At 41.6% G+C, this 110,043-nt stretch overlaps 4 protein-coding genes and 1 long non-coding RNA gene across 7 annotated transcripts; 2 read left to right on the top strand and 3 right to left on the bottom strand.

Annotated features, from left to right (window-relative positions):
• The first annotated feature begins 2,936 nt into the window (after positions 1–2,936).
• LOC120746615 (collagen alpha-1(XIV) chain-like) lies at positions 2,937–13,876 on the top strand. The gene is made up of 8 exons (XM_040052036.1): positions 2,937–3,010; positions 3,736–3,766; positions 5,134–5,169; positions 5,637–5,703; positions 5,785–5,973; positions 6,251–6,328; positions 6,963–7,118; positions 11,299–13,876. Exons 1-8 carry the CDS (start codon positions 2,937–2,939, stop codon positions 11,577–11,579), a joined length of 912 nt encoding a protein of 303 aa, XP_039907970.1. The 3' UTR covers positions 11,580–13,876.
• A 1,980-nt stretch (positions 13,877–15,856) lies between these two features.
• LOC120746579 lies at positions 15,857–17,844 on the bottom strand. The gene is made up of 2 exons (XR_005698883.1): positions 16,808–17,844; positions 15,857–16,356 (listed from the first exon to the last, which is right to left on the bottom strand). It is a non-coding gene; the product is annotated as an uncharacterized LOC120746579 (long non-coding RNA).
• Positions 17,845–33,852: 16,008 nt separating this feature from the next.
• LOC120746562 (CD209 antigen-like protein C) lies at positions 33,853–54,216 on the bottom strand. Of its 3 annotated transcripts, none has more exons than XM_040051983.1 (9): positions 53,784–54,216; positions 52,815–52,925; positions 52,139–52,204; positions 51,428–51,475; positions 50,716–50,805; positions 36,135–36,239; positions 35,737–35,879; positions 35,155–35,261; positions 33,853–34,425 (listed from the first exon to the last, which is right to left on the bottom strand). In XM_040051983.1, the coding sequence occupies exons 1-9, from the start codon at positions 53,938–53,940 to the stop codon at positions 34,305–34,307; spliced, it is 948 nt and encodes a 315-aa protein (XP_039907917.1). In that variant the 5' UTR covers positions 53,941–54,216; the 3' UTR covers positions 33,853–34,304. The 3 variants fall into 3 exon arrangements, with proteins under 3 accessions (XP_039907917.1, XP_039907916.1, XP_039907918.1); XM_040051982.1 differs by lacking the exons at positions 33,853–34,425; positions 35,155–35,261; positions 35,737–35,879; positions 36,135–36,239 and adding exons at positions 46,386–46,973; positions 47,703–47,815; positions 50,131–50,270; positions 50,526–50,630; XM_040051984.1 differs by lacking the exons at positions 33,853–34,425; positions 35,155–35,261; positions 35,737–35,879; ... (1 more) ...; positions 50,716–50,805; positions 52,139–52,204 and adding exons at positions 46,386–46,973; positions 47,703–47,815; positions 50,131–50,270; positions 50,526–50,630.
• A 16,412-nt stretch (positions 54,217–70,628) lies between these two features.
• LOC120746616 (collagen alpha-1(XIV) chain-like) lies at positions 70,629–83,279 on the top strand. The gene is made up of 8 exons (XM_040052037.1): positions 70,629–70,642; positions 70,794–70,824; positions 71,521–71,556; positions 72,025–72,091; positions 72,179–72,367; positions 72,645–72,722; positions 73,358–73,513; positions 80,705–83,279. Exons 1-8 carry the CDS (start codon positions 70,629–70,631, stop codon positions 80,983–80,985), a joined length of 852 nt encoding a protein of 283 aa, XP_039907971.1. The 3' UTR covers positions 80,986–83,279.
• A 990-nt stretch (positions 83,280–84,269) lies between these two features.
• Positions 84,270–91,160, bottom strand: LOC120746563 (CD209 antigen-like protein E). The gene is made up of 8 exons (XM_040051986.1): positions 90,476–91,160; positions 89,943–90,059; positions 89,100–89,147; positions 88,388–88,477; positions 88,197–88,301; positions 87,799–87,941; positions 85,377–85,483; positions 84,270–84,647 (listed from the first exon to the last, which is right to left on the bottom strand). Exons 1-8 carry the CDS (start codon positions 90,630–90,632, stop codon positions 84,527–84,529), a joined length of 888 nt encoding a protein of 295 aa, XP_039907920.1. The 5' UTR covers positions 90,633–91,160; the 3' UTR covers positions 84,270–84,526.
• Between the last annotated feature and the right edge of the window lie 18,883 nt (positions 91,161–110,043).

Here is a 110,043-nt window from a genome sequence, read left to right on the forward strand (position 1 = left end):
CAAAAACCCAAAGACTAGAAATTATAAATAATATAACTCAAAAAACCCTGGGTCAACGTCTCAGGCATCCTAACAGTATCCCCCCCCTAAAGGGCTGGCTCCCAGACAGCCCAAACCGACACCAAAACAAAAAACAACCCAACCAGGGTGGGCGGTGGGGGAAACAGGAAGGAGGGCTCGAAACAAACCAAACACAAGGAGCCAGAAACAAAAAAAACTGTAAACACTGGAGCCGGGAAAGCAACAGATCCAAAACAGGCTCACGACAGGCGCAGGCGGCCAGGAAAAACAGGTCACAAAAAGTTCCGGGGGGCGGCCCGGAGGCTGACGGCACAAGATCCCAGAAAACAGTTCAGGGGGCCGGCCGGGCTGGAGGCACCGGCGACGACGTAGGTCAGGGGGCCGTCCATGACGTCCAGTCATCGGCCTGTAAAGCGGTCAGACAGGACGTGCAGGACGAGCAGGCCGAGACGGCACGGAGACCTCAGGCGCAAACGAAGCTAGGCGGAGCGAGGCAGGACCAGGCGACACCGAAGGCGAAGACTCGGAGGCTGGACCAGGCGAGGGTGGAGCTGCAGGCGACGGCGTGGGTTGCTGGACGGGCCCCTCGGACCCTCCAGCGGAGGCAGGTTGCTGGACGGGCCCCTCGGACCCTCCAGCGGAGACAGAAGGCTGGACGGGCCCCTCGGACCCTCCAGCAGGAGACAAACAAAGGCTGGACGGGCCCCTCGGACCCTCCAGCAGGAACAGATGGCTGAAGCGGTCCCCCGGACTCTTCAGCGGGGACAAAAGGCTGAGCGGGCCACTCAGAGTCTCCAGTGGAGACTGAAGACGGCTGGAGCGGTTCTCCAGAACCCCAGCGGGACCAACAGATGAAGGCCGGACGGGCCCCTCGGACCCTCCAGCAGGACCAGGTTGCAGAACAGATGACTGGAAAACTAAACAATCCAAAGAAGCAACTTGGCTAACAGTCTCTGTATTAGCTGGCTCAGGTGAAACAGACTCCTCAGAGTGAAACACACTGTTACTCACAGTGGGTGTGATGTCAGAATGTCCAGAGTCAGAATGCTCAAATGGAGCATGCGATAAACAGTCACCGTCTCCCCCGAGAGGAGTTTGCTCAACAGTTCTGGAGTGGCGGCGGCCTGAACGCCGTTTCCTTCGGGATGAGGAAACAGGAACCGGTGGAGAAAAAGAGACCTCCTCCTCATCCTCCGACCACATAGCCGCCAGGAAAAAGGCAGGCGAACGAGAACCCAGCTGGTGTGGGGAGGGAGAGGAAGTCCGTGGCAATGTTGAGACAGGAGGAGAGTGTGTGTTGTGCTGGGGCAGCGGTGGGGAAGCTGTAGTGAGTGAGAGAGCAAGCTCACCAGGTCTGACTTGCTCTCTCCAGGCAGTTATGGTGTTCCCCAACTTAGTGTCCTTAGCAAACTGGCTAAGCCGGGGGTTATATCGAATGATGGCCTCCACCGCACTCAGCCCAACTGCCATGGTCCTTAAATCCGGGGACTGGGCGATGCGGTCGAGCAGGCTCACCATCCGCTCCATCTCAGTGTTGTACTCCGAGGAAAAAGAGTCTGCGGGGTCCATGTTCTGGTCGCGATCTTCTGTTATGTGACGGCTGTGTGCAGGCAAGAAAAGGACCCAAGGTGCAGACTCCAGAGACAAACGTAAACTGAAACAGCTTTGATGCTGAACTCAAACAGAACAAAAGTAAGAATCCAAAAAACTTACACGGGCAGACAAAACACACAGCAAAATAAACAGTAGATCACGACAATGACAAACTGAAACACAGGGCTTAAATACATAGAGGGAGCAATCGGGGAATGGACAACAGGAGGGAAACACAGCTGGGGCAAATCAGAACTGACGAGACAAGGAAGCGTAAACTGAACACACTGAGATAAGACAGAGACCTTGAAAGTAAAACAGGAAATACATAACACCCCAATGTTATCATCCCTCCTCTGTGTCCCCGCCCTCTTCCTGTGTTAGTATCTCTCTGTGAAGTCAGTCTTGTCTCCATGCTGATTGGCCTGTTCCCCAGTCGTGTCTCTGTTTCTCTCCCTCCCTCTGTTCCCTGTGTTCAGTCAGTCTGTGTCTCAGTGTGTGTTTCTGCTGTTTCCTGTTTTACTCTGACAGTCTCTCGTCCTGTGTGCATCTTGTTTAGTTTTGCTTCCTGGTCTCGTTAGTTTGATTATGTTCAGCTTTGTTCCCACCTGTGATCTGTTCCCTTGTGTTTCTTCTCACAGCCTCCTTCATTCCCTCCAGCTGTGTGTTCGTCTGTTTAGTATTTCTTGGTCTAGTTATGGTGTTTTTGTAGTCAGTAATAAATTGTCTTTAAGTTTGGTTTCTGTCTCCGACTCCCACATTTTATCTGCTATCCTGCCTTGCCTCACACAGCGGTACATGACAGGAGATCTCGAGCACTAAAATAAAGCAGCAGACTCCGACCTACAAGTGGCAGCAAGTAGCCGTTTCCTTTCTTGAGGAAAAGCTGAAGTGGAAGCGTTGGCTCACCCCTGGTAGGAGCACATTTTCAGTGGTACTCACCGGGCTCTAAGGGGTCCTCAAAGACGCCGTGTTCGTCCACCTGCTGCCCCGCCTGCACCTGATGCTCTGCAGCTGAAAGTGGGCATCATCCACCCATCTCTGGTTGCTCACGGGGGTTGATCAGCCTCTCTGCTGCCCGCTCATTGGCCTGTCTCCTCATAAGCTCTTCCACCTCGATCCTCAAAGAGTTTCCTGTCTGGGGCCATCAGAGGCTCAATTATCCGGTTTCCCTTTTTCCTTCACAAAGAAGAAAAAAGTGCAGATTTCCTTCTCACGTGGAGCAACAACCTATCACCGGCTGCCGACTCCACCTGGATGATGCCGTTTTGCTCGCCGGAGATTTTACGGGCCGGCTCATCACAGGCTCTTCAGCTGGAATGATGTTGCATCAGCAGCTCCAAACTCTCCTGTTTCCTCAGGCCGGAGGAGACGACGCTCCTACTATCCTCCCTCTGTGAGTAAAACTGACGATTAGACTCTGCTCTTTGTTCCCACCTGTGGTCTGTTCCCTTATTGTTTGTATTCATTGTCTGCATTCCCTTGTGTTGCTTGTTGTTGGGTCTGAACATACGACCCTGCTGGATTCAGACCACGAGAGACTGCAAACACAACACAAGAGCCACTGGTACGGTTTGCTTGCAAGGGGAGATTGCCTCCCAGAACTGACACAAGCTCCCTGTAGCCAACTCCAAACTCCCCTCGCAGCCTTTTATTCAGAGAACACACACTGTGAATGTGTTTGTATGTGTGTGTGTGTCTCAGTATACGTGACTTCCTGCTACACAACATATGTTTACAACCGTTTAACAACATCCCTATTCATAAAAGTGTCATCCATGTAGTTATTCATGGACCACTACAGTTTCTTCATTTTCTTTGTACATTTACATATTTTACACTATTTAACCTTTTCTCTTTTTTTAAAAAAGAAAAAAAAGAAAAGCAGAACGATGTGCAGCCAGAGTTTATTTCAATATTTAAACCCAACACACTGAAGTTACAGGTTGCAGACATGGTACAGAGAGGGTGGAGCTGCCTGTAGCTGTCTGTGGTGCTGAAGCTTTCAAACATTTCATACCAACACTGACTACAACTGTGACCACAGGGGGGCAGCATAGAGCCAGAGAGTGTTAGTGTAGCTGTTCACCCCTATAGTAAGAAACAAGAAGACTGATGAAGGAAAAGCTTCTTCCACTGGTGTAACACACAGGTTTGTATGAAGTCACACTAACTAACCAGCAGTAACCCACATTTGATCAAAGCAGGGGCAGAACTTTAATAACAGGTTATAATGTGTCATCACAGTTGTTGTCAATCCAAACACACTTTCTGATTGTTGCTGTTTATTGTAAAAGAACAACACACTTGTGGTCTGACCTAATGCTGTAGTGCAACAACAACTATACAAATGTGAGCTCAGTGCAGACGCTGACTCACTGCAGCCTCTTGTGGTACAAAGTGGTATTACATGAGTGTACAGGATGACATTAGCTGCTTAGAGGATGCTAACTTCAGTTCATATATAGATGTGTTGAACATGACGTCAGAGATGTTTTCTTCATATTCTGTTGATGTTTTGAAATATTTCAAAGTGTCTCCAAGTTAAATGTTGAACCTTTAATATAGCGACACTTAGAGCTCTGAAGCCGTTTTCTCTCTTTTACAATTCAACCAATAAGTTACTGAGTAAGTTATTTTATCTGTAATTAAAGTCATCAACACTTAAAGCCTTATATGAAATATTTGTTTTTCAAATCAAAATACAACTTCCATATAAAATGCAAAACTAAATATATATGACTCACATAACACAATTAACATTTAATGTCTTTCTGTCACTTTCACATACACAGAGGTATAAAAATGTCCTTCTGATGTTCCAGCTGATCAGAACCTTTAAAATTCTTATTAATCAAACATATTTTTTGCTGAACTTTTAGAAACAAGACATTTACTGTAGTTTTAGGACCAACAGGCTGATGAATAAACCAAGTAAACCAAAGTAAAGACAAGCTGCACTTTGACTTTTATTAGAACAATTTGCTGGAACTACAGAGTAATGAAGTACTTCAAGGTTTTGTGTGGATGACTTCCAACCTTACTGTACAGCACAGAGCACAGAGGGACAATATATGTAATCAATATATGATGCAGAATGAACAAGTAAAGACTGTAAGCTGAGTCTGAGGCTCATGCAGGACATTTCATAGTGAGGTGTCTTTGGTTGGATTATTCAAACATTTACATCAAAGCACCAAACTCATTTCTCACAGATGAAGGTCTTTGATTCAGAAGAACTTTTTCCCCTCGATTTAGGACGTGTCTGTTTCCCTCTGAGACGTGTCAACACTGAAAAGTATAAACATTTGAAATTATGGTTTTAGTTATTATTCATATAGATAAAGATTTCCAATATTTTAAATAAATGACAAAAACAAGCAGGCTGCAGTTTAATCAGGACAGCAAGATGATCAACATGCTGCCCTGACGAGAGAATCACCTGCTTCATCTTGTGTTCGATGCTTCACAAGTTTGGAGGTTTTTTCCTGGTTTTTCATGAATTCGTTTCTCTTGCAGGGACCTCCTGGAACTAAGGGAGAGAAAGGTGAACGGGTAAGCTCTCTGTCTTCATGTTATTACTTCCCCCAGTCACAAACGTCCTGTCTGCTGACCTGCACATTGAGATATATTGTTGTGTTGCAGCAGCAATGTCAAACTCAAGGATACACAAACAGCAGACATTCATCAAAGTATTAATATATGTTTTATTAATACGCAGTAAACATTAGTCACTGTTTCCTTTGTTGATTACAATAATGAAATATCAACATCATCCAATAAGTAAATATAATATGTGTGTATTTGAGTTTCATAAAATAAATTTACTTTAAATTTGCTGTAACTAAAAATTTGACACCAGCAGCTGAAAAAGAAACGAAACAAATCTGCAGATTTATGAGTGAATTTCAGTCCTAATAATTTGAGTCTGTAGCGCCTTCATAAAACGCAGAATATGAATCATTTAAAAACACTCGCACATAACTACGTGTGTTTTATATGAACATCGTGTGTTTTTTCAGGGAGATCTCCAGTCGACAGCATCAGTTCAGGCCATTGCCCGACAGGTCTGTGAGCAGCTGATCCAAAGTGAGTTAAAAAAACCCAAACCTTTATTTGTTAATAATAATAATAATAATACTAATAATGTTTGAACTGAACTGTTTTCAGGCCACATGGCGCGCTACAACAGCATCCTGAACCACGTGCCGAGTCCTCCGGTGTCAATCCGCACAGTTCCCGGACCACCGGGAGAGCCTGGTCGAGAAGGACCCCCAGGACCACAGGGAGAACAGGGACCCCCAGGCAGACCAGGCTTCCCAGGACAAAATGGACAGAATGGGCAACCAGGAGAAAGAGGCAAGTTTAGCAAAACAGTAAAACTCTGTTACTGTTTAAATCAGAGTGAACTGAGGGGCTGCCACACGGCCCAGTATAAAATGAATACAAAATTATTTTGAACTGCAAACGATGCAAAGCTGCACTGGTTCAGCCTAACAGCAAAAAATAAATAAAAAGTCAGAAATGTGCAGGAAAGGTCGAACTTCCTGACTTTCTCCATGTTACAGTGTATCTGTATGGAATGACACAAAATATAGAAATTTAAGCAGTATTTATTTCTGTTGTGTGTTTCCAGGACAACCAGGAGAGAAGGGTGATAAGGGATCTCCAGGTGTTGGTGTACAAGGACCCAGAGGACCTCCAGGACCACCTGGTAACTTATTTTCCTGCTAAGCCTTTCTGAACCATCCCAGTGATGCAGTGAAGAAAGTCCTGAACATGATTGTCTGATTAGTGAAAGAAAAAATGTTTCACATGTTTCACATGGATCATTAAGATGTTGTAAAATCCACAAATTCAACAGAAAATATAATTTTTTATCAAATGTCTTAACTGACATGGTAAGATAGATTATTATTTTTATTATTAGTATTAGTACTAGTGTTGTTGTTGTTTTTCTGAACTGAACCAAATACTGTGAACAAATTGTCTCTAAAATTAAATAGTTGATATAATTTTTTCTATAGTTTTAGTTGTTGAGGTGTTCTTAAGTTAATTCTGAGTGCCATTTAAAAATGTCTTAAACATTTGTTACCTGGAAACGTCTGGAAGTACTTTAACTACTCGACTCTGACCATAAAACCATTAAAATAATCACTTTGATAGCTGCAAAGTGTTTTTCTGTCCTCTGACTGACAGAACGCAGGAGAAAACACAAACACATGTTGTGGTAACTTCGGGCTCACAGTCGGGGTTCTTATGACTGATGATGAGTTTGACCTCAGAGTGATTCTGTAATTCTAACATTTGTGTTTTGTTTTCTAAACTCTTCATCCTCTTCCTCCCAGGACCCCAGGGACAGGGCAGACCAGGTAGCTCTGGACCCTCAGGACGACCTGGAAATCCCGGAGTACCCGGTCGGCCCGGAGCCCCCGGACCCATCGGCCCCCAGGGGCCTCCGGGTTACTGTGATCAGAACTCCTGTGTGGGCTACAATGTTGGAGGTACGTAGTCTCAGAAATATGAGGAAACTATGATCCACCAGTGTTATCAAGACTCTAATTCTGGTAGTTTTTAATCATGCTGCTTTCTCTGGAGTTTTTCATCAAAGAAAAATACTGAGCTCTTTGCCCTGGATCTCTTTGCTCTGGAGCTCTTTGCCCTGCAGCTCTTTGCTCTGGAGCTCTTTGCTCTGGAGCTCTTTGCTCTGGAGCTCTTTGCCCTGGAGCTCTTTGCCCTGGAGCTCTTTGCTCTGGAGCTCTTTGCCCTGGAGCTCTTTGCCCTGCAGCTCTTTGCTCTGGAGCTCTTTGCCCTGGAGCTCTTTGCTCTTTGCTCTGGAGCTCTTTGCCCTGGAGCTCTTTGCTCTGGAGCTCTTTGCTCTGGAGCTCTTTGCTCTTTGCCCTGGAGCTCTTTGCTCTGGAGCTCTTTGCTCTGGAGCTCTTTGCCCTGGAGCTCTTTGCCCTGGAGCTCTTTGCCCTGGAGCTCTTTGCCCTGGAGCTCTTTGCTCTGGAGCTCTTTGCCCTGGAGCTCTTTGCCCTGGAGCTCTTTGCCCTGGAGCTCTTTGCTCTGGAGCTCTTTGCCCTGGAGCTCTTTGCCCTGGAGCTCTTTGCTCTGGAGCTCTTTGCCCTGGAGCTCTTTGACCTGGAGCTCTTTGCTCTGCAACTCTTTGCTCTGGAGCTCTTTGCCCTGGAGCTCTTTGCCCTGGAGCTCTTTGCTCTGGAGCTCTTTGCTCTGGAGCTCTTTGCTCTGGAGCTCTTTGCTCTTTGCTCTTTGCTCTGGAGCTCTTTGCCCTGGAGCTCTTTGCTCTGCAACTCTTTGCTCTGGAGCTCTTATTGTCAACCACATGATTAAAGCAGCAGCCTCCACCGTGACTGTTGTGTAATTACAGCCACAGACTGAAGAGGCTGTAATGAGACAAACCTGCATGTTTGTTCAAATATGTGAACAGAAGAAACTTTTTAACTGAGCATGAAAACATTTCACTGCTGATTGTATTTGGACTGAAGTCATGAGGACAGATGTTCAGTTCTTGTGGTTCATTTTCACACTGAAAAGCTGCCACTGAGTTAAACAGAGTGCATGTCACAGAAGTGGGCATGAAACACTGCGTGTATAAAGGTTCATTTACACTCTGGAACCCTGCTTTCAAAAACTGACAGAAATTTAAACCTCATGAAGCTGAATTTAAGAAAAAAGTGACGTCCGGCCACAAGGTGGCGCTAAACATGTTCTAAGAACTTTAGACACTTATTTCTTAATTCCACCTTAACAATCAGTCTGTGCCGGTCTGTGAGAGCAGCCTTCATGGTGTAAATGAGCCTTTATACATTTAGTGCTTCACATAGAGTCATCCACCCACACTCAGTGTATCTGAAGGTGAAACACGTTCAGATACACTCACAGCTAAGATGCAGGATTCAGTTTCACAAACAGCAGTGTGTGTGTTGAAGTTAAGAAACACAGAAATTCATCTTCAGTGTGTGATTTTTACATTTTGTACAATTTGAAATATCATGCAGCGCACTGGGCTCAGAAAACAGACTCGATGGAACGACAGAGACAGAGATGATGTCTTTAACCATTTAGCCTCAAAGTGGTCGTGCTACGGACTTTAAAGGCTCATTTCACCCAAAATAATCAACTCTGAGCAGAATTTGTTGAGACAGTTTGTTTCCGAACATTTGAGACAAAACAGCTGAGTTTTTAAAGTTTATTTATTCTGCTGCTTCTTATTTTAAATATCATACACAGACTTTTACAGTGGTAGATTTTTCTGTTGATGCTAAAGATGATCAAAATGAGGTTCAGTTTGTTGAACTGAGACTAGATGTTGAGTAAAGATGCTGATTATTTGACTTCAAAGTGAAACATAAAAGAACAGAATATTTTATTGTGGTTAAAACTCATTTAAACGACAGATCTTTGAACATCAGCTCTGGAAGGAAGTAGAAGGAAAAAGCCTCAAAAACATGTTTTATTCCACACGTGGTCATAAACTCTGCATCTTAACATCTCAGTTGGTGCTAAATCACTCTGTGCAGTGAGTGTGGGTTTAATCTGTCGCTGGAAAGATGCTCCATGCAGGGTTTTCTAATGCATGCATTAGTTATTAAATGTCACCATATAAACATTCAACAAATGACTTTACAAAATCCACATGAAAGTTGCAGGTGATGAAGCAGCACTGCAGGCACATGTTACCTTCCAGCATCAGTCTGTTCTCCCTCCTGCTGCAGGCAAAGACCCAGGAGGCATTTCTATCTGAGCAGCTTCACAGCTGATCCCTCACATGCATCCTGATCACTGTTAGTTTGCACCAATCACAAGTCAGCAAACATGTTTTTGAGAGGCTAAAGAAAACCCTGCAGGAGTCATCTTCAGCATGTTCTGTGCATGTTGGTGCTACATCACTGATGTGTTTGAGGTTAAAGGTCACACAGTGGCCTAAACGGAGTGTGCAGCTTGCAGTCTGCAGGGGGTCATGTGAGTAATGTCTGCATGTTGTAATCACTCTTCTGTCTCTGTGTTTGTGTCTCCACATCTCTGTCTTCACCTTCTTTTATCCCCCATAATAACCCACAACAGAATATTACTGAGACGTTGACAAATAATCAAACAGGGCTGTGCAATTCATTTGTTTTGTCTCGTGCTATAAATCCAATGCACCCTTTTTCCTTCCCAGTGTCCACTTTCACCCCCTCTCTAAAACCTTAAATCCCTGACAGTCAGTGGCAGGTTCAATGTAGCACCATCAGAATTATTGCTATGATCCAAACAACCCCACATGTTAGACCACATGTGACTTCAACCATGATGTGGCTTCAGTTAAGTTTGCATACACTCATGATGGGCGGGAATGTCGTAGTAATTTGGAGCTTTTTAGGATTTCTTTGAACTCTTCTTTTTCCAGGCTGGGATGATTGTAAAGCTTAAATCTTTAATGACTTATGGATCTGGATTAAAAGTATGCAAACACCCAACTATGCAACTAATATGTGGTTAAATATACCTTCAGGCAAGCTGCACCTCAACCAGATGCTTTTGTTAGCCATCAACAAGCTTCTGGCATATTTCTGACCTGATGATGGACCAGTCATCCAGGAAGAATTGGGAGAGATCGTTTAAATTTGCTGGTTTCCTGGCAGACATTCCTGATCTGTCAGAGGACTCACAGGACTTTGACCATAATCATAACACTTTGTAGAGATATATTGCTCCCAGTATTACACAGATATGAATTACTTAGAGAACAACATGCAATTATATATCATCATCTGAGCTGATCATCAGCAGATGTAATCTTAACCACATCAAAGACCATTATTATTATTATTATTGTTATTACTTCCTGTAGTTGTAGATCCCTAAAAGTCAAACGTAGATTTGGTCCACATGAATCTAGAGTGGCTCACTGAGGTGCCGTATACAAACAGCACTACTTTATGTGATGCATTTGTTGCTTGTTTTAATTTTTTGTTGTATTTTTTAGGAGCAAGAAAAATATGGAATTATCAGTAGTTTGATAAAGAAATACTGTGAACATTGACACGGTCGTCCTCTCCTTACCTTTTCTTCTAGATTATGATCATCCAATTCCTCTTTTTTAATTCCCAGACTCCACTGACTTAATACAAACTCCTGTAACTCGTCCTAAACACTCATCTGCACGACAACTTTGAATATTTTTGCACGTTAAGTATCCAGATGCTTATCATTTGAAAGACGATATCTGAAATCTGTTACTTAAAATATGACAGTTTGAATGATGTCATCCTTGGCTGGTAATACTTAGACATTTGTACAAAATGTCTCACAAAACGTAAACATCAAAGCTCAATCTGACTTATTTAAAGCTTTTTATCCTAACGACCCTCAATATTGTCAACACTGACTTTCTAACCCAGACTCACACATCCTGACTGGGTAACCCAAACTTTAAACTCCTCACCTTATTAACTGACTCATAAACCTGACCTGGTAACCTTTGGTAACCCTTGTCTCTGTGTCTCTTGCTCCTTCCTTCTTACCCACCCCTTTGTTCTTGCTAACCCAATCAAAACCCTACAAATTGCTCCAAAACACTGCTTCCTGTGGTGGCGGGGTCGGCCATCTTTGTTTTGGGCTTTTCACTGCCTATCCGCCGGGCTGCTGGTTGGCTGATTGCCTGGTTGGTCGGCATCACAGAAGGCGAGGATGTCACTGACGGCGGCGCTGTCCCCGCAGTCCAACTACCACCCAGCGTCTTCCAGAACTACGGCGAGGTCGAGGAAGACGATCCGTACCGCTACTACCAGCCCAACTACCCGGCCCCTCGACCAGTGGCGCCTGATGATCCCGCACTGGCCCTGGGTGACATTGAGCTGAGGTCTCCTGGCGTCTACCGCACCTCTCGGAGTGTGAAGGAGGAGGAAGAGAAAGTCGGGACGAAGAGGCGACTAAAGAGAGGCGCTGCGCGGACTAACTGAGAGGAGTTGATTCTGATTGGGCGGCTCGGAGCTGCTATGGACTAATCAACAAGTGCCTGATGTAAAGGATTTCTTATGGACATTGTAGAGGGACGGGAAGGGATACCAGTCGGGACTATTGTAACATCTATGCTACATTAAGAAAACTTTCAAAACAATTTACATTTTGTTTTTCATTTGTCAACAATATTGTTTGGAAATCGTCGGATCTTAAAGAGGGTTCATGTTTCACAGGTGAACTGTTCTCACAGACTGTATAACAAAGGTTCATGTAGCCACCAATGACGTTCCCCGCTGGTTTCTAACGTTTTGTTTTGAATCCTGTTTGGTTTCCTGATGCTGTTTAAAGAAGCAAGGGATCAATGTGAGAAACCAGTGGAAATGGTCAAGGGGTCGTGACCTCTCAGTTCATAGACACATTAAAGTACAGTAACGTGTCAAAACTGGGCAAAAATACAGCCGTCCATTATTTTTAACTGCTTCAATAAGGATCATGGGGAGGAACAGAGTCTCTCCTAGTTAACACACAGTGAGTGGTTTATCACAGGGCTGTCGGGCTGTTTGCTTCAACCAGTGGAATATTTAATTCTATCCACAAGAAGGGAAACCAGTACAACAAGAGACATAACCACTTATAGATACACATGGAAAATGAACACTAGGAACACTGGTGCCCTTCTCATTGTTCAGTCATTAACAGTTGTGCTTTAACATGTACTGACCAAGATGTAAACGATCTAAATGGGCCTCAGAATGTAAATGTCTTTGAAGCAGAGTTTGAATCTCTGCAGTCATCAGGACACAGCTGCTGGATCCAGGCTTAACTTCAATCTACGACTCTATACTCCATCGACTTTAATGTCTGCATTAAATTCTGTCATTACAAAGTAAACAGCTTGAAGCAGATTGTTGAACAAAGTAAATAAAACCCTGACAAATATCTAAATGTACCACTGCTTACCTTCAGTCCCTCTGATGATAAATGGTCCCTCAGCTAAATCAAACGCTGCTCGCTCAGTCCTCACAACAGCAGCTGAACTGCTCTGAACTCTGCATCTACACACAGATGATCTAAACTAATGGAGCCTTAAACCACGCCCCACTTTATCATTTTTATTCTTTATTGGACAGTTGATTAAATAAAGTGGGTTTTAAAGAAGACTGAAAACGACTGATTCTGACCCTGAAAGTTTCAACTTTAACTGGTTACTGAGGTCACAGATCGACTATGTCAGTTCCCCCACAGACTTCTGTCAAACGCTGCCACCTTCTGGTCATCAGAGAGAATTTAGGGTTCAAGGCTAATCAGACGTAGAAGCTACATCCTTCTTTTATATACAGTCTGTAACTGTCCCTGTGGTCGTTAATCAGAGACTCGTCTGTCATTTATATTTTTAACCTGGTTGGTTAAGTGCCTCCAAACGGTCCAGCAACAACTTATTTCAAACGGTCTCCTTCATTATTTTTTCTTTAAAGCCTGTTAGTCTTACAAGATTTTATTTTACTCTGTTGCTTCTCTGACAGAAAAAATAAAATGAAAATATCCAAAAGGTTTTGATTTAAATTGCAAAGTATTTGATGACAATGATGTAATCTGTTAGTGTGTTGGTCCTGTCCTGCATCAGTCTGATTATTACCTCCAGTGTCTTTGTTTTAAAGCCTTTTTATGTAAAGTTTTGCATGTTTTTGTTTATTTCAGTTACCATGCAGTGTATCATTTTCTAATCATAGAGCCATGCAAACATTTTATTGTTACATATTCATATTATTTTGTAGTGCAGGTGTTGTCGCAGTATTAAGCTCAAACTGGTCTCTGTGTTTGGGGAGGCTGATGAAAATATAAGTTGTAAAAACTGAGATTCTTTCTGTGTAAATGTATTTTGGTTCAGTTTGTCAACCCACAGTTTTACTCAGAGAAGCAAATTTAACAAAGTTTAGTTGGAAAAAATGTTATTTTTCACAACGCTCTGTTTCTTACTTGGTGTTTTTATTTAGTTATCACTTCATTTCTTGTCTTTATATTCAGACTTTAATCCTTTAGTCTCATTGTCTGAAAAAAATCCCAGTTACGTGGAGGACTGTGCTTTTATTCAACCTTGTGTTTGATGTGAATTTGGCCAGAATTTGAACTTTGAACTTTCCTTCTGAGTTTAGTGTTTTTGAAGCCTTCAGGTCTGTGAGGAGAGCAGTTCCCTCTACACCTCCGACCAGAATGTTTAAAAAATAAAATCGAGGAATTAATTTATTTTTCACTGGTGTTGATTTCTGAGAACAATAAAACTGAAGTACAACCATCAGTGCTGCCTGTGTGTGTGTTGGTTGTAAATGTGTTGCTGGACTGAAGTCTGATTAAACTTGAAGTGAGCAGGAAGCCTGTTGGAGCTGCAACAGCAGGAGGCTGACTGGAAACTTTCAGGTGAGTCGAAGTTTAAAATTACACACATTATATTTGTTACACAGCAGACGATATTTAATATATTTAAGGGGCAATTTACATTAAATGAAAGAAAAACTTGTGGTGACCATGAACATATGCAGATGTGATCTGACAAATGTTCATTAAGGACCCATAAATGTCCATAACACCAATTCTGGGACCAATGATCAGCCTGTCCACCCGTCCCCACCTCTGACTGCTCCAACAACAAAGCACCAGTCAGTTTGTAGCGCCTCCTACTGGCAGAGGGCCCACAGTCCTGTTAACACAAAGCTCAAGGTGGGATCCTGACGTCACGTTCATTATTGAGGTGAGTCTTGTTTTTCTCTTCATGGAGGTCACACTTGTTCACACTCATCCTTCGTTTATATGTTTATGTTAAATCTACACTGACCTGTACCCCGTGCTGTGACCTACACGGCAGCCTGTGACCAGAGATGTAGCAACACGTTACACAACGATGTTAAAATGCACAAAACATCTTCAGTTTAGAGCTGACACGTTTGGGACGTTGCAGACAATTACAGATTTTGTTCATGTGCATTTTGTCTAAAGAGTGAAACATTTCAAATCTGACACGACATCAAAATATTTATGCAAACAAATCAATCTTGTTGCTGAACTTTGAATTAATCTTTGACAGAGGTCACTGGTGGTGATTAGACTCTTATCTTCCAATATTTATTATATTGGGAAATATAATAAATATTGGAATATCGTAAAAATAATGAAAAAGCATTAAACTAAAATTTAATGGGTAAAAAATTATGAAAATATTTGAAGTTGAAAAACCTGAAAAACACCCAGAACTGTAGTTTTAGCACCAACAGGCTGATGAATAAACCAAGTAAACCAAAGTAAAGACAAGCTGCACTTTGACTTTTATTAGAACAATTTGCTGGAACTACAGAGTAATGAAGTACTTCAAGGTTTTGTGTGGATGACTTCCAACCTTACTGTACAGCACAGAGCACAGAGGGACAATATATGTAATCAATATATGATGCAGAATGAACAAGTAAAGACTGTAAGCTGAGTCTGAGGCTCATGCAGGACATTTCATAGTGAGGTGTCTTTGGTTGGATTATTCAAACATTTACATCAAAGCACCAAACTCATCTCTCACAGATGAAGGTCTTTGAATCAGAAGAATATGACCGTCTCCATCTCCCATCACCGTCACAGCAGACTCCATAGTAACCATAACTGGGACTCTCATGTCCTGGTGCCCAGAAGCTGTCAGAGAGATCAAATCTGATATGAAACTGGACTAAACTCATAACTATTGTCACATTCATATAAATATGCGTCTCTTTTGGAATATTTCCAATATTTGCTGTATTTCTTTCCCAGGTTTCTCGCCCACTTTCCCTCCTTTAGACTTTTCTCTGAGAATCATCATGCACACTAAAACAGCTTTCAAGCTTTGATGAATATGAAATCTTCCTGCTGTAAAAATGGAGAATAAAAAGAAGTCAGAGCTGACTTTCTGCTGTTTGAAACTGTTTTGTCAGCTGTTTACAGACATCACTTTGAAATGTGTGTCTATCAGGTCATATTTACTGAAGCTTCTTCCTTCATATGTTCTGAAGTTTTACAAACACCAAAGAAGAAGAGACAGGAATTCTCTGAAACACTTTTTGTTCTGTGAGAAAAGAAACATTACAGCACAAAAAACATGAAGACAAATTGAACAAAGTGAAATGTGTCGGTCGCTGCTTTGAACATGTTTCAATCCTGATTCCTTCAAACTGACTTGTTGTAACTGAACGTCATCACCACTGGCGTGCACAGATAGAGACGAGGTGGTGCTGAAGCACTTGCCCTTTTGCCCTCAGTCCAAAAAAGTGCCCTTTTGAAAGACGTGATTTTTTTTTTTTTTAAAGCTGCGCGATTTAAAAAGGTGTGAAAATAATGGCTTGATTTGTGCCCCTTCTTCAAAGACACCCGAACCCTGTCGCTTTTTCACTGTCACCGTGTCACGTGAACACGCTTGCAGTTCATTTGTTGTGAGGCGTGTAGCAGCGGCATGACATAGGACTACTTGGAGTAGGCATAGTAGGCTAACTATAGCGACTGGGAGCCACGGCGGACAACACGGCAGCTCTTTCCCTTCCCAACCAGTCAGGTAACCCATGAATCGAGTGAAATTATTCTGTTTGCCCTCTAAGACCAACCTGCAATTGTTTTGTTGTGAAGTAGCCTGTCAGAAACTGCACATGACAAACTTTGCCAGCTTGCCCCCTCCATCCATCCATCCATATTGATAAACAAAAAAAACGACACATTTAAAATGTAACCTAAACCATTTAGGCAACCCCACTCTCCATCAATTCCGACCTTTTTGCATACACTATTGAAAATATCACGTTATGCTATAGGCTACATGCCGTTAGGCAGAGGGCTCTTTTGAGCCCATTTTTCGTTACAAATTTTAGGATGATCTCACGGAAATCTGTGAATAAATAAAAAGTTTTCAAACTGAAGTCAGTGACGGGAAGACATCACACTTTTTAGAGATGGAACTGCAGAAAAACCTAAAACCTTGACATGATTATGAATAATAGAATTATGGACGTTTCTCCGTTTTTGTGGATTAGCCTTTCCATAACTAACGTCAACTACTGTCCTACTTTGGTAAGATTGAAATTAATGTCTTTGACTGTCTTTAGTAGGTGTCTCCTGTGAGAAAGTTAGAACACCGTCCAACTGTCTAAAGATGCAGTCTTTAGTCTAACTGGTTGTTACTGACTCAGCGATGCTCGCAGACATTTACGCACTGTGTTGTGACCTGATTGTGACAGAACAGTGACGTTGTTATTGGTAGTTTGAAGGGTACGGTGTTGGGGGTGGTGCATGTTAAAAGTTTTGAGAAGCACTGGTTAGACATGTTAATTTTTTTGGTGTAACATATTGGCAACATTAACACATTAATTTGCTAAAGGAAAAATAGGCAGTTCCCAATTGCCTGTGAAAACGACCATTCTGCCCTGTTCTTGTAATGACCACAGTCAGTCTTATTCGTTCTCATACATTTTGGTCTATTTATTTACTAATTTTAGCAAGCATAATGCCTAGGAAAGAGAGGCTGAGAAAGGAGAAAGAAAGGGATCTACAACAGGCAGCCCAGGGAAGCAGTTCTCTGCTCTCCTGGATGAAAGCAAAGGAAAATGAAGATGAAAGGTCAGAGTCAAGGGCAGAGTCAGGTTCTATTTTAATGTTTTAATGTAACCTGCTCCTTGCAGTTAATTCTATTGAAAAATCTTAAAAGCTGTTCACACTTAGTTTTTAATGAACTTAATCAGCAGGCATTGAGCTAACTATTATTTTGTACCTACGAAAGTTATTTCTATGTTACAAGACTTGCAGTATGGGTTATTATTAAAACTATCTGTTTAAGCTTATTATTATGATAAATAATAATACTATTATTATTATTATTGTTCCATTGTAGTCAGTCACAGCAGGGAAGCAGCTCTATGCCATCTACCAGCATAGCAGAAGAGGGAGATATAGAAACAGATGAAGCCACGACCAATGCAGCAACAGGTTCAGTTAGGCCTACAGACACTGATGTAGTGCTCTCTGAAGACCACAATGAGGAAGAACAGATCGATCACATAATGTCAAAGTTAGCAGCTTTACAATACCCAACAGATCCAACACACATCCATACATTTAAAATAAAGCGCAATGACAGATACGTTTCAATGTGCTGCAATGTGGGCCCATGTCAGCCTGATATACCTTACCCAAAAACTGAGGGGAGATCATTCCAAAAACAGTGGTTTTCTGCTAATGTGTGGCTGGAATACTCACCCACTGCTAATTCAATGCATTGTTTTAGTTCCTCTCGGATGAAAAATATAAAAGCAGAACAGCCTGGACAACTGATGGCATCAGAAAGTGGAGTACTGCTCTTGAAAAAATCAAACAACACTCCAGCGCAGAGATGCACATGACAAGCATGGTTAGATGGATCAATTTCCAGAAAAAGGCCCTTCAGTCTGCATTTGATGTTTCAGACGTAAAAGGGGTGGAAGTTAGAGAGCGAGAGAGGCAGACAAACAAAGAAATCCTGACAAGATTAATTGACCTAACAGTCAGGGACAAGCATTCCGAGGTCATGATGAGAGTGAGTCCAGTGATAACCATGGCAATTTTCGTGAATTAGTCAATGTATTTTCCCGCTACGATAGTGTGCTGAAAATGCATTTGGAAAAAATTGCCACAGTTAAAGCCACCAAGACAAGGCCCCAGGTGTCACTGCTTTCCAACAGAAGTCAAAATGACATCATTGCAGCACTAGGAACTTACATCAGGAAGGAGATACAACGTGAAATAAAAGAGGCTGAAATGTATTCCATTCTACTTGATGAAACCTCTGATGTTTCACACAAAGAGCAAGTGTCATTTGTTGTGCGATATTTTCATCATATGCAAATAAAGGAGAGATTCATCGAAGTGTGCAATGTTGATACAACTACAGGCCAGGAGCTGGAGAATACAGTGTTCTTGCTTCTGCAAAAGAATGGCCTAGAGATGAAGAACATGTATGGTCAAGGCTATGATGGAGCAGCCAACATGAGTGGCATGTATAAAGGTCTCCAAGCTAGAATCCGTGCACACAATGAGAAGGCCCTCTATGTGCACTGCAAAGCCCATTGCCTCAATTTGGTACTAGTGGAGGCATCAAAGTCCAGCAAGCATTTTGTGACATTTTTCAACTTGGTGGAGAAATTGTATGCCTTTTGCTCAGGCTCCCCAAAGCGTCATGCTGCCTTGGTCAAATTTCAGGAGTCTCTCTTTCCTGGACAACGTGTTATGGAGCTCCAGCAGCTGTCAGATACTCGATGGGCTTGCAGGGAAAAAGCACTGAAGGCACTTCAGAGAAATTTGAAAGCCATTTTGATGCTCCTTGATGACATCAGTGACAGTGACCCACCTAACCTGGCCCAAGGTGATGCTCAGATGTACAGAAATGCCATTAATTTTATGTTCATTCTCTGCATGGAAATCACCACACCAGTATTCGAAGTGACTGCTTTGGCATCAGATTCTCTGCAGGAAGAAGGGTTGGACCATTCCACTGCCTACAAGGTAATTGATGGTGTGCTTCACACATTGCAAACCATGAGGTCTGAGGAGAAATTTGGAGAGATATTTAGATGTGCATCAGAGAAGGCAGAGAGTTTCAACATTCCAGTACCTACCGTGGTGCCTGGTCAGGAGAGAAAGCGGAAAGTTCCAGTGCGTTTCCAACACAGCACCACAGTGTCTCAAGTAGGTGCTCAGTTTGAGTCAGTGGAGGCATATTTCAGGAGTGGTGTATATTTCACCTTTCTGGACATCATGACTGGGGAACTGAACAGGAGGTTCAAAGGGGACAATACTGGAAGCCCAACGGCCAGAATCATTCAGTCCTTCCAGCCCTTAACTGTGCATGCTAACTGGGTAGGCCCACCAAACCCAGAAGCCATTGAAGCTGTCCACATCCTCTGTGAATTCTATGGAGAAGATGAGGACCAGCTCAAAACAGAATTAAAGGTCTTCCACTCCAGCTTTAGTTCAAAAGACCTCAGAGAAATATTTCTGATACTGAGGGAAAACAATGGCCAGCTGATCTTTCCTGCCTTTGTCAAAATGATTCAGATCTACGCAACACTACCAGTGACAACTGCGACAGTTGAAAGATCATTTTCAAAGCTAAAAATAATCAAAAATAAACTAAAGTTTGTGTGGAGAAGAAAGGTTGTCTGATCTCCTCTTGTTGGCCATTGAGAAAGATGTGGAGATCAATTACAACGAGGTCATCAACATCTACAAAGACATGGCACCAAGAAGGATGCTTCTTTAGAGCAGTACACTCCATTTAATGGACACTTGAGAATATGTATGTATATAGTTTAGAGTTGGATACAGATTTTATCTTTTTGTGGTGTGATTTTTGATTTTTAGAGAATGTTTTGAAATAAAAGTCAAATTGCATTTAACCTGTGCGATTTTTTTTATTATAAAAAGAAAAAGGTTTTCCACATATGCAAAAAGTGCCCTTTTTCCCCCTTGGAGCACTTGCCCCCCAAACTGTCTGTGCACGCCACTGGTCATCACAGACTGCAGATGAAGAGAGTTCAAGCACAGCTGTTCATTCAAAGGAGGATTTCTGCTTTTCTTTACATTCAGTTTGTGGGGCTGTTGGAAAATAGCTCAACTCATGTATTGCTGATCTATCTTCCAAAACATCAATGTTTCACTTCTAAATAATAACTCTGGAATAGAAACAAACTAATGTCTCACCTTTCTGTCAGCGCTGATCCGTCCACCCATTCCCATTCATATCCTCCTGAAGATGTCCTTTTAGATCTCAGACCAATCCAAGAGTGTCCTCCAAATTTACTGGCAAATTCCTGTTTGAGAAGAGACACAAATATTGTCTCCAGTCATAATTCAGCACTTCTGTTGTAGTGACATCATCTTGTGAACATGTCTGAAGGAAGAATAACTGTGATGAAACTTTTCTTCCATTGTGCAGAAATCAGAGAGAGCCAAAGAATCAATGAATATCAGCTCCTCCTGTAGCTCAGTCAGTGTTGCAGTGGAATCAGTGTTAACAAATCATTTGATTCAGTTGGATTGAATCAGAAAAATAATCTGGATTATGAGGATTGCTCTAATTTTATACAATTTCTGTGTAATTTAAATTTTTGCTTCGAATTTGTCAAATGTGCAAAAACTTTACGTTTGAATGTGTCTGCAACAAAAAAGGAGAATCCAAGAAATCCATCAGAGTGGAGACAGGAAGCAGGTCACAGACTGACAGCAGGTCAAAAACACAAGTAACAGATGACTGTCAGCTCCATCAAAGATCACACAGACATGAACAAACACACCCACCTGTTCCTCTCTGCTGTTTATCATCACCAGATCAGCTCCTTTAACCTGACAGGCTCTCCTGCTCTCAGGCCAAGTTTTCCTCTCAGTGTATTTAAAGTAAAACTTGGTACCAAGTCTCGTCCATTCTTCTGGACACCACTTCTCTTAAAGTCAAACACATGTTTTAAAGACAGACTTTGTGTCATGTTGTATCACATTAATCTTTGGTCCCTGTCATTTTCCCTGTAAATGCTTCATTTAAACTCAGGTTTTCTCTCTTATTCATAATGAACTGAAACTTACATTTATACAGAGAAACTGTTACACAGCATCAAACATTTAGGATTCAAAACAAAGACACAATCAGGTTATCACTGTGTAACACTGATGTTTTCTATCAGTTATTCAAACTTTATTACCTTCTATCTTCTCCTTCAGCTTCTTCACTTCTTCCTGCAGCTGACTGTTGAGTCGTTTTGTCTCTATAGAAAAAAATGTTAAAAAATGTAAATATAAATTTTATCTGACATTAGTATTTTCTTGTTAATTTTAAAAACGTTCTTACCTTGATGTTCAGTCTGTAGCTGATTGTAACTGTGGTTCAGTTTGTCACATTTAGCATGAAGTCTTTTGTTTTCACTCTTGTTCAAAGCATCTAAAATATTTTAGTGAAACCAAAATAAAATAAAATAAAATGAGTGAAACATTGAACAGAAATAATCTTCTTCCTCTGCTTTGTCAAATATCAATAAGAGTCAGAAACTTGCAGCCATTGTTCTTTAACATGTCCTGTGGGTGGAGGTGTTAGAACTACAGGAAATCTGATGAGCTAAATACGTATCAACTGTGAACAAAAACCACTGACAAGATTCAGAATAATTGTGCTTCAGTGTGGAGGAAGAAGGTGAAGAGTCAAACAGCATTTCTACACCTGTAGTCAGAGATGTTATCTATATGCTTTGAAAGAATAGATTCTGACTCATGTGACATGTGCCTGTTCTCACTGAAAATATGTCTTTTTACATTCAGTCAAAGCTGCTCTGAGGCTTCAACACTTCCTCTTTCTGCTTATTTATAATTAATAAATGTTTCTTCCTGCAGCTTCCAGGAACTCCTGTTACAGTGTTTCCTGCTTTCAGACGTCCTTTTGCAGGCGTCTCTGTTCTCACATCATAGATTTGTGATGTTTCTGCTGATCCGGCATTAAGTCTGTCACACCTCCACCAGGACCTAAAGGTCAGCTGAAGATCAACAACTGATTTAAAACATAGAATCAAACCACCTTAAAATCCAAACATCAGCAGCTGCTGGAAGTTTTCTCTGTGTTGTTGTTTTTGTTATTGTGGAGTCTTTACCTGATAATATAAAGAACCTCGAGGCAACTGTTGTTGTGATTTGATGTAATAAAAAAAGATTAATTGATATATCCCAGCAGATGAATGGAGCTAACATTAGCTTGTTAGCTACCTGCTTAATACACCAAGTGAACTAACTAGTCGCACAATGACAGACGGCCACTGTCTAACATAGTGTGGCTGCACCTGCATCAGTCTGCAGCAGATGCTGCTGCCTGTCTGCTTTGTTGAGATAATCACAGAATCACCGTGTTGAGTGAAGAGCTTGAAGGAACGACAAGAACATTCACTCCACCTCCACAACACACACAAGATATGAGCCAGGAATCATGCACACAGACACACACCTGCTAATCAGTGCTAAGTAACAGACTGATGAAATACTAGAAGCTCAGTCAGCAAAACCAACGTGTTGGTCAGGCTGTACCACACAGCAGCTCATATTATTGATCAGAGAATTCCATTTAAAATGCCACCGTGCAGTTTTTATGAAGAGGAAACTATCCTTAGAGACCAAAACTCATTTGGTCCTGAATGGAAACATGTTTTTACTGCAGCAAAGGTGCTCATTTTAACATGGGAGTCTGTGGGGACTGACTCGCTTTCAGCATCAGCCTCCAGTGGTCATTAAAGGAACTGCAGTTTTTGCTGCTTCTGTGTTGGCTTCATGTACTTCCTGTATTTGCTGTGGCAGAAGGACACGTTCTGGTTGTGAAGCTGCATGTTTGTTGGCTGCTGGGATTCAGTATCAGTCATACATTCATTTGCAGGAGAAGTTCAGAGGTTGTATCTTATCTTACAGCATATGGACAGGATGATGATCCCAGCTAACATCAGGAGGCACAGCACTCTTAGACCCAGTGTAGCACATCTGAAAGAGCCCTTCAGGACTGAAGGAGGATTCAGAGTCTGTGGTCCTGTTAGAAAGCAGTGTGGATGTTGGTTTGTGGTTTTTCCTGTCACTCTGTGGTTAACACATAGTGGTCACTACAGGCTGTTGTCTTGTATTTGTGTCAGTGTTGATGGTCTACTTACACATAAACCACTACATTGGACACTGATGCGTCACTCCATACCAAATACTTAATTTCAAATGTATGTTGTCCACCTAAGTGGACATGTAAAAAACTCTTTGAAAAGTAATTCATGCATGAAAGGCTTAATAGACCTGCGGTTGAGGTTGTATCAGCTTAGCTTCATAAAAAGGTCGGTAGCCAAAAAACAAAAGAAATATAACATCTGCACTGTGACTAAAGTGTGTAAATAAATTTCCCGTTCACAGAGCTCTACAAACTCTACAGTACATTTGTTTTTATAATTGACTTACCTCCTTCCTGTGACTGAAAATGATCATAACTATCTCTGATCTAATCTGTACTCTCGTAGATATCCACCTCCTTCTGCTCCTACTCTGCTCCGTCCTCCTTTCTGCTGTATCTCACCTTCTTTGATAGATCTGGTTTGGCATAAATATCTGAGGACATGTTGAGAGGACTGAGACGCTGAGCAGGAGTTTAAACTGTACTCTAACAGTTCTGCAGTACTGACCCTGGTAGATATCGAGCTGTTTTATTCTTGTCCAGCCTTCTGTCTGCTTTCAGACAGGAAGAAGCTTTGAGGAAGTGGCAGCATGCAAAGAACCACAGACCTAAACTGTCATTTAATTAATGTGAATAAAAACCTCCAGTGTGGTGGAACACACAAATAGAACATTTCATTGTATTTATATTTGCAAAGCCACTCAGAAAAGTGTGAAAACATTTTGCATGAAACAAGAATAAATAAATTTTTCTTTGTTTAACTAAAGGTGAGCTCATGGTGAAACAAACCACAACCACATTCACATCTCATGCTCACAGTGTGCACAAAGCAGGAAATGTCTCTTTGTCAGCAACACCTTTTTCTTTTGCCTGATAGAAAAACACGTTAAGTTTTAACACTTGCTCTTGACGAAGGCGGTCGCACTTTTCTCCTCCCCTCCTCCTCCTCTCCCTTAGCTTCCCTGCTTAGCCTCTTGTGTCCTTGTCTAGTCTTGTGTTTTTTGTATTACTTTTCCCTGGAACATTCTCTCACAGCCTGTTCTCTAAAACCTAAAAGAGGAATTATAGATTTGATCAACTGGTCCCTGAATGCAATTTACACCCTTTTCTCAACGAGAAGTCTGGGCTCGGGTGAGCCTGAGTGCTGAAGATATCTACCTATTCAGAACCATGATAACAGGGTTCTTGCTGATCGGAGCTGGCTTGGCCCTGGCTTATCGAAGAATTAAGGAAGCGGAACCGGCTGTTCAAACCCCCACAAGGCTGCCCGCTGGGATTGAAACGATGGGACGAGGCGTGAGTTTCTCAAAATGGGCTCATTGAGTGCAGCACGGATAAGATCTTGGAGAAGCTTACGGCTGCCGTGAATACTCAGAATAAGACCTCTGAGCACAAACTGGATCACATCTTGGAGCAGCTCACTGCGGTCGTGAGTTCTCAGAATCTGCTGTTTGAGCACAAGAATGACGACATCACAGAGAGTAAGTTTGATAACATCATGGAGAAGCTCACGGCTGAGATAGAGAGACCAGTGTCAGACTGTTAGAACTGCTTTGAAATTTATATGAGCTGTTCGCACTAAAGTAAAAACCACCATCACTTCATGCGGCTACCCCTTCGGCGCCAGCTACGGTCACTAGGCTGGAGCTGAACAACAACACTCTGATAACGACTGTGTTTAGACTGTTCTTCCCATTCCATGCAAGGCCACCTGTGTTGGCTGGAAGACTGTTTACGTAGCCTGGCAGGGCGAAGGACACTGTCTCAGCTGAACTATGGACACACACGCACACACAGACATATATACACATGCAGATGTGCACTCATCCCCCTCCAAACGCCTTTGACGTTTATTCCCTTCCGATGCTGACGGTGGATCAAGGAGACCAGCGCTTATGCTGCAGGCCCGGATGCACTGTCTACACTGTCTCTCACCCTTTACCCTCCCCTGTTGCTTGTCATGTGTTTCTTTGGTGTATTAAGAGTTTTTTCATGTGCAGAGGTGTTGTTTTCTGTTCTCAGACTGATCTCCCTGTTGGAGCTCAGTCTGGGGGGAGTTATTTTTTTCTCCTTATCTTTCCTCATGTTGTGCATTTTCCATTGTTATACCTCTCTGACCTGTCTTCCCCATGTGATGTTTTGTGTAATGTATGTATGGTCAGAGGGTAAGATGGTGCTGGCAAAGGTTGGCAGCCTTAACCCAATTTCCTTCGGGGTCAACCTTCAGGATCAATAAAGTTTTATTGAATTGAAGTTGTTTAAGATTTCATGTGACCAAAGTTACTAAATTGTTTTTTCAGTTTTTTTCAGTCCATAATTAAACATCAAAAAGTTTTCACTACGGTACGTCACAGTGTTGTGAACAAAATATTGAGAATGACACCCAAACGACATATCAGCTTCATGTCTTATTGAACAGAATGATAAGTCAGTTTTGTAACATATGGTCGTTTTATGAGTAGGATTATTAAGGGTCTGCCTACTGGCTAATGACTTGTGACTGATTGTTAGGTTAGCCTGTTCTTTCCTCAGCAGTTTACTCAGATACATTCCACATCCTGTTTCAAACACATTTCATCCATCAGGTGAAGTCACAGTGGCTATAGCCATCTTTTACTCCAGTAGTTTAGCCTACGTTCATATTTTGCACTATTGATTGATGCCACTCAGTTGTTTTGTTTTATTTTCTTTTTGTATATGGCTAGAGCACAGACAACAAGAAGTCTGAAGGAAGAAGAAGAAGTAGTGAAAACCTGAACAGAATCTTAATAAAATGCTCCTCCTCATCCTCACTTCATGCCTCATCTCCTGAGCTGAAGTCAGGAGTCTAACACATGAAACGTGCATAGACATACTTATTTTTTCTTGATATTGTAACAATTACTTATTGTCAGCAGATTAGATATGCAACCCTCTCATCGCAAAGGAACAAGAGAAGGACAGCAAACATAACAACAGCATGGTATAAGCTATTATTATACCAGCAGATGTTGGGCTCAAGTGTTCTAAAAATCACACTTACACTTTGGTAAATAGTTTGATTTCATTCTCACATAATATGAGGCTTTATTCACTCAGCGTTAAAGCCCAACAAAGTTACTGCCACTTCAAAGAAAGCTTGATTAACAATAGTGAACAGCAGCTAACAAAGGCTAACAGCAGCTAACAGCAGCAAACAGAGGCTAACCATGGCTAACAGCAGCTAACAAAGGCCAACCAAAGCTAACAGCAGCTAACAGAGGCTAACCAAGGCTAACAGCAGCTAACGGAGTCTAACCATGGTTAACAGTGGCAAAAACAGCACTATACACTAAAGTAAATATACACTAGTATATGTGTCTATTTACTCCCCTTACCTCAGTCTCAAAGTATATATATATATATTTATTCTTATTATTATTATTATTCTTCCTAGATTTATTGTTTTCTCTTGCACTGTATGGAACTGGAGCCTCGTCGTCTCGTCTCTCTATATACTGAACTGTATATAGCAGAGATAATAAAGTTTACTTTGACTTTGACTACCAACATTTCAACCTATCTTCAAACCTCAGTATGGCTGAGCTTCCCTGACTCCTTTCACAAAGTTTTATGACACTTTCCAGAGTAAATAAAGATTGATGTTTATCACTCATTGACAGCTGAGGAAAACAGTGGAGTGTCAGCCTTCCAAAGATAGGAAAAACTGTGGGGAAATCCGGTCCAACCACTGGTAGAAGCATGCAGGCTGCCTGCCACTGTTATGGGGTCCAATCTAAATGTTATGTTTTTGTCTCACTATAACATGTTTGTCATATAGCAGCCATTTCAGCTATAACTATGCACTTGAACTGGGTGGGTAAAAAAAAGATCCCAATGCAAATATGCTAAAAGCAGAAATGGTAAAATGACTTGTTACCTTCAGTTTCCTGTCACGTTTGTTAATATAATCAAAGAACTATGAGTGGTCTGAAGCAACCATCGAACATTTACTCAACGACAGAGAGCCATGCTGTCAAAAGCCTGTAAGAAAAACATGTCATGGTTTGGGTCATTGTGACCCAGTGTTTTTGAGTTCTTGTGTTTTGGTGTCATTTTTGTATTATGGTTTATGTTTTAGGTTCATTAGCAGCCTTTACGTTTGCCCTTGTGTGTATTTATGGCTGCATCTCCCTCTGTCCTGCGTTGCGATCTCCCTCATACCCAGCTGTGTGTTCTGTTCTTAGTCTAGTTTCTAAGTCTCTGTCTTTAAGAGATTCCTGCAGTTTAACTAATTGGTGTGTGTTATCTGGCTTCATGGACAGATAGAATTGGGTGTCATCTGCATAGCAGTGAAACTGTATGCTATGTCTTCTCACGATCCTGCCTAAGGGTAGAGAATTCTAACAATTAGTATAACTTGGAGGTGTTGATTCATTGAAACTAATATAATCACCCTGCTGTAACCAGGTTTATTAAGCCAGAGTAAGACAGTTTTGATGATCATTATTAATTCATGTACTCACAGAGATTTGGAAGAGAGACACCTAATGTTTAATAATCCACATTCTTCATTTGTTTTTTGTTGGTTTGTGTGCAGACACAGTCTCTAAGTACATGGGGTTTTGGAGAGATAACACAACATGGTAATAAAATTTCTCACAGCGTGTCGTGATTGCAGCCAGAATCAGCAGATACAGCACTCCCAGCTTCACTTCAAAACCTCTGAAACTGCTTCGTTTCCCAGCTGGAAGCTTCTTCTGAGTGTCAACACCTAAAAGGAAAAAAACCCAACTTTTTTATATAATAATATTACTGATTTCTTTTTGAGATTTTTAATACTGGAGCATGCCTTAATTAAATGGATCTGCCTTGCAGTAATAATGACATTTCCAACAAGTTGATCTTGTATATTTGAGAATTACAGGGAATCAGGTAAAATGTTCTACTGGAGGAAATCATGGTTGATATAATTTGGTGCAAAATCATATCTTTAGTTTATTCCCACATGTGTTGATTCTTCAACAGTGTCTGACAAACCTCTTTTAAAGCAAAGGACAATATTAATAATGATAATTATGAATAATCTTCATAATTTGCTCACAGGAAGACTTATTTTGAGATGTTAGGTCCCAGCCAAGCAGGCATAGAGACCACTTAATGATGGCCAGTTTAACTCACTGGTGTGTGGCTTGATAGACAGATAAAGGTGGGTATCATCTGCATAGCAGTGGCAATGTCTGCTATGCCTTGTGATGATACTGCCTAACAGAAGCATGTATAATGTAAACAAAACTGGTCCTAACACTGAACCCTGTGGAACTCCATAATTCACTTTTGTGTATGAAGATTCTTCTTTAACATTTACCTTCAAAGTAAAAGTTGAACCTTTTGTACAAACTGGCTTTAGCAACTTTAACCCTGAAGGTAAATGTTCTCTGTTTCTAGTTTGCATCGCACTCGATCATTTCCACACAAACGTTGTAAGACCAATCTACCAGCCATAGTGTACGAAGGCCACCAATGGGTTACTAACTTGTGTCTAGGCCTGTGTCACTAAATCCTTGGAAAAACCTAATATTATAATTGGCTCTGAAAACAATACGTCAACTTGTTTTCTGAGGTTATTTGTGCTCCACACAGTTTCTAGCAAGTTTGTTTTTAAACTTCTGTTGCACCACCGAAGAGCTCCTGCTGGATAAGCCATTAGAGTCATGCAGCACTTCCCTCCTTCATTGTAAACTTTTGACATGTTTGTTGCTTCCTACTTACCAGCTTCTTGTATCCCAACATCAGGATGCTGCTCTCCATCGTCTATCATCTGCACCTCGCTGTACTCTCTCTGTCGTCCATCACTGTGGGTCCTTCTGCTGTATTTCACTCGAAAATCTGCTGCAGCTTGAATTTCTGCAGACATCTTGGTGGGTGAAAGTGTTTGACGAGGCTTCAGTGTCTGTCAGGTTTGTTTCTGAGTCGGGCAGCTTTTAATAGACATCAAACAGGAAGTAGCAGCAGACCAAACCACCAACAGAGGGGCCAACTTCATTTCTGCTTTGCATTGTGGTTAGCAAACTTTTTACTGAGAGTTTGTTTAAAATAAAAAAAAAGAAGCTAAAAAGTTATTTATAAATATAACTGGCTGTTATACGACAGAAATAGAAACGAAGTCAGCAGCAATAATCTGCACATAATGCCTTTTTCATGAGTCTTCCTGGTTTCATGACTCTGTACACATCATAAGTACATAGAAGCACATGAGTGTCACAGGAAATATGAGGTCGGGCCCTGTGTCACTGGTGTGTTTCTCTCAGCACAGACTGGCCACCACAGCCTCTTCAGATCACAGACTTTATTTTCCAGCACACACATGAAATGTTTCTGACTGAGCTGCTCTGCTGTTGAGCCCGACTGAGGGAAATGTGTTTTATAGGATTTAGTTCCAGCTTCTCCCAACCGGCCACAGTGAGCTTGTCCACTTACTGCGTGTGTCTTCAGGTCTTAGACACCACCAAAATAGAGATGCAGTCACTCTGTTTTTTAACTGAAGCTTGTCGTGTTCAAAGTGTCAGAAGGAATTTCAGGAGAAAATATCTGTCTATTAAAAAGATTTCATTTGCTTTGGTATTTGAAATTCCAATTTTACAGCACTGGACTGTGATGTGATACCAGAGTCAGCCTCACACCAAAGATGACCTTCAGAGCGGGCGGTACAGTTTTATACTACAAGAAGAACATGTATTATTATGACTATGTTCTTCCAGAAGCGGCGTGGCAGTCTGCTACAACTCCTCATTCACTCCACGTCTGCTACTCCCTCGACCTCCTATCTGCTTCTTTTCCTGGAATCAGAGACACAAGGACACAAAAACACACCCTGCGTAGCCTTGGTTATCTAATGTTGTTATTAATTGTTCTTCTACTGATTCTAAGGTCTGGTTCAGGATATCTAGTTTGGACTCTCTGACCCAGTGTCACAGCTGGTGCAGCTATTGTGTGGTGGAGTGAATGGGGACCCAAGTTGCAGACAGTGGTGGAGATGCGAGTGAGGTTTATTTACAGTGCTCAGTAACAAAAGTGAGGGCGGAACTGAACAAAACCCTGAACTGGGGAGAACTAAAAATAACAAAACACAAAAGCGTAACTCACAAGGTCACGATCAGGGAACCACATAAAGAGCTGAGCTGGGCCCAAAGAGCTGGGAACAAAGAACAGGATGTGGCGCAGAAAGCTGCAGAACAACAGAGTAACACAGACGAACCGATGAGGAACACAGGCAGGCACACACTATATATACAAACACAAGGTAATCAGGTAATGACACACAGGAGGGGAGCACAGCTGAACCTAATTCACAAGACGACAGGAAGACACAAGCTGACACAGTGATAACAGACTTACTTAGACTTAGTTCCTCCTACGCCGGGCGGCTAGTGATCTCCATCGATGTCGGTCAGCAGCGACTGCTTCAGCTTCGTCCCAGGCAATGTCGACAGTTCTCAGATCGTCCATAAATGTTCGACGCCATGTGGTCTTTGGTCGGCCTTGCTTTCGCTTGCCAGTGCGTGGACGCCATGTCATGGCAATCTTAGCTGGGCGATGAGGGGGTAGGCGTAAAATATGTCCCGCATAGCGGAAGCGCCTTTCTGCAACAACATCGGCTAATGGGCGGGTGCCTGCTCTTCGTAGGACCTCCTCATTTGTTATTCGGTCCCGGTAGGAAATTCTCAGGATTCGCCGCAAGCCACGTTGTGGAAGCACATTCAGGTGTTGAATAATTGCACTTGTTGAGCGCCAGGTTTCACTAACGTAAAGTGCAGTAGGGAAAACGATAGAGTTCAGTAGTCTGATCTTGACCCTAACATTCAGGGAGGTCGAGTTCCAAATAGGTTGGAGACGTCGCAGGACACCAACTGCCTTCCCTACTCTGGCGTCGACATCCCGATCAGAGACCCCGTCATTCGAGATGATGCTGCCAAGATATGTAAAATTCTCCACCTCTTCAGCACGTTGTTGGTTGATCATGACAGGAATGCGGGCACGTGCATAGCCAACTCGGAGTACCTTGGTTTTTTTGGCGCTGATTCTTAATCCAACTTTCGTTGCCTCCCTCTGCAGGGCCGCGGTCAACTTTTGGAGGTCTTCCTGAGTCGAGCCCAGCAGGGCGATGTCATCTGCGAAGTCCAAGTCAGTGAGATTACGCGCTTCGTGCCAGGGCACACCGATGCCAGCTTAGTCAACTGATCGTCGCATGATGAAGTCAATTACCAACAGGAAGAGACCAACGATGGGTCGAACACTTCCGCGATACTCTGAACCAACCTGAGCCACCCCAACGGTTCGAGGCCGAAGACCTGGCACCTTCCATGGATCTTCTTCCTGTCGATATCGGACAAATCAGCATCACTGAAGTCAAGACAGCGATCCGACTCCTCAAGAGTGGAAAGGCCGCAGGCCTGGACGAAATCCTCACCGAAATGCTGAAGCATGGCGGACCCCATCTTGAAGCCGCCCTTACAAGACTCCTAAACGCCTGCTGGTCAACATCACAGTGATAACAGACACAGACCTTCAAAGTAAAACAGGAAATTCACAAAGACAAGCTCAGGGACACGAACAGAGCACAGGAGGGAGAACACTAAAGCACTAACCACACGAACCAAACCCTAAGAACTAATACAAAATAAGAATGAACACAAAACACAAGATGACACCAAAATGAACACAAAACGCTGGGTCAACGACCGGGACCATGACACCCAGAGACTTACAGAAAACCATTTTCATGTGTATGTAAGCGTTGCTGCAAAGTCCCCGTGCACTCTATGTCTCTAAGCTTTCGACCTTCGAAAGACAGAGTGCCAACTCATATGAGCACATTTGCATTGTGTATAATAAAATAATTAAAACAGCTGCATTCAATTTTCAACCCTAATAAACTAACTCCAGATTTCCCTCAGTAATCCTGATTCATGTTGTCACAGTTCACCTGGTGAAGAGCACATTCCCAAAGGATTCTTTTTTCCCAGAGCATTTTAGCATGACACTCTTTGATTACCTCTCCATCACAGATGTTTGTTTTTATCACAAAGCTGCTCTTGACAGTCCTGATAGATTTGAAACCATATTGGAAAAGATTTGTGAGAGCTGTTGTAAAAACTTTATCCCACCTTAATAGATCCATCACTAATGCACTGAACTCTTTAGTAAGAATTGGGAGCTCCCCCCCAAAACTGTGTCCTGTCTTCCAATCAGCTGTTTGTGTATAAAGTGCTGTCTCTTTGAGACATCTGTTATGTTCCCTGTATGTCCCTCTGTGAGCTCCAGCTCGCTCTTGTTCATTATATATCTGGATGTTAAAGACTTCTTTTTATTCTGAGTCCTGCGTTCGAGTCCTTCCCTCTCTTCCACACCTCGACCTGACAGTTATGTCTTAGACTGGAATCAAATAGAAGTGAAGCTGAAACATTTTGTGACTAAAATAATATGAAACCATTTTTAGATGTTTAGGCCTCTAAATATAAATATAACTTCCATAGTTCAATGTGTTTAAATATGTGGATTTGCAAACTTTTTGTTTAATATTAATATTTTATATCGTCATGAAATGTCACCACAGGGGGCAGCATAGAGTCAGAGTTTTTAAATCTTATCTTAAAAGGCATTTTTATTTACTGGCTTTTAATACAGCATGAGAGTTATTTGTTATTTTATTAGGTTTGTTGTATTCTTGTACAGCACTTTGGTCAACGCTCCTGTTGTAATTAAATGTGCTATATAAATAATTAAACCATTAAACCATTACAGGTTGCAGACATGGTACAGAGAGGGTGGAGCTGCCTGTAGCTGTCTGTGGTGCTGAAGCTTTCAAACATTTCATACCAACACTGACTACAACTGTGACCACAGGGGGGCAGCATAGAGCCAGAGAGTGTTAGTGTAGCTGTTCACCCCTATAGTAAGAAACAAGAAGACTGATGAAGGAAAAGCTTCTTCCACTGGTGTAACACACAGGTTTGTATGAAGTCACACTAACTAACCAGCAGTAACCCACATTTGATCAAAGCAGGGGCAGAACTTTAATAACAGGTTATAATGTGTCATCACAGTTGTTGTCAATTCAAACACACTTTCTGATTGTTGCTGTTTATTGTAAAAGAACAACACACTTGTGGTCTGACCGAATGCTGTAGTGCAACAACAACTATACAAATGTGAGCTCAGTGCAGACTAGATGCTGACTCACTGCAGCCTCTTGTGGTACAAAGTGGTATTACATGAGGGTACAGGATGACATTAGCTGGATGCTAACTTCAGTTCATATATAGATGTGTTGAACATGACGTCAGAGATGTTTTCTTTATATTCTGTTGATGTTTTGAAATATTTCAAAGTGTCTCCAAGTTAAATGTTGAACCTTTAATATAGCGACACTTAGAGCTCTGAAGCCGTTTTCTCTCTTTTACTATTCAACCAATAAGTTACTGAGTAAGTTATTTTATCTGTAATTAAAGTCATCAACACTTAAAGCTTTATATGAAATATTTGTTTTTCAAATCAAAATACAACTTCCATAATATAAAATGCAAAACTAAATATATATGACTCACATAACACAATTAACATTTAATGTCTTTCTGTCACTTTCACATACACAGAGGTATAAAAATGTCCTTCTGATGTTCCAGCTGATCAGAACCTTTAAAATTCTTATTAATCAAACATATTTTTTGCTGAACTTTTAGAAACAAGACATTTACTGTAGTTTTAGGACCAACAGGCTGATGAATAAACCAAGTAAACCAAAGTAAAGACAAGCTGCACTTTGACTTTTATTAGAACAATTTGCTGGAACTACAGAGTAATGAAGTACTTCAAGGTTTTGTGTGGATGACTTCCAACCTTACTGTACAGCACAGAGCACAGAGGGACAATATATGTAATCAATATATGATGCAGAATGAACAAGTAAAGACTGTAAGCTGAGTCTGAGGCTCATGCAGGACATTTCATAGTGAGGTGTCTTTGGTTGGATTATTCAAACATTTACATCAAAGCACCAAACTCATTTCTCACAGATGAAGGTCTTTGATTCAGAATAATATGACCGTGTCCATCTCCCATCACCGTCACAGCAGACTCCATAGTAACCATATTCGGCATTCCCATATCCTGCTGCCAGGAACCTGTCAGAGAGATCAAATCTGATATGAAACTGGACTAAACTCATAACTATTGTCACATTCATATAAATATGCGTCTCTTTTGGAATATTTCCAATATTTGCTGTATTTCTTTCCCAGGTTTCTCGCCCACTTTCCCTCCTTTAGACTTTTCTCTGAGAATCATCATGCACACTAAAACAGCTTTCAAGCTTTGATGAATATGAAATCTTCCTGCTGTAAAAATGGAGAATAAAAAGAAGTCAGAGCTGACTTTCTGCTGTTTGAAACTGTTTTGTCAGCTGTTTACAGACATCACTTTGAAATGTGTGTCTATCAGGTCATATTTACTGAAGCTTCTTCCTTCATATGTTCTGAAGTTTTACAAACACCAAAGAAGAAGAGACAGGAATTCTCTGAAACACTTTTTGTTCTGTGAGAAAAGAAACATTACAGCACAAAAAACATGAAGACAAATTGAAAAAAGTGAAATGTGTCGGTCGCTGCTTTGAACATGTTTCAATCCTGATTCCTTCAAACTGACTTGTTGTAACTGAACGTCATCACAGACTGCAGATGAAGAGAGTTCAAGCACAGCTGTTCATTCAAAGGAGGATTTCTGCTTTTCTTTACATTCAGTTTGTGGGGCTGTTGGAAAATAGCTCAACTCATGTATTGCTGATCTATCTTCCAAAACATCCATGTTTCACTTCTAAATAATAACTCTGGAATAGAAACAAACTAATGTCTCACCTTTCTGTCAGCGCTGATCCGTCCACCCATTCCCATTCATATCCTCCTGATGTCCATTTAGCTCTCAGACCAATCCAAGAGAATCCTCTGAAATTACTGATAAATTTCTGTTTGAGAAGAGACACAAATATTGTCTCCAGTCATAATTCAGCACTTCTGTTGTAGTGACATCATCTTGTGAACATGTCTGAAGGAAGAATAACTGTGATGAAACTTTTCTTCCATTGTGCAGAAATCAGAAAGAGCCAAAGAATCAATGAATATCAGCTCCTCCTGTAGCTCAGTCAGTGTTGCAGTGGAATCAGTGTTAACAAATCATTTGATTCAGTTGGATTGAATCAGAAAAATAATCTGGATTATGAGGATTTCTCTCATTTTATAACATTTCTGTGTAAATGTATGTTTGTCAAATGTGTAAAAACTTTACGTTTGAATGTGTCTGCAACAAAAAAGGAGAATCCAAGAAATCCATCAGAGTGGAGACAGGAAGCAGGTCACAGACTGACAGCAGGTCAAAGACACAAGTAACAGATGACTGTCAGCTCCATCAAAGATCACACAGACATGAACAAACACACCCACCTGTTCCTCTTTGCTGTTTATGATCACCAGATCAGCTCCTTTATCCTGACAGGCTCTCCTGCTCTCAGACCAAGTTTTCTTCTCAGTGTATTTAAAGTAAAACTTGGTACCAAGTCTCGTCCATTCTTCTGGACACCACTTCTCTTAAAGTCAAACACATGTTTTAAAGTCAGACTTTGTGTCATGTTGTATCACATTAATCTTTGGTCCCTGTCATTTTCCCTGTAAATGCTTCATTTAAACTCAGGTTTTCTCTCTTATTCATAATGAACTGAAACTTACATTTATACAGAGAAACTGTTACACAGCATCAAACATTTAGGATTCAAAACAAAGACACAATCAGGTTATCACTGTGTAATACTGATGTTTTCTATTAGTTATTCAAACTTTCTTACCTTCTATCTTCTCCTTCAGCTTCTTCACTTCTTCCTGTAGCTGACTGTGGCTTGTACTCACTTCATCATAACTGCTCTGTAACTGAGTCAGGCTGGTTTTTGTGTCTTCAGAGAAAAACAGATAAAAATTAAGTTAAAATGTTCTACAAATATATCTGTGATATAAGAACTTGGTGTTTGCTTACCTTGAAGTTCATCCTGGAGCTCAGTGTGATTCTTTTTGGTGTCAATGTAAACGTGGTTCAGTTTGTTGTATTTAGCATGAAGTCTTTTGTTTTCACTCTTGTTCAAAGCATCTGAAATATATCAGTGAAATCAAAATAAAATAAAATAAAATAAAATAAAATGAGTGAAACGTTGAACAGAAATAATCTTCTTCCTCTGCTTTGTCAAATATCAATAAGAGTCAGAAACTTGTGCAGCCATTGTTCTTTAACATGTCCTGTGGGTGGAGGTGTTAGAACTACAGGAAATCTGATGAGCTAAATACGTATCAACTGTGAACAAAAACCACTGACAAGATTCAGAATAATTGTGCTTCAGTGTGGAGGAAGAAGGTGAAGAGTCAAACAGCATTTCTACACCTGTAGTCAGAGATGTTATCTATATGCTTTGAAAGAATAGATTCTGACTCATGTGACATGTGCCTGTTCTCACTGAAAATATGTCTTTTTACATTCAGTCAAAGCTGCTCTGAGGCTTCAACACTTCCTCATATCAAAGGTGTTTCCATGTGATCAGGTACTTCCTGTATTTGCTGTGGCAGAAGGACACGTTCTGGTTGTGAAGCTGCATGTTTGTTGGCTGCTGGGATTCAGTATCAGTCATACATTCATTTGCAGGAGAAGTTCAGAGGTTGTATCTTATCTTACAGCATATGGACAGGATGATGATCCCAGCTAACATCAGGAGGCACAGCACTCTTAGACCCAGTGTAGCACATCTGAAAGAGCCCTTCAGGACTGAAGGAGGATTATGAGTCTGTGGTCCTGTTAGAAAGCAGTGTGGATGTTGGTCTGTGCTTATTTCCTGTCAGTCTGTGGTTAATAGACCTGTGGTTGTGGTTGTATCAGTTTAACGTCATAAAAGGGTCGGTTGCCAAAAAACAAAGGAAATATAACATCTGCACTGTGACTGAAAGAAGTTCCTGTTAATCAATAAGTGACGTACAAACTTGTGGGAAAGAATTTAAATTAAAAAGGTTCATACAGCAAATGGAGAAACAGATGTTTGATGGGCTGCAGTAATTTGGCATTAAAAGCTGACTGTAACAAACTGGAAGTACATTTAGATTCATAATTGACTTACCTCCTTCCTGTGACTGAAAATGATCATAACTATCTCTGATCTCATCTGTGCTCTCGTAGATATCCACCTCCCTCTGCTCCCACTCTGCTCCGTCCTCCTTTCCGCTGTATCTCACCTTCTTTGATAGATCTGGTTCAGCATAAATATCTGAGGACATGGTGAGAGGACTGAGACGCTGAGCAGGAGTTTAAACTGTACTCTAACAGTCCTGCAGTACTGACCCTGGTAGATATCGAGCTGTTTTATTCTTGTCCAGCCTTCTGTCTGCTTTCAGGCCGAAAGAAGCTTTGAGGAAGTGGCAGCATGTAAGGAAACACAGACCGTGTGATTAATTTGCATAAAAATGTCTTAACTGCATTTATTGTTTCTCTTAACTACAGATAAAACTCTGTGTTGTACAATATGTGTACTTTGTTGAGCTTTTGACTGAGTTTGCATAAAGCAGAAAATGTATAAACTCTTCTTTTTCTAAAGACGTTGAACGTTCACACATAAAAGCACAAACACAGTCACATCTCAGTGTCACAGTTGGTTCGACCCAGGAAATGTTATTTTGTCAGTTACAGTTTGTTTTCTTGCTGTTGCCTTATAGAGAAACAAACTGTTGAACTGTTGAGGTTCATCCAGTCGATGTGGAAAGTTTGAACCACGTCTCAAACACTCTTTAAATGAACAACAATTAAATTTAGCTTCACTGCTGACCGAAGATTTTAAAAAGAACAAGATGTTTGTGTTCAGTTATTTGTGTTTTTTCCCTTTTTAGGTCACTCTGTAACTTTTCCTTTCATTTCTACATTTTGCACTTTCAAGAAAACTGATGCAGTTCATTTTTTGTGTTCTTTGATTTGATTTTCAAAGGAATACAGAAGTACTTGTGTGAAAAAGTGTCCAACATAAGGAGGAAAAGTTTTTTGAAATTACAGTGCACTTAAATGTTGCACATCTTACTGTGAGGTCACCAGGAAATACTCCTTGTTGTTGGGCCGTCCTGGTTAACACACCTCTGCAACATTACATGAGAGTCGGGCACTCGGCCTCTGGATTTGTAAATCTGGGCTGGTGGGTTCAAACTTCAGGAGATCACACTCCTCAGCCTCCCTGAGAAGGTTTATGTCAGAATATTGAAGGAGAAACTCCATCCAATTGTGAAATCTCAAATTCAGAGCAACAGTGTGGTTTCCATCCTGGTCATGCAGCACTGGACGAGCTCTTCATTCTCTCCAGGATGTGTGGGAGTGATGTCGTCCAGCTTACTGTAGGTTGGTTGAAGTTGAGTGTGAAGTAGTTGGGATGACATTTAGCACCTTCAATTCTGAGGTTCTCAGCTGGAAAAGGGTGTTGTGCCTGTTTAAGGCTGGAAATGAGTTTCTTCCAAGTAAAGAAGTTAATGAATCCTTGAATTTTGTTCTCGAGTGAGAAAAGAAAGCAGCAGGATGTTAGAAGCCAGATTGGTGCAGTGATCCTGTCTGTTGGGGTGAAGAGAGAGCTGAGCATGAAAGTGCTGCTGGTTTATCAGATGAGCTACATTCTTACCTTCACCTCAGTAATGAACACAAGCAGTGAGTACTGACTGAAAGAGTGAGATACAAGGGGTGGAAACAAGCTTCTACCTAAAGGTGTCTGTGGGCTCAGAGCTGGAGCTCCTCCACACTGAAAGCACCTGACTAGGATTACACCTGTGTGCTACTTAGGTGTTGGAGGTTTGTCCAACTGGAGGACACACGTTGTCTTAATCATTCAATTCAGTTTTACTTCTACAGCTCCAAATCACAGCAACAGCTTCAAGGTGCTTTATGTTGTGAGGTCGACCCTACAATAACATTACAGTAACAAGTTTGCTGTTTGTGTGTTTTCCAGTGAAGTAGGAGAAACACTGCAGTGTGGGAACAGGAACTAAACACAATCAGGTCTGCAGCATCAAATCATTTCACTTCTAATGTTCAAAATCAAACTTCTAACATATTGGAATCAAATTCCTCACAGCGTGTCATGATTCCCACCACAATCAGCAGATACAGCACTCCCAGGTTCACTTCAAAAGCTCTGAACCAGCTTCTTCTCACAGCTGGAAGCTTCTTCTCGGTGTGAACATCTACAAAGATAAAACAAAAAGTCCATTTATGAAGCACTAATGAGAGACTTTGGAGCTTTTTATTAATCCTCACTGTAGGAATGATCCCAGTAGAAAGTAAATCAGAGTTACCAAACAAATCAGTCGAGTTTGTTAAAAAGTTACAGGAACTCAAACAAGGACAAAGTAATATTAGTCCATTCCAGCTGTTGTGATCGGTCGGTGCATTTCTGGCCACTTCTTTGTCGCAGCTTTTGAATAGATCAGTGAGAGAAAAACAATCCTCCTCTCAATATAAGGACTAAATGAGCAAAACTATCCTGATGGACGTGAGGGAACGTAGAAAGAAGTGTAGAAACCTGAGGGACAAATATGGAGGAGAGTCCCAGAATATTCGTTTGTATGATGATCATCTGCACGCGGGTCAGAGCTGTGAGGAAAGTGTAATGCTGAGGAACAACCATGAACTGTGGAAACTTTAAAGCTGATTTATAACAGAGTGGTGCTGGGTGTGTGTTACTCTGTGTTTGTGCTTCAGTTACACTCAGTTAGCTTTCTGCTAGCTGTTTCCATCAGTTTGCTTCTCTCCTCTCTACACTCACTCATACTGCATTTTGATGCAGCTGAACTCACAATGAATCTGCATCTTTCTGTTCCTGTTGTCAGACCACAGAACAACTATGAACTACTGATTTAAACGTGCTGCATTAACTGCAGGGGGAAGCTGCTAACACACTGCAGCTGCATACCAAGCTGCTGCTCTGCACCTCTGAAAGACGCATTTTTGGAAGCACAACATTGTCGGACAAACTCGACATTCACATATGTTTAAAACAATGACTGTGTGGACAATCTGGCTGCATTTACAGTCATGTTATCACTTGGAGAGGAAGCAGAAAGAGCTGTGCTGCTCCTATTGGCTGCTTCTCTCTGTCACTCACAGACCTCTTCCTGAAAGCAGAGCAGCAGCTGAACCAGTTTGACTTGAAGCCACAGACACTGAAACAGTCAGACGGTTAGAAACGGAGCTCCTAACTGGGAGTAAACAGGCCCAGTGCAACAAATGATCTGTGTGCCAGTTTGGACTGAAACTGGAAACATATTCTGGGCACATGTGACACGAACACTAATATGTCTTAAAGTGGTCGGATATCAGAGCTTTGAAAGACACTGAACAACACTTTCATCACCAACATTTTCTTTGGTTTGGTCACTTTGATGATTTCCTGCTTACCAGCTTCTTGTAGGCCAACGTCAGGGTGCTGCTCTCCATCATCTAACACCTCCACCTCACTTTGCTCTCTCACTCCTCCATCCTCTTGGGACCCTCTGCTGTATTTCACCCTGAAATCTTCAACACTTTGAATTTCTGTAGACATTTTGAGCTGAAAGATCTTTGAGCAGCTTCACCGTCTGTCTGTGTCTTTAAGTCCGACAGCTTTGAAGAGAAAACAAAGAGGAAGTAAAACAGGACGAGTCACAGTTCTTCTGACACGTCAGGAGGCGTCAGACTGTCAGTTATGTACAAATGAAAACAACATTCAACAAGATCTGAAGTTCAGTTACAAGAATGTAAAACACTGAAAGAAGTTTTGTTTTTAATATTTTCTATGACAGAGATAATAAGCTTTAACTCAGCAGAATCCAAATAACTTACACAGGCAGACAAAACACACAGCAAAATAAACAGTAGATCACGACAATGACAAACTGAAACACAGGGCTTAAATACATCGAGGGAGCAATCAGGGAATGGACAACAGGAGGGAGACACAGCTGGGGCAAATCAGAACTGACGAGACAAGGAAGCGTAAACTGAACACACTGAGATAAGACAGAGACCTTCAAAGTAAAACAGGAAACACATAACACAGACTGAACAAAGACACAGACTCACATGCAGGCACTACAACAGAGACGTGGGACCAGGGCAGACACAGACACTGACTGGACACGGGGATATAGCAACTAAGGATTACACAGAGACAAACCATAAGACATGACTCTAACAAAAACCCAAAGACTAGAAGTTATAAATAATATAATAAACTCAAAAAACCCTGGGTGAAAGACCCAGGCATCCTAACAGCACCCCCCCCCCCCCCCCCCCCCCAAAGGGCTGGCTCCCAGACAGCCCAAACCGACACCAAAACAAAAAACAACCCAACCAGGGTGGGCGGTGGGGGAAACAGGAAGGAGGGCTCGAAACAAACCAAACACAAGGAGCCAGAAACAAAAAAAAGTGTAAACACTGGAGCCGGGAAAGCAACAGATCAAAAACAGGCTCACGACAGGCGCAGGCGGCCAGGAAAAACAGGTCACAAAAAGTTCAGGGGGCCGGCCCGAAGGCTGACGGCCCAAGATCCCAGGAAACAGTTCAGGGGGCCGGGCAGGTGGGAGGCACCGGCGACGACGGAGCAGGTCAGGAGGCCGGCCGGGCTGGAGGCACCGGTGGCGACGTAGGTCAGGGGGCCGACCATGACGTCCAGTCATCGGCCTGGAAAGCGGTCAGACAGGACGTGCAGGACGAGCAGGCTGAGACGGCACGGAGACCTCAGGCGCAAACGACGCTAGGCGGAGCGAGGCAGGACCAGGCGATGCCGAAGGCGAAGACTCGGAGGCTGGGCCAGGCGAGGGTGGAGCTGCAGGCGACGGCGTGGGTTGCTGGACGGGCCCCTCGGACCCTCCAGCAGGAGACAAACAAAGGCTGGACGGGCCCCTCGGACCCTCCAGCAGGAGACAAATGAAAGCTGGACGGGCCCCTCGGACCCTCCAGCAGGAGACAAATGAAAGCTGGACGGGCCCCTCGGACCCTCCAGCAGGAGACAAACAAAGGCTGGACGGGCCCCTCGACCCTCCAGCAGGAGACAAACGAAAGCTGGACGGGCCCCTCGGACCCTCCAGCGGGAACAGACGGCTGAGCGGGCCACTCACTGGAGTCTCCAGTGGAGACTGAAGATGGCTGGAGCGGTTCTCCAGAACCCCAGCGGGACCAACAGATGAAGGCCGGACGGGCCCCTCGGACCCTCCAGCAGGACCAGGTTGCAGAACAGATGACTGGAAAACTAAACAATCCAAAGAAGCAACTTGGCTAACAGTCTCTGTATTAGCTGGCTCAGGTGAAACAGATTCCTCAGAGTGAAACACACTGTTACTCACAGTGGGTGTGATGTCAGAATGTCCAGAGTCAGAATGCTCAAATGGAGCATGCGATAAACAGTCACCGTCTCCCCCGAGAGGAGTTTGCTCAACAGTTCTGGAGTGGCGGCGGCCTGAACGCCGTTTCCTTCGGGATGAGGAAACAGGAACCGGTGGAGAAAAAGGGACCTCCTCCTCATCCTCCGACCACATAGCCGCCAGGAAAAAGGCAGGCGAACGAGAACCCAGCTGGTGTGGGGAGGGAGAGGAAGTCCGTGGCAATGTTGAGACAGGAGGAGAGTGTGTGTTGTGCTGGGGCAGCGGTGGGGAAGCTGTAGTGAGTGAGAGAGCAAGCTCACCAGGTCTGACTTGCTCTCTCCAGGCAGTTATGGTGTTCCCCAACTTAGTGTCCTTAGCAAACTGGCTAAGCCGGGGGTTATATCGAATGATGGCCTCCACCGCACTCAGCCCAACTGCCATGGTCCGTAAATCCGGGGACTGGGCGATGCGGTCGAGCAGGCTCACCATCCGCTCCATCTCAGTGTTGTACTCTGAGGAAAAAGAGTCTGCGGGGTCCATGTTCTGGTCGCGATCTTCTGTTATGTGACGGCTGTGTGCAGGCAAGAAAAGGACCCAAGGTGCAGACTCCAGAGACAAACGTAAACTGAAACAGCTTTGATGCTGAACTCAAACAGAACAAATGTAAGAATCCAAATAACTTACACAGGCAGACAAAACACACAGCAAAATAAACGGTAGATCGCGACAATGACAAACTGAAACACAGGGCTTAAATACATAGAGGGAGCAATCAGGGAATGGACAACAGGAGGGAAACACAGCTGGGGCAAATCAGAACTGACGAGACAAGGAAGCATAAACTGAGCACACTGAGATAAGATAGAGACCTTCAAAGTAAAACAGGAAACACATAACACCGACTCAACAAAGACACAGACTCACATGCAGGCAACACAGAGGGAACAGAGACGTGGGACCAGGGCAGACACAGACACTGACTGGACACGGAGATATAGCGGACAGGGGAGACAGCAACTAAGGATTACACAGAGACAAACCATAAGACATGACTCTAACAAAAACCCAAAGACTAGAAATTATAAATAATATAATAAACTCAAAAAACCCTGGGTCAACCACCCAGGCATCCTAACACTTTTGGGTGGAGTCTTTCTGTGTGGAGGCTCATGGTCCTGGTCTGTGAGCCAGCGTTTGTGTTTGACGTCTGATTCTGGTTCATTTCATGTGTTCTGAGGTGAAGTTTTGGTTATGATTGTTGTGTCTCTGTTTGTGTCCCAGGTCTTAGTTTGTTATCTAGCCTCAGGTTCTCTGTTATCATCCCTCCTCTGTGTCCCCGCCCTCTTCCTGTGTTAGTATCTCTCTGTGAAGTCAGTCTTGTCTCCATGCTGATTGGCCTGTTCCCCAGTCGTGTCTCTGTTTCTCTCCCTCCCTCTGTTCCCTGTGTTCAGTCAGTCTGTGTCTCAGTGTGTTTCTGCTGTTTCCTGTTTTACTCTGACAGTCTCTCGTCCTGTGTGCATCTTGTTTAGTTTTGCTTCCTGGTCTCGTTAGTTTGATTATGTTCAGCTTTGTTCCCACCTGTGATCTGTTCCCTTGTGTTTCTTCTCACAGCCTCCTTCATTCCCTCCAGCTGTGTGTTCGTCTGTTTAGTATTTCTTGGTCTAGTTATGGTGTTTTTGTAGTCAGTAATAAATTGTCTTTAAGTTTGGTCTCCGACTCCCACATTTTATCTGCTATCCTGCCTTGCCTCACACAGCGGTACATGACAGGAGATCTCGAGCACTAAAATAAAGCAGCAGACTCCGACCTACAAGTGGCAGCAAGTAGCCGTTTCCTTTCTTGAGGAAAAGCTGAAGTGGAAGCGTTGGCTCACCCCTGGTACGAGCACATTTTCAGTGGTACTCACCGGGCTCTAAGGGGTCCTCAAAGACGCCGTGTTCGTCCACCTGCTGCCCCGCCTGCACCTGATGCTCTGCAGCTGAAAGTGGGCATCATCCACCCATCTCTGGTTGCTCACGGTTGTTGATCAGCCTCTGTGCTGCCCGCTCATTGGCCTGCCTCCTCATAAGCTCTTCCACCTCGATCCTCAAAGAGTTTCCTGTCTGGGGCCATCAGAGGCTCAATTATCCGGTTTCCCTTTTTCCTTCACCAAGAAGAAAAAAGTGCAGATTTCCTTCTCACGTGGAGCAACAACCTATCACCAGCTGCCGACTCCACCTGGATGATGCCGTTTTGCTCGCCGGAGATTTTACGGGCCGGCTCATCACAGGCTCTTCAGCTGGAATGATGTTGCATCAGCAGCTCCAAACTCTCCTGTTTCCTCAGGCCGGAGGAGACGACGCTCCTACTATCCTCCCTCTGTGAGTAAAACTGACGATTAGCCTCTGCTCTTTGTTCCCACCTGTGGTCTGTTCCCTTATTGTTTGTATTCATTGTCTGCATTCCCTTGTGTTGCTTGTTGTTGGGTCTGAACATACGACCCTGCTGGATTCAGACCACGAGAGACTGCAAACACAACACAAGAGCCACTGGTACGGTTTGCTTGCAAGGGGAGATTGCCTCCCAGAACTGACACAAGCTCCCTGTAGCCAACTCCAAACTCCCCTCGCAGCCTTTTATTCAGAGAACACACACTGTGAATGTGTTTGTATGTGTGTGTGTGTCTCAGTATACGTGACTTCCTGCTACACAACATATGTTTACAACCGTTTAACAACATCCCTATTCATAAAAGGGTCATCCATGTAGTTATTCATGGACCACTACAGTTTCTTCATTTTCTTTGTACATTTACATATTTTACACTATTTAACCTTTTTTAAAAAAGAAAACCAGAACGATGTGCAGCCAGAGTTTATTTCAATATTTAAACCCAACACACTGAAGTTACAGGTTGCAGACATGGTACAGAGAGGGTGGAGCTGCCTGCAGCTGTCTGTGGTGCTGAAGCTTTCAAACATTTCATACCAACACTGACTACAACTGTGACCACAGGGGGGCAGCTTAGAGCCAGAGAGTGTTAGTGTAGCTGTTCACCCCTATAGTAAGAAACAAGAAGACTGATGAAGGAAAAGCTTCTTCCACTGGTGTAACACACAGGTTTGTATGAAGTCACACTAACTAACCAGCAGTAACCCACATTTGATCAAAGCAGGGGCAGAACTTTAATAACAGGTTATAATGTGTCATCACAGTTGTTGTCAATCCAAACACACTTTCTGATTGTTGCTGTTTATTGTAAAAGAACAACACACTTGTGGTCTGACCTAATGCTGTAGTACAACAACAACTATACAAATGTGAGCTCAGTGCAGACTAGATGCTGACTCACTGCAGCCTCTTGTGGTACAAAGTGGTATTACATGAGGGTACAGGCTGACATTAGCTGGATGCTAACTTCAGTTCATATATAGATGTGTTGAACATGACGTCAGAGATGTTTTCTTTATATTCTGTTGATGTTTTGAAATATTTCAAAGTGTCTCCAAGTTAAATGTTGAACCTTTAATATAGCGACACTTAGAGCTCTGAAGCCGTTTTCTCTCTTTTACAATTCAACCAATAAGTTACTGAATAAGTTATTTTATCTGTAATTAAAGTCATCAACACTTAAAGCTTTATATTAAATTTTTTTTTTTCATTTCAAAATACAACTTCCATATAAAATGCAAAACTAAATATATATGACTCACATAACACAATTAACATTTAATGTCTTTCTGTCACTTTCACATACACAGAGGTATAAAAATGTCCTTCTGATGTTCCAGCTGATCAGAACCTTTAAAATTCTTATTAATCAAACATATTTTTTGCTGCACTTTTAGAAACAAGACATTTACTGTAGTTTTAGGACCAACAGACTGATGAATAAACCAAGTAAAGCAAAGTAAAGACAAGCTGCACTTTGACTTTTATTAGAACAATTTGCTGGAACTACAGAGTAATGAAGTACTTCAAGTTTTTGTGTGGATGACTTCCAACCTTACTGTACAGCACAGAGCACAGAGGGACAATATATGTAATCAATATATGATGCAGAATGAACAAGTAAAGACTGTAAGCTGAGTCTGAGGCTCATGCAGGACATTTCATAGTGAGGTGTCTTTGGTTGGATTATTCAAACATTTACATCAAAGCACCAAACTCATTTCTCACAGATGAAGGTCTTGTACACATATTTATAATTTCTATATTCAGATGACTGTGTCCATTTCCCATCACCGTCACAGCAGGCTCCATAGTAACCAGAACTGGGAATCTCATGTCCTTCTGCCCAGAACCTGTCAGAGAGATCAAATCTGATATGAAACTGGACTAAACTCATAACTATTGTCACATTCATATAAATATGCGTCTCTTTTGGAATATTTCCAATATTTGCTGTATTTCTTTCCCAGGTTTCTCGCCCACTTTCCCTCCTTTAGACTTTTCTCTGAGAATCATCATGCACACTAAAACAGTTTTCAAGCTTTGATGAATATGAAATCTTCCTGCTGTAAAAATGGAGAATAAAAAGAAGTCAGAGCTGACTTTCTGCTGTTTGAAACTGTTTTGTCAGCTGTTTACAGACATCACTTTGAAATGTGTGTCTATCAGGTCATATTTACTGAAGCTTCTTCCTTCATATGTTCTGAAGTTTTACAAACACCAAAGAAGAAGAGACAGGAATTCTCTGAAACACTTTTTGTTCTGTGAGAAAAGAAACATTACAGCACAAAAAACATGAAGACAAATTGAACAAAGTGAAATGTGTCGGTCGCTGCTTTGAACATGTTTCAATCCTGATTCCTTCAAACTGACTTGTTGTAACTGAACGTCATCACAGACTGCAGATGAAGAGAGTTCAAGCACAGCTGTTCATTCAAAGGAGGATTTCTGCTTTTCTTTACATTCAGTTTGTGGGGCTGTTGGAAAATAGCTCAACTCATGTATTGCTGATCTATCTTCCAAAACATCAATGTTTCACTTCTAAATAATAACTCTGGAATAGAAACAAACTAATGTCTCACCTTTCTGTCAGCGCTGATCCGTCCACCCATTCCCATTTATATTCTCCTGATGTCTGTTTGGATCTCAGACCAATCCAAGAGTATCCTCTCATGTTCAGTTCATTGATAAATTCCTGTTTGAGAAGAGACACAAATATTGTCTCCAGTCATAATTCAGCACTTCTGTTGTAGTGACATCATCTTGTGAACATGTCTGAAGGAAGAATAACTGTGATGAAACTTTTCTTCCATTGTGCAGAAATCAGAAAGAGCCAAAGAATCAATGAATATCAGCTCCTCCTGTAGCTCAGTCAGTGTTGCAGTGGAATCAGTGTTAACAAATCATTTGATTCAGTTGGATTGAATCAGAAAAATAATCTGGATTATGAGGATTTCTCTCATTTTATAACATTTCTGTTATTTCAATGTTTTGTGTTGACTTGGTTTCTAAGGATCATCTGAACTGGTTCCCATTTAATCCTGGTTCTTTAACTGCTTTGAATTTCTCTCCTTCATAATTCAATGTGAATCTCCAGTTTGCTGTATTGTAATCGATCCACCTCCCAAATCCTGCAATCATTTCCTGAATGGATTCTCTAATCTTCTCTCATCTGTTATTGTTCATAAAGTCATTTTAGTAGATGACTCTAATTTACTTATTGATGATCCCTCTAACAACACTGCCACACAATTGATGAACACTGCAGCATCATTTCATGTAGTGCATCATGTTGTCGGCCCCACACATAACGCTGACCTTCCACATGTCTGACCTACTATCCAATCACAGATGTATCATCTTTGACAGGCTTACAGTCAGTGTTGTCTTCCCAGAGACAAACTGCTGTCACTCCCATGTCTTCTAATGACTGTGGACATTTTTGGATTTCTTCACTGGCAACATCAACAGTATCAGGTCAGAGTTCAAGTCTGTACCTCTTCAACCGCCCCAAGTCTCTCCTCCAGTTCTGTTGTTGGAGTTCAAACTCCTTCCTGCTGCCATCTCCCCCTGACTTCTCTCTATTAGAAACCAGTCCCTTTCATTTCAGCTGACTTTCAAACAGCCAGAGTCTTTCTGAGTGGGATCAACCCTCCTTACATCCCACTGTTTTAAATCAAGTTGCTCGTCAGCTCCTTCAGATCTTTGATCAATTCCAACCTGGTTCCAGACAAACCACAGCACTGAAACAGCTTTCATGAAAGTTACTAACCAGATTCTTCTGCGCTGGGATAAAGACTCCATTTGAGTCCTGCTTGACTTCTCTGCAGCCTTCATACTGTTGATGGTGCTCCTCTTATTAACACACTACAAACTGGCATCACTGGTGCTGCTCTCACATGGTTTTCTTCATACTTATCAAACAGATACTTCATATTAATCAATGTGTGTCCTCATCTGAGTCCCACATGCCTCAGTCCTTGGACCAATTCTGTTCTCTTTATAAATGCTGCCCCTGTGACATCTGCTTAATGGTTTTAATGGGATCTCCTAGCACTGCTGTGCAGATGACACACACACTAATGCTTTTCTGTCGAGCCTCTCCTGCCTCAGTGAATGCTTCTCTGTCATCACTTCATGGATTTAAACTTCCTTCATCTCAAACTGAAGTTGTGCTGTTTGGCTCAGTTCCTCTGAGGAGGTCAGTCAGTACATCGTCCCCCTCACCAGTAACATCCAATCACCTGTTAAAGATCATTTTGAGCCTCACATGTCAAAGGTCACCCAGTCTTGTTTCCTTTACCTCAGAAATATTGCAAAGATCAAATCTTTACTGTGATTCAATCATCTGGAACTTTGAGTTCATACTTTCTCCTGCCTGATTATTGTAATTCACTTTTCACCTGCATTTCTCAGTCCTCCATAGTTGGTCTGCAGTTAGTGCAGAACTCAGCAGCAAGGCTGCAAACAAAACCTGGCCTGCAGTCTCATATCTCACCTATTCTTGCTTCTCTTCACTGGCTTACAGTGAACTTCAGAATCCTCTTTTAAATCCTGTTATGAACATATAAAGCTGTGCATGAACAGGCCCCTGCTTATATAGCAGAGCTTCTTGGACCTTATCACTGCAGCCGGCCTCTCTGATCATCTAATCAGCGTCTCCCAACTGTCCCTCGCTCTGATTTGAAAACCAGAGGCCGTCGTGCTTTTGAGCTTGTTGCAGCCAAACTGTGGAACAGCCTTCCTCAGACTATCAGGTCAGCTGACTGTTAACGGCTGAAACTCATTTTTACAGGTTAGCTCTCCCTCAATCTTTTCCCCTTTATTTTCCTCCATAGTTTCTAACTGTTGTGTTTCTGATGGAATGAATGTGCTGCTTTGTTTATGTGTCTGTATGTTTGCACATGTATACTTATCATCAATGTGTGGCTTTAATTCACAGTATGAAGAACTTTGTAACTCACTGTCAGCTCCATCAAAGATCACACAGACATGAACAAACACACCCACCTGTTCCTCTTCGCTGTTTATCATCACCAGATCAGCTCCTTTATCCTGACAGTCTCTCCTGCTGTCAGACCAAGTTTTACTCTCAGTGGATTTAAAGTAACAGCTGCTTCCAAACCTCGTCCATTCTTCAGGACACTTCTCTTAAAGTCAAACACATGTTTTAAAGACAGACTTTGTGTCATGTTGTATCACATTAATCTTTGGTCCCTGTCATTTTCCCTGTAAATGCTTCATTTAAACTCAGGTTTTCTCTCTTATTCATAATGAACTGAAACTTACATTTATACAGAGAAACTGTTACACAGCATCAAACATTTAGGATTCAAAACAAAGACACAATCAGGTTATCACTGTGTAACACTGATGTTTTCTATTAGTTATTCAAACTTTATTACCTTCTATCTTCTCCTTCAGCTTCTTCACTTCTTCCTGTAGCTGACTGTGGTTTTTACTCAGTTCATCATAACGGCTCTGTAACTGACTGTTGAGTCGTTTTGTCTCTATAGAAAAAAACATGTTAAAAAATGTAAATATAAATTTTATCTGACATTAGTATTTTCTTGTTAATTTTAAATACTTTCTTACCTTGATGTTCAGTCTGTAGCTCGTTGTAACTGTGGTTCAGTTTATTGTGTTTGAAGTGAAGTTTGTTGAATTCACTCTTGTTCAAAGCATCTAAAATGTTTCAGTCAAAATAAAATAAAATAAAATAAAATAAAATGAGTGAAACGTTAAACAGAAATAATCTTCTTCCTCTGCTTTGTCAAATATCAATAAGAGTCAGAAACTTGTGCAGCCATTGTTCTTTAACATGTCCTGTGGGTGGAGGTGTTAGAACTACAGGAAATCTGATGAGCTAAATACGTATCAACTGTGAACAAAAACCACTGACAGGATTCAGAATAATTGTGCTTCAGTGTGGAGGAAGAAGGTGAAGAGTCAAACAGCATTTCTACACCTGCAGTCAGAGATGTTATCTTTAGGTTTTTGAAAGAACAGACAAGCTGCCGTGGGAATCAACACTTCCTCATATCAAAGGTGTTTCCATGTGATCAGGTACTTCCTGTGGAAGTGCAGCTCTCACTGTGTGTTTCCTGTTTCACTCTGAAGGAGTTTGTAGGGCTGAGCTGCCTTTGACTGTGAACAGTTTCTCCTGTTTATGTTAGTTTGGGAGGTCAGCTGCTGTCATTTGGTTTGTTTCTTTTTTTTATCTTAACACAAGAAGCTGATTCAAAATGTCAAATCAGTTACCTTTCAAATCCGTCTCCAACTCTGACAGTTTTTAATAGTTTCTTACCTTCCATCTTGTCCTTCAGCTGCTCTTTTTCCAAACTCACCAACATATCTGGTTAGAAATGCAACAAAACCGAAGATTCAAAATTTAAAATGATTTAAATAAAGTTTTTCATTTTCCTATGAGATGAATGGAGCTAACATTTTCTGTTTCCTTTGTTTGATTACTTCCTGTTTAATCTTTGTTTAACCTGTGTCTGCTGTGTTTGGTATTTAGTTTACTTTCTTTGTCTGTTTTCCTGTGATTAGGTTCAGCTGTGTTCCCCTCCTGTTTCATCGTCCCACATTACCTCATGTATTCATTCCCATTGTTTCCCTCACCCTTTGTCCAGTCGTCTCACGAGCTGTGCTGTTCCTAATGTTTTTGCCTGTTTTTCTTTCTTATGGACTTTAATGTTTCCTGTTTCTGCACCATCTGTACTTTCCTGGAATAAACACACTTTATGTTTAACATTTGCCCACCATGTTCTGCATTTGGGTCCTGATGCTTCCACGACACCGTGGACAACATAACCTGATAGTCTGTAGGGCTGAGCTGCCTTTGACTTTGAACAGTTTTCTCCTGATTATGTTAGTTTGGGAGGTCAGCAGCTGTAACTTGTTTTGTTTCTTTTTATCAGATTATCTTTACACAAGAACCTGATTTAAAACATAAAATTAGCCCACTCTCAAATACAGTCATCTCCAACTTTAATACTTCTTAATAGTTTCTTACCTTCCATCTTGTCCTTCAGCTTCACTTCTTTCTGCAGCTGCTGTTTTTCCAAACTCACTAAAATATCTGGTTAGAAATGCAACAAAACCGAAGATTTAAAATTTAAAATGATTTAAATAAAGTTTTTCATTTTCCTATGAGATGAATGGAGCTAACATTAGCTTGTTAGCTACCTGCTTAATACACCAAGTGAACTAACTAGTCGCACAATGACAGACGGCCACTGTCTAACATAGTGTGGCTGCACCTGCATCAGTCTGCAGCAGATGCTGCTGCCTGTCTGCTTTGTTGAGATAATCACAGAATCACCGTGTTGAGTGAAGAGTTTGAAGGAACAACAAGAACATTCACTCCACCTCCACAACACACACAAGATATGAGCCAGGAATCATGCACACAGACACACACCTGCTAATCAGTGCTAAGTAACAGACTGATGAAATACTAGAAGCTCAGTCAGCAAAACCAACGTGTTGGTCAGGCTGTACCACACAGCAGCTCATATTATTGATCAGAGAATTCCATTTAAAATGCCACCGTGCAGTTTTTATGAAGAGGAAACTATCCTTAGAGACCAAAACTCATTTGGTCCTGAATGGAAACATGTTTTTACTGCAGCAAAGGTGCTCATTTTAACATGGGAGTGTATCATGAGCATGATAATAAAACTCCTCACAGCGTGTTGTGATTCCAGCCAGCATCAGCAGATACAGAACCACCAGCTTCACTTCAACAGCTCTGAAACGGCTTCTTTTCACAGCTGGAAGCTTCTTCTGGGCTTTTATTTCTACGAAGGCAAAATGGAGAGAAAATAATTTGTTAATTTAATTATTAAACATGTTTTAATCATAATTTGTTTCCCATTTTTCAAGCGTATTTTATTGGTTTATCGTCAGAAAGACTTTCCACCTGCAGCCGACCTGATGATGAGCTGAACAAGTTCATTCCAGCAGTTTTGATATTTACAGGAGACTTTGTCACATGTTTGTCTTCAGGTGACTTTTACATATGTGAGAACAGAGACTCTGATTGACAGAGAAACGCTTTGATGTGACTCAGAAACAGACGGATGTGTATCAGCCGTGTTTCACACAAAGACCAGATCATGAAGCCAATGTTGGTTATTATAATATGAGTATTATGTCATTAAAACAATATCTCCATGATTTGCTGAAATGAAAACAGAGTTGTTATTCATTGGTCTGATTTCCTGTCAGCTAAAATTAGCGTGAAAAGTGTGCTTTGAGTAGTTTCTGTGGTTATACTCGCTCCACAGTGTCGAGCAACACTTCCTTGTTTCTTATATTTCTGCCTTCACCACTGATCTGTGAGATAACTCCTCCAACACTTTTCTGTCAGCTTGTTTCTACACTTACTAAAATAACACACTGATACTTTAAACTAGACACTTTTTATCATTTATTCTCTAAATAAACAGAAAACATTAAAAAAATATAGAAACATATAAACCATGATAAGAGCAGAGACTGCACACCTTCACCAAAGCTTGAACTTTCCTCCACACCATGAATAAACTGAGTCTCTGGATCCAAAAGCTTTGATGGATCTGTATTAGTTTGATATTTTATTGAGAAGATGGAAACAGTCTCTCCTGATTCCTGATGCCTCAGTATTTGATACTTACCTCCGTCCTGTGTTGAAACATGGACCTGATGGTCTGTGCAGGAGTCCACATTCTCATGGAGGAGGACCAGTCCCTCCAGTCTCTCTCCTCTGTCCTCTCCTTTGCTGTATTTCACATTCATGCTCAACTCTGGATCCTCATCAATGATGGAAGACATTTTAAGATGCTCAGTTTTCAGCAGTATCAGTTTCCTGTGCAGCAGAGCCGTCACTCAGTCGCTGTGTTTCTCTGTTAACTGGAGCTTTTCTATGTGAAGCTGATTCTGATTCTGCAGTAAATCATAAGTAAATGTTGGTCCTCTGTATTCTGATGCTGCTGTCGCTTCGCTGTCTCTGTCTCTCTGTGAGCTGCTTTCAACAGGAGGTACAGACGTCATGACAGGAAAAGCTAAACCACATTTTGTTCATAGTTAGAATTAAAACTGATAACACAAAGTCCAGATAAACAGAATCAACTTTCTGGGTTTGTTCAACAAATTAAACTAAATTTCCTTCAAAATAAAATGTTTGCATTTTATTTTATTTATTTATTCATTCATGGTTTGAGTTTATGAACTCTACTTTTTCACAGATATTTCTTTGTTGTTGTTTTTTGGACAGAGACCATTGAGACAGTAAAGAAAGTGGGGGGAGAGAGAGGGGCTGAGCTGCAGCACAGAGCCTGGGCTGAACACGAACCTGAGACTCTGCAGTACTTTTTACTGCTGCTAGTTTTTCTGTCCTGACAGATGTGATGATCTGATCTGTGACTAAATAAGAACACAGACGTGTTTATATGACAGCCGAGTCACATGATGGAACAAATTTATAGGACAAAATGATAAAAGTGCATCTGAACGGTTTCTGAAAATATTTTTCTTATCTGATATGAAACTCACGAATACGTTGTGCAACATTTAATGTGCCACGCATCCTCGTGTCCTCATTTGACATCATCAGATGTTACAGCCGAGATAAAGTGGAGAGAGAGAGAGAGACAGAGAGAGAGAGAGAGAGAGAGAGAGAGAGGGAGAGATTGACAGCGAGTCTTGAGATGTGAGAGATTTGTCATGTTTAGTGTGTTTGGAGTGTGTAGATAGCAGAGGTGGGACCAAGTCATTGTTTTGCAAGTCTCAAGTAAGTCTCAAGTCTTTATCCTCAAGTCTCAAGTCAAGTCTCAAGTAATGTCAGGCAAGTCAGAGTCGAGTCTCAAGTCACTGGTGTAAAAGTCCGAGTAAAGTCACAAGTCTGAAATTTTGAATTTCAAGTCCTTTCGAGTCTTAAAAAAAAAAAAAACGAAAAAATAATGTTGCAGTTATATGCTAAATGTAAATATTAGACCATGTAATTTTAAAATCTGTGTTTTTCTCAACACATGACAAAATAGTGAACTTAGAAAATATACACAAATTGTGAAATTGCACCTCTTTAAAATGCAGCTCAATTAAACCTAGCTCCAAGAATAATTTTCACCGACAGTTCTGAGATAAGCTGCATGTTATTCTTGGATGCGGTTGTAGGACCGGCTTTAAAATCGCATGACAAAAATATCATACATATTAAAAAAAAACTGCATCACCAACGTAGCCTGGACAACATTTGCTAGTTAGATGAAGTCAGCTATCTCATCGTAGCATCTTTATATGCATATTTATAATCATACGGTTCTTGGAGTGAGTGCATACACTCATGAAGTTTAGTAACTTCAGGTCACTGCAACAAGCCCAGGTACAGTTTACCGACGGATGGGTGCAGGACCTTGAAATGCACCGTGTAGAACGAAAGACCATCGTACGTATCATAAGTTTACCAGTCTCACAAATCGTCTTCATAAATACACATTCCTTAACCGTTTATTAATAGGACCTTTGAGCTCAACGGTAATTAATTAGCAGTGGAAATAATTTCTGGTACCCATCACAGAAATGTAGCAGTGACAATAATACTGTATGCTGTAATCGCACTGGGCAATTAGTGATACAAAAAAACCTGTTTTACCCTGTGAATAAAAGTATATGTTTTTGTCAATGTACCATAATAACAGAAGCGAAACGCAATATTGTGTCAGGACAATTCACTATTTATGCACAATAAATAAAGGAGCATAGCGCAACAATTTCTGTTCAGCGCCAGACTTGCTTGTAACCTATATCACCAATTATGTTATGAAAATGACGCATTAACTACAACAGCAGACTGACCTTCGTGTAAATGCTTGGAGCAGACTAACCTGTGAGCTGGAGGGTTCTGGGACGTTATATTTGATCTTTGAATGGCTGCAATCCAGTCGCCTCTTTGTTACTTCGGAAACATGGCTCGAACAATTTCTCTTCAACGACGTAATCCGATAACAACCGATCTCTTTACCCGTCGGCTTCCCGTGGCTGTCATGCGACCGGCTATTGCAGTTAATAATACAACAGCTTCTTGACATTTTTGTGTTTCTTTTTATCGCTGTATAACTGATTTTAATTGAAAGCCTGCGTGCGCTAGTACCGCTTGCCACGAGTTCCCAGAATCCTTTGCGGTTCTAACCGTGAATGACGTCACATTTTCAATCTCTATATAATATGCATGTTAAATTTTATATTTGGGGTAAAATATCAAGTCTTTTCAAGTAAACCGGTTCAAGTCCAATTCAAGTCCAAAGTCATTGGTGCAAAAGTCCAAGTCAAGTCACAAGTCTTAGAACATTTTTTCAAGTCAAGTCTAAAGTCATAAAATTAATGACTCGAGTCTGACTCGAGTCCAAGTCATGTGACTCGAGTCCACACCTCTGGTAGATAGCAGTGTTGGGCAAGTTCCTATGAAAAAGTAATTAATTATAGTAATTAGTTACTTCTTCAAAAAAGTAACTGAGTTACTAGATTCTAAAAGTAATTAATTACTTGAAAAGTAACTTTTGTGTTGCTTTAAAAAAATGTTTAACCCTCTGGGGTCCAGGGTATAATTGGTCATTTTTAACTACTTTTGATGTTTCCTCTATTTCACCTTTAAAAACTATTTACTTGCCTTGTTTGGTCTCATTGTTTTCAGCACAACCTCACGTGTCTGAATTTACAGTCATGTTTTCATTTTGACAAACTGTGTTAACACAATTGATCTAAATCAGACAAAAAACTGTAGCAACCACAAACATGTTTAATGATCATATTTCATAACTTTAAATGCAAATATAAACTGTCAATTTTAAAATCCTCTGCACAAGTTTTGCAAACAACAAAGTTATTTGCATCCATTTAATTTTACCTTGATTTTTTAAATAACCATTTCAAACTATTTACACAACAATCAGCTGTTCTTCAACAAGATGTCACACAAATTATTTGTGACACTCCAAATATTTCTGTCCACTATAAAGGAGAACATCACAGCCTGATACCTGCAGGTCTGACACACAACACACTAACCACACACTCCAAACACGCTAAACGTCACAAATCTCTCTCTCTCTCTCTTTCACTCCTAAAACTTCCCCCTCTTCCTAAACAACCAAATGTCATGTTGCCATATCATTTTTTAATTGGTCGACATGGTGCATTTTTCCACAAACACAAAATGGGTGTTTTTGTTTTGTTTTTTTTAATTTTTTGCTCATAAGCACAGAGGTCTCTCTGCGCTGTCCTTAGACAGCAAACGTGACGAAACTATTGAGGAAAAAACGCTGCGTATATATTGGCCACTGTCGTCCCTGTACCCAAATCCTCCACCATCTCATCATTGAACTTCTGGCGACCTGTAGCCCTGACCCCCATCGTGAGGAAATGCTTCGAGAAGCTGGTCAGGGACTTCATCTGCTCTGCACTACCCGACTCACTGGACCCTCTACCATTTGCATACCGCCACAACAGGTCCACTGATGATGCCATAGCCCTGACACTACATACTGCCCTGTCACACCTGGAGAAGAGAGACACGTATGTGAGAATGCTGTTTGTAGATTACAGCTCAGCATTCAATACCATCGTTCCCTCGAAGCTGGACAGGAAACTGCAGGATCTAGGACTGAGCAGCTCCCTCTGCAGCTGGATCTTTAACTTCCTGTCTGTCAGACACCAAGCGGTCAGACTGGGCAGCATCACCTCATCCCCCATCACACTGAACACTGGTGCTCCACAGGGGTGTGTACTGAGCCCTCTCCTGTACTCACTCTACACCTACGACTGCACAGCCACTAACAGCTCCAACATCATTGTGAAGTTTGCGGACGACACTACAGTGGTGGGTCTTATCACCAACGGTGATGAGACGGCTTACAGGGAGGAGGTCAGCGCCCTGACCCACTGGTGTCAAGACAACCATCTCACCCTCAACGTCGCAAAGACAAAGGAGTTGATAGTGGACTTCCGGAGGTGCAGAGAAGTACACACCCCCATCACCATCAACGGCGCTGCTGTGGAGAGAGTGAGCAGCTTCCGCTTCCTTGGTGTACATCTGGCTGAGGATCTTACGTGGTCAGTACACACAAACAAAACAGTGAAGAAGGCGCAGCAGCGCCTCTTCTTTCTCAGGAGACTGAAAAGATTCGGCATGAGCCCCCGCATCCTCAGGACCTTCTATCACTGTGCCATTGAGAGCATCCTCACTGGATGCATCACCACCTGGTATGGCAACAGCACCGCTCACAACCGCAAAGCTCTCCAGAGAGTAGTGCGGTGCTCTGAATGGATAATTGGAGGTGACCTTCCCTCCCTCCAGGACATCTACAGGAAGCGGTGCCTGAGGAAAGCGGGGAGGATCATCAAGGACTCCAGTCTCCCCAGCCATAAACTGTTCAGACTACTTCCATCAGGAAGGAGGTTCTGCAGCATCCGGTCCCGAACCAGCAGACTGAGAGACAGCTTTTTCTACCAGGCCATCAGACTGCTGAACACTTCATAGACACCTCAGCTTCACCACTGGAACTTCAACATTATGCACTACACACTGTATATAAATGCCACTTGTTTTGCACATGTCCAACTACCAACCTCTGTATATTTTATGTATTTTATCCTATTGTTTACTCTATTTAATTTGTAAAATATGTATACACACACACACACACATATATATATATATATATATATACACACACGTAGAAAAACATATTTAGTATACACATTCAGCAATATGCATACACTCTTATGTTGTACATATATTTATTCATATAATTCTCATATTTAGCCATTCTTATATTTTGCTTGTTCTTATGGTATTGTATTTTTGCACACCTCTGTTGCTTATACACAAGAATTTCACTCACATGTAGTGTACCAGTGTACCTGCGCATGTGATGTGACTATAAAAGTCATTTGATTTGATTTGAAAAGGAACACAGTTTGTCCCGGACTTCAGCTAGAATGAAAAAAGAAACAAATGTAACCCTGGTAAGATTTACAGCATTCAGAAGTACAGGGTTCTTTGAATGCATCGTAGTTCTCGTCTGATAGTTTAATTTCCGGGCTTGCCCTGAAGGCATCACCTGCAGCTCGGTGTGCGTGAAGGTGTGGTGTAGAAGAACAAAGACGGCAAGGAAAACCTCCATGCTGCCGCGGAGCACGGTTTTTCCCAGTTGAAAGAGAGAAAAGAGGTTCAATTAATATTTGTGAGAGAGCTGTCGTTAGCGGTGAACCACAGACGGGTACCTACCTCGAAGGAGTCGGAGTGTTTCTTCAAACTTTTTGAACTATTCTGGTGAGTTAGCCTAGCTCACTTAGCACCGCTATTGCAGTTCAATGCACTGAAAAAAACAACTAACCAGTCAGAATAGTAGTAAATGTGTTTAATTATGTTTAAGATGTGTTTTCATAGTATTGCAATGTTGTGACAGTTTTGTTTATTATGAGTGTTTAGTGTTTTTTCCTTTCTTGGGCCTGCTAGTTCAGCCGCGGCCAGCTAAGTGGTTATGCGCAGTTCACGTGCAATAGCTGTGCTGTAGCTGTAACTGCGGGTGATGCACAGTAATGCCAGTGTATTTACTTTTAATGTGTCACAAGATGCAAATTAATTTTAATATTTAAAAAGAACCAAGGACATTTGGAACAAGGACAGTTAAGGAATGTGGACATCTAACATTCTGCGTATTTGTGTGCAGACTGTTTTTTTTTTTGAGGGACAGTTCTGTGGAATCAGAACGATGCCACCTTGAAACGAAACCGAAAAAAATATTGAAACCGAAAAAAAATTGATAGTGAAAAACACTTAGTTGAAACTAATTTTTTTGTTTTCGCTTACATTTTTCTTTTTCAGTTTCAATCCATATTTTTTCGGTTTCAAACCTTTTTTCTGTTTCAATCCATTTTTCGGTTTCAAACCCTTTTTCAGTTTCAAACCATTTTTCAGTATCAATCCATTTTTCAGTTTCAATCTGCTGGCACTGTTTTGGCGTCTGGGGGCGCGCTGGGGTGGGGGGTGGGGGTTTCCGGCCCGCATGTATTTGCGTACATTATAGAGGCCACTAGTGCTGACCAAGCTGCCATCTTTCTCTCTTCCCGTCTTTCAATGGCTGCTTCAATTTCAGCTGGACCCTCCAAACCGCAAGTAAGTAATCATTTTTTGTCATCTTTCCTTGCTGTCCCACTGGACTGGACATTAGTTTAGTTTTTTTTAGCTACATCTGGTGAAGTTGTGGTAAAATGCTGGTATTAGCCTATTCGTCATAGCAAGGTAGCCTGAAGCTAATATTTGCTAAATTTAGGGACACCCGTGTCTCTTTAGGAGTTGGAGGCCGGTGTTTTAGGAGCGGCACAAGATCTCATCAACAGGCAGTGTTGGGCAGTAACATAATACATGCACCGGCGTTACATATTTAAAATACAAAATACGAGTAAATGTATCCGTTACAGTTACCGTTCAATAGGTGATATTGAGAATACAGTTAGTTTGTTGAAATAAATGGATTACATGGCGGTATTTTCCTGTTTCATATGTTAGGCTATGGTCTCTCTATTTTTGGTAATTCCACACCGGTGGAAACCCAAACAAAACACGCAATAAGAGCCTCTAAAAATTATTATACAAAAATGATTTAATATGAAGGCAATAGCAGAGTGTTACAGGCATCGCCCTAAACAATGTAGCCTCATGGGCAGTGTAGTCCGTGCTGCAGGGAGAATGGACTGCCATACCCGTTATGTGTCTGTGAGCGAGGAGGGAGAAAAAGGAAAAGTACAGCTGTCACGGAGTAGAAACGGGAGCTGGAAGCATGTAAATATAATAATAACCACTGCAGCCAAAAAGAGAGCCTGACGAGCCCAGCTGTAAGTAAGCTGTTAAGACTCGACTGTACGATGTGTTTGTGTTTTCTTCTGAAACAATAAGTCCTGTTGGAGCCTTTCAACGCCTCTCTCTGTCTCTCGCTAGCAAAGTTGACCCAGACAACAAAGTAAAGCTAGTTTTCAGCTACGAGCCCGACACGAACTCAACGTATTAGCCAGAGGTCCCTTTACTACGGTTCGGAGCTGCTGACCTGTTTTATATACGCGGAATAGTTTTCTACATGAGATCGCTGCAAAAAGTGCAGCCTTACCTAATGTCCATGTGTGCCGAGTGAGGAGCTGGTATCATGGGTCTAACGGTGTGTTCACACCGAACACGATAGATATGAGCGAAAACTCGCCAAACGCCCCTAATATGACGCGTGCACATTCGCACCTCAACGCGTGTCCAAGAAAAATCCATCGCGCCTCAAAATTGCATATTTTGACGCGCGTGAAGCGGAAATGTGGGAGGGATGTGGGAGGAAGTTGTGCCAGACCGGTATCTTTGCTAGATGGCAGCTGTCGAGCTAGCGTTTGAAGAGAGAGTCTCCCTTCTCTATTTACTGTGGAGAGCAGAGCAGCGGCGTTAAGGACGTCCTCGCCGTACCTGGGTCCATCAGGTCCTTCAGACGCGTGAGCAGTTTGGTGAATTTCACCACTTGCTCCAGGAGCTGCGCCTGGATGACATTCGATTTCAGCGATATCGCCGTCTTCCCCTCGCCCAGTTTGAGGACCTGCTGTCCCATGTTGGTCCAAGCATCGCCCGCCTAGACACCAACTACAGGCGCTCAATCCCACCTGCAGAGCGCCTGTCCGTCTGCCTGAGGTTAGTAAAAGTGTTTAATACGGTTATCCTTTATTGATACCTGTGCTAATATATGCTAAACTTTTGTTTATACACTGCTAACATGGATGTGCTATGCTATCAATGAATGACGTCGGTGTTTAGTGAAAGCAAACTGTTGTATGGAGACGACTGTTTATAATATTTCTAGTGATACTCGAAAGGTCTCATCAAGTCACCAGCCTTTCTTAAAACTGAGAGTTAGATAAAATTGTGAACAGTTTGGTTCATCTTTAGTTATATGGTTCTATCTAGCATATTCTATCTTGATATGCTGTCTTATCACAGGTTAATTTTTCAAAAATATTAACAATGATATAAGCAAGGAAAAGGCTACATGTCAACATACAACTCTTTATTTCTATTAATGTCTTACTTCATTCCTACCTGATTGACATGTTTAGGAATTATGAGTGATTGGCTCACTGTAGTGGTAAAAGTTGCTACCAATCAAATTATGATATGTTAAAGTTAAAACAAAACGCAACTGACTGTTTTATATTATATCTAATATATATTATGTAATTATCCTTATAATTACAAAATGTTTTATGTAAGATTTATGTTTTGTGATTCAAATCTGACATCACAAAAGTATTTTGGAATTTGAATAATGTATTTTGTAACTGCAGTACACATACTAATTTTGAACAATTTTGTCCAGGTTCCTTGCCACCGGGGACTCCTTCAGGACCATCAGGACCGCTGAAGCGGATGCGGAGGCTGGACCAGGCGAAGGCGAAGCTGACGCCGGACCAGGCGAAGGCGAAGCTGACGCCTGACCAGGCGAAGCTGAAGCTAAGGCAGAGGCTGGACCAGGCGAAGCTGAAGCCGACGCCGGACCAGGCGACACTGATGATGCTGAAGCCGGACCAGACGACGCTGATGATGCTGAAGCTGGACCAGGCGACGGCGTGGGTGAAGCTGAAGCTGGACCAGGCGACGGCGTGGGTGAAGACACGGAGGCTGCAGCTGGCGAGGGTGAAGACACGGAGGCTGCAGCTGGCGAGGAAGAAGACACGGAGGCTGCAGCTGGCGGGGATGAAGACTCTGACGCTGCAGCTGGCGAGGATGAAGACTCTGACGCTACAGCTGGCGGCGGCATGGAAGCCGGAGACGGAGGCGCTGCAGCAGACGGCGGCGTGGACGAAACTGTGGATGCGGCTGCTGCTGCAGGCGTGGATGAGGCTGCTGCTGGAGCAGCTGGTGGCTGGACGGGCTCCTCGGGCCCTCCAGCTGGCGAAGTAGGAGGTTGGATGGGCTCCTCGGGCAATCCAGCTGACGATGCAAAAGGCTGGACGGGCTCCTCGGGCCCCCCAGCTGACGAGGAAGGTTGCTGGACGGGCTCCTCGGGCCCTCCAGCTGGCGAAGTAGGAGGCTGGATGGGCTCCTCGGGCCCTCCAGCTGACGATGCAAAAGGCTGGACGGGCTCCTCAGGCCCTCCAGCGAAAACAGTCTCAGGACCAGTGGGCACAGGGGCCCCTGGAACACACAGGACAAAACCAGCAGGTGCGGGGACCTCTGGCAGGCACAGAACAGAACCAGCAGGCACATGGGCCTCTGGCAGGGACAGATCGGAACCAGTAGGCACACGGGCCTCTGGCAGGAGCAAAACAGAACCAGCAGGCACACGGGCCTCTGGCAGGCACAGAACGGAACCAGTAGGCACACGGGCCTCTGGCAGGAACAGATCGGAACCAGTAGGCACACGGGCCTCTGGCAGGAGCAAAACAGAACCAGCAGGCACGCGGGCCTCTGGCAGGGACAAAACAGGTTAGGTTGCGCTGGCTTCTTTATGTCCAGGGGTCCAGAGTTAACTGAATGCTGATATTTAACCTCTGGGGAGGCCCCGGAGAGAGTAAAAGTCTCAAATTTAGCCAGATCTTGAGGAGCAACGAAAGCCTGTGTGGGGCCATCCTCCTCCTGAAAACGAGTGGGTGGAGATGGTGGCTGAGGTGCAGGCCGTGCTAAAGGCTGAGGCACTGGCAATACAAGAGAGTGCACTAAGGTCGACTGAGCTGCGAGTGACTGGAGAACAGGAGGAGACTGAGCTGACCGGAGAACAGGAGGAGACTGAGCTGCAGAGGACTGAACTGGGGACCGCTGGGCAGCTAAGTGAGCTTCTGGCTGGGCAGCTAAACGAACTGAGGGCTGCTGGACTGCTAAGTGTGATGACTGTTGGGCAGCTGACTGCACTACCTCAGTGGAGTTTTTAGAAGACTCGGGAAATGCTGGCTCTTCAGCCTCTAGCAGTCCAGAGTCTGCTGAGGGAGGACACTCAGACTCTGGGGAGGCCCTGAAGATTGTGTCAATATCTGCAACATTACCACTTGAAGTCTTTAAATGAGTGTCAGTAGCCCAAGAAACGAAACATTTGGGCGCACACTGAACAGTCTCTTGAGGTGGCAGTTCAGAGAATAAAACAGTCTTAATGTTCTCAGAGCTGAGGTTAATTGTCTCCGGGGTGGAAGCCACAGCTTTAGCTGATACGGGGTTAACAGGTTCAGATGGAGCCGAAGAAACATAGTCCTTTTTATTGTCATTCCCAGAAGGAGTGCGGGAAAAATTGTCATGGTTACTCACAGCTGCTGATTGCTCTGGGAAGGGGCTGGAGTGCGGCTGTAGCGAGGAATGGTGATGGCGCCGTTTCCTCCTGGAAGTGGGAGTGGAAACTGCAGAGGAGAATGGCGATGGCTGAGAGGCCGACTCCTCATCCTGCGCCCACATGGCCGCAAGGAAAGAGGCTGGTGAGCGACAGTCGGAGCCAACCGGAGTCGGTAGTTCACTCGGTGGCAGCGGCAAGGGGTTGATATCCTGCCGCGGCGATCGCTGTGATGTCGCAGAAAGCTCCGTGTTCGGCTGCTGCTGTGTTGCAGGGAGCTTACGCTACTTCGCGGCGCGCTCCGTCCACTGCTGCTGTTGCTGCGGAGGCCTCGGAGTGGAGTACTGCGAATGAGCAAAGGCTGCTAGCTCCCGAGCCTGAAGAACCTCCTGGGCTTCGTGCATCTCGTCAATTAAGCTCATGAATCCCTTGAGTTGGCAGAGATGTGGATTTCCCTCGAGGATTGTTCCGATAGCGTTTAATCCGATCGCCATCGCCTTAGTATCCTTTGTGTGGGAAATCTGCTTCATTAGGGCCATGATGCGGGCGAGATCGCGCTCCCGGGATGAGTCCGCTGGGTCCATGTACTGGTCGTGTCGTTCTGTCATGGTTGGCTGTGTGGCAGGCAGGCAGGAGTGGTGGACCCAAAATGCAGGACTCTTAGGAAACGAGGTTTCAACTGAAAACGCAGCTTTATTGCTGGAACAAAACTTCAACATAAAATAAAACTCACAAAAAGCAAACAAAACTCTAAACTGAGATGCAAGAGGACTGGAAATCATGAACACACAGCAAGTTGAGGGTACGACACGACACTGACACTGAGAAACACAGGGCTTAAATACACAGACGGCAGTAATCAAGGGATGAGAGACAGGAGGGGAACACACCTGGGAGAAATCACAGCTGACGAGACAGGGGAAACGTAAACTGAGCACACTCACATAAGACACAGACCTTCACAATAAAACAGGAAACTCAGACACAGGGAACCAGACAAGACGCTGAACTGAACAGACAGATTCACAAACAGACGGGGTGACACCATAGACAGACAGAAATACAGACGCAGACTCAGAGGCAGACCGAAGAGAACTCAAACAATAATAATCATCATAATAATAAACTAGAAAATGATGATAATAATAAACTTAAAGCGCCGGGTCACCGACCCAGGACCATGACATAAACGGTGCTTAACGAATGGAGAACACAAACTTTGTCCAAAAACCTCTCATGTTTAGCTTCTTTTTGTAAAAAGATAACAATGTTAGCCTTTTCTGCAGCTATAGGGCATATATGGTATCATTCTTGGCTGGAAGCAGTGCTTAAACAATGGAAAAAACACAAACTTTGTCCAAAAACCGCTCATGTTTAACGGTTTTCCACTTTTTCTTTGGTCATTTTAGCCTTTTTGGCCAGGGTGAAGGGAGTATCTGCCATCAAACAATAAGACAGCCGCATGTGACTACGACAGTGTTTGCTAGTTCACCTTACATGCATTAATGTAATAACGTGGTTAGCCTACTCAACGTAAATTACACACGAACAACATTAAGCTACTCACGCAGAGAAGAACGGCTGCTGCTGCCATCATCATCCTCATCATTTCTGCTACACTGGCAGGGCTAGGGGTCGGGACTCTCCTTTTCGGGTTCTTGGGGATGTTCCTCACTCCAGGTCCGATAACAGGCACCACACCTGTAGCAGGTACGGTGCATTTCTCGGCTTTAAAAGCCCCCGCTATGCATTGCCAGGTGTTTCATCGGATTTGAGGTGTTACCTCCTTTGCACAGTATCACAGTATCAGCTTAAAGCACTTGTTGCAGGCTGCTGAGTTTGCATCTTTTGCTGTGAAGCACAGCCAGACTTTTGACCGCTTCGCTTTGGGCATTTTTAATCTGTAGCTCTGCTCTAAAAGAATGTACGTACCTGGGCCCGCCTACTATCCTTGGAAAGGTAAAATGATTGGCTAGAATCTGAAGTGTATGACATCTTAGGAAAAAAAAGCACCGAAATAAAGCACCGAAATGTGCGCTGCTTTTCGTTCTGGTTACTACCGTTTATGTCGGTTTATTACCGGTACCCATCCCTAGTGGAGAGCAGACTTTATCACAGTAGATGTTTTTGTGAAAGTGCTGTAATTAAGTTTAAGAATATAATCCACCCACTGTTATCATCTTCAGTGGTCATAGAGCAGAGCAGCTATCTGAACGCTACTCCAACAGAGGTCGATTATCTTGTTAATAACTTTGACTCTTCACTACGTACGACTCTGGATACTGTAGCTCTGGTGAAAAATAGAGCCTTGAAAGAGAAGAACTTGACTCCGTGAACTTTTTGTGTCTGTCTCTGTGACCATGTGTCGTCCTCCGCTATTCTCTTGTGGGGTGTCCCACAGGGCTCAGTTCTAGGCCCCCTAAAAAGAGTTTTTAAAAACATATTACTCTTAATTTATTTACTGTACAGCACTTTGTTCCTTTGCTGGCTGTTTTAAAGTGCTTTATAAATAAAATTGGATTGTATTCTTTCACAAATGTTTGTAGAAGTAGAGTCTGCTTGATTTTATACACCTGTGGCCATGGAAGTGATTGGAACACCTGAATTCAGGGATTTGGAAGCCATGGCGAGTTTCCATAATGTTCAAAATCAGCAGCAACGATGGGAAGCGGGGAACTGAAGAAAAATCTTTCTCTACTTCCAGGTAGAGACAGAGATAGAAGCGACTACCTATGAGGTTATATCTTTGCCTGACATATGATTTAGTATTAAATACATTAGGTTACATAAAACTGGAGCCAGCTGTGATCTTCAAAGTGATACGTGACGAGTGAATCCTTTCCAGTGTGTCCTCAGCTTTAGCTGCTGGTGGTTAGCCACTAACGTTAAAGGTTTATCTTGTCTTTAGTTAATTTAATTTAGTGTAGATCCCATCAGTTAGCTGGGCTCCAGCACATTTTTAACCAGCCTGTAGGTAGTGAACATATTTCAGTAGTAGTGTAACATTTATAAGAAAACTCTGCAGAGCGACTGTTTCTAACTGTAACATGAAGAGAGAACAGGAAGTAAACAGAATCAGGTCAACAAGATCAAATAATTTCCCTTAAAATGTTAAAAAAATCACAAATCTAACATGATAAATAAAGTTGCTCACAGCGTGTTGAGATTCCAGCCAGAATCAGCAGATACAGCACTCCCAGGGTCACTTCAAACGCTCTGAAACAGCTGCTGTCCACAGCTGGAAGCTTTCTCTGGGTGTGTTCATCTACAGAGAAAATACACAAAGAGTCCATTCATGGAGCACTAATGAGGGACTCTGGAGCTCCTTCTTCTTCCTCCCTTTTATTATCTGTAGTTTGTATTAATAAATTAATTATTAATTAAGTTACATTGAAACCAAGTACACCATTGTTTTTCTTGTGACATTACCAATAAGTTTGATGTGTCACATGGCCCTCTTCCTATTGAAAAAAACAAAAGTTGTATCCAAGATGGCCGACTTCTAAATAGCCACCATGGTCACCATCCATCTTGAGGAGTTTGCCCCCTCACATATACTAATGTGCCACAAACAGGACTTTAATATCACCAACCATTCCCATTTTATTACAGTGTATCCATATAAATGGCCCACCCTGTATACTGGGGCTAGGGCTGCTCGATTATGGCAAAAATGATAATCACGATTATTTTCACTGAAATTGAGATCTCAATTATTTGACGATATTTATTTAACCCTTTAAGGCCTACCATAGAACCAAGTCCGCCAGAGCTTATATTATTTTTTTTACATGTTTGGGGCCATTTGTGGGAGCATTTCAAGTTGCTATACAACTGTTATATAGCCCATATTTTAATAATATGTTTGCATTAAGTCCATAGTAACTACATTAATTGCAAAAAAGTGCAATAAACTACAAAAAAATTTAAAATCGTTTTTGTTTTTTTTACATATATTTCTACTTGGAGAAATTTAAGAGGTTTATCCCTCAAAACTTTAAATACAAAAAAGTTGCAAAAAAATAGTATACAACAACAGGAAATTTATTTTGAGTGTCTTCATAGTTTTATTTTGGAGATTTGGAGCAATTTTTATATACTGCAGGAAAAACAAAAAACAATCCTATGATGCAAATTTGCAAAGAAAACAGCATCAAAATAAACTATTTTCAGCAGTGCAATTCGAGTTCTAAGCATCACAGAAACTATTCAGAAAAGTCAAACATGACTTATAAAAACACCAGTATAGGCTTTTAAGGCCTACAAGTAAAAAACTACAATTTCCGCGAAAATGACGTCACTTTCGGTTTCGGGCAGGAAATGGCGGACATGCGATAGTTCGCGTTGACGCCTTGTTCAATGTGGGAAGTGTTACGAACAGCTGATCAGATCGGCAAAACGTGTTTCTGGAATATTATGTTTTTGTTCCTGCAAGCGCTTTTTATGCAGCTTTTGCAAAGCTTTATGTGGAAGGAAACTGTGACCTAGGACAAGCTGATGGCATAAGATGCAAGTTTCATATGCAAAGAAATTATTGCGCTAGCTTACGCGGTTTCGGTTCTACAGGGATTTAAAAAAAGTTACGCAAAACGGAGCGTGCCGCTCTGACCGGCTTTAAAGGGTTAACAATAACAATGTATTGAATAATGGCTTTAAAAAATAATATAAAATAGTGTGCAAATACTGATAACAGTGCAATGTAAACATCTATGTTTAGTGAACTTTGCAGTGTTGCTCTGTGGTGCAGCTACGACACCATAGCAAAGTTTATACACTATGTCTACTTGATCCACGTCTGACTCCGCGAACCCATAATGTTTCCACACCACTGAAGTTTTTTTACCTCTCTTTTCAACCAACGGCAGTCACTCTCCTCTCCAAATAACTTCTGCTTAGCTTTCCGAGCTTCCCTCGGGTCCTCTTAATTGTTGTGACACGTGTTCGAAATGCAGAGAGGTGCGCTGGATTTGCCACACGGAGCAGCGCGAGAGTAAAGCACGAGGGAGGGGCTAATAATCGGCTCAGTCATTTTTAATGATCGTTGAAAGCCCAAATCGTAATCGTGATTAAAATTCGATTAATTGAGCAGCCCTAACTGGGGCCAATATTGTTTTCCATTTATATGCTTCCTCTAGGTCTAATTTTTAGAAAATATAACATTTGTTTTCATTCGTATGCCGATGATACTCAGATCTATCTTCAACTGAAGGGAAACAGTCCTGCCTCACTAGAACCCTTACTTCAGTGTCTCGGTGAAGTTAAATCTTGGATGGCCTCTAACTTCCTTAACTTCAATGAGAACAAAACCGAAGTGATAATTTCTGGACCAAGCGGCTATCCCAGCACCTCTCATTTTAACCTGCACAGTCTTGAGCCTTTTGTCAAATCGCATGCCAAAAATTTGGGGGTTATACTTGACGGCAATTTCACCTTTGAAAAACAAATTAGCTCAGTCGTACAGCGGTCCTTCTTCAAACTGAGGCTTTTATCTAAGGTGAGATCATTTTTATCTTTTAAAAACTTCGAACGGGTGATTCATGCTTTCATTATATCCCAGCTGGACTATTGTAACTCCTTATATGCTGGAGTCAGCCAGACCTGCCTGGCAAGGCTGCAGTTGGTCCAGAATGCTGCAGCTCGTCTTCTGACACGTACTAAAGGATGTGAACACATTTCCGCGGTGCTCGCCTCTCTTCATTGGCTCCCTGTCCACTTCAGAATTAACTTTAAAAATTTATTGTTGACCTACAAAGCCCTGAATGGACAGGCTCACAGGTACATGTCTGACCTCTTGCAGACGTATACCCCCTTTAGATCTCTTAGATCAAGTGATCTTTTGCTTTTAGCTGTACCAAGGTCGAGGCTGGTTCATAGAGGCGATCGACCATTTGCAGTCGTAGCGCCTAAGCTGTGGAATAATTTACCCCTATACATCAGACAGGCTCCCACTGTCAATCTTTTTAAATCTTATCTTAAAACGCATTTTTATTTACTGGCTTTTAATACAGCATGAGAGTTATTTGGTATTTTATTAGGTTTGTTGTATTCTTGTACACTTTTTTTTTTAAATTATGTATGTTGTATTCTTGTAAAGCACTTTGATCAACGCTCCTGTTGTAATTAAATGTGCTATATAAATAATTAAACCATTAAACCATTAAACCATTACAGGTTGCAGACATGGTACAGAGAGGGTGGAGCTGCCTGTAGCTGTCTGTGGTGCTGAAGCTTTCAAACATTTCATACCAACACTGACTACAACTGTGACCACAGGGGGGCAGCATAGAGCCAGAGTGTTAGTGTAGCTGTTCACCCCTATAGTAAGAAACAAGAAGACTGATGAAGGAAAAGCTTCTTCCACTGGTGTAACACACAGGTTTGTATGAAGTCACACTAACTAACCAGCAGTAACCCACATTTGATCAAAGCAAGGGCAGAACTTTAATAACAGGTTATAATGTGTCATCATAGTTGTTGTCAATCCAAACACACTTTCTGATTGTTGCTGTTTATTGTAAAAGAACAACACACTTGTGGTCTGACCTAATGCTGTAGTACAACAACAACTATACAAATGTGAGCTCAGTGCAGACTAGATGCTGGCTCACTGCACCATCTTGTGGTACAAAGTGGTATTACACGAGAGTACAGGCTGGCATTAGCTGCTTAGAGGATGCTAACTTCAGTTCATATATAGATGTGTTGAACATGACATCAGAGATGTTTTCTGTATATTCTGTTGATGTTTTGAAATATTTCAAAGTGTCTCCAAGTTAAATGTTGAACCTTTAATATAGCGACACTTAGAGTTCTGAAGCCGTTTTCTCTCTTTTACATGTCAACACTGAAAAGTATAAACATTTGAAATTATGGTTTTAGTTATTATTCATATAGATAAAGATTTCCAATATTTTAAATAAATGACAAAAACAAGCAGGCTGCAGTTTAATCAGGACAGCAAGATGATCAACATGCTGCCCTGACGAGAGAATCACCTGCTTCATCTTGTGTTCGATGCTTCACAAGTTTGGAGGTTTTTTCCTGGTTTTTCATGAATTCGTTTCTCTTGCAGGGACCTCCTGGAACTAAGGGAGAGAAAGGTGAACGGGTAAGCTCTCTGTCTTCATGTTATTACTTCCCCCCAGTCACAAACGTCCTGTCTGCTGACCTGCACATTGAGATATATTGTTGTGTTGCAGCAGCAATGTCAAACTCAAGGATACAGAAACAGCAGACATTCATCAAAGTATTAATATATGTTTTATTAATATGCAGTAAACATTAGTCACTGTTTCCTTCATTGATTACAATAATGAAATATCAACATCATCCAATAAGTAAATATAATATGTGTGTATTTGAGTTTCATAAAATAAATTTACTTTAAATTTGCTGTAACTAAAAATTTGACACTAGCAGCTGAAAAAGAAACGAAACAAATCTGCAGATTTATGAGTGAATTTCAGTCCTAATAATTTGAGTCTGTAGCGCCTTCATAAAACGCAGAATATGAATCATTTACAAACACTCGCACATAACTACGTGTGTTTTATATGAACATCGTGTGTTTTTTCAGGGAGATCTCCAGTCGACAGCATCAGTTCAGGCCATTGCCCGACAGGTCTGTGAGCAGCTGATCCAAAGTGAGTTAAAAAACCCCAAACCTTTATTTGTTAATAATAATAATAATAATAATAATACTAATAATGTTTGAACTGAACTGTTTTCAGGCCACATGGCGCGCTACAACAGCATCCTGAACCACGTGCCGAGTCCTCCGGTGTCAATCCGCACAGTTCCCGGACCACCGGGAGAGCCTGGTCGAGAAGGACCCCCAGGACCACAGGGAGAACAGGGACCCCCAGGCAGACCAGGCTTCCCAGGACAAAATGGACAGAATGGGCAACCAGGAGAAAGAGGCAAGTTTAACAAAACAGTAAAACGCTGTTACTGTTTAAATCAGTGTGAACTGAGGGGCTGCCACACGGCCCAGTATAAAATAAATACAAAATTATTTTGAACTGCAAACGATGCAAAGCTGCACTGGTTCAGTCTAACAGCAAAAAATAAATAAAAAGTCAGAAATGTGCAGGAAAGGTCAAACTTCCTGACTTTCTCCATGTTACAGTGTATCTGTATGGAATGACACAAAATATAGAAATTTAAGCAGTATTTATTTCTGTTGTGTGTTTCCAGGACAACCAGGAGAGAAGGGTGATAAGGGATCTCCAGGTGTTGGTGTACAAGGACCCAGAGGACCTCCAGGACCACCTGGTAACTTATTTTCCTGCTAAGCCTTTCTGAACCATCCCAGTGATGCAGTGAAGAAAGTCCTGAACATGATTGTCTGATTAGTAAAAGAAAAAATGTTTCACATGTTTCACATGGATCATTAAGATGTTGTAAAATCCACAAATTCAACAGAAAATATAATTTTTTATCAAATGTCTTAACTGACATGGTAAGATAGATTATTATTTTTATTATTAGTATTAGTACTAGTTTTGTTGTTCTTGTTTTTCTGAACTGAACCAAAAAATGTGAACAAATTGTCTCTAAAATTAAATAGTTGATATAATTTTTTCTATAGTTTTAGTTGTTGAGGTGTTCTTAAGTTAATTCTGAGTGCCATTTAAAAATGTCTTAAACATTTGTTACCTGGAAACGTCTGGAAGTACTTTAACTACTCGACTCTGACCATAAAATCATTAAAATAATCACTTTGATAGCTGCAAAGTGTTTTTCTGTCCTCTGACTGACAGAACGCAGGAGAAACACAAACACATGTTGTGGTAACTTCGGGCTCACAGTCGGGGTTCTTATGACTGATGATGAGTTTGACCTCAGAGTGATTCTGTAATTCTAACATTCAGTTTTGTTTTCTAAACTCTTCATCCTCTTCCTCCCAGGTCCCCAGGGACAGGGCAGACCAGGTAGCTCTGGACCCTCAGGACGACCTGGAAATCCCGGTGTACCCGGTCGGCCCGGAGCCCCCGGACCCATCGGCCCCCAGGGGCCTCCGGGTTACTGTGATCAGAACTCCTGTGTGGGCTACAATGTTGGAGGTACGTAGTCTCAGAAATATGAGGAAACTATGATCCACCAGTGTTATCAAGACTCTAATTCTGGTAGTTTGTGCTGCTTTCTCTGGAGTTTTTCATCAAAGAAAAATACTGAGCTCTTTGCTCTTTGCCCTGGAGCTCGTTGCTCTGGAGCTCGTTGCTCTGGAGCTCTTTGCTCTGGAGCTCTTTGCCCTGGAGCTCTTTGCTCTGCAACTCTTTGCTCTGGAGCTCTTTGCCCTGGAGCTCTTTGCTCTGGAGCTCTTTGCCCTGGAGCTCTTATTGTCAACCACATGATTAAAGCAGCAGCCTCCACCGTGACTGTTGTGTAATTACAGCCACAGACTGAAGAGGCTGTAATGAGACAAACCTGCATGTTTGTTCAAATATGTGAACAGAAGAAACTTTTTAACTGAGCATGAAAACATTTCACTGCTGATTGTATTTGGACTGAAGTCATGAGGACAGATGTTCAGTTCTTGTGGTTCATTTTCACACTGAAAAGCTGCCACTGAGTTAAACAGAGTGCATGTCACAGAAGTGGGCATGAAACACTGCGTGTATAAAGGTTCATTTACACTCTGGAACCCTGCTTTCAAAAACTGACAGAAATTTAAACCTCATGAAGCTGAATTTAAGAAAAAAGTGACGTCCGGCCACAAGGTGGCGCTAAACATGTTCTAAGAACTTTAGACACTTATTTCTTAATTCCACCTTAACAATCAGTCTGTGCCGGTCTGTGAGAGCAGCCTTCATGGTGTAAATGAGCCTTTATACATTTAGTGCTTCACATAGAGTCATCCACCCACACTCAGTGTATCTGAAGGTGAAACACGTTCAGATACACTCACAGCTAAGATGCAGGATTCAGTTTCACAAACAGCAGTGTGTGTGTTGAAGTTTAAAAACACAGAAATTCATCTTCAGTGTGTGATTTTTACATTTTGTACAATTTGAAATATCATGCAGCGCACTGGGCTCAGAAAACAGACTCGATGGAACGACAGAGACAGAGATGATGTCTTTAACCATTTAGCCTCAAAGTGGTCGTGCTACGGACTTTAAAGGCTCATTTCACCCAAAATAATCAACTCTGAGCAGAATTTGTTGAGACAGTTTGTTTCTGAACATTTGAGACAAAACAGCTGAGTTTTTAAAGTTTATTTATTCTGCTGCTTCTTATTTTAAATATCATACACAGACTTTTACAGTGGTAGATTTTTCTGTTGATGCTAAAGATGATCAAAATGAGGTTCAGTTTGTTGAACTGAGACTAGATGTTGAGTAAAGATGCTGATTATTTGACTTCAAAGTGAAAAATAAAAGAACAGAATATTTTATTGTGGTTAAAACTCATTTAAACGACAGATCTTTGAACATCTATGGAGTGCCAGGACTGCCATAATGCATTAATTAAATACACCATTAAATAATTAATTAAATGTGGCAATAATTAATTAAAATTGGAATTAATTAATTAAATAAATAGTTATGACACATGTAATTAATTCATTATTGACACATTTAATTAATTATTTATGTATTTCACATTTTAATTAATTATTGACACATTTAATTAATTAATTATTGACACATTTAATTAATTATTTATGTATTTCACATTTTAATTAATTATTGACACATTTAAATAATTATTGACACATTTAATTAATTATTTAATGATATATTTATTTATTTCATTTTGGCAGTCATGGCGCCTGGCTCTCATCATGAAATAATTTTATCTGTCAGCCTCACCCATCAAACTCAGGGGGCGGGGTTAACGCTGCCCATGCAGCTTCTCTAACATTTGATTGGTTGCCGTGCAAAGTAAGTCAAAACAGGTCGATCCTAGATAATCGATTGCTTGTGTAGACTTGGGGCAGCCAGGTATCCCAGAATGCAGATCAAATCACAGGCAGCAATGGTGGTGGTGTAGTTTTAAAATACCCCGTTTTTCTGTCACCAGCTACACTTTTAACAGTGTTTTAGCCGCGAATGTCGCGAAGTATGTCTGGTCAGGTTGTCAACATAGAACATGTTTGCAAAAGTGCTCAGATGTTTTCAGAGATTTCACTAGCTGTGCTAACAATTAGCATGCAGAGTGCAGCCAGGGGGTTACGTTAACCGGTTTGTTTACATATTCCACTCTCCGTGTTCCACATGTTGCATTCGCAGATTCTCATTTTCACCGAACGATTGTCTCTTTCCGCCTGGTCTTGTGTCTCTGTGCTTCTGTAACATAAAGAACGAGCTGACATTTTCCTCACGAAACCAGCGATCAGCTCAACAGACCCTCAGTTTACCTGCATGCATCCTCCTCCTCATCTGTCAGCTGTTTAACACCTGCTGCTAATTCAAGAAACACGCCTACGTTACCTGGTGATAGTCACAGTTTAACCGGGCAGCCGGTACTCAATATAAAGCAATGTCAGCGCATTTTTCTGCACAAGATAAGTAAATATAGTGTTTTCCCCGAGCGCAGAGCTGCTGGAGCTTGTTTCCTTACAGAGCACTTTATAGGCGAAGCAGCTTCATCAGCGGCTGATGTCCAATCACCGGCACACAGCTTTGAAACCTCAGCTGAGTTTTAGCTCTCAGTGGTTAAACGCTGGACTTCATTCACTCAGGTTCTGTCTGTCGGGTCACGTTTACTTCGCTGTTTTATTTACAACTGAGCAAATCGGTTTGGCTGAGGTTAAAGTTACGTTTCATAACTGCATAGTTTCACAGACGTTTAATGGTTCACTGGCACATGTGTTAGACTGAACTATCATCTAAATATCATCTGTTTTTTAATAGTTATTCAACTGTATTCTAAGCACCAGCTGTCTGTTAGAATGTGATTTTTTTTTTTCTCTCTGTTGGCAGAGGTATAAAAATGCGCAGGAAAATCTGACGTGCATGGCAAACTTCACCGACGATATTTAGGGAGGAATAAACACACATCAAACATAAATGAACCATTTGCCTGTCTCCATAATTGAGAGCATTTTCTCTTCTTATGTCAACACTCTCTCTCTTTTTTTTTTCTTTTTTTTTTTTGCTTTTTCGGTCATGTTATGTTTACCTGTCAAAGGCTTGTTACAAACTATGAAACACATGGTGCAGACTTCTGGATGTTAGAAGAAAACTAATACTGCTCATGAAGGAGACTAAAGGCAGGAAGGTGTCCTTTAAAACTAAACATGTTAATAGGACCTCCCTATTTATATCATAGTTTATGATATAGCACGTGTATTTCAGTAATAGCCTGCTGATTTCAGGTGAACAGTCGCACAGCTCACGTAGGCGTTATCTGTGAAACTCCTTAACTATAATTTATCCAAGTTAACTTCAGTTAACCATTCAGACAGTTCTTTTGCAATGAAAAACATAAACACCCATGCTGGTGTAGGTTTCCAGCCAGCTGTTAACATTATAGCTGCTTATGCAGTAACCATGGTAACCACGGACTCTGAGTGGCTGGATCGACGGAGGTCAGACAACAATTTTACATGTATGATCTTAAAACAGGACACAGCCACTATACGTGCTGGCCTCATATCAAATGTGAAGGCAGACTGAGTCTATGTTTGACGTTTTTTATATCTAATCTTCCTTTTCAAACATTTAAACAGCAGCGAGTCTGCGGCTGAGGGAATACAAACTCAAATTGTCGGAACAGGTTGGCTCGTTTCTTGGATTCATTTGGTGATTTATTAAATGTATAACTGTTATTCTAATCTGCTGCCGAGTCTCTTACACTTTTCTTTATGCTGTATATTTTCACGTCTCTGGAATAGTTGGCAGTTAGATAGTCAGCTGGGAAACTTTGTGTTAACTCATGGAGCTGAGGATATCGTGGATATGCTGACCTCGCTCCGTGGTGTACAGGGCCGTTTACCCTCATGATTAATATTCACTATAAAAATATTAGCCGAACATCATGAAGTCTGTATGTGTTTCATAGTGTCGAACAACCTTTGTACAGTTAAAGCCAGCAGTTACTACATGACAGAAACACCAACGTTATCTCTTTTATGCGTTTATACACAGGTCACGCTGATTACTGAACAAAAACCCAAAGATCAGATGTTAAACAGATTTATTTGCTCTCTCTCCTCCTTAAACATGTTTTTAATGTTAGTTATAATTCAGAATTGGCGACTGAAACACGTAGGACACATAAGAACATCAGGAAATAAAACACCGATAAATATAACCTCAGTAAAAGAAGTCAGCGGGGGTTACTACAGCTGTGTACCGGGGCCTGCGCTTTGTCGGTGGGATTGCTTGCGAGGCGAGCGGGTCTATCCCACGCTTTGCCGTGAGACTGGGCAGACATCTCCGAAATCATCGAAGCACTTTTGCAAAGAGGCTGTATCTTGACAAACCGACCAGACACATGAAGATTAAACCACTACATTCTCGGCTAAAAAAATATTAAAACGGTATGTGGTGACACACAAACAGGGTTTTTCAAAGTTCAGTTCTGTTAGCTTCCACATGCCGGTTGTTGTGTGCTAGAAACAATGGCCACCAGGCCAAAGCAATGGTTTTGACTCGATCAGCGTTAACCCCGCCCCCTGAGTTTGATGGGTGAGGCTGACAGATAAAATTATTTCATGATGAGAGCCAGGCGCCATGACTGCCAAAATGAAATAAATAAATATATCATTAAATAATTAATTAAATGTGTCAATAATTAATTAAAATGTGAAATACATAAATAATTAATTAAATGTGTCAATAATTAATTAATTAAATGTGTCAATAATTAATTAAAATGTGAAATACATAAATAATTAATTAAATGTGTCAATAATGAATTAATTACATGTGTCATAACTATTTATTTAATTAATTAATTCCAATTTTAATTAATTATTGCCACATTTAATTAATTATTTAATGGTGTATTTAATTAATGCATTATGGCAGTCCTGGCACTCCATAAACATCAGCTCTGGAAGGAAGTAGAAGGAAAAAGCCTCAAAAACATGTTTTATTCCACACGTGGTCATAAACTCTGCATCTTAACATCTCAGTTGGTGCTAAATCACTCTGTGCAGTGAGTGTGGGTTTAATCTGTCACTGGAAAGATGCTCCATGCAGGGTTTTCTAATGCATGCATTAGTTATTAAATGTCTCCATATAAACATTCAACAAATGACTTTACAAAATCCACATGAAAGTTGCAGGTGATGAAGCAGCACTGCAGGCAGATGTTACCTTGCAGCATCAGTCTGTTCTCCCTCCTGCTGCAGGCAAAGACCCAGGAGGCATTTCTATCTGAGCAGCTTCACAGCTGATCCCTCACATGCATCCTGATCACTGTTAGTTTGCACCAATCACAAGTCAGCAAACATGTTTTTGAGAGGCTAAAGAAAGCCCTGCAGGAGTCATCTTCAGCATGTTCTGTGCATGTTGCTGCTACATCACTGATGTGTTTGAGGTGTTAAAGGTCACACAGTGGCCTAAACGGAGCTGTGCAGCTTGCAGTCTGCAGGGTGGTCATGTGAGTAATGTCTGCATGTTGTAATCACTCTTCTGTCTCTGTGTTTGTGTCTCCACATCTCTGTCTTCACCTTCTTTTATCCCCCATAATAACCCACAACAGAATATTACTGAGACGTTCACAAATAATCAAACAGGGCTGTGCAATTCATTTGTTTTGTCTCGTGCTATAAATCCAATGCACCCTTTTTCCTTCCCAGTGTCCACTTTCACCCCCTCTCTAAAACCTTAAATCCCTGACAGTCAGTGGCAGGTTCAGTGTAGCACCATCAGAATTATTGCTATGATCCAAACAACCCCACATGTTAGACCACATGTGACTTCAACCATGATGTGGCTTCAGTTAAGTTTGTATACACTCATGATGGGCGGGAATGTCGTAGTAATTTGGAGCTTTTTAGGATTTCTTTGAACTTTTCTTTTTCCAGGCTGGAATGATTGTAAAGCTTAAATCTTTAATGACTTATGGATCTGGATTAAAAGTATGCAAACACCCAAACTAATATGTGGTTAAATATACCTTCAGGCAAGCTGCACCTCAACCAGATGCTTTTGTTAGCCATCAACAAGCTTCTGGCATATTTCTGACCTGATGATGGACCAGTCATCCAGGAAGAATTGGGAGAGATCGTTTAAATTTGCTGGTTTCCTGGCAGACATTCCTGATCTGTCAGAGGACTCACAGGACGTTGACCATAATCATAACACTTTGTAGAGATATATTGCTCCCAGTATTACACAGATATGAATTACTTAGAGAACAACATGCAATTATATATCATCATCTGAGCTGATCATCAGCAGATGTAATCTTAACCACATCAAAGACCATTATTATTATTATTATTATTATTATTACTTCCTGTAGTTGTAGATCCCTAAAAGTCAAACGTAGATTTGGTGCACATGAATCTAGAGTGGCTCACTGAGGTGCCGTATACAAACAGCACTACTTTATGTGACGCATTTGTTGCTTGTTTTAATTTTTTGTTGTATTTTTTAGGAGCAAGAAAAATATGGAATTATCAGTAGTTTGAAAAAGAAATACTGTGAACATTGACACGGTCGTCCTCTCCTTACCTTTTCTTCTAGATTATGATCGTCCAATTCCTCTTTATTAATTCCCAGACTCCACTGACTTAATACAAACTCCTGTAACTCGTCCTAAACACTCATCTGCACGACAACTTTGAATATTTTTGCACGTTAAGTATCCAGATGCTTATCATTTGAAAGACGATATCTGAAATCTGTTACTTAAAATATGACAGTTTGAATGATGTCATCCTTGGCTGGTAATACTTAGACATTTGTACAAAATGTCTCACAAAACGTAAACATCAAAGCTCAATCTGACTTATTTAAAGCTTTTTATCCTAACGACCCTCAATATTGTCAACACTGACTTTCTAACCCAGACTCACACATCCTGACTGGGTAACCCAAACTTTAAACTCCTCACCTTATTAACTGACTCATAAACCTGACCTGGTAACCTTTGGTAACCCTTGTCTCTGTGTCTCTTGCTCCTTCCTTCTTACCCACCCCTTTGTTCTTGCTAACCCAATCAAAACCCTACAAATTGCTCCAAAACACTGCTTCCTGTGGTGGCGGGGTCGGCCATCTTTGTTTTGGGCTTTTCACTGCCTATCCGCCGGGCTGCTGGTTGGCTCATTGCCTGGTTGGTCGGCATCACAGAAGGCGAGGATGTCACTGACGGCGGCGCTGTCCCCGCAGTCCAACTACCACCCAGCGTCTTCCAGAACTACGGCGAGGTCGAGGAAGACGATCCGTACCGCTACTACCAGCCCAACTACCCGGCCCCTCGACCAGTGGCGCCTGATGATCCCGCACTGGCCCTGGGTGACATTGAGCTGAGGTCTCCTGGCGTCTACCGCACCTCTCGGAGTGTGAAGGAGGAGGAAGAGAAAGTCGGGACGAAGAGGCGACTAAAGAGAGGCGCTGCGCGGACTAACTGAGAGGAGTTGATTCTGATTGGGCGGCTCGGAGCTGCTATGGACTAATCAACAAGTGCCTGATGTAAAGGATTTCTTATGGACATTGTAGAGGGACGGGAAGGGATACCAGTCGGGACTATTGTAACATCTATGCTACATTAAGAAAACTTTCAAAACAATTTACATTTTGTTTTTCATTTGTCAACAATATTGTTTGGAAATCGTCGGATCTTAAAGAGGGTTCATGTTTCACAGGTGAACTGTTCTCACAGACTGTATAACAAAGGTTCATGTAGCCACCAATGACGTTCCCCGCTGGTTTCTAACGTTTCGTTTTGAATCCTGTTTGGTTTCCTGATGCTGTTTAAAGAAGCAAGGGATCAATGTGAGAAACCAGTGGAAATGGTCAAGGGGTCGTGACCTCTCAGCTCATAGACACATTAAAGTGCAGTAACGTGTCAAAACTGGGCAAAAATACAGCCGTCCATTATTTTTAACTGCTTCAATAAGGATCATGGGGAGGAACAGAGTCTCTCCTAGTTAACACACAGTGAGTGGTTTATCACAGGGCTGTCGGGCTGTTTGCTTCAACCAGTGGAATATTTAATTCTATCCACAAGAAGGGAAACCAGTACAACAAGAGACATAACCACTTATAGATGCACATGGAAAATGAACACTAGGAACACTGGTGCCCTTCTCATTGTTCAGTCATTAACAGTTGTGCTTTAACATGTACTGACCAAGATGTAAACGATCTAAATGGGCCTCAGAATGTAAATGTCTTTGAAGCAGAGTTTGAATCTCTGCAGTCATCAGGACACAGCTGCTGGATCCAGGCTTAACTTCAATCTACGACTCTATACTCCATCGACTTTAATGTCTGCATTATATTCTGTCATTACAAAGTAAACAGCTTGAAGCAGATTGTTGAACAAAGTAAATAAAACCCTGACAAATATCTAAATGTACCACTGCTTACCTTCAGTCCCTCTGATGATAAATGGTCCCTCAGCTAAATCAAACGCTGCTCGCTCAGTCCTCACAACAGCAGCTGAACTGCTCTGAACTCTGCATCTACACACAGATGATCTAAACTAATGGAGCCTTAAACCACGCCCCACTTTATCATTTTTATTCTTTATTGGACAGTTGATTAAATAAAGTGGGTTTTAAAAAAGACTGAAAACGACTGATTCTGACCCTGAAAGTTTCAACTTTAACTGGTTACTGAGGTCACAGATCGACTATGTCAGTTTCCCCACAGGCTTCTGTCAAACGCTGCCCCCTTCTGGTCATCAGAGAGAATTTAGGGTTCAAGGCTAATCAGACGTAGAAGCTACATCCTTCTTTTATATACAGTCTGTAACTGTCCCTGTGGTCGTTAATCAGAGACTCGTCTGTCATTTATATTTTTAACCTGGTTGGTTAAGTGCCTCCAAACGGTCCAGCAACAACTTATTTCAAACGGTCTCCTTCATTATTTTTTCTTTAAAGCCTGTTAGTCTTACAAGATTTTATTTTACTCTGTTGCTTCTCTGACAGAAAAAATAAAATAAAAATATCCAAAAGGTTTTGATTTAAATTGCAAAGTATTTGATGACAATGATGTAATCTGTTAGTGTGTTGGTCCTGTCCTGCATCAGTCTGATTATTACCTCCAGTGTCTTTGTTTTAAAGCCTTTTTATGTAAAGTTTTGCATGTTTTTGTTTATTTCAGTTACCATGCAGTGTATCATTTTCTAATCATAGAGCCATACAAACATTTTATTGTTACATATTCATATTATTTTGTAGTGCAGGTGTTGTCGCAGTATTAAGCTCAAACTGGTCTCTGTGTTTGGGGAGGCTGATGAAAATATAAGTTGTAAAAACTGAGATTCTTTCTGTGTAAATGTATTTTGGTTCAGTTTGTCAACCCACAGTTTTACTCAGAGAAGCAAATTTAACAAAGTTTAGTTGGAAAAAATGTTATTTTTCACAACGCTCTGTTTCTTACTTGGTGTTTTTATTTAGTTATCACTTCATTTCTTGTCTTTACATTCAGACTTTAATCCTTTAGTCTCATTGTCTGAAAAAAATCCCAGTTACGTGGAGGACTGTGCTTTTATTCAACCTTGTTTGATGTGAATTTGGCCAGAATTTGAACTTTGAACTTTCCTTCTGAGTTTAGTGTTTTGAAGCCTTCAGGTCTGTGAGGAGAGCAGTTCCCTCTACACCTCCGACCAGAATGTTTAAAAAATAAAATCGAGGAATTAATTTATTTTTCACTGGTGTTGATTTCTGAGAACAATAAAACTGAAGTACAACCATCAGTGCTGCCTGTGTGTGTGTTGGTTGTAAATGTGTTGCTGGACTGAAGTCTGATTAAACTTGAAGTGAGCAGGAAGCCTGTTGGAGCTGCAACAGCAGGAGGCTGACTGGAAACTTTCAGGTGAGTCGAAGTTTAAAATTACACACATTATATTTGTTACACAGCAGACGATATTTAATATATTTAAGGGGCAATTTACATTAAATGAAAGAAAAACTTGTGGTGACCATGAACATATGCAGATGTGATCTGACAAATGTTCATTAAGGACCCATAAATGTCCATAACACCAATTCTGGGACCAATGATCAGCCTGTCCACCCGTCCCCACCTCTGACTGCTCCAACAACAAAGCACCAGTCAGTTTGTAGCGCCTCCTACTGGCAGAGGGCCCACAGTCCTGTTAACACAAAGCTCAAGGTGGGATCCTGACGTCACGTTCATTATTGAGGTGAGTCTTGTTTTTCTCTTCATGGAGGTCACACTTGTTCACACTCATCCTTCGTTTATATGTTTATGTTAAATCTACACTGACCTGTACCCCGTGCTGTGACCTACATGGCAGCCTGTGACCAGAGATGTAGCAACACGTTACACAACGATGTTAAAATGCACAAAACATCTTCAGTTTAGAGCTGACATGTTTGGGACGTTGCAGACAGATTTTGTTCATGTGCATTTTGTCTAAAGAGTGAAACATTTCAAATCTGACACGACATCAAAATATTTATGCAAACAAATCAATCTTGTTGCTGAACTTTGAATTAATCTTTGACAGAGGTCACTGGTGGTGATTACTCTTATCTTCCAATATTTATTATATTGGGAAATATAACGAATATTGGAATATTGTAAAAATAATGAAAAAGCATTAAACTAAAATTTAATGGGTAAAAAATTATGAAAATATTTGAAGTTGAAAAACCTGAAAAACACCCAGAACTGTAGTTTTAGCACCAACAGGCTGATGAATAAACCAAGTAAAGCAAAGTAAAGACAAGCTGCACTTTGACTTTTATTAGAACAATTTGCTGGAACTACAGAGTAATGAAGTACTTCAAGGTTTTGTGTGGATGACTTCCAACCTTACTGTACAGCACAGAGCACAGAGGGACAATATATGTAATCAATATATGATGCAGAATGAACAAGTAAAGACTGTAAGCTGAGTCTGAGGCTCATGCAGGACATTTCATAGTGAGGTGTCTTTGGTTGGATTATTCAAACATTTACATCAAAGCACCAAACTCATTTCTCACAGATGAAGGTCTTTGAATTAATATAATATAACCGTGTCCATCTCCCATCACTGTCACAGCAGACTCCATAGTAACCATAACTGGGAATCTCATGTCCTGCTGCCCAGAACCTGTCAGAGAGATCAAATCTGATATGAAACTGGACTAAACTCATAACTATTGTCACATTCATATAAATATGCGTCTCTTTTGGAATATTTCCAATATTTGCTGTATTTCTTTCCCAGGTTTCTCGCCCACTTTCCCTCCTTTAGACTTTTCTCTGAGAATCATCATGCACACTAAAACAGCTTTCAAGCTTTGATGAATATGAAATCTTCCTGCTGTAAAAATGGAGAATAAAAAGAAGTCAGAGCTGACTTTCTGCTGTTTGAAACTGTTTTGTCAGCTGTTTACAGACATCACTTTGAAATGTGTGTCTATCAGGTCATATTTACTGAAGCTTCTTCCTTCATATGTTCTGAAGTTTTACAAACACCAAAGAAGAAGAGACAGGAATTCTCTGAAACACTTTTTGTTCTGTGAGAAAAGAAACATTACAGCACAAAAAACATGAAGACAAATTGAACAAAGTGAAATGTGTCGGTCGCTGCTTTGAACATGTTTCAATCCTGATTCCTTCAAACTGACTTGTTGTAACTGAACGTCATCACAGACTGCAGATGAAGAGAGTTCAAGCACAGCTGTTCATTCAAAGGAGGATTTCTGCTTTTCTTTACATTCAGTTTGTGGGGCTGTTGGAAAATAGCTCAACTCATGTATTGCTGATCTATCTTCCAAAACATCAATGTTTCACTTCTAAATAATAACTCTGGAATAGAAACAAACTAATGTCTCACGTTTCTGTCGGCGCTGATCCGTCCACCCATTCCCATTTATATTCTCCTGATGGCTGTTTGGCTCTCAGACCAATCCAGGACTCTCCTCCAAATTTACTGACAAATTCCTGTTTGAGAAGAGACACAAATATTGTCTCCAGTCATAATTCAGCACTTCTGTTGTAGTGACATCATCTTGTGAACATGTCTGAAGGAAGAATAACTGTGATGAAACTTTTCTTCCATTGTGCAGAAATCAGAAAGAGCCAAAGAATCAATGAATATCAGCTCCTCCTGTAGCTCAGTCAGTGTTGCAGTGGAATCAGTGTTAACAAATCATTTGATTCAGTTGGATTGAATCAGAAAAATAATCTGGATTATGAGGATTTCTCTCATTTTATAACATTTCTGTTATTTCAATGTTTTGTGTTGACTTGGTTTCTAAGGATCATCTGAACTGGTTCCCATTTAATCCTGGTTCTTTAACTGCTTTGAATTTCTCTCCTTCATAATTCAATGTGAATCTCCAGTTTGCTGTATTGTAATCGATCCACCTCCCAAATCCTGCAATCATTTCCTGAATGGATTCTCTAATCTTCTCTCATCTGTTATTGTTCATAAAGTCATTTTAGTAGATGACTCTAATTTACTTATTGATGATCCCTCTAACAACACTGCCACACAATTGATGAACACTGCAGCATCATTTCATGTAGTGCATCATGTTGTCGGCCCCACACATAACGCTGACCTTCCACATGTCTGACCTACTATCCAATCACAGATGTATCATCTTTGACAGGCTTACAGTCAGTGTTGTCTTCCCAGAGACAAACTGCTGTCACTCCCATGTCTTCTAATGACTGTGGACATTTTTGGATTTCTTCACTGGCAACATCAACAGTATCAGGTCAGAGTTCAAGTCTGTACCTCTTCAACCGCCCCAAGTCTCTCCTCCAGTTCTGTTGTTGGAGTTCAAACTCCTTCCTGCTGCCATCTCCCCCTGACTTCTCTCTATTAGAAACCAGTCCCTTTCATTTCAGCTGACTTTCAAACAGCCAGAGTCTTTCTGAGTGGGATCAACCCTCCTTACATCCCACTGTTTTAAATCAAGTTGCTCGTCAGCTCCTTCAGATCTTTGATCAATTCCAACCTGGTTCCAGACAAACCACAGCACTGAAACAGCTTTCATGAAAGTTACTAACCAGATTCTTCTGCGCTGGGATAAAGACTCCATTTGAGTCCTGCTTGACTTCTCTGCAGCCTTCATACTGTTGATGGTGCTCCTCTTATTAACACACTACAAACTGGCATCACTGGTGCTGCTCTCACATGGTTTTCTTCATACTTATCAAACAGATACTTCATATTAATCAATGTGTGTCCTCATCTGAGTCCCACATGCCTCAGTCCTTGGACCAATTCTGTTCTCTTTATAAATGCTGCCCCTGTGACATCTGCTTAATGGTTTTAATGGGATCTCCTAGCACTGCTGTGCAGATGACACACACACTAATGCTTTTCTGTCGAGCCTCTCCTGCCTCAGTGAATGCTTCTCTGTCATCACTTCATGGATTTAAACTTCCTTCATCTCAAACTGAAGTTGTGCTGTTTGGCTCAGTTCCTCTGAGGAGGTCAGTCAGTACATCGTCCCCCTCACCAGTAACATCCAATCACCTGTTAAAGATCATTTTGAGCCTCACATGTCAAAGGTCACCCAGTCTTGTTTCCTTTACCTCAGAAATATTGCAAAGATCAAATCTTTACTGTGATTCAATCATCTGGAACTTTGAGTTCATACTTTCTCCTGCCTGATTATTGTAATTCACTTTTCACCTGCATTTCTCAGTCCTCCATAGTTGGTCTGCAGTTAGTGCAGAACTCAGCAGCAAGGCTGCAAACAAAACCTGGCCTGCAGTCTCATATCTCACCTATTCTTGCTTCTCTTCACTGGCTTACAGTGAACTTCAGAATCCTCTTTTAAATCCTGTTATGAACATATAAAGCTGTGCATGAACAGGCCCCTGCTTATATAGCAGAGCTTCTTGGACCTTATCACTGCAGCCGGCCTCTCTGATCATCTAATCAGCGTCTCCCAACTGTCCCTCGCTCTGATTTGAAAACCAGAGGCCATCGTGTTTTTGAGCTTGTTGCAGCCAAACTGTGGAACAGCCTTCCTCAGACTATCAGGTCAGCTGACTGTTAACGGCTGAAACTCATTTTTACAGGTTAGCTCTCCCTCAATCTTTTCCCCTTTATTTTCCTCCATAGTTTCTAACTGTTGTGTTTCTGATGGAATGAATGTGCTGCTTTGTTTATGTGTCTGTATGTTTGCACATGTATACTTATCATCAATGTGTGGCTTTAATTCACAGTATGAAGAACTTTGTAACTCACTGTCAGCTCCATCAAAGATCACACAGACATGAACAAACACACCCACCTGTTCCTCTTTGCTGTTTATCATCACCAGATCAGCTCTCATGGTCTTACAGTGGTTTTGACTCTGAGGCCAAGTTTTGTTCTCAGTGTATTTAAAGTAAAACTTGCTTCCAAACCTCGTCCATTCTTCTGGACACCACTTCTCTTAAAGTCAAACACATGTTTTAAAGTCAGACTTTGTGTCATGTTGTATCACATTAATCTTTGGTCCCTGTCATTTTCCCTGTAAATGCTTCATTTAAACTCAGGTTTTCTCTCTTATTCATAATGAACTGAAACTTACATTTATACAGAGAAACTGTTACACAGCATCAAACATTTAGGATTCAAAACAAAGACACAATCAGGTTATCACTGTGTAACACTGATGTTTTCTATTAGTTATTCAAACTTTATTACCTTCTATCGTCTCCTTCAGCTTCTTCACTTCTTCCTGTAGCTGACTGTGGTTTTTACTCAGTTCATCATAACAGCTCTGTAACTGACTGTTGAGTCGTTTTGTCTCTGTAGAAAAAAAACATGTTAAAAAATGTAAATATAAATTTTATCTGACATTAGTATTTTCTTGTTAATTTTAAATACTTTCTTACCTTGATGTTCAGTCTGTAGCTCGTTGTAACTGTGGTTCAGTTTATTGTGTTTGATTTGAAGTTTGTTGTTTTCACTCTTGTTCAAAGCATCTGAAATATTTCAGTGAAACCAAAATAAAATAAAATAAAATAAAATGAGTGAAACGTTGAACAGAAATAATCTTCTTCCTCTGCTTTGTCAAATATCAATAAGAGTCAGAAACTTGTGCAGCCATTGTTCTTTAACATGTCCTGTGGGTGGAGGTGTTAGAACTACAGGAAATCTGATGAGCTAAATACGTATCAACTGTGAACAAAAACCACTGACAAGATTCAGAATAATTGTGCTTCAGTGTGGAGGAAGAAGGTGAAGAGTCAAACAGCATTTCTACACCTGTAGTCAGAGATGTTATCTTTAGGTTTTTGAAAGAACAGACAAGCTGCCGTGGGAATCAACACTTCCTCATATCAAAGGTGTTTCCATGTGATCAGGTACTTCCTGTGGAAGTGCAGCTCTCACTGTGTGTTTCCTGTTTCACTCTGAAGGAGTTTGTAGGGCTGAGCTGCCTTTGACTGTGAACAGTTTCTCCTGTTTATGTTAGTTTGGGAGGTCAGCTGCTGTCATTTGGTTTGTTTCTTTTTTTTATCTTAACACAAGAAGCTGATTCAAAATGTCAAATCAGTTACCTTTCAAATCCGTCTCCAACTCTGACAGTTTTTAATAGTTTCTTACCTTCCATCTTGTCCTTCAGCTGCTCTTTTTCCAAACTCACCAACATATCTGGTTAGAAATGCAACAAAACCGAAGATTCAAAATTTAAAATGATTTAAATAAAGTTTTTCATTTTCCTATGAGATGAATGGAGCTAACATTAGCTTGTTAGCTACCTGCTTAATACACCAAGTAAACTAACTAGTCGCACAATGACAGACGGCCACTGTCTAACATAGTGTGGCTGCACCTGCATCAGTCTGCAGCAGATGCTGCTGCCTGTCTGCTTTGTTGAGATAATCACAGAATCACCGTGTTGAGTGAAGAGTTTGAAGGAACAACAAGAACATTCACTCCACCTCCACAACACACACAAGATATGAGCCAGGAATCATGCACACAGACACACACCTGCTAATCAGTGCTAAGTAACAGACTGATGAAATACTAGAAGCTCAGTCAGCAAAACCAACGTGTTGGTCAGGCTGTACCACACAGCAGCTCATATTATTGATCAGAGAATTCCATTTAAAATGCCACCGTGCAGTTTTTATGAAGAGGAAACTATCCTTAGAGACCAAAACTCATTTGGTCCTGAATGGAAACATGTTTTTACTGCAGCAAAGGTGCTCATTTTAACATGGGAGTCTGTGGGGACTGACTCGCTTTCAGCATCAGCCTCCAGTGGTCATTAAAGGAACTGCAGTTTTTGCTGCTTCTGTGTTGGCTTCAGGTACTTCCTGTATTTGCTGTGGCAGAAGGACACGTTCTGGTTGTGAAGCTGCATGTTTGTTGGCTGCTGGGATTCAGTATCAGTCATACATTCATTTGCAGGAGAAGTTCAGAGGTTGTATCTTATCTTACAGCATATGGACAGGATGATGATCCCAGCTAACATCAGGAGGCACAGCACTGTTAGACCCAGTGTAGCACATCTGAAAGAGCCCTTCAGGACTGAAGGAGGATTCAGAGTCTGTGGTCCTGTTAGAAAGCAGTGTGGATGTTGGTCTGTGCTTATTTCCTGTCACTCTGTGGTTAACACATAGTGGTCACTACAGGCTGTTGTGTTGTCTTGTATTTGTGTCAGTGTTGATGGTCTACTTACACATAAACCACTACATTGGACACTGATGCGTCACTCCATACCAAACACTTAATTTCAAATGTATGTTGTCCACCTAAGTGGACATGTAAAAAACTCTTTGAAAAGTATTTCATGCATGAAAGGCTTAATAGACCTGTGGTTGAGGTTGTATCAGCTTAGCTTCATAAAAAGGTCGGTAGCCAAAAAACAAAAGAAATATAACATCTGCACTGTGACTAAAGTGTGTAAATAAATTTCCCGTTCACAGAGCTCTACAAACTCTACAGTACATTTGTTTTTATAATTGACTTACCTCCTTCCTGTGACTGAAAATGATCATAACTATCTCTGATCTCATCTGTGCTCTCGTAGATATCCACCTCACTCTGCTCCCACTCTGCTCCGTCCTCCTTTCTGCTGTATCTCACTTTCTTTGATAGATCTGGTTCAGCATAAATATCTGAGGACATCGTGAGAGGACGGAGACGCTGAGCAGGAGTTTAAACTGTACTCTAACAGTTCTGCAGTACTGACCCTGGTAGATATCGAGCTGTTCTGTACTGATGCTGCTCTCAGTGTTTCTTGTCCAGCCTTCTGTCTGCTTTCAGACAGGAAGAAGCTTTGAGGAAGTGGCTGCATGCAAAGAACCACAGACCTAAACTGTCATTTAATTAATGTGATTAAAAACCTCCAGTGTGGTGGAACACACAAATAGAACATTTCATTGTATTTATATTTGCAAAGCCACTCAGAAAAGTGTGAAAACATTTTGCATGAAAGAAGAATAATTAAATTTTTCTTTGTTTAACTAAAGGTGAGCTCATGGTGAAACAAACCACAACCACATTCACACCTCATGCTCACAGTGTGCACAAAGCAGGAAATGTCTCTTTGTCAGCAACACCTTTTTCTTTTGCCTGATAGAAAAACACGTTAAGTTTTAACACTTGCTCTTGACGAAGGCGGTCGCACTTTTCTCCTCCCCTCCTCCTCCTCTCCCTTAGCTTCCCTGCTTAGCCTCTTATGTCCTTGTCTAGTCTTGTGTTTTTTGTATTACTTTCCCTGGAACATTCTCTCACAGTCTGTTCACTAAAACCTAAAAGAGGAATTATAGATTTGATCAACTGGTCCCTGAATGCAATTGACACCCTTTTCTCAACGAGAAGTTTGGGCTCGGGTGAGCCTGAGTGCTGAAGATATCTACCTATTCGGAACCATGATAACAGGGTTCTTGCTGATCGGAGCTGGCTTGGCCCTGACTTATCGAAGAATTAAAAAAGCGGAACCGGCTGTTCAAACCCCCACAAGGCTGCCCGCTGGGATTGGAACGATGGGACGAGGCGTGAGTTTCTCAAAATGGGCTCATTGAGTGCAGCACGGATAAGATCTTGGAGAAGCTTACGGCTGCCGTGAATACTCAGAATAAGACCTCTGAGTGCAGACTGGATCACATCTTGGAGGGGCTCGCTCGGAATAACACCGAAAGAAGAAGAAGAAGTGAAAACCTGAACAGAATCTTAATAAAATGCTCCTCCTCATCCTCACTTCATCCCTCATCTCCTGAGCTGAAGTCAGGAGTCTAACACATGAAACCTGCATAGACATACTTATTTTTTCTTGATATTGTAACAATTACTTATTGTCAGCAGATTAGACATGCAACCCGCTCATCGCAAAGGAACAAGAGAAGGACAGCAAACATAACAACAGCATGGTATAAGCTATTATTATACCAGCAGATGTGAGGCTCAAGTGTTCTAAAAATCACACTTACACTTTGGTAAATAGTTTGATTTCATTCTCACATAATAGGAGGCTTTATTCACTCAACGTTAAAGCCCAACAAAGTTACTGCCACTTCAAAGAAAGCTTGATTAACAACAGTGAACAGCAGCTAACAAAGGCTAACAGCAGCTAACAGCAGCTAACAGAGGCTAAAAGCAGCTAACAGAGGCTAACCACAGCTAAGAACAGCAAACAGAGGCTAACCATGGCTAACAGCAGCTAACAAAGGCCAACCAAAGCTAACAGCAGCTAACGGAGGCTAACCATGGTTAACAGTGGCAAAAACACAGCACTATACACTAAAGTAAAGTAAATATACACTAGTATATGTGTCTATTTACTCCCCTTACCTCAGTCTCAAAGTATATATATATTTATTCTTATTATTATTCTTATTCTTCCTAGATTTATTGTTTTCTCTTGCACTGTATGGAACTGGAGCCTCGTTGTCTCGTCTCTCTTTAAACTGAACTTTATATAGCAGAGATATTAAAGTTTACTTTGACTTCAACTACCAACATTTCAATCTATCTTCAAACCTCAGTATGGCTGAGCTTCCCTGACTCCTTTCACAAAGTTTTATGACACTTTCCAGAGTAAATAAAGATTGATGTTTATCACTCATTGACAGCTGAGGAAAACAGTGGAGTGTCAGCCTTCCAAAGATAGGAAAAACTGTGGGGAAATCCGGTCCAACCAGTGGTAGAAGCATGCAGGCTGCCTGCCACTGTTATGGGGTCCAATCTAAATGTTATGTTTTTGTCTCACTATAACATGTTTGTCATATAGCAGCCACTTCAGCTATAACTATGCACTTGAACTGGGTGGGTAAAAAAAAGATCCCAATGCAAATATGCTAAAAGCAGAAATGGTAAGATGACTTTTTACCTTCAGTTTCCTGTCACGTTTGTTAATATAATCAAAGAACTATGAGTGGTCTGAAGCAACCATCGAACATTTACTCAACGACAGAGAGCCATGCTGTCAAAAGCCTGTAATATAAACATGTCATGGTTTGGGTCATTGTGACCCAGTGTTTTTGAGTTCTTGTGTTTTGGTGTCATTTTTGTATTATGGTTTATGTTTTAGGTTCATTAGCAGTCTTTATGTTTGCCCTTGTGTGTATTTATGGCTGCATCTCCCTCTGTCCTGCGTTGCGATCTCCCTCATACCCAGCTGTGTGTTCTGTTCATAGTCTAGTTTCTAAGTCTCTGTCTTTAAGAGATTCCTGCAGTTTAACTAATTGGTGTGTGTTATCTGGCTTCATGGACAGATAGAATTGGGTGTCATCTGCATAGCAGTGAAACTGTATGCTATGTCTTCTCACGATCCTGCCTAAGGGTAGAGAATTCTAACAATTAGTATAACTTGGAGGTGTTGATTCATTGAAACTAATATAATCATCCTGCTGTAAACATGTTTCTGTAAGCCAGAGTAAAACAGTTTTGATGATCATTATTAATTCATGTACTCACAGAGATTTGGAAGAGAGAGACCTAATGTTTAATAATCCACATTCTTCATTTGTTTTTTGTTGGTTTGTGTGCAGACACAGTCTCTAAGTATATGGGGTTTTGGGGAGATAACACAACATGGTAATAAAATTTCTCACAGCGTGTCGTGATTGCAGCCAGAATCAGCAGATACAGCACTCCCAGGTTCACTTCAAAACCTCTGAAACTGCTTCTTTTCCCAGCTGGAAGCTTCTTCTGAGTGTCAACACCTAAAGGGAAAAAACCCAACTTTTTTATATAATAATATTACTGATTTCTTTTTGAGATTTTTAATACTGAAGCATGCCTTAATTAAATGGATCTGCCTTGCAGTAATAATGACATTTCCAACAAGTTGATCTTGTATATTTGAGAATTACAGGGAATCAGGTAAAATGTTCTACTGGAGGAAATCATGGTTGATATAATTTGGTGCAAAATCACATCTTTAGTTTATTCCCACATGTATTGATTCTTCAACAGTGTCTGACAAACCTCTTTTAAAGCAAAGGACAATATTAATAATGATAATTATGAATAATCTTCATAATTTGCTCACAGGAAGACTTATTTTGAGATGTTAGGTCCCAGCCAAGCAGGCATAGAGACCACTTAATGATGGCCAGTTTAACTCATTGGTGTGTGGCTTGAGAGACAGATAAAGGTGGGTATCATCTGCACAGCAGTGGTAATGTCTGCTATGCCTTGTTATGATACTGCCTAACAGAAGCATGTATAATGTAAACAAAACTGGTCCTAACACTGAACCCTGTGGAACTCCATAATTCACTTTTGTGTATGAAGATTCTTCTTTAACATTTACCTTCAAAGTAAAAGCTGAACCTTTTGTACAAACTGGCTTTAGCAACTTTAACCCTGAAGGTAAATGTTCTCTGTTTCTAGTTTGCATCACACTCGATGCAACACACTTGATCATTTCCACACAAACGTTGCAAGACCAATCTACCAGCAATAGTGTACGAAGGCCACCAATGGGTGACTAACTCGTCTCCAGCCCTGTGTCACTGAAGCCTAAAAAAACCTAATATTATAATTGGCTCTGAAAACAATACGTCAACTTGTTTTCTGAGGTTATTTGTGCTCCACACAGTTTCTAGCAAGTTTGTTTTTAAACTTCTGTTGCACCACCGAAGAGCTCCTGCTGGATAAGCCATTAGAGTCATGCAGCACTTTGCTCCTTCATTGTAAACTTTTGACATGTTTGTTGCTTCCTACTTACCAGCTTCTTGTATCCCAACATCAGGATGCTGCTCTCCATCGTCTATCATCTGCACCTCGCTGTACTCTCTCTCTCGTCCATCACTGTGGGTCCTTCTGCTGTATTTCACTCGAAAATCTGCTGCAGCTTGAATTTCTGCGGACATCTTGGTGGGTGAGAGTGTTTGACGAGGCTTCAGTGTCTGTCAGGTTTGTTTCTGAGTCGGGCAGCTTTTAATAGACATCAAACAGGAAGTAGCAGCAGACCAAACCACCAACAGAGGGGCCAACTTCATTTCTGCTTTGCATTGTGGTTAGCAAACTTTTTACTGAGAGTTTGTTTAAAATAAATAAAGAAGCTAAAAAGTTATTTATAAATATAACTGGCTGTTATAACACAGAAATAGAAACGAAGTCAGCAGCAATAATCTGCACATAATGCCTTTTTCATGAGTCTTCCTGGTTTCATGACTCTGTACACATCATAAGTACATAGAAGCACATGAGTGTCACAGGAAATATGAGGTCGGGCCCTGTGCCACTGGTGTGTCTCTCTTAGCACAGACTGGCCACCACAGCCTCTTCAGATCACACACTTTATTTTCCAGCACACACATGAAATGTTTCTGACTGAGCTGCTCTGCTGTTGAGCCCGACTGAGGGAAATGTGTTTAATAGAATTTAGTTCCAGCTTCTCCCAACTGGCCACAGTGAGCTTGTCCACTTACTGCATCTGTCTTCAGGTCTTAGACACCACCAACATAGAGATGCAGTCACTCTGTTTTTCAACTGAAGCTTGTCGTGTTCAAAATGTCAGAAGGAATTTCAGGAGAAAATATCTGTCTATTAAAAAGATTTCATTTGCTTTGGTATTTGAAATTCCAATTTTACAGCACTGGACTGTGATGTGATGCCAGAGTCAGCCTCACACCAAAGATGACCCTCAGAGCGGGCCGTACAGTTTTATACTACAAGAAGAACATGTATTATTATGACTATGTTCTTCCAGAAGCGGCGTGGCAGTCTGCTACAACTCCTCATTCACTCCACGTCTGCTGCTCCCTTGACCTCCTATCTGCTTCTTTTCCTGGAATCAGAGACACAAGGACACAAAAACACACCCTGCGTAGCCTTGGTTATCTAATGTTGTTATTTATTGTTCTTCTACTGATTCTAAGGTCTGGTTCAGGATACCTAGTTTGGACTCTCTGACCCAGTGTCACAGCTGGTGCAGCTATCGTGTGGTGGAGTGAATGGGGACCCAAGTTGCAGACAGTGGTGGAGATGCGAGTGAGGTTTATTTACAGTGCTCAGTAACAAAAGTGAGGGCGGAACTGAACAAAACCCTGAACTGGGGAGAACTAAAAATAACAAAACACAAAATCGTAACTCACAAGGTCACAATCAGGGAAACACATAAGGAGGTGAGCTGGGAACAAAGAGCAGGATGTGGAGCAGAAAGCTGCAGAACAACAGAGTAACACAGACGAACCGATGAGGAACACAGGCAGGCACACACTATATATACAAACACAAGGTAATCAGGTAATGACACACAGGAGGGGAGCACAGCTGAACCTAATTCACAAGACGACAGGAAGACACAAGCTGACACAGTGATAACAGACTTACTTAGACTTAGTTCCTCCTACGCTGGGCGGCGCATCGGGCAGCTAGTGATCTCCATCGATGTCGGTCAGCAGCGACTGCTTCAGCTTCGTCCCAGGCAATGTCGACAGTTCTCAGATCGTCCATAAATGTTCGACGCCATGTGGTCTTTGGTCGGCCTTGCTTTCGCTTGCCAGTGCGTGAACGCCATGTCATGGCAATCTTAGCTGGGCGATGAGGGGGTAGGCGTAAAATATGTCCCGCAAAGCGGAAGCGCCTTTCTGCAACAACATCGGCTAATGGGCGGGTGCCTGCTCTTCGTAGGACCTCCTCATTTGTTATTCGGTCCCGGTAGGAAATTCTCAGGATTCGCCGCAAGCCACGTTGTTGAAGCACGTTCAGGTGTTGAATAATTGCACTTGTTGAGCACCAGGTTTCACTAGCGTAAAGTGCAGTAGGGAAGACGATAGAGTTCAGTAGTCTGATCTTGACCCTTACATTCAGGGAGGTCGAGTTCCAAATAGGTTGGAGACGTCGCAGGACACCAACTGCCTTCCCTACTCTGGCGTCGACATCCCGATCAGAGACCCCGTCATTCGAGATGATGCTGCCAAGATATGTAAAATTCTCCACCTCTTCAGCACGTTGTTGGTTGATCATGACAGGAATGCGGGCACGTGCATAGCCAACTCGGAGTACCTTGGTTTTTTTGGCGCTGATTCTTAATCCAACTTTCGTTGCCTCCCTCTGCAGGGCCGCGGTCAACTTTTGGAGGTCTTCCTGAGTCGAGCCCAGCAGGGCGATGTCATCTGCAAAGTCCAAGTCAGTGAGATTACGCGCTTCGTGCCAGGGCACACCGATGCCAGCTTGGTCAACTGATCGTCGCATGATGAAGTCAATTACCAACAGGAAGAGACCAACGATGGGTCGAACACTTCCGCGATACTCTGAACCAACCTGAGCCACCCCAACGGTTCGAGGCCGAAGACCTGGCACCTTCCATGGATCTTCTTCCTGTCGATATCGGACAAATCAGCATCACTGAAGTCAAGACAGCGATCCGACTCCTCAAGAGCGGAAAGGCCGCAGGCCTGGACGAAATCCTCGCCGAAATGCTGAAGCATGGCGGACCCCATCTTGAAGCCGCCCTTACAAGACTCCTAAACGCCTGCTGGTCAACATCACAGTGATAACAGACACAGACCTTCAAAGTAAAACAGGAAATTCACAAAGACAAGCTCAGGGACACGAACAGAGCACAGGAGGGAGAACACTAAAGCACTAACCACACGAACCAAACCCTAAGAACTAATACAAAATAAGAATGAACACAAAACACAAGATGACACCAAAATGAACACAAAACGCTGGGTCAACGACCGGGACCATGACACCCAGAGACTTACAGAAAACCATTTTCATGTGTATGTAAGCGTTGCTGCAAAGTCCCCGTGCACTCTATGTCTCTAAGCTTTCGACCTTCAAAAGACAGAGTGCCAACTCATATGAGCACATTTGCATTGTGTATAATAAAATAATTAAAACAGCTGCCTTCAATTTTCAACCCTAATAAACTAACTCCAGATTTCCCTCAGTAATCCTGATTCATGTTGTCACAGTTCACCTGGTGAAGAGCACATTCCCAAAGGATTCTTTCTTCCCAGAGCATTTTAGCATGACGCTCTTTGATTACCTCTCCATCACAGATGTTTGTTTTTATCACAAAGCTGCTCTTGACAGTCCTGATAGATTTGAAACCATATTGGAAAAGATTTGTGAGAGCTGTTGTAAAAACTTTATCCCACCTTAATAGATCCATCACTAATGCACTGAACTCTTTAGTAAGAATTGGGAGCTCCCCCCCAAAACTGTGTCCTGTCTTCCAATCAGCTGTTTGTGTATAAAGTGCTGTCTCTTTGAGACATCTGTTATGTTCCCTGTATGTCCCTCTGTGATCTCCAGCTCGCTCTTGTTCATTATATATCTGGATGTTAAAGACTTCTTTTATTCTGAGTCCTGCGTTCGAGTCCTTCCCTCTCTTCCACACCTCGACCTGACAGTTATGTCTTAGACTGGAATCAAATAGAAGTGAAGCTGAAACATTTTGTGACTAAAAATAATATGAGACCATTTTTAGATGTTTAGGCCTCTAAATATAAATATAACTTCCATAGTTCAATGTGTTTAAATATGTGGATTTGCAAACTTTTTGTTTAATATTAATATTTTATATCGTCATGAAATGTCACCACAGGGGGCAGCATAGAGTCAGAGTTTTTAAATCTTATCTTAAAACGCATTTTTATTTACTGGCTTTTAATACAGCATGAGAGTTGTTTGTTATTTTATTAGGTTTGTTGTATTCTTGTACAGCACTTTGGTCAACGCTCCTGTTGTAATTAAATGTGCACCTGTTTGTATCACTTCTACTGATGCTGCAGACCGCTGTGTCTATTTTATATTTGAATTGGCCTTTTATATTTTCTTCTACTGTTTCTATTTTGTCTTATTTCTGTTTAAGAAAGACATGGTACCGAGAGGGTGGAGCTGCCTGTAGCTGTCTGTGGTGCTGAAGCTTTCAAACATTTCATACCAACACTGACTACAACTGTGACCACAGGGGGGCAGCATAGAGCCAGAGAGTGTTAGTGTAGCTGTTCAGCCCTATAGTAAGAAACAAGAAGACTGATGAAGGAAAAGCTTCTTCCACTGGTGTAACACACAGGTTTGTATGAAGTCACACTAACTAACCAGCAGTAACCCACCTTTGATCAAACTGCTTTTATACAAATGATGTGAGGATGTAAAAGGAGCGTTTTGATTATTTATGAATGTATTGATTTAATATCACAATAATGGGGGTGGGGCCACCAGACCTGTCAACACTGGCTGAGTAACAAAAATATGAACACCAGACGAGAGTTAAACATTTTCATCATTTTCTTCCTGTGACTGAAAATCTCTTTGATTATCTCTGATATCGTCTGTACTCTCGTAGATGTGCATGTCCTCCTCTTACACTCTGATGCCTCGTCCTTCACCTTTCTGCTCAGATAGCTGAGTCACAGCTGTGCTTTACTAACAGTTACTGCTGTGTGTTCACTGTGCTTGCACACTGATGCTGTCACAGTCCTGGGTCTATGACCCAGTTTTTGAGTTTTTCTTTTGGATAATTATTTTCTAGTTCCTGATTTTATTTTTTTTTGTCTCCTCAGTCTGTCATGTCCTCATGTCTGTTTATCCACAGTTAAAGTGTCAAGTTCACCCATTGCCATCTGAGTCTCAGTGTGTTTTTGTTACTTCCTGTTTTACTTTGATAATCTCCCATTTTGTGGGCGTTATATTGGTGTTCATGTCTCATCAGTCAGATTCTGTTCAGCTGTGTTCCCCAGGTGTGTCCACTCTGCACTAATCTCCTCCTGAGTAAATATTGTCTGTCTCCCTCTGGTCTCTGTCATGTTGTCCCATCAAGCTGTGTTCCTGTGAATTTCATGGGTTCTGTGTCCTCCCAGTTGTTTCCCAGTTTCTTAGTTTCTAGTTTAACGTGTTGCCTGAGGTTTTGTTAGTGATGCCAAGATGAAGCTTCATGAAGCACTGAAGCTTTCCATCCAACTGGCCCACTTATGAGCCGACGCTTCATGACGTGTCATTTGCTCTACTGTGCCATCAAGTGGACAATAAATGTAAAACAGGCAAAGACATTATAAGGACATGACTTTGGTGTGAAGCTTTGAATAGAACTAATTAGTGAATAATGTTTGTGATGGCAGTACATAAATTCCAAATATAATCTTAATCTGTCTTTATGATACAACATGTAATTTATTTTTATATCATAATAATAACCTTTTATTTTTATTTAATAAAATCTTTTCCACTGTGTTGTGCTTCAGTCAGTTTCTCTTTTTTGAGATGATTTCACCTGTTTAAGAAAAAAACCCTTTCACAGCTCACAGATGAAGCAGGTGTAGCCGGAGAAGCAACAGCAAGTTTATACAAGTTGGGATGAACATTTTCTGTCCTGCCCAGTACTCGTGGGGATTCTCCAGTCTTCCACTGTTTGGTTCACTCAGGTATTTTTGGACCTCCACTGTTGTGTCTGTAATAAAATTTTGAGTCCTCGTCTGCAGGACTGTGGTGTCCAAACTAGGCCTGAAAAACCAAAACCCCTGCACCACTTTTATATTTCATGATTACAATTAAAACAAAACACAACATGCAGAGAAACAGAATCAACTTTCTGGGTTTGTCGAAAGTTTATTTAACAAATTATACAGCATGTATTAATGTTATATTTTTATTTATTCATACATGATTTGAGTTTATGAACTCTACTACTCCCATAGTTATTTCTTCGGTGTTGTTTTTGGACAGAGACCATTGAAACAGTACAGAAAGTGGGGAGAGAGGGGCTGAGCTGCAGCACAGAGCCTGGGCTGAACACAAACCTGAGACTCTGCAGTACTTTTTACTGCTGCTAGTGTTTCTGTCCTGACAGATGTGATGATATCATCTGTGCTCTGTGATGTGCTGGTGCATGAAAATGTTTGCAGACTTTAGATTGGTCACTGAAAATATAAGACGTGCTGTGGTCGTTATTCTAAATGTGTTCAGAAATGTGAGAAACGATTGAAATACCCTGAAATATCTAAAGATTCAAAGTTCTAACATGGAAGTATTTCAGGCACCAGTGTTCCACTAAAAAAGTCGGGACAGCAGCTTCATCTAAAATGCAGCGTGGTCTTTCAGTCTGATCCCCCCATGTTTGTATGTCATTTTTTCCTGTTATTTGAGACGTCTGTTGATAAACTGATGGGGAGACTGTGCAAGTAAAGCCTTGTTTTGAGTACGTTTTCCTCACCAGTTTCCTCTTTAGGCACTGAAAACACATATTAGACACCAGTTATTTATTTTGTGATTTACATAAATATATTTCATATAAACAGTCAACATGCAGTAAAATAAATATCTAAATATGTATTTGTATGTATCATTTCCCATCCACGAGTCTGAAAATAATAATGCTGCTCTATGTCTGTGAAGGTTCTCAGTCATCCAGGTCATCGTAGTCAAAGGAGCTTGCAAAGAAAAGCGTCTGGACTTCTTTAAGTTGCTTGAAGACGTTTCACCTCTCATCCGAGAAGCTTCTTCAGTTCTAAGGTCAAATGGTGGAGAGTCCCAGATATAAACCTAGTGGGAGTTTCCCCCCACAGAGGGACAAAAGGACCCCCTGATGATCCTCTAATCGCCTGAGCCAAGGTGTGAAATTGGGTGTGGGACCCAATCAGCCAGAGTTTCGGGTGTGTTCATTGTGAAACCTGGCCCCACCTTATGGACAGAGAGGACAGATGGTTTGAAAGAGGAGTGAAAGAAGCCATCTATGTCCACTGTGAGTGACCATCTTTGAACAGAGGTGGGGGTTTACGACACCAACTCTCTACCATTTGTAATCCAGTTTTGAGATCCCTTCCCAGACGCCTTAATGCCCACTCACATCCTGGGCATCTGACCATCTGACCTCAGGAATTCGCATGATAAGGTGGGGCCAGGTTTCACAATGAACACACCCGAAACTCTGGCTGATTGGGTCCCACACCCAATTTCACACCTTGGCTCAGGCGATTAGAGGATCATCAGGGGGTCCTTTTGTCCCTCTGTGGGGGGAAACTCCCACTAGGTTTATATCTGGGACTCTCCACCATTTGACCTTTGAACTGAAGAAGCTTCTCGGATGAGAGGTGAAACGTCTTCAAGCAACTTAAAGAAGTCCAGACGCTTTTCTTTGCAAGCTCCTTTGACAATGCTGCTCTATGTTCACTGCATCTCAGCACCTGTTTGTATCACTTCTGCTGATGCTGCAGACCGCTGTGTCTATTTTATATTTGAATTGGCTTTTTATATTTTCTTCTACTGTTTCTATTTTGTCTTATTTCTGTTTAAGAAAGACATGGTACAGAGAGGGTGGAGCTGCCTGTAGCTGTCTGTGGTGCTGAAGCTTTCAAACTTTTCATACCAACACTGACTACAACTGTGACCACAGGGGGGCAGCATAGAGCCAGAGAGTGTTAGTGTAGCTGTTCACCCCTATAGTAAGAAACAAGAAGACTGATGAAGGAAAAGCTTCTTCCACTGGTGTAACACACAGGTTTGTATGAAGTCACACTAACTAACCAGCAGTAACCCACATTTGATCAAAGCAGGGGCAGAACTTTAATAACAGGTTATAATGTGTCATCACAGTTGTTGTCAATCCAAACACACTTTCTGATTGTTGCTGTTTATTGTAAAAGAACAACACACTTGTGGTCTGACCTAATGCTGTAGTGCAACAACAACTATACAAATGTGAGCTCAGTGCAGACTAGATGCTGACTCACTGCAGCCTCTTGTGGTACAAAGTGGTATTACATGAGAGTACAGGCTGACATTAGCTGGATGCTAACTTCAGTTCATATGTAGATGTGTTGAACGTGACGTCAGAGATGTTTTCTTTATATTCTGTTGATGTTTTTTAGTTTTGAAATATTTCAAAGTGTCTCCAAGTTAAATGTTGAACCTTTAATATAGCGACACTTAGAGCTCTGAAGCCGTTTTCTTTCTTTTACTATTCAACCAATAAGTTACTGAGTAAGTTATTTTTATCTGTAATTAAAGTCATCAACACTTAAAGCATTATATGAAATATTTGTTTTTCAAATCAAAATACAACTTCCATATTAAATGCAAAACTAAATATATATGACTCACATAACACAATTAACATTTAATGTCTTTCTGTCACTTTCACATACACAGAGGTATAAAAATGTCCTTCTGATGTTCCAGCTGATCAGAACCTTTAAAATTCTTATTAATCAAACATATTTTTTGCTGAACTTTTAGAAAAAATTCATTTACTGTAGTTTTAGGACCAACAGACTGATGAATAAACCAAGTAAAGCAAAGTAAAGACAAGCTGCACTTTGACTTTTATTAGAACAATTTGCTGGAACTACAGAGTAATGAAGTACTTCAAGGTTTTGTGTGGATGACTTCCAACCTTACTGTACAGCACAGAGCACAGAGGGACAATATATGTAATCAATATATGATGCAGAATGAACAAGTAAAGACTGTAAGCTGAGTCTGAGGCTCATGCAGGACATTTCATAGTGAGGTGTCTTTGGTTGGATTATTCAAACATTTACATCAAAGCACCAAACTCATTTCTCACAGATGAAGGTCTTTGAATCAGAATAATATGACCGTGTCCATTTCCCATGATAGTCACAGCAGACTCCATAGTGACCAGAACTGGGAAACCCATGTCCTTCTGCCCAGAACCTGTCAGAGAGATCAAATCTGATATGAAACTGGACTAAACTCATAACTATTGTCACATTCATATAAATATGCGTCTCTTTTGGAATATTTCCAATATTTGCTGTATTTCTTTCCCAGGTTTCTCGCCCACTTTCCCTCCTTTAGACTTTTCTCTGAGAATCATCATGCACACTAAAACAGCTTTCAAGCTTTGATGAATATGAAATCTTCCTGCTGTAAAAATGGAGAATAAAAAGAAGTCAGAGCTGACTTTCTGCTGTTTGAAACTGTTTTGTCAGCTGTTTACAGACATCACTTTGAAATGTGTGTCTATCAGGTCATATTTACTGAAGCTTCTTCCTTCATATGTTCTGAAGTTTTACAAACACCAAAGAAGAAGAGACAGGAATTCTCTGAAACACTTTTTGTTCTGTGAGAAAAGAAACATTACAGCACAAAAAACATGAAGACAAATTGAACAAAGTGAAATGTGTCGGTCGCTGCTTTGAACATGTTTCAATCCTGATTCCTTCAAACTGACTTGTTGTAACTGAACGTCATCACAGACTGCAGATGAAGAGAGTTCAAGCACAGCTGTTCATTCAAAGGAGGATTTCTGCTTTTCTTTACATTCAGTTTGTGGGGCTGTTGGAAAATAGCTCAACTCATGTATTGCTGATCTATCTTCCAAAACATCAATGTTTCACTTCTAAATAATAACTCTGGAATAGAAACAAACTAATGTCTCACCTTTCTGTCAGCGCTGATCTGTCCACCCATTCCCATTTATAGTTCAATCCTGATGTCTGTTTGGGTCTCAGACCAATCCAAGAGAATCCTCTGAAATTACTGACAAATTTCTGTTTGAGAAGAGACACAAATATTGTCTCCAGTCATAATTCAGCACTTCTGTTGTAGTGACATCATCTTGTGAACATGTCTGAAGGAAGAATAACTGTGATGAAACTTTTCTTCCATTGTGCAGAAATCAGAAAGAGCCAAAGAATCAATGAATATCAGCTCCTCCTGTAGCTCAGTCAGTGTTGCAGTGGAATCAGTGTTAACAAATCATTTGATTCAGTTGGATTGAATCAGAAAAATAATCTGGATTATGAGGATTTCTCTCATTTTATAACATTTCTGTGTAAATTAAATGTTTGTCAAATGTGTAAAAACTTTAGGTTTGAATGTGTCTGCAACAAAAAAGGAGAATCCAAGAAATCCATCAGAGTGGAGACAGGAAGCAGGTCACAGACTGACAGCAGGTCAAAGACACAAGTAACAGATGACTGTCAGCTCCATCAAAGATCACACAGACATGAACAAACACACCCACCTGTTCCTCTCTGCTGTTTATCATCACCAGATCAGCTCCTCTGGTCTTACAGTGGTTTTGACTCTCAGACCAAGTTTTCCACTCAGTGGATTTAAAGTAACAGCTGCTTCCAAACCTCGTCCATCCTTCAGGACACTTCTCTTAAAGTCAAACACATGTTTTAAAGTCAGACTTTGTGTCATGTTGTATCACATTAATCTTTGGTTCCTGTCATTTTCCCTGTAAATGCTTCATTTAAACTCAGGTTTTCTCTCTTATTCATAATGAACTGAAACTTACATTTATACAGAGAAACTGTTACACAGCATCAAACATTTAGGATTCAAAACAAAGACACAATCAGGTTATCACTGTGTAACACTGATGTTTTCTATTAGTTATTCAAACTTTATTACCTTCTATCTTCTCCTTCAGCTTCTTCACTTCTTCCTGTAGCTGACTGTGGTTTTTACTCAGTTCATCATAACGGCTCTGTAACTGAGTCAGGCTGGTTTTTGTGCCTTTAGAGAAAAAAAGATTCAAATTAAGTTAAAATGTTCTACAAATATATCTGTGATATAAGAACTTGGTGGTTGCTTACCTTGAAGTTCATCTTGGAGCTCAGTGTGATTATTTTTGGTGTCAATGTAAACGTGGTTCAGTTTGTCACATTGAGCATGAAGTCTTTTGTTTTCACTCTTGTTCAAAGCATCTAAAATATTTCAGTGAAACCAAAATAAAATAAAATAAAATAAAATGAGTGGAACATTGAACAGAAATAATCTTCTTCCTCTGCTTTGTCAAATATCAATAAGAGTCAGAAACTTGTGCAGCCATTGCTCTTTAACATGTCCTGTGGGTGGAGGTGTTAGAACTACAGGAAATCTGATGAGCTAAATACGTATCAACTGTGAACAAAAACCACTGACAAGATTCAGAATAATTGTGCTTCAGTGTGGAATTCTATTCTATTCTATTCTATTCTATAAAACCAGTGGGAGAGAATTCCACAACATTGGTGCCGCTGCCTGAAAGGCCCGATCACCACTAGTTTTAAATCAAGTGCTTGGGGCCACCAACTGTCTCTGACCTGATGACCGTAGAGCTCGTTTCAGCAGGTCACATATGTACTGGGGAGCCTGAACCTAAAGGTTAAAACTAAAATTTTAAAATGAAACCTAAAACTTACAGGCAACCAGTGAAGGGAGGCCAAAACTAGAATAATATGGGATCTTCTCTTGGTGCCTGTAAAGAGTCGTGCTGCCGCATTCTGCACAGTCTGAAGACGATTTAAAGCTGATTTGTTAAAACAAGTAAAAAGGCCATTACAAAAAAATGATAAAAGTATCAATAATCATCTTAAGTTCAGCCTTTGACCCCATTAGTCTGAGTTTTGAAATATTCCTTAAATGATAAAAATGCCACCGTGCAGTTTTTATGAAGAGGAAACTATCCTTAGAGACCAAAACTCATTTGGTCCTGAATGGAAACATGTTTTTACTGCAGCAAAGGTGCTCATTTTAACATGGGAGTCTGTGGGGACTGACTCGCTTTCAGCATCAGCCTCCAGTGGTCATTAAAGGAACTGCAGTTTTTGCTGCTTCTGTGTTGGCTTCATGTACCTTCCTTGAAGGAAGTACATGACATTATAGTAACACGTTTGCTGTTTGTGTGTTTTCCAGTGAAGTAGGAGAAACACAGCAGTGTGGGAACAGGAACTAAACACAATCAGGTCTGCAGCATCAAATCATTTCACTTCTAATGTTCAAAATCAAACATCTAACATATTGGAATCAAATTCCTCACAGCGTGTCATGATTCCCACCACAATCAGCAGATACAGCACTCCCAGGTTCACTTCAAAAGCTCTGAACCAGCTTCTTCTCACAGCTGGAAGCTTCTTCTCGGTGTGAACATCTACAAAGAGAAAACAAAAAGTCCATTTATGAAGCACTAATGAGAGACTTTGGAGCTTTTTATTAATCCTCACTGTAGGAATGATCCCAGTAGAAAGTAAATCAGAGTTACCAAACAAATTAGTCGAGTTTGTTAAAAAGTTACAGGAACTCAAACAAGGACAAAGTAATATTAGTCCATTCCAGCTGTTGTGATCGGTCGGTGCATTTCTGGCCACTTCTTTGTCGCAGCTTTTGAATAGATCAGTGAGAGAAAAACAATCCTCCTCTCAATATAAGGACTAAATGAGCAAAACTATCCTGATGGACGTGAGGGAACGTAGAAAGAAGTGTAGAAACCTGAGGGACAAATATGGAGGAGAGTCCCAGAATATTCGTTTGTATGATGATCATCTGCACGCGGGTCAGAGCTGTGAGGAAAGTGTAATGCTGAGGAACAACCATGAACTGTGGAAACTTTAAAGCTGATTTATAACAGAGTGGTGCTGGGTGTGTTACTCTGTGTTTGTGCTTCAGTTACACTCAGTTAGCTTTCTGCTAGCTGTTTCCATCAGTTTGCTTCTCTCCTCTCTACACTCACTCATACTGCATTTTGATGCAGCTGAACTCACAATGAATCTGCATCTTTCTGTTCCTGTTGTCAGACCACAGAACAACTATGAACTACTGATTTAAACGTGCTGCATTAACTGCAGGGGGAAGCTGCTAACACACTGCAGCTGCATACCAAGCTGCTGCTCTGCACCTCTGAAAGACGCATTTTTGGAAGCACAACATTGTCGGACAAACTCGACATTCACATATGTTTAAAACAATGACTGTGTGGACAATCTGGCTGTATTTACAGTCATGTTATCACTTGGAGAGGAAGCAGAAAGAGCTGTGCTGCTCCTATTGGCTGCTTCTCTCTGTCACTCACAGACCTCTTCCTCAAAGCAGAGCAGCAGCTGAACCAGTTTGACTTGAAGCCACAGACACTGAAACAGTCAGACGGTTAGAAACGGAGCTCCTAACTGGGAGTAAACAGGCCCAGTGCAACAAATGATCTGTGTGCCAGTTTGGACTGAAACTGGAAACATATTCTGGGCACATGTGACACGAACACTAATATGTCTTAAAGTGGTCGGATATCAGAGCTTTAAAAGACACTGAACAACACTTTCATCACCAACATTTTCTTTGGTTTGGTCACTTTGATGATTTCCTGCTTACCAGCTTCTTGTAGGCCAACGTCAGGGTGCTGCTCTCCATCATCTAACACCTCCACCTCACTTTGCTCTCTCACTCCTCCATCCTCTTGGGACCCTCTGCTGTATTTCACCCTGAAATCTTCAACACTTTGAATTTCTGTAGACATTTTGAGCTGAAAGATCTTTGAGCAGCTTCACCGTCTGTCTGTGTCTTTAAGTCCGACAGCTTTGAAGAGAAAACAAAGAGGAAGTAAAACAGGACGAGTCACAGTTCTTCTGACACGTCAGGAGGCGTCAGACTGTCAGTTATGTACAAATGAAAACAACATTCAACAAGATCTGAAGTTCAGTTACAAGAATGTAAAACACTGAAAGAAGTTTTGTTTTTAATATTTTCTATCACAGAGATAATAAGCTTTAACTCAGCAGCTGCAGTATGTTTATAATAACACGGCTTTGTTAGACGCTGCCTTCTACAAACTGTAAGTACATCGAAGCAGCAGAGAGAAGAAGTGTTTGTGACACAGGAAATATGTCAGAGTGAACTATTTATTCATCTTTATTTTTACCAGCACAGAAACTAACAGGGCAGCGTGGTGCTGCAGTGGTGAGCACCATCACTTCTCAGAAAGAGAGTTCCTGTTTTGGGTGGAGTCTTTCTGTGTGGAGGCTCATGGTCCTGGTCTGTGAGCCAGCGTTTGTGTTTGACGTCTGATTCTGGTTCATTTCATGTTCTGAGGTGAAGTTTTGGTTATGATTGTTGTGTCTCTGTTTGTGTCCCAGGTCTTAGTTTGTTATCTAGCCTCAGGTTTTCTGTTATCATCCCTCCTCTGTGTCCCCGCCCTCTTCCTGTGTTAGTATCTCTCTGTGAAGTCAGTCTTGTCTCCATGCTGATTGGCCTGTTCCCCAGTCGTGTCTCTGTTTCTCTCCCTCCCTCTGTTCCCTGTGTTCAGTCAGTCTGTGTCTCAGTGTGTGTTTCTGCTGTTTCCTGTTTTACTCTGACAGTCTCTCGTCCTGTGTGCATCTTGTTTAGTTTTGCTTCCTGGTCTCGTTAGTTTGATTATGTTCAGCTTTGTTCCCACCTGTGATCTGTTCCCTTGTGTTTCTTCTCACAGCCTCCTTCATTCCCTCCAGCTGTGTGTTCGTCTGTTTAGTATTTCTTGGTCTAGTTATGGTGTTTTTGTAGTCAGTAATAAATTGTCTTTAAGTTTGGTTTCTGTCTCCGACTCCCACATTTTATCTGCTATCCTGCCTTGCCTCACACAGCGGTACATGACAGGAGATCTCGAGCACTAAAATAAAGCAGCAGACTCCGACCTACAAGTGGCAGCAAGTAGCCGTTTCCTTTCTTGAGGAAAAGCTGAAGTGGAAGCGTTGGCTCACCCCTGGTAGGAGCACATTTTCAGTGGTACTCACCGGGCTCTAAGGGGTCCTCAAAGACGCCGTGTTCGTCCACCTGCTGCCCCGCCTGCACCTGATGCTCTGCAGCTGAAAGTGGGCATCATCCACCCATCTCTGGTTGCTCACGGGGGTTGATCAGCCTCTCCGCTGCCCGCTCATTGGCCTGCCTCCTCATAAGCTCTTCCACCTCGATCCTCAAAGAGTTTCCTGTCTGGGGCCATCAGAGGCTCAATTATCCGGTTTCCCTTTTTCCTTCACCAAGAAGAAAAAAGTGCAGATTTCCTTCTCACGTGGAGCAACAACCTATCACCAGCTGCCGACTCCACCTGGATGATGCCGTTTTGCTCGCCGGAGATTTTACGGGCCGGCTCATCACAGGCTCTTCAGCTGGAATGATGTTGCATCAGCAGCTCCAAACTCTCCTGTTTCCTCAGGCCGGAGGAGACGACGCTCCTACTATCCTCCCTCTGTGAGTAAAACTGACGATTAGACTCTGCTCTTTGTTCCCACCTGTGGTCTGTTCCCTTATTGTTTGTATTCATTGTCTGCATTCCCTTGTGTTGCTTGTTGTTGGGTCTGAACATACGACCCTGCTGGATTCAGACCACGAGAGACTGCAAACACAACACAAGAGCCACTGGTACGGTTTGCTT

The sequence above is a fragment of the Simochromis diagramma genome, unplaced genomic scaffold (genome assembly GCF_900408965.1).
Source record: "Simochromis diagramma unplaced genomic scaffold, fSimDia1.1 OVJJ01000171.1, whole genome shotgun sequence".
NCBI lineage: Eukaryota > Metazoa > Chordata > Actinopteri > Cichliformes > Cichlidae > Simochromis > Simochromis diagramma.

Coding starts and splice junctions, on each gene's coding strand:
- LOC120746563 (XM_040051986.1), bottom strand. CDS start 90,632: ATGTCCTCAGATATTTATGCTGAACCAGATCTATCAAAGAAAGTGAGA. Junction 88,478..89,099: donor GCTGAAGGACAAGATGGAAG/GTAAGAAACTAT, acceptor GAAATATTTCAG/ATGCTTTGAACAAGAGTGAA. Junction 87,942..88,196: donor GCTGAAGGAGACGATAGAAG/GTAATAAAGTTT, acceptor TTTGACTTTAAG/AGAAGTGGTGTCCAGAAGAA.
- LOC120746615 (XM_040052036.1), top strand. CDS start 2,937: ATGTTGCATCAGCAGCTCCAAACTCTCCTGTTTCCTCAGGCCGGAGGA. Junction 3,011..3,735: donor GCTCCTACTATCCTCCCTCT/GTGAGTAAAACT, acceptor AGACTGATGAAG/GAAAAGCTTCTTCCACTGGT. Junction 5,704..5,784: donor CTGTGAGCAGCTGATCCAAA/GTGAGTTAAAAA, acceptor AACTGTTTTCAG/GCCACATGGCGCGCTACAAC.
- LOC120746616 (XM_040052037.1), top strand. Junction 72,092..72,178: donor CTGTGAGCAGCTGATCCAAA/GTGAGTTAAAAA, acceptor AACTGTTTTCAG/GCCACATGGCGCGCTACAAC. Junction 72,723..73,357: donor AGGACCTCCAGGACCACCTG/GTAACTTATTTT, acceptor TCTTCCTCCCAG/GTCCCCAGGGACAGGGCAGA.
- LOC120746562 (XM_040051982.1), bottom strand. CDS start 53,940: ATGTCTTCCATCATTGATGAGGATCCAGAGTTGAGCATGAATGTGAAA. Junction 52,926..53,783: donor TGTTTCAACACAGGACGGAG/GTAAGTATCAAA, acceptor TTGCCTTCGTAG/AAATAAAAGCCCAGAAGAAG. Junction 50,806..51,427: donor GCTGAAGGACAAGATGGAAG/GTAAGAAACTAT, acceptor GAAACATTTTAG/ATGCTTTGAACAAGAGTGAA.